The 142602-nt window shown below is 46.1% G+C and overlaps 6 protein-coding genes across 8 annotated transcripts; 4 read left to right on the plus strand and 2 right to left on the minus strand.

The window, feature by feature from the left end:
* The first annotated feature begins 17419 nt into the window (after positions 1 to 17419).
* On the plus strand, positions 17420 to 21036 carry LOC119807679 (GTPase IMAP family member 9-like). The gene is made up of 2 exons (XM_038319776.2): positions 17420 to 17488; positions 18897 to 21036. The coding sequence occupies exon 2, from the start codon at positions 18937 to 18939 to the stop codon at positions 19813 to 19815; it is 879 nt and encodes a 292-aa protein (XP_038175704.1). The 5' UTR covers positions 17420 to 17488; positions 18897 to 18936; the 3' UTR covers positions 19816 to 21036.
* Positions 21037 to 23283: 2247 nt separating this feature from the next.
* On the plus strand, positions 23284 to 34281 carry LOC119808337 (GTPase IMAP family member 4-like). 3 transcript variants are annotated; one of them, XM_038320793.1, is made up of 3 exons: positions 23284 to 23582; positions 25959 to 26028; positions 32572 to 34281. In XM_038320793.1, the coding sequence occupies exons 2-3, from the start codon at positions 25971 to 25973 to the stop codon at positions 33501 to 33503; spliced, it is 990 nt and encodes a 329-aa protein (XP_038176721.1). In that variant the 5' UTR covers positions 23284 to 23582; positions 25959 to 25970; the 3' UTR covers positions 33504 to 34281. The 3 variants fall into 3 exon arrangements, with proteins under 3 accessions (XP_038176721.1, XP_038176723.1, XP_038176722.1); XM_038320795.1 differs by lacking the exon at positions 23284 to 23582 and adding an exon at positions 24905 to 25796; XM_038320794.1 differs by lacking the exon at positions 23284 to 23582 and adding an exon at positions 24905 to 25773.
* A 14088-nt stretch (positions 34282 to 48369) lies between these two features.
* LOC119806962 (GTPase IMAP family member 6-like) lies at positions 48370 to 55621 on the minus strand. The gene is made up of 3 exons (XM_038319082.1): positions 55165 to 55621; positions 51821 to 51905; positions 48370 to 50405 (listed from the first exon to the last, which is right to left on the minus strand). The coding sequence occupies exons 1-3, from the start codon at positions 55351 to 55353 to the stop codon at positions 49765 to 49767; spliced, it is 915 nt and encodes a 304-aa protein (XP_038175010.1). The 5' UTR covers positions 55354 to 55621; the 3' UTR covers positions 48370 to 49764.
* Positions 55622 to 67601: 11980 nt separating this feature from the next.
* LOC119807939 (GTPase IMAP family member 7-like) lies at positions 67602 to 72792 on the plus strand. Its single transcript, XM_038320180.1, has 2 exons — positions 67602 to 67714; positions 70855 to 72792. Exon 2 carries the CDS (start codon positions 70887 to 70889, stop codon positions 71760 to 71762), a length of 876 nt encoding a protein of 291 aa, XP_038176108.1. The 5' UTR covers positions 67602 to 67714; positions 70855 to 70886; the 3' UTR covers positions 71763 to 72792.
* Positions 72793 to 80162: 7370 nt separating this feature from the next.
* On the plus strand, positions 80163 to 93474 carry LOC119807341. The gene is made up of 7 exons (XM_042054561.1): positions 80163 to 80239; positions 81203 to 81331; positions 82066 to 82155; positions 83205 to 84065; positions 90418 to 90551; positions 90930 to 90978; positions 92510 to 93474. The coding sequence occupies exons 3-7, from the start codon at positions 82113 to 82115 to the stop codon at positions 93394 to 93396; spliced, it is 1974 nt and encodes a 657-aa protein (XP_041910495.1). The 5' UTR covers positions 80163 to 80239; positions 81203 to 81331; positions 82066 to 82112; the 3' UTR covers positions 93397 to 93474.
* An 8142-nt stretch (positions 93475 to 101616) lies between these two features.
* LOC119807800 (GTPase IMAP family member 3-like) lies at positions 101617 to 107686 on the minus strand. Its single transcript, XM_038319955.1, has 4 exons — positions 107466 to 107686; positions 104957 to 105128; positions 103663 to 103715; positions 101617 to 102974 (listed from the first exon to the last, which is right to left on the minus strand). Exons 3-4 carry the CDS (start codon positions 103703 to 103705, stop codon positions 102094 to 102096), a joined length of 924 nt encoding a protein of 307 aa, XP_038175883.1. The 5' UTR covers positions 103706 to 103715; positions 104957 to 105128; positions 107466 to 107686; the 3' UTR covers positions 101617 to 102093.
* Between the last annotated feature and the right edge of the window lie 34916 nt (positions 107687 to 142602).

Below are 142602 nucleotides of genomic sequence, written 5' to 3' on the forward strand. Positions count from 1 at the left end.
TAGTTCCAGTAATGAGGGCCACAGGAGATCCTTTGAGAACTCCAGGGGAGAAAAACTGCAGGAATGCAGCGCTTTGGCAGCTGAGCATACAAACAAAAAACAGACAAACAAAAATCAAACAAAAACCAAACAAACACCAAAAAACCCCAACCCAGTCCCCCTCCCCCAAAAGCCATGGTGTTTTGAGGAATCTGTAAGTGACCTTCAGTCTCTTTCATGAACAGCTGATCCTGGAAATACAGGAGACAGGAGGTCAGATGACAAAGGTTTTAATTTTTCCAACTCTTTAATAGATCCATTTGTATGTTCCCATCTGTCGAGTATATTCTCAATGTAGCCACGATTAGGCAAGGGTTGCTAGAGTGTTTGCCAGGGCATTAGTACTGGGAGTTGAACATTTAGGGAGATGTTCCTGTTCTCATCTTCATGGAGGACTGGGGTCATTGTAATGAGGGCCTGTTGGAGTGAATTTGTCTCCTTAGTGCCATGTAATCACATGGTGTCTGTCACTCACTTCTATCAATCACCATGTGAGAGGACAACAGCAAATTGTCTGAGACTCTGGAATCCAGATGCTGGCAGCTTGCTCTTTATCTTTCCACCAGCAGAACTCTCTTTCCTCTTGCTGGTTCTTTATGTTTGGTAATTTTTTATGTATGATGCTTTGTTGAAACACATCATTTATATAATATTATAACTTTAATTTGTAAAACACCTATGCCTGGCAAACTCCCAGGCCTCCATGGAGGACCAACCACAATTACTATATTAAATGGCCACATCGAATTGCCCTCTGACTTCACATCTCTATACTCATGGGTTAGTGAGCTCTCACTCCTCATCAGAGAAGTTTCTTAATGCAGGAATCTGTGTTTAAGAAAGAAACTCAAAACTCAGAGAAGGAGTGCCTTGGAGTTCACAGGCATAAATGTGTCATTACACCTTCCTCTGAAGTTCAGACACCATCCTGGAAGAATGATGAACAGATTTTATATCCAGAAGTCATAGAATTGCAATGAATCTGTGTCTTCTGGACATGAGAGTCCTGCTGCACTTAGGAACACTGTGATCAAGCCAGTCAGTATTCTAGCATGGAAAGGAAAGGAGCTCACTGGCCCTTCCCCTAACAGAGAATCTTTTGACAGTTGGTGGCATCTAGAGAAGGAGTCAGCTTTCCTTATGGTGCTGATGCAAGGGTAAGTTGAAAAAAATTTGTGGATAGCCCTACACACACGATAATATGGATATGAAATGAACTCATAGCTGGTTCTGAGATCAGGGAGGATGTGGAAAAATTAAGGAGAGAATGTTAAAAAGTACACTTATTTATGTATGAATTTCTCAGAAATTAGCTAATATGTATTACTTGAAATTCATTGTTTAATGCTGCTAAAATCCTTATAAACCCTTTTTATATTTTAAAGGAACAGGGTGAGAATTCACTGTTACTGAATTTTTCTCTATGTGCAGTGGAAGTCATTGCCACTGCAGCTCAGCTCTATGGGCTTTGGACTAAGGGATTTTGGCTGCAGAGTCAGATGATGCTCATTCACTTATGCTTTTCAACCATTTCCCTTTTCCAGGAAGTGTGAACTCCTGCCTTGTGGATCTTACTGAGGCCTGTGAGAAATGTTTCATTATCTTTTGGAAAAAGGTTATTTTAATTAGTTACTTTTCTTTCTATTTCTATACCAAATTAAGAAGTAGCCAAATACCTAATTAAAACAAGAGCAAATGGAAAGTCATGGGACTCTGTTGCTTAGTTTTATGAAGATTCGTTATTACTTTCCTCTACCATGTATGCCTTATGTGACAGAGTGTTGCATTTCAGCACTAATGTGTGTCTGTTGACACCTGTGTTGGTTCAGGTGAAACATCCTAGGCACAACAAGAGCAGAAAGTAAACACCACAGTGTTCTAATAAATATTCCCTGGTGATGAGATTTGCAAAATTACAAATAAAGGCAACCCTTTCTTGTGGAATTGATGTAGGTGGGTCTTCTTTCTATGTGTTGCTTTCATTGGTTAATTAATAAAGAAACTGCTTGGCCTGATAGGTCAGAACATAGATGGGTGGAGTAGACAGAACAGAATGCTGGGAAGAAGGGAAGTGAGGCAGATGCCATAGCTGTCCTCTCCAAGATGGATGTAGGTTAGAATCTTCCCAGTAAGCCACCACCTCGTGGTGCTACACACATTAATAGAAATGAATTAATCAAGATATGAGAGTTAGCCAAGATGAGGCTAGATATAATGGGCCAGGCAGTGTTTAAAAGAATACAGTTTCCGTGTAATTATTTTGGGGCATAAGCTAGGCAGGTGGCCAGGAGCCGGGCGGCAGGACCGCAGCCTGCTGCTCCTTCTACATGGAATTGATAGAGTTACAGGAAATATAGGTAAAAAGAATAATTTTACAAAAAGATTTTAAATCTGTTCCCTATATAAAATAGAACTGTACAAGGTTAACTTTCATAGATTTTACAAGAAATTTAGTTAATATTCTTGCTGTTTGACACTTCTGTGTACAATATAAGTACCACTCATCATTGTAACCTTTAGGTAGATAGGCAGAGGAGCTTGGTTCAAGATATATTGGTGTTTACTCCACTTGTTCTTATTCCTGCTTGTCATTGCAGAACCATTTAAAAGCCCACATTGAGGTCAGGTGTGAAGATTGCAAACCTTGTGTGTTCATGTGGTGGTCGGGGAATCTCATAACAGAGAAAGGAGGAGAGATGTGAGTTCAAGGCCAGGACTACCCATGTAGTAATACCTGACCTGGTGTTAAATATTAATCCAGATAGTACATACTGACAATGTGGTGTTGAATGAAAAGGCTGATGTTCTGGATACTGAAAACCACTTTTGAAGAATTCTTCTGTGATTTGGAACTCAGGTAATAGATGGCATTTAACTTATAACAATATAAACAAGTTCTTTATAGCTTTTTATTTCATTGGTTTCTCCTGAGTAAATTACATAGATCTCAAAGTTTAATCCCTGACATAGACCAGCTATTCAACTCATATGCATAGAAAGTGAAAATGGTTTAATTTCTTTGTAGATAATACAAAAGCTTTGTTAAGTGAATTTGAGGTATAGGAAAATAGATGTGCATATGTCTAAAGTTAAATAGGAAATTGAAAGATATATTTATAGGATAACTTCTGGAGTCTGACTCACTCAGGTACCTGTACAATTCTGAAACAAAAGACCAACCAGGGTTCTGCTGCTCCAGTGAGAAGCTGAGTGAGCTTGTGTTCCTCTCTCTGTGTTGCTTTCCTTCCAGATGCAGGCAGCACAGCAGCCATTGGTTTACTATGAGAGATGGGCTTGTGGAAATGTATGTGTGGAGGGGTTGTAGGAGAGGATAGAGCTTTATGCCCTGATGTCAGCTGATTTAAAGACTCGAGATGACTCTTCCTCTTGCTATAGAACCTGCCTGTCCAACATGATAATGCAATGTCTGTGTTTGTGTCTCCTTGGGAGAAGAGAGATCTAGGTGTGGAGATAACAGTGTTGAAATACAATACCTACACAGGAAATCTGTTTCACTGCATAAATGCTACAATATTCAGTATCTAACCCAGCCAAAGTCTCCCATTAAATAGTGCCTAAAATTTGACATTTAATCTTTGTAAAATGAAAATAAATCCTTAGCATTTGTACTATCCTTCTTGCTCTAACTCTATTTCTTTCTCTCTCCCTCAAATTTGTGGAATGTTTTTCTTATTGATACATATTTTTAGAAAAATGCATAAATGTATGACTCCAGTAGGTTGTGCCTGTTCAACGATGTTTGCATGTGTAGATGTCAGGTCTGACTACTAGGTACTGGATAACCAGGTGGAGGACTCATCTCTAGGGACAGCTAGTTATCCCTCTGTCAGCAATTCTCAGTTGTCTATAGCTGTTATCTTGGGTTGAGTACTTATGAGGTGTCCGCCACCCACAAAACCATGTCCAACAGTACTATCTTTGTTTTTCTTTTTTTTTTTTTTTTTTTTTTGGTTTTTCGAGACAGGGTTTCCCTGTAGTTTCTAGAGCCTATCCTGGAACTAGCTCTTGTAGACCAGGCTGGTCTCGAACTCAGGGATCCGCCTGCCTCTGCCTCCCGAGTACTGGGACTATCTTTGTTTTTCATTTGGCTCCCATATTTAGTGGTTTCCTGGGTGTTGATTCTATGTCATTTCTAGGAGACACCCTCACTGTGTCTGTTACAATCAATAAAGAACACCAGCAAATCTGTAACCGGTGCTACGAAAGACCATGAGGGGGAATCCAGAGATGCAACAGGTCAGCCTCTAGGGCCTCTAATTGAAGGAGCAGAGCACAGTTTACTGTTCCTCTGACATGGACTCTACCTGACTGTGTTGTGGCACCATGCAGAGGATATCAGTGGGAGTCCATTCTTCCTCATGTGGAGTCTCACTGGAGGACAATTTCCAGATGCTGGTGTCCTGTGATCCACACTGAACCTTCAGTTACTCCTCTGCCTCCCACACCTTCCTCGGCAACTCGAATCATATTTTGGCACCAGATGGGGTTGGGAGCGGCCCCTCCAAATTAGAAATTTAATCCCAGTGATTTTATAGCTAAGTGAGGGATCTTGCCTACTTGGCCCCTTTCACTAAATTTTTGCTTTTTAAAGCAATTCCTACAAATGACAAAGACACAAACCATGGATGGAGGTTCACTGATCTTCAGGAAAAGGGAAGGGCTAAATAGACATTACAAGATAAACCATAATAGCATATCAACATATTTATTCAAGACTATATACACAATGTAGGAAGGACATTCACAGGAAGAATGATGACTACAAGGCTTTAGATTTATAAGGGGTCCGTAGTCACAGGTTATAACTCTGCCTTCTGCTAGGGGGGTTCCTATGAAGAAACACAGGAACACATCTAGTCTTTGATTAGCCACCAAATGTGCCCCCAGGGGAGGAAGTTCAGGGTTTTCAGTTACACATTTTTATTAAAGTTATGTCTGTACTCCTGGGTCATCTTAATCCAATGAATTACTTGATGTTTCTGATCAGGTCAGGCTGAGGGACAAAGTCAGCAATGAGAAGGTGGGGAAACTGATATATCAGGGAATGAAGATTTGGACTACAGTCTGGAAGTTTGAGAGGCTGATGTCACATACCACAATACCAACTCTGGAAATTCCATTTTTCTCTGACTGCGGTGTCAGCCAACACAAAAATGATCACTTGTCCTGGATCTATTGGAGACAGCTGGGCACATAATGGCTTCCAGGTGCAGTCCACACACCCAACTTTCCAAATTGTCCAGATTATGTCTCCTGAGTCCTCTCCATGGTGAGCATATCTCCTGCATATGATGGAGAGAACTCACATTTGACACAGGTATCTTGGTGGAAAGTGAGCCATAGCCCACATTGCTATCCATTTGTGGTCTGTCATCAACTCAGGAAGCCTTCTTTCTGCATTCAAAATGTTTGGTGAAAAGAGTCTAGGCTCAGATAAAATCAGTAAGGTTAGTGTAGGGCCATCTGCCATGTAATCATTCTTGATATTAAGTTATGACCATGTTTTTGATCACTAAGGATTGTGGGTCCTTTTCACATTCAAGGACATGGTTTGTGATCCTGGCTCCCTTACTGTCAGCAAAGTACTGGGTCTTGTAAAGAGAGGATGTGGCCCAAACACCCTAAAATTTAATCTTGACCTGAATTACTGGTAATCAGGATGCTGGCAGGGCCCCATTGCTGTCAGTTTATGGCCTTTGTCCTTATCTCATGCTTCAGGCAAGCATCTCTTGTTGTTATAGTATATAGAATGTGTACATGTCCAAGGTCAGACCAAAGGTCAAACTGTTGTTCTTGACCTGGACACAGAGGATTTCCTGGGTGCAGCCCGCTCACCCTCCATTCCAAGCTGCGTCCCTGTTGTTTGACATTCATGTGTGGTCCAGATTATTTCGAAGCCATGATGTTGCCTTGGCACATTTGTGAGAAGTTTGCCTGTGTTGGGACAATTACGACATAACCCACAAACCAAAATGGAAGCGAAAGGAGCTTTCAGATGAACTCATTATTGATCAGAGTTCATGGCCTATAATCTGATGTCACTCACTGGTGAAGATTCCTATTGTCTTGGTGAACACGGCATGGCCTTGGTCACAAATGAGGCTATGGTGTGGTCAAAAAAATTGACATGAAGATAAGGCCTGGCTTGAGACCAGGTCATGGCTATTGGGGTGTTTATTTCCTTTGATCCTTAAGATGGGGTTTGGTTCCTTTAAGGCCTGGCTCTTTTGTGGTGGGATTTGGTCCTGGGACACAGGGAGCAAGGGTGCGGCCTACACACCCTTGAAGATGGTCACTCAGGCTACCTGCGGTTCAGGAGCAGACTGATTGCCTTTGAGGTCTGTTTATGGCCTGGCCCCTAGGTTAGTAATCAGGTGGTCATCATCAGGATCTGAATCGTGGCAGATAGAATGTATCCTGGAGTCAGTTACTCAGAAGAGGACCAAATATGCTTTATTCAGCCGTTCTTAGAAAACAGCTGTTGTGTGAGTTACATTTGAGATCTGTTCATTCCTAAAGAAAGATATCGGTTTAAGATCCCTTTATAATTTAAGGGAAGGTCTTGTCTCAGACAGCTGCAGGCACAGCAGGACTCTCTTTTTTGTATGCTGTGTCTATATAGATATATCATTCTATGAGCCCATGGCACATTACAGTAATGGTTCATACTTGCTTACATGTGTTGAGGGCATGGTCTTCATGGAATGAAGCAAGTGTGTGTGATCCGCACACCTATTGTTGAACGTGTCAGCTTCCAGTAGTGCTCAGAAAGAGAATAGTGTGGTCGAGGCCAAGATTATGAATGAACAATCTGGGATGTGTCCACATTGATACCTTAGCTGGATAATAGTTGAAAATCAGGCCTAGTCCCAGTGTGTCTCAAGGTCCATGGTCTCAACACAATGTTGACTCACTTTATTTTTGACTTTCTCACTCTTCTTTATGTCCTGGAATTGTTGGGGAGAATAAGTCTGAGCAATTGTCCCAGGGCTCTGTTTGATCTAGGCCTGGGATACCTCTGGTTCTGATTAACCTTAGACACACACCTTTTTGTTTGGTTTTCCTGGCCTTGGCTCATTTTGTATTTTCCCACAGGTCTTCGAGCTCTGGGCCCATGCTGGTTGAAGACCAATTATAGCCCCAGGCACACATCTCTTCTTCTTTGGGCCTGGGCATCTTCGGGTTCATGGAGAGGCCCTCACCCGCAACTCATCTTGCTTTGGGCCCTGGAATCTAATGTATATACACAGACCCACAGCTCTTCTTTGGGCCCAGGAGTCTTCACTGTGATGGGCCCAGGCCCATGTCTCTTCCTTTTCTTTGGGCCTAAGCTTCATCAGGATTAAGGATTCCCCCAAGCTCACATCTTCACTATGTTAGTCCTGGTATTCTTCATGTTTAGTAATAGGACCTGGCCCATATATCTTCTTTTTGGGGCCCAGGCCGCTTCAGAGTCAAGATTAGATCCAGTACCACATTTCTCCTTCATTCAGGCCAAGGGCTCCTTAGGCTTAGCGAATGACCCAGGCCCATAACCCTTCTATGGGTCTTGGTCTCCTCAGGTTTCTGATCAGGCAAAGAATCACATTTTCCTTCTTAAGGCCAAGCCCTCTTCAGTGTGATTGATAGGCTCAGATCAACATCCCTTTGCTTTTGTGACTCAAGTCTCTTCATGGATAGAGATGGGTGAGGCCCACATCTTTTCTTCTAAGGGCCAAAGCATCATCAGCATTAGGGAGTGACCCAGGTTCACAGCTCTCTTTTCATTGGTCCCAAGCGTCTTCAGTGTTAGGGAATAGCCTGAGGTCCACATTTCTCCTTTCTTTGGTCCCAAGATTCTTCCGAGTGATTGAACAGCCCAGGCCCACATCTATCCTCCTAGGGCCCAGGTCTCTTCCCTGTCTGGAATAGGCCCAGGACCACATCCATTCTTTCTTTGGTGCCAAGATTCTTCAGGGTCAGGGAAATACCCAGGCCCATATCTCTTCTTGATTTGGACTGGACATTTTCAGGATTAGAGAGAGGCTCAGGCAAACATATTTTATATGGCTTAGGTCACTATTCATATGAGGTATTAGTCCAGGTCCATATCTCATTGTTTTGGTCCAGGATTGAGGAGGATCAGGTGTTTGCCCAGAGACACATTTCTTCTGTGAGCCCACAACTCTTTACATTCAGAGATACACCAGGACCAGATATCTTCTTCATCGGGGCTTGGCCTTTCCAGTCTAAGGGAAAGACCCAAGGCCACATTTCATCTTTCTTTGGGCTCAGGTATCTTCTAGAAAAGTGTTAGGCCCAGGCCCACATATCACCTTAATTTGTGCTGAGGTATTTCAGGGTAAGGGTTAGGCTCAGGTCCACATCTCTTCTTCATTGGTACCAGGCCTCCTCTGGGTAAGGCTTAGGCCTGGCCCACTTCCCTTCATCATTGAACCCAAATCTCCTTAGACTAATCATAAGACCCAGGCCACATATCTTCTTCCTTGGAACCAGGCCTCTTCAGGGTAAGTATTAAGCCCAGGCCCACATCTCTTCTTCAATGGTCCATAACTCTTCTTCAATAAGCCCAGGGCTATTCAGGATAAACATTCAGCCCAGGCCTCTTCAGGGTAAATATTAAGCCCAGGCCCACATCTTTTCTTCATTGTCCCAGGCTTCTTCATGGTAAGTATTAAGCCTGGGCCCACATCTCTTCTTCATTGAGACAAGGCCTATTCAGGGTAAAAATTAGGCCGAGACCCACATCTCTTCTTCATGAGGCCCAGGTCTCTTCAGAGTAAACATGAGACCCAAGCCCACATCTCTTCTTTATTGGGTTCAGGCCTCTTCATGGTAAGTGAAAGGCCCAGACACACAACTCTTCTTCACTGGGGCCAGACTCTTCAAGGTAAGTGTTAGGCACTGGCACACATTGCCTCTTCATGGGACCTAGGACTCCTCAGGTATACCCAGGCCCACAACTCTTCTTCATTGGGCTCAGGCCTCTTCATGGTGTTAGGCCCACGACCATATCTCTTCTTTATTGAGCCCAGGCATGTTCAGTGAAAGTGTGAGGCCCAGACCCACATCTCTTTGTCATTGGGCCCAGGCCTCTTAGGCTAAGGGGTAAGCCCAGGCCTGCATCTCTTCTTCATTGAGCCCTGGCCTCTTCTGGGTAAACATTAGGTCCAGGCCAACATCTCTTTTTCATTAACCTCAGGCCTATTCAGGGTAAACATTAGGCTGAGAACCATATCTCTACTACACTGGGCCCTGGCCTCTGCAGGCAAGTGTTAGGCCCAGGCCCACATCTCATCTTCACTGGGCCATGGCCTCTTCAGGGTGTTAGGCCAAGGAACACATTTCTTCTTCATTGGACCCAGGCCTCTTCATTGTTAGGGTTAGGCCTAGGCCCACATCTCTCCTTTATTTGGGCCCAGGCCTCTCCAGGGTAAGTGTTAGGCCTAGGCCCTTTTGCCTTCTTCATTGGGCCCAGATCTTTTTAGGGAAAGAGTTTGACCCAGGCCCACATCTCTTTATTTGAACCCTCTTCTCTTCATGGTAAGGGAATATCTTAGGCCCGCATTTTTTCTTTGTTCTCCTCAGGCCTCTTAAGGATAAATGATGGGCCCAGGCTAACATCCTTTCTCTGGGCCTGGGTGCCTTCATTCTTACCTAATGTCTCAGGCTTACTTGATTTCTTGTTTTTCCCTGAGCCTCCACAGAGTTATGGATAGGCCCAGGGCCACATCTCTCCTTTTATGGGCCTGCAATGCTTCGGGCTCAGCAAGTGACCCAGAGAAGAGATGTAGTGTAAAAGGTGGTGCGGGCACCACAGGCCAGCTCTACTGTTTTGCCCAGGCAAGGTCCTCTACCCCGATTGCTGTGGGAGCACACGAGGGAGGAACAGGTTCTGCTCTCCTGCTCTCATGCCCTCAGTGCTGGCTAACCTCTGTCCCTTCCCGGACAACAGGGCTAGAGCTCTAGGGTGCTGCCCAGGCAGGGTGTAGGGCCTGCTCCCCTGTGAGCTGCAGCTGGTGTAGGGAAGGACTTGTTGACTCACTTTTATGACCCTGGAGCCAGCTCTCTTGCCTGCCATGGTAGCAAGGGGCAGGGGAGGGAGGGTATCGTTTCCTTATCCGTGCCACCACATGGCAGAGCAAGAGTAGGTAGGGTCATCTTGCCCTCAGGGCTGGGTCACTGTGTCCTTGACCACAGGCTCAGCTTTAGTGTGCTTCCCACGTGAGGTGCACGCCTATGCTGAGATGTGGGACTCTCTTTCCCCGAGAGCAGGGGTGAGCTCTCCCCTGAGTGGTAGGGCCAACTCTCCTGCTGCAATGTCTAACCAATAGCCATCCAGGACTGGGGAAGGGCAGGGCTGTCTCAACACAGCATGGTTCCAATGATCTCATTGCTAATACAGGCCATGGACATCAGTCACCGCAGACCCCCAGCTGCAGCAGGACCAGAGACCCAGACGCAGCAGCTCAGGTCAGATGTCACCATGGCCCCAGGGGTAGCACAGACCCTCAGATCAGCATGGCCTGGCAGCAGCATGGCCCCTGGGCATCAACATGGCCCTGTGGCTGGCCAGACCCTGGGCATCTATAGAGCCATCAGTGACAAATGGAGCCATGGACACCACCCTAGAGCCCAGGCTCTACAGGGCCATGTGCCAGACATGGCCCTAGGCAGTGGCATGTGTCCAGAGGTCTCCAAAGCCCCATATGGCAGCACTGGCCATGAGATCAGTATGGCCCCTGGGAGTTTCATGGTCTTCAGACACTGACATGGTCCGAGATGGCAGACCAGACTATGGTCCTCCACATGGCCCTCAGTGATGACAGGGGTCCCGGACATCGACTCAGACCCTGGCTGCCACTGATGGACTCACGGCCCTCTGTGGCAGCGCTGGCCTGGACAGCACCATGGCCCGGTCAGTGTGTCCCCAGTCACAGCATGGCCCTCAGGAGCCCTCACAGTCAAAGGTTTGGGTCCAGACCCCAGGCATCCAGGTGGGCCCTGGTAACAACATGGACCAGGAACATCAACACAGACCCTGCTGCAGCAGGACCACAGAGCAGACATGGTCCTCGGGATCAGCCCAGGTCAGGTTGCCACCAGAACATTCCACCCCCCACCATGGCTGTGCAGGCCACCCAGATTACCACATCCCTTGTGACAGGGAGGCCCTTGGACGCCAATGTGACTCCACCACAGGCCCTTGCATGGACCCCAGTGACGACAGGAGCCACAAACATCAGCTCAGACCCCCTTGGCTGCTTCAGGGCCTGGGGCAATACCTGGCGCTTGGTCACAGCCCAGGCCGAGATGTCTCCCTGGACTTGGGTGGTCAGCTGGCCGTTCATGTCAGCCTGTTCCTCACCACCCTCTCCTCTCTGGATCTGCCTCTCTCCCAGCCCACAAACCATTCTGCCTCTCCCTCTCTTTCCCTGCTCTGTGCACCCTGTACTCTCCCACCACAATGGTGCCCAGCTGCCCAGGACCAGAGCTCTTGGTTGGATCACAGGTGGTGCTTGGTTGAACACTGCCTGTCCCATGGGTGACGTGGAGCTGTTGCCTTTCCTCTTTTCCGCACCTGGGCCGAGAGACCCTGGGCAGTACTTGGTGTGATGGTACCTGATTGCCCAGCGCCAAACCAGGTGGGCTCCTGTGTGACTGTAGCTCCTGCAGACCCTAAAGTCCTGGGGGTGGGGGGAGCCATCTGTGGCCATGCTGATTCAGGTCCAGATGGAGCCATTCGTTGTTTTTCATTAAATTCAGTGGCTGCCCCTTACGCTATCCTAATCGGCAATTACAACTCCACAGCTACCGGCAGCGGTTAGGCCGCATTGGCCACAGCCAGGAGGGAATTCTGTTCCCTCACACACTGGCTCTATCACAGCCGCTAAAGGAAACTTTATCTAGATCTCTATCCCTCTACAGAACACAGGATTCAAAGGTTGAGGTGAAATTCTGCTCACGCAGAGAGGCTGAATAGCAAGGAGCTAACCTTCTCTCCTTGCTTGAGTTTCCTGAAAACCGGGGTGTCCTGCTTAGTTCCCACTTAAGAACCCTAGCTACACACGGTTCCTCCCTTCCATTTCCTGACTACTAGTTGCTCACTCAGCCTCCTGACCCCAGATTAATTTTATTTAAAAACAAACATAACATGTCTTTGCATCATAAACATATATTCCACTACAGAGACGAATGTAACACAAACTAATATTCTACAACAGCCATTATTTTGGGAGATGATTCTAGACTCTTTGTTCTTATAGACTCTGATTACTATGTTCCTCACTAGGAACAGAACCCCGGCTTTGTGCATGGTGGGCAAGCGCTCTGTCACTGACCTGATCTTCAGCTCTTGTAAAATGTGTTTTATGAGACAGGGTTTTACTCACTAAGTTGCCCAGGCTGGCCTTGAACTCACTCTGTCCTCTAAGATGACCCTGAGCTTGTGGTCTCCCAAATAGCAGGGGTTATAGGCCTGATTTTGTTTTTGGTATTGTGGTTTGTTCTTTTATTTTTCAATTTAATTTTTAAGATGTTTTGTGTGTTTATTTAATTTTATTTATGTGAATGCTTGTGTGCCTATGTGCAAGGGCCTGCAGGAGTCAGAAGAGGATGTTGGATCCCCTGGAACTGGAGTTACAGGTGATTGTGCAGCATTTGATGTGGGTGCTGGGAACTGAACCCGGGTCCTCTGTAAGAGCAGCAAGCGCTCTTAACCACTGAGCCATTTATAACCACCATATTTTGTCCCATTTTTAAAAGAGAAGTTTTAATTTCTTAGTGAAATCGAGAGGAAGATGCAGTGATATCTCCCTTGCCGTCACAGCCTTCCCTGTTGTCTGTCTTTCCACCAGAGTGGTGTGTGCGCTATCACTTAGCCTGTACAGCAGGGTTAGCTGATGTCTACAGTTGACATTCCGTTCACTCTTGGTGTTGCACATCTCCGGGCTTGGACAATACGTAATGACACAGATCCACTAATATAGCATCACACAAAATACTTTACTGCCCTAAGGTCCTTTCAGCTCAGCTCACATGTGCCATCTCTCCAATCCCTGGAAACTACTGAGAATTCTACTGTTTATAACTTCAGTTTTTTCAGAATGTTCATCAGGAAATATTTGTAGCCCTAAATTTTGCTTAGTAATACATTCCTAAGTGTCTTAAAGATGTGTTAATGGTTGTTTCTTGCTTATTCCTTGTGTTTGGATGACGTTCCACTGTTTGGATGAACTCAGCTTGCTTCATCCACTTACTGAAGGGCACCTTTGCTGCTTTCAAGTCTTGTCAGTTATCCATAAAGCTGATACAAACCTACACATGTGGGGTTTTATGAGAGCATCATTTTTTATTCTTTTGTATAAATGTCAAGTAATGCAGTTTCTGGACCATGTGGAAAGAATGTATTTAATTTGGTAAGATGCTGGCAGCCTGTCTTCTGAAATAACTGCAGGCTTGGTAATTCTATCAGTACCCAATGAAGGTTCCCACTGCTCAGCGGTTGATACCGTCAGTGTGTCAAATGCACTGTTCTGGGAGGTGTGTGGATAGCGGTGTCTTGCTGGTTTATGCTTCCTTGAGGACATGTGGTGGTGAGAGTCTTTCCATACAGAAGTTACCGTCTTCATAATCTTCTGGTGTGAGACTGTGTCAAGGCCTTTGTCCTGTTTTTATTGGGTTGTTTTTTTTAATATTGGGACTTAAGAATTATTTATACAGGGTTCTGGCACAAACCCAGAAACATAGGTCAACGTTCTTCTGTGTTCTCTTGAACACAGAACCAAGAAATAAACCCATGCAGTCCTAGTCATCTGATTTTCAAAGGAGGAACTAAAGACCCGTGCTGGAGGACAGACAGCCTCCTTAGCAAACGGCGCTGGGGAAACCGCATATCACATGCACAGGACTGAGACAGAAATTAATTAAAAACGGATCAGCAGAGCCGAATGGTGGTGATGCACGCTTTTAATCCCAGCACTCGATCCCAGCACTAGGGAGGCAGAGGCAGGCGGATCTCTGTGAGTTCCAGGACAGTAAGGACTGTTTCACAGAGAAACTCTGTCTCAGAAAATAAAAATAGTAAAAATAAAAATGAAATAATAAAAAAAAGATCAGAAACTTTTGTGGAAGGTCTGAAGTTTAACATTAGTAGAAGGAACATAAGGAAAACAGTTGAAGATCTAGGCCTCTGCATATTCAGCTTCGCCCTGGTAGGAACCAAAGCGTGGATTTGAAGCCCGACGTGGTGCCTTATTTTGATTGGTTTTGGTGTCCACTTGCCTGGAATTAGAACAACACCTGAAGAACTGTCCTGATTGCCTTGCCAATGGTGGACTGCAGCTTCGGGTGGCAGCCCAGATGGAAAGGGTGCGGCAGAAGGAAACACCCCCTCCTCCCCGGTGCGCTTTGCTCCCCAGGCCCCACTTCTGCTGCAGTTGATTGGTCCCGCTGCTGCTGCCGCTGCTGCCGCAGTTGATTGGTGGTGGTGGTGGTGGTGGTGGTGGTGGTGGTGGTGGTGGTGGTGGTGGTGGTGGTGGTGGTGGTGGTGGTGGTGGTGCTGCTGCTGCTGCTGCTGCTGCTGCTGCTGCTGCTGCTGCTGCTGCCGCCGCCGCCGCCTCCTTCCCTGATAGCAGAGACAGCATTTTCAAGTTTCCACTGTGGGCTAAGGACCAGTGGCGACTCTTCAGAGAGTTCCTGGGGTCCTGGCACCGGATCGGCACCACTGAGATACCCTGCCTTGTGCACTGAGTAACTACCAGCGGTTGCACCCCAGCCCCAAGTTAGAGATAGCTATTGTGAGATTGCTCCAACAGTGGAGGTGCCCAGCCTCAAGAACCTAGAAACCGCCAGGTTCTTGGCTTTGAAGTCAAGGTCACTGTTAGTATTTAGGCATCTGGACTGGCCTGCCCTTGGGGTCCTGACAGGATATGTCCTCAGCTTCGGCCACTAAAAGCAACTCCTGTGTGCATTTGCTGCCTTCCCCTTTAAAAGGTAGACCTTGCCCACCCCCATCTCTTTCTTTCTCTTCCATGACTCTTGTCCCCAGGGACTGGTTCCTACCCCTTCTCTATCCCTTCTCTCCTCTTTCAATAAACCTTCTATATGAGCCCTGTTGCATGATGTGATTCTCTTCTCGCTGTTTTTTGGTGGTTTTTTTTTTTTTTTTTCAATTACAATATTGGTTCCCTGACCAGGAAAAGCTCTGTTGGCACTTCCTCTTGCCCACAGGCAGTTTGAGGCACTCCAGGACCCTGGAACCAGGTACACACACGACAGCCTTGCTTCTCCTGATGGCTGGGTCCCTTCATCCAATACTGGCACAATTGGTGAGCCCCACCCCCTCCCCCACCTCTGGACAGTTCCCACAAGTGAGGACTTGTCTCTTGGGCGTGGTTTCTCACCTTTTGATCTTCTTAAGCCCTGGTACCAGGAAACCGCAGCTCTCTCAGTCTCAGAGCCTCCACCCTTTGCCTGATGACTCACTGGGTGGCCTGTAGCTTTCTCTTTTTCTCCTACCCCTGGGTCTTGACTTTGTCCTTCAGTCCCTGCCCCTTGAGTGACGACTCTGGTGTAGTTTGTGCCTTTCTCGCTTGAACCTCACTTGATGAAAGCCATTGGATCTTGTTCTGCCTCACTCATGGGGAATGAGCCTACCAAAAATCTGCTTCCCAGCCCTCTATATCCTGATATTTTATGGGACCTTTGCAACATTCTGCCAGTGACCCCGATAGATGGAAGGAGGAATCACCCTTTCACCCTCCGGCATCCTCCTGCCCTATAAGCCTCTTAGGCTCACTCTGCTGCTGTGGCATGTTTGCTCAGTGGCACCGCTCATAGAAAGGTAATCACTTCACGCTGGGACCCTACCCACCTGCTCCACCCTCAACAGATCCGCTCTCTTCCACCTGCAACAAATCTGCTTGCTCATCCACTGGTGGCTTCGCCTTCCATTCAATATTGGCAACTGGGTCTCTGGTGGGGCTACTCTCACCATTCCCCCGGGTGTGAGGCTTCATTTCTCAAGCACAGCCCCCTCCTCGCCTTCTGGCTTTTCTCAAAGTCCTGGAGCCAGACACCTGTGTCTCTCTCAGGCTCAGAGGCCTTGGCCCCTGCTCTGTGTTTGATGAACCAATAAGCAGCCTGTGCTGTCTCCAAATCAATCCTCTCTGAATTCCTGGGATGCGAGGAATCGCAGAGCTCGGGTCTTCTCTGCCTCACTCATGGGAACTGAGTCATCGTTTACACCTCCTCACTCCCATCGGGATGCTCTTTGGAGACACAGCGGCCATTCCTAACCAGCTAGTGTTGATGGACTACCAGCTGCTGGCCCTGGAACTGGAGGCACAAGACTACCAAACATGTCCCGTTGGTGAGAACCAGCAGCACCCAGAGGTCCTATCTCTACAGTGACTGCCCTCAGTGACCACCCACCTGTGTGTCCTGGTAGACTGGACAGAAGGAGAGTGTCTGTGTGATGCTGCCGTGATGGGAAAGGATCAGATGCTTTAAGCCCTAGGGAACTGACTTGGATCCAGCTCAAACAGCATTTGCCAGGTCCAAGCAGCACCTGATGGTTCCATAGAGCCAGGACAGTGAAGTGAAACAGCCATTTGCTCCAGGACATGGTCATCGTCCCTCAGTTTTCTCAGGTCCCCCGAAGCTAGCAATGACCCCGGTCAGCATGAAGCAGAGTCTCGAGACCACAGCATCCTCGTCCCCACCTCACCTGCTACCCCTTTCTAACTCCTCGCCTTTTTATGAAGAGTAAGAGGGAGGGTTGTTAGTACTCAGGCCCCTGGACTGGCCTGCCCTTGGGGTCCTGGCAGGATCTGTCCTCAGCTGCGGCCACTAAGAGCACCTCCTGTGCACATTCTCTACGTTCCCTTTCAAAAGGTGGGCCTTATCCACCTCCTGTCTTCCTCCCTCCCTCTCTCCCTCCCCCCCTCCTTCCCTCCCTCTCTCCCTCCCATTATTCTTATCCCTCAGGTCCTGTCTCTGCCCCTTCTCTCTCCTCTTCCACTAAATCTCTTAAATGAGTCCTTTTGCATGGTGTGACTCTCTTCTCGCTGTTTTTAAATAAATCACACTGGTCATCCTCAATATACAGTGAACTCAAAACTAGCCTGAGACTGTGTCTCAAAAAAACAGAAACCAATCCAAAACATTTTTTAAAACAGATTTTGAAATTCTTGGCATTATAGCAGACATGCAGAGAGAAGGCTTAACCTCGACAGAGCAGAGCACCCATAAGTTAGAGGACAATGTTTCTGGTTCTTTAAAGGCAACAGTATCTTCATTTACTCCGCCCATAGAACTTCCCGCCTGGCAGGCTGGGAATGCAGCAGTTTTGCTTCACAGTTAAGACAAGCACCGGCTCAAATAGGCCCCCAGAGAAACCTCCAGCCCTCATCAATTCCTGAAGAAGGTGAGTCTGCTTGATGGGGGAAGGGAAGTGTGAGAGGCAGTGGGGGATGGGACATCCATTGGGGTGCAGGTATTGTGTCTGCAGCTTCATAGGGAGGGCGCTGCTGGTGGGAGTGGTGGGGACTCAGGGGTACAAGGAGCCCAGTTAACAAGCTGCAGCCTTCAACAGCCCGTAGGTAGCTGTGGTGCAGGGACACAGAGTGTAGCCCGACACTCTTCTCAGAAAGTTCCGTGTCCTCAGGGCAGGCTCTTCAGAGCCCAGAGACAGCTCAGATCATTTGTCTAAGTCACTTCTTTCCTCAGAAAGTCTGATGACTCTACTTCCCCTGGTCATCCTGGGCAGAGGAGAGTTAGAACCTAGAGACTGAGTCCTCCCACTGGACAACAGAGAACTCTGCCTGTGTGACCCTGGGGTGATGTGCAGTGGGGCCACAAAGGCCACATTAGCTGCTCTGAAGGCACAGCGCAGGACGAACCTGCAGTTGCCCGTGGCCCAGGGCCCCTGTTTTGCTTTCTGTCTGCCGTGTTCCTTCCTTACTGTATTTCTGTAGCATCTGTGTCTCCGCCTTGAAACTGTGGCGGTGACAGCCCCAGAGATTCTCTCATTATTCAGGGTTTATTAACTGTCCTGTTGTTGTTGTTGTTTGTTTGTTTGTTTTGCTTTTGTTTTTGTGTGTGTTGTGTTTCTTCTTTATTAACATATGATAAGTGAACATATTTCTGACGTCAATGTGATATTTAAAGACACACATTCAACTGTGTACTGGTCACATCAGGGGAGTGAGCCCTTCTGCTTTCTTACTGTTTCTTTATGTTTGCCACCTTAGACTGCTTCTCCTAGTTCTTCATAAAATATATAGTAAGTTGTTGGACATTATGGTCATCCTGGTGCACGCTCCTGGCTGGGCACAGCAGAGATTTGGGTGCACTCACTCAGACCTGGCATTGGGGATGGCATGTCGGCTGGTAGCAGGAGTAGAAATGTCCTTTCTGTGTTATCAGAAACAGTTCAAATGGCATCCAGATTGTCAGGGTTTTAAAAGTGTGCTGGGGAGGGTGTTGCTACTGAGATGGCTCAGCACATAAAGGCTCTTCCTGCACAAGTCTGGCAACCGCTGTTCAGTGCCCAGAACCCACGGAAAGGTGGAAAGAGAGAGCCAACCCCACAAAGTCATCCTCTGACCTCTACAGGAACACTGGGATTTCCCTGGGAATCCCATGGAGGGCCCTTCTTCTATGGAGGAGCTGTTCGATGTCTCTATTTCTTTCCTTGTAGTGTTTCCTCTTTCTGTCTCTATAGGGATGCACGAAGATAACACAACATTTGAAATTTTAGGGAAGGGAAGAAAAGAAAGGATTGGGTCCTTTCCCATTTATCTAATAGACAATTTTGCTCTCTTTCCCTTAAGATCTGAGCATTCCCTGTCTTCAGAATCTGCTTGCCTCAACATGGCCTCCCACAGAAACACTGAAGTGAGGATCATTCTGGTAGGAAAAACTGGGAACGGAAAGAGTGCCACAGCAAACACCATCCTTGGGAGACGTCAATTCGAGTCTAAGGTTTCTGCCCACGCTGTTACCAAGACCTGCCAGAAGGCATCCAGGGAATGGAAGGGGAAAAACCTTGTTGTAGTTGACACCCCTGGGCTCTTTGACACCAAGAAGACCATGAAAGCCACATGTACAGAAATCAGCCGCTGTGTCCTCTACTCCTGCCCTGGGCCTCACGCCATCATCCTGGTTCTGCAGCTGGGCCGCTTCACGGAGGAAGAGCAGAAAACTGTTTCCCTGATCAAGAGTCTTTTTGGGGAGGCAGCCATGAAGTACATGATCGTCTTGTTTACTCGCAAAGATGACCTTGAGGACCAGAGCCTGGATGACTTTTTAGGCGCGCCAAATGACAAGCTAAATAATGTCATCGCGCAGTGTGGGAAACGCTACCTGGCCTTTAATAACAAAGCGATAGAGGCCGAGCGAGAAGATCAAGTAGAGCAGCTGGTAGGACTGATAGAGCAAATGGTGGACAGGAACGGGGGCTCTTACTTCTCTGAAAAGATATACGAGGACATAGACAGAAGGCTGAGACGATGTCTAAGGGAACTGGAGGAAACTTACGCTCAGGAACTCAATGCTGAAATCAAAAGAATAGAAAGGGAATATGCTCATAAATCAGAAGAAGAAAAGAAGACACGTATTGATTCTGCAAGGAAAAATTATGATGAGAAAATGAAAAATCTGAAGGAAAAGGCTGAAGAGAATATATTTGAGTATATTTTCAAGAAGATACGTGAACTGCTTTCAAATATTTGGGACAAGTTGAGGTGGTGATGTAAATGTCATTCTTTTATATCAATGACATTTGTTCTTTGACAATTTCATACATACATGCATATAATGTGTTCGGATTGAATTCATGTCTTTTTGTTTTGGTATGTTTTTTGCTTTGTGATCCACTGAGTTTAACTAGTTTCATGTGGGTGACAACAGGTTTCGAACAATCTATCAGAGCCTGGTGGGCTGATCAGGAGGAACACAGTGGAAGACAATGACTCCTCCTTTTCCAGAATCCATCAGCAGGTACTAGCTCAGCAGGGTGGACAGGTTCTTATGAGTCCTCCCCTACCCAGGTCCATATCTGCTGTGAGCTCCTGATGGCAGTGTCTGTTTCCTGAATGAGCACGCACACGCGCACACACACAAATGAGCGTGCACACACATGCTTGTGCATGCACACACGCACACACAGTGCACACATACACACATGCGCGTGCACGCACACACGCTCACACACGTGCAGGATTAAGTCACTGGGAAAGCTGTCTGGCAGCTCTGCAGCGGGTCTCAGAGTCCCGCTACAGGGGGCAGAGCAGGCACAGATGGCTGCGGAATGAACCCTTAAGTGCTGGGATGCCCTAGGCTTCTGTGAGATGTTCTCATCTTCTGAAAACCTCACCATCTTCCTGGGAGAAGATGAAGTGCAGTTCTCTGAATTAGGAGGAGGGAGGAGACGATAGGTCCCACTGTTTCCGCTAACCCCAACTTCATCCTCTAGTAGCCTGGTTCTTTATAGCTGGCGTTTCTGAACTTGAGCTGCCTTCTGTGCTTCATTCTGTCGCTAGCCACCTCTAGGCTTTCTGGGCTTGTGCAGGATGTCCGTGCTCTGTCCAGTGAACTCTCACCTTCCCCTCTTCCAGGTATTTGTCAAGAATCTCATCGCTGCTACCGCTTTTACTTTTATACCCTTGATAGCCCTGTGATCCCTTTAGTAGGCGTGTTAGAGGTGAGGCTGCCCTTGGTGTGTAACAGCACTTCCGTGGTCGAGGTGCTGGACCACAGTGTTATGGTGTGATTGGCTTTCCATAAGCCAACCTATCTTGACTTTGAAATCTCTGATGCGTTGTTAAGTGGAAATAGAACATAGCAGAACAAAATGCACAAAATACTTTCACGTGGTTACACAGACCCACTCGTGGCTATTCTGTATTCTCAAGAGTATTTTAAATAACTATGGGTTCAACATAACTAATAATAAAAATCATTTTGACTTTTTTTGTTTTTATCAATGAATTCTGTTCCTCTGGTTCCCCTCCAACTTCTTCCCACTCCCTCTTCTTCCCTACAAATTTTCCCCCTCAAATTTATGACACTTTGTTTTGCTTTATGTCTCAGAATTGAACTCGGACTGTTCATGTGACCATGAGTTGAGACAATACATTAGAGGATGGAGCATTCAGCAGTGGGTACAAAACTGGAGACTGTGCTCCTCACCCTCACCAGTTCCAGAATCTGTTAAGGGAGTCACGGCATCAATGGGGTTTCCCAGCTGTGAACTTCATGTAGATTATTTTAAAAATTTTATATGGATGGGTGTTTGTCTGTATGTATGTGTGTAAACGGAACCCACAGACTGGAAGAGGGGACAGATCCCCTGGAAATGGAGTTTCAGATGGTTTTAAGTCTGGGAATCCAGCATGGGTCCTCAGGAAGAGCAGTAAGTGCTCTTAACTACTGGTCTTTTTGATAATGTTTATAATGAATTTGCTAGGTGTTTTATTAGTAATTTAGGCTTTTAAAACTCCTATCACATTGATTCTAAAAGGCAGAGACACTGTGCACACAACATACCCACTCAAGACTGAGCTGTGAGTGGCCATAGCTAGGTCCCTTCTTCGGGGTGGAAGGCAGAGGAAAGCTCTGTTGTGGGCCAATGCCGGTCCAAAGTGACACTCAGGGAGATCACTGAGCACAGTTTAGTGTGCTGAGGTCTCCCGGCGATGATGTTTCTCCCTCTCTCAACCTCTCCTCACAGCCTGTTTTGGGTACCATCTCATGTTACTGGCAGGACGCGTGGTCCCTCCATCTTCACCTTCCCCCCGTGAAATGGCCACAGCTCAAGTGATGAGTGAGATGACAGGTGAAGGCGATGGGGCAGGAGATGTCTGCGGCTGACGCGGGCAGGAAGCATTGCAAGGGCACAGGTACATTTAACACCACTGTCTTATCTCAGAGGGTTCTGGGAAATGGGCTGACGTCAGCTGTAGGGTTCACAAATTCTCAAGAATTGCAATGAAAAATCACCCTGTGGTCTCTTTGCTGCAAATCTAATGAGGTGGACTGGAGATTTGTGTAAGTAGAAGGGAGTCCACAGATTGGAGAAAAATGCCAGTTTCGTATGGGGACTTTTCGGCTCCCAGCATCCTGGTTACTGAAGGCTACACATTCACGGGCCCTTCAGTGCACAGGGCAGGACGTGGAAAGGTGAGAGGAGGGTTTAGAAGGCCTGCGGTGAAGAACGGACTTGGTCAGGACCTATCTCAGCACCACCTGCTTGCTTGGTGATTCTGTGCCAAGTTACCAGATTTCACAGGTGAACCTGGGGAATCAAAGTCGCTGAATAAATAGGTTTTCTTGGAGGTGGGAAATTTGGATAATCTGACCCACTACTCCCCCTTCTCCAGCACTCCTGTTCTTTGTGTCAGGATCCAAAATCTAAGTTCTCCCTGCTGATCTCTGTCCGAGTAACTACCTAGGGCTGGCGGTCCCTTGGGTTCTAAAACATGCAGCTGTCAAGTTCATAACAATAGTGTGGAGATGCCAGGCTCTTCAGCTATACATGTGGGAGGGCTGCACAGAATTTGAAAGGAGACTAGTCCAAGCTGAAGAGGTTTGCATGGACCCTGAAGCACCCACCAAACAAGGGCTGTCCTGAATAAGAAGGGATAAAAGCGAAGTCACCCAAGAATCAGCCATGAAGTAGGCAGAATAGTAGAGAAAGGGAGAGAAAGAACAGATCAGAGAGAGACTGGTAGCAGGATGATCAGTTTTATCATTAGAGAACTTTATAAATTCACGTAATGTGTTTTGATCAATTCCACCCCACTCCCCCCTCTAATTCCTTCTCTAGCCCTCTCCTTTCCCTCCCAGCGTCGTGTCCCCTTTCCCCGCAGTGAAATGGCCTTGCCATATCTAGCGAGTACTGTTTCCCGCAGATGCCCGCTGCCTCCAATCTTTCCAACTCTTTTCTGAAGGCTCCCTGGGCCTGGAGGGGAGGAGGAATGATAGAGAGGTCCTGTTGAAATCCAGTCACACAGTGAATTATCTGAAGCATAAAATATCTAAACACCCCAATTAAAAGTAGATTCTACTATATGCTGTGACAAGGAGCCCCTCACCCCCGCTAATGTTTAAATAAGTAAGCACACAGGAGAGTCACTGTCAGTGTCAGCCAAGTCACTGTCATCCTGTTTACAGAATATTCTGCCAAACAAGAGCAGACTGCCCATTGTTTATTAAGTTGGGCCACGTTGTAGTCAACAAAAGTCCTCATGATGAGAAAAGTGACTAACACCGTGAAATACTTTATTTCTCATCTGATGTATCCTATCTCGAACGTCCAGTAGCTACCAGTGACCCGTGGGTTCCTTATTAGATGACACAGAACGCCGGACTGTAGAGCTCTGCAGCGCCACTGGGTAGATGGGTGGGTCCCCGTGTGCTCCTGTCTCCACACTTCCTTCCCCTGTGCTTCCTCTGCGGCTCTCTCTTCTGGGTTCAGCACTGCTGTAAAGTCAGAGAAGGCCACAGGACCTTTCCAGGTAAGAATCGGGGTGCAGTGCGGGAGTGTTGAACTTGGTGAGGAGGGGGCTGCTCTGTTGGCCGTGTCTAGTAAAACCCCCGGCAGACCTGCTCTTGGAAATTGTGCTTATTGGTCTCTGTTTCCTGCCTGCTAATTTTAGGCTGTAATCCGTTCTGAAGTCTGAGTCCTACAAATTCATGTATGCTTCAGGGTCCATTGCTGCAAGGGTACTTTCTTTATGGAGAAAGTGTTCCTTCACTGGCCAAAATAAATTTTAACTTGACTCCTGCAGGAAGAGAGTGAATGAATCAGCTTGGTGGGAGCAGGAGAAGAAAGGTGGGGTTGGGGGATCCCTAACAGGCACAGCTTGGCCTGTGTCCTCCTCCAAGCTGGCACACAGGTCAGGGTCCTCATGCCCTGTTATCTTTTTCCTTCAAGCTGCTTCCTTGGGGAACCATTCTTTCCTGGGTTTATGGAAGACTTGAGCTCCCTCCAGGGAGGTCTAAGTTACACTCATTGGGGCCACAGTTCCGAAGCCAGTAGAGGATGTTTGCTCATAGCCCGACGGAGGGGAACTTAGTCAATGAAATCAGCTCCTAGGGAAGCACAGGTTCTGGTTTTACACATGAGCTGGGTCTAAGATACCTCCCTCCCCTCCCCCAGCCTCTGGCTCTCCTTGTTAATCACCAGTACCAGCTCTATTAAGAGCTGAGTGGTTTCCCTTTCTAGTTTATGAGAAGCTGTCTTCTGTCCACCTCTTCAGACATAAAGAAATGAGTCTCTTTCAAAAAAAATCTGGCTTTCTGTTTCACATTTGTAATTAATGGCTCTCTGTGTGGAGACTCTCTCCTTAACAAAGAACATTCTGTCCTGGACACAGTCGGCTCCAGAGTTCTCAACAATGTTCATGGGTAGTAGGTAGAAGAAGCATGCAAAACGAGCTGAGTGTTTCTGCAGGTCTGTGTATAACAAGGAAGGGACTGCTGCACGCACATGTATATGGATGTGTACATGTATACATATATGTACCATGTGCAGGTCTGGTTCTCCAGGAGGCCAGAAGGAGATATCAGATCATCTGAAACTAGAGTTAGAGACAGTTTTGAGCTGCCATGTGGGTCTGGAAACTGAACCCTGGCTCTTTGTAAAAGCAGCAAGTGCTCTTAGCCCCTCAGCCACCTTTGTGTCCTCAGCTCCATGCACTGCTAGAATAGAGTGCTCAAAGCTTTGACAAAGTGAAAAGTCAAACGCAAAGTTAAAATGGTCTTTTTGTTTGTTTTTTTGAGACAGGGTATCTCTGTGTAGCCCTGGCTGTCCTGAAACTTGTTCTATAGACCAGGCTGGCCTTGAACTCCTAGAGATCCGCCTGCCTCTGCCTCTTGAGTGCTGGGACTAAAGGTGTGCACCACCACTGCCTGGCATAACACTGAATCTTAACAGTAGACAATAAAGTAAGTGACACTGTCTCTTTTTTATATAAAAAAATTATCTGCACACAGTAATAAAAAGAGGTCCAGTTACACCAAAGCATTGAAGTGATTATTTATGGGGTATTAGAACTTGGAGTGGTTTGAGTTTCTTTTCTGCTTATTTCCTGTTTTCACATGACATGAAAGATGTTAATACTCCATCCAGACAGGACAGCACAGTTATGAGGGGAGATTGGGGTCTAGACAATGTATCTCTTTGATTCTGAGTGACTGTGGACCTGATAAAGATGTTGACTCTGCATTGCGACTGTTCTGCGTGGTAAATGCGTGGCGTGAAGACGCAATTGCCAGGCTTCAGGAGTGCAGCAGGAGTCTTCTTGCTAGGACATCTGACCCCCGCCTGTTACCCTGAAAACAAGTGGCAGTAGATTTGATCCGCGTGAAGGTAGAGACAAAGAGACAAATGAGATTTATGAAAGGAGCGTCAATAGGATTTGGGATGGGCTAATGCATGGCAGGAAGCAGAGGCTGTAATGGAGCCCATAGCCTGGCAAGAGCCTTTGGCTGTATGGTGACGTCATTCACAAAGGAGCCATACCGGAGGTGGGCAGTAGTCAGGGCTTCTATCCTGGCCAAAGTTTATAAGAGATGCCCTTGAAAGAGCAAAAGCCACAATGAGAAGCAGAGGCAGACATTTGGAACGCTGAAGGAACTCCTGTAAAAGGCGCTACAGCACTCAACCGCTTGAGAGAGGTCCCGGGCCAGGACAAGCGCAAGGAGGTGCTGCCAGTATTTAAGTTTGTGTAAGAAAAAGGATAGCCTGAAAATGGAGGGTTGAGGTGAGGTCTTGGGTATGGAGTGGGAGAAATGAAGGTCTGGAGTTTATGGCCGAAAGTTCAGTGCTGGCTACAGGAGGTTGGATTCCAAGTGTTCAGAAAATGCCATGGCTGTTTCTTTATCTGCAGAGTCAAGCGACAATGGCAGCCCAGTACGATGGTGTGGGATCCACAACCGGAAAGCCCAGGGCCGGCTATGGTGAGAGGAGCTGGAGGTGTGGGGATGTGAGGGGTGCGGGGGTGTGGGGGTGCAGGGGCTGTGGGGTTGCGGGAGCTGTGGGAGTGTGGGGGCTGTGGGAGTGTTGGGGCGTGGGGATGGGGGGGCATAGAGAAGGGGGGAGGCACGGAGGTGTGCAGTCCCCACTTGAGCAGGATAAAGCCCTGTCAGCCGCTGCCCTCGTATTTCTCAGCTCTCCCACTTCTCTGGACTCTCCTCGCGCTCTCGCCCTGTTCGCTGGATGACGTCCATCTGGCTAAGCAGGAGAAGCCACAGGGCCTGTCACTCGTCCTCACCTTGGCATAGCCCTCCCTTTAGTCTTTCTTTTTCCGTCTCTTGTTTGTTTGGACACAGACTCTCTCACTGTGGGCCAGGCCAGCTGGGAGCGTGTGGCAGCCGTCCTGCTCCTGTCTCCCCAGTGCCAGGTGTGAGTGGACCACCACGCCTGACTTCAGCACAGCCTCTTCCTTCCTCCTTCCTACAAAGTGAACATGGCAGAAAGGCTGCCTGTGGCCTCTTTGATTGTGGCTTCTCTGATGATATCTCTGTCCTTTCCTAAAGGAGGATTGGGAGAGACCAATGTGGGGGCAATTGATCCCCCATCTGGGTCCCTGCTCCAGGTTCCTCATTTTCCAACTAACAAATAAATCAATGTGTCACTGGGCACGCCCAGCTCCTCGCCCACCATAATCATTATGTCAGTTGAGATTCTGCTGTTTTATCAGACTACCTTACAGTGTAGTAGCTTCAAATATAACCCATTTCTTTGACTCCAGACACTGGGAGTCAGTCAGGTATTCCTGGGGTCTGAATCACACCTGTCAAAGTTGGGTACTCACTCATGTACCTGTGGCAAGCTAGTGGTTCCCTATCAGAGTCTCGATAGGCTCACAGATGTGTCACTCATGTACCTGTGGCACGCTAGTGGTTCCCTATCAGAGTCCCGATAGGCTCACAGATGCACCTTGGCAAGCTACTGGTTCCCTATCAGAGTCCCGATAGGCTCACAGATGCACCTTGGCAAGCTACTGGTTCCCTATCAGAGTCCCGATAGGCTCACAGATGCACCTTGGCAAGCTACTGGTTCCCGTCAGGATGTTGGCAGACTCACGGGTGTGTGTACTTCAGGACTGAAACATCCCCCCCCACCCATTGCTGCTTTTTTTCAAGAAACATTTATGTGACTTCAGGTCCATAAGTACATAAAATAGGTTACAAATCAAAGATAAGAAATTTGAGATAAATTGCATACATACATATAATTTGCCATTTCTTAAAGATTAAAACATATTTTTCCTGTCCATGTAGTAAGGGATTTCAGTTAGATAGGATGAATACATTCTGGAAACATGTTACATAGCATAGTGAACATACTTAATACTGAATTTTATAGTTGATAAGACAGTAGATTTTAAGTGTTCTCACCACAAAACATAGTTAGGTGAGCAATGGAGATGTTCAATATTGTATCCCTTTAAAGCATTCACTGTACACTATAACTATGTACAAGTTGGGTTTAACGAGTCCTTGGCAACACTGAAGAAGTGTATAACATGCTCAAAGACGGTAAATAAGAAATCTAAAGTTAATGAATGTATTGTTGTTTTTCTTCAACTTCAAAAAAAAGCACAGTTGCACACTAGTGAGGAGGGTTTGCGTGTTTTGCTTATGTGAGTGTGGTTGAATATTTGCTACTGCAGGATAGAGCATCTCGGACATTTTCCAGGGTCGACTGGTATTTTAGTTTTACAATAATCTGTAGTGTGAAGCGGCGGCGTGGCTGCGTTCCCGCCGCCCAGTTCCCAGCAACCGGCTAGCTTTATCCGAAATAATTACACGGAAACTGTATTCTTTTAAACACTGCCTGGCCCATTATCTGTAGCCTCTTATTAGTTAATTCTCACATCTTCCTTTAACCCATATTTAGTAATTTGGGTAGCACCACGAGTTGTGGCTTACCAGGAGAGATCTTAACCTGCGTCCATCTCGGAGAGGAGCAGCATGGAGACTCCTATCGCGACTGCCTGAAGCGTCTCTCCAACTCTACTTCCTTGTTCCCACAATTCTGTTCTGTCTACTCCACCTACCTAATTTTCTGTGTCTTAAAGGGCCAAGGCAGTTTTCTTTATTAATTAACCAATGAAAGAAACATAGACAGATAACTCTCCTCCATCATTTCCCCTTTTTCTGTTTAAACAAAAAAGAAAGGCTTCAACTTTAACATAGCAAAATTACATATAACAAAACAGTTATCAAGCAAGTATTACAGTTACAATATTTAAATCTATTTTATCTTTTATCATAACTAAGGAAAGCTATAACTATCTATTTATTCTTCAACTCCATCAAAGACTCCAGAAGGATATAATGCTACCTAAGTAAACAAGAAATAAGTAACTTATAAAACTCTAGAAATGACAGAGACAACTCGCTGCCTGGACAGTCACCCAAAGTTCCTCTGTACCGTTGGGGCATCCATCTTCGGGCTTCAGGCCCACAGTATCCAGCAGACATTTCCATGAAGCAGAAAAATTCCAAAGACAGTTCAGTCACTTTCTGCTGTGTCCTGCAGAACGTCTCGCAGACACTTTCATGAATCAGGAACCCCGAAAGACCATCTTACCTTTAGGCAAGTTCAGCAGTCCTCTCTCTGCGGGTTTTTTGTGTCCAGTTTATGGAACAGTCCAGGCAAGAGCAGTTTCTTGCCCAGATGGCTAACAAACTCCATAAGTAGCCTCTTCGATGCCCATCTTCTTCTAGAAGTAGATTGGTGCTGCCAGGAGCAGACGTGTCTCATTGTCATGAAAAACCCTAAGTTATTAAAACATTAAATGCCATATTCTGCAGTCTTTGAAAGATATGAAGAATGTCTATCTAACTGAAATATATCTCTACATATCTAGAAAATCTAATAACATGACTACAAGCTTAACTATTATCAATGATTATCCATTAACAACCTATATTTCCTAATTATACATTACAGTTTTTAAAATGAACTACAATCACAATAGCTTAATCAAGATCAGAAATACATATACATATAACAAAATTGACCTTAAAATCTATACCATTGCAAATTATTCATCTCTATATCATATCCCCCTTTAAATGTAAAAGAACATTTATAAACAATATTTGGGAAAATGGGCGCAGTTTTTTCTCTCCAAACTGCTTCCTGCTGAATGGGGGCGCTGTTATTTAGGTCTTTCATGGTGTAACCTGTGTGCTAGGTTCCTCTCAGTTGGCAGTTGAGTGAAGTAATTTTTTGAAGATGTTCACAGCAACCTTTCAGGAGGGCGTGGTCTATCATACCATACTGGGATAGAAGCAATCCACAGAGTCTCGTCCTCTGTGAAAACAAAAGAAGAAACTCTTTTCCAAAGTATCATGTTCTTAGATCCAAATCCTGAAGTCATACCATTAAAATGTCCATTCTGGTCTAGACTGGCAGCCCATATAATGAAATGTCTCTCTGTACTTAGCTCCTTTACAGTCAAAAAAATCAAAGAAAACACAACAAAATACATAATCCAGACTCTCTGTGAATTTTCCATTTTTACGTGGCTTATTTTTACTCTATCACTTTACTTCTTTTAATCTATAACTATCTATATTCTGTCTCTTTAAAGACTTTAACCTTTTTTTTTTTTAAGGCATTAACTTTATTCTCTATATTTTCTTTTTCTCTCTTTTAAACCTACGTGAGCCATTTAAAGGCCTTCTATGTCTGAATCTTTTCTATTGTGAATCTGTAATTTTTTACTATCCAGGAGCACTTCTTAAAAGGTTAACCACTTCTTAAAAACTTAAGTTGCGCCAGGTAGGGGTAATACGGTACCGCCTGTTTACAGCCAAGTCTAAACCTTAACTGCGCTGTTATTGTGGTAATTACGATAGATCCTGCCTGAGATCAGTACAGTTCAGCATGGCGGAGCAGAGCCAAAGCCGCTCCTGCCTCAGTCATTTGGTGCCCCTGAGCCGCACACAGTTCCAGGCACACAGCAGTCGACATTGGAGCCGCACTCAGCAGTTTAATTCTGAGACTGAGCGTGCAGCACAGAAACTCTTTTAATCCAAGTTACAGCCAAATCTGACGTAAAGAGCAGTCTGAAAACACCTCTCTCTCTATGGCAGCAGGAATCCGCAAATGCTGTCCCGCTCGCCTAAGCCTGATTCCGCCATCTGCCCAGGTGCAGGAAGGGAGCAGTGAGCCATTGGCATGGTCTCAGAGAACTTTCTTTCCGATCCCAAGCGGGCAAGGTTTTTAAGTGGATTTAGTCACCACGTTGGGCGCCAATCTGTAGTGTGAAGCGGCGGCGTGGCTGCGTTCCCGCCGCCCAGTTCCCAGCAACCGGCTAGCTTTATCCGAAATAATTACACGGAAACTGTATTCTTTTAAACACTGCCTGGCCCATTATCTGTAGCCTCTTATTAGTTAATTCTCACATCTTCCTTTAACCCATATTTAGTAATTTGGGTAGCACCACGAGTTGTGGCTTACCAGGAGAGATCTTAACCTGCGTCCATCTCGGAGAGGAGCAGCATGGAGACTCCTATCGCGACTGCCTGAAGCGTCTCTCCAACTCTACTTCCTTGTTCCCACAATTCTGTTCTGTCTACTCCACCTACCTAATTTTCTGTGTCTTAAAGGGCCAAGGCAGTTTTCTTTATTAATTAACCAATGAAAGAAACATAGACAGATAACTCTCCTCCATCAATAATCAGCTGTAAGAATGCCACCCACTAAGTACACAATACAAAGTGGCAATAGTCTCAAATCTGAGCCAAAATACTTTGGGCAGCGGTTATTGGTGCTGCATGGTATGAGCAAGGTCAAGTATTGGTGGTGTTTGGTCAGAACCAAGGTTGCTATTTCATCATAAAACACATGGAAGGCGGTGAGAGACATTACAGGTTCATACACCTTTGATCTTGAAATGAGTTTTAGTTGCTGTGTATTCAGAATCCTTTACTGTTGTTAGCTTTTTCTCCTGCTTATAATGTTCAGTTTTGTGGCCCCACATGGGGGTCACGACCTGTAGTTCAAATGCTTTGGGTGATGAACTAGCTCTTGGGCAGGCCGGGATGGTGGGGTCTCATTTGGCTGCTGCTATCCAGCAAGCTAGTCCAGGTGTCTTCACATGGTGGCTGCAGAGGAGTCAAAGGAGCAGGCAGCCCATGGTGCTTAAAGGCTCTTGGAACTTTTGATGCCGGTCCTCCAGAGCCAGACCCACTGGCTACATTTTGCTGGGAAGAGTTGAACATCTACACCCCAGAGAGGAGGCATTCAGGGATGGAAGGACTGAGGGCATGCATGGCTAACCATGGCTAATCCCTACAGGGACCAACAGTGGCCAATCAGGGCACAGGAGCTACGACTGGGACTTTTTCCCATTCTTCCTTCCTGGCCAAGGAACCAAAGCCTAAAGAACTTTTCAAATGGGGCACTCGGCTGTGCAGCTAAATAAATACTAGCGGGAGCTGCCCTCACATCTTCTCCTAGGTCGTCTCAGGCAGTATTCTCAGCTGTAGAATTCTCAGAATACATGGGATTCTGGTTTCCAAACACGGGGAACTATCTTTATTCCCCCGAGTCTTTATTTTATTTTTATTTGTATTCATGTATTTATTTTACATCCCAGTTGCAACCTTCCCCATCCTCCCATCTCAGCTCCTCACCCCATTCCTGTCCCTCCCCACTGCCCACCCCCAATCTCCTCCTCTTTTATCTCCATCCAGGACAGGGGGGTCTCCCATGAGCATCAACAAAACATGGCATATCAAGTTGCAGTAAGACTAAATACCTACTATATAAATACCTACTATATTAAGGCTGGGCAAGGCGACCCAGTATGAGGAGTAGGGTCCCAAAAGCCTGTAAAAGAGTCAGAGACAGTACCTATTCCCACTGTTAGAGGAGTCCCACAAGAGAACCAAATTAAGCTGTACTATCTATCTATCTATCTATCTATCTATCTATCTATCTATCTATCTATCTATCTGTAGAGGGCCTGGGTCAGTATGGGGAGCTATCTTAAAACTTGTATGTCACCCCTACTTGGCTGTCAGTTGTAAGAATAACAAGTAATTTTTAGATATAAATCAGGAAAAAAAAGACATTCTTCCCGGCAGATGCTCCAAACTCATCCTTTGTGTTCCGCGCTGGATTCCATTAGTGGGGGTAGTTGTTGGAAGCAGCTCACAGTTCTCTTGTGAAACTTTTATTTCCTCCTCTGGGGGCTTAGAAGCCACAAAGGGTCAGAATGAAGAGCTCAAAAGAACACTGAAAAGAAGCAGTGAAGAAAAGAGATCAAGGGAGGCACCCGTGCCTCTTTGTCAAGTCCTTCAAGATGGCCTTTTTACCCAGAGGTTGTTTGTAGACCCTGGGAGGGCAGCGATGGCAGCCAGGGAGAAAGCCCGCAAGCAGAGAAGCAAGAGAGCAGGCTCTGGATGGTGGGACTCTGCACGTTTAACTGTTGGGGACTGTGTCTAACACTTGGTTTTATTTCCTTGATGTTCTAGAGCTTGGAGACCAAGACCAGGAAAATTCCCAACTGAGAATTGTCTTACTGGGAAAAACGGGAGCAGGAAAGAGTGCAACAGGGAACAGCATCCTCGGGGCGAAGGTGTTTCATTCTGGCATTTGTGCAAAATCCATTACCAAGGTCTGTGAGAAAAGGGTGAGCACCTGGGGTGGGAGAGAGCTTGTTGTCGTGGACACACCTGGTGTTTTTGACACTGAGGTACCAAATGTTGACACGCAAAAAGAGATCGCTCGCTGTGTTGCCCTGACCTCCCCAGGGCCTCATGCTCTGCTCCTGGTGGTCCCATTGGGACGTTACACCGTGGAAGATCATAAGGCTACACAGAAGATTCTAAGCATGTTTGGAAATGAGGCGAGAAGATTCATGATTCTCTTGCTCACCAGGAAGGATGACTTGGAAGACACCGATATCCGTGAGTACTTAAAGTCAGCTCCTGAAGACCTTCAAGAGCTGATCCGTAAGTTCGAGGATCGCTACTGTTTGTTCAACAACAGAGCATCAGGAGCTGAACAGGAGGACCAGAGGACACAGCTGTTGACCTTGGTCCAGCGCATGGTGACGGAAAATGGAGGAAGATGCTTTACCAACAAGATGTACGGAAGTGCCGAGAAGGAGATTCAGAAACAAACCCGGGAGAAGCAAGAGCATTACAGACAGGAGTTGGAGAGAGAGCTAGCGCGGATAAGAGATGATTATGAAGAGCAGATTAGAGACCTGAAAGATCAGCTGGAGAGGGAGAGGAGAAAGGCACAGATGGAGAGGGAGTTCACCAGAACAGAGGCTTACTACACAGAGAGACAGCAAAATGCTAGGAGGGAAGTGGAGACCCAAAATACGATAGTTGATATAATCTTAAAAATATGGAAGGTTGCTTGCTTTATCATCAGTCAGTTTATGCAAGATGACTAAGACCTGGTCTATACGACTAGACCTCATCTGCTTTCCGCATTTGTTCCTGATAACCCTGCCCACCCCTCACTGGCCAAATTCTCTGCTTTCCGTCCTCCAGAACTAAGGAGTAAAAGGAACCTTTGGCAGTTGACAGATGTTCAACTGACTTAGCAAAAAAAAAACCCGACCAATCCTCTAGAACAACTCAAAAGCAGATGTATTCATGCTCACCACCCTTGCGTTCTTCCTCAGAGAAAGTCACCCAGGAGCCCCCAGGAGATGACTGTAAGATGTTCCCATTCGTCCTCCTCTGATTCTCAACAATAATCTTCACCTGCAGCTGCTATACACTGCTGCTCAGGTTTTTTTTTTTTGACACAGTCTTCTATGTTTTATTAGAAGTTCATTTCTTTGCATAAGGTAATCTTTAGGCAGAAATAGATGACTGTACGGTTCTCAGAGAGTGTCAGTTTGTTTCGTTACAAACTCATGAATGGCCTCAAATTGTTCGCTATCCGCCCTTTGATGGCAAAGCAAATCTTAAAAGTCAACTAATTCAGGATAAGCACAAATTAGCAATTTAATAGACGACACTGCAGTGTTCGGTATGGCCAGGTGTGTCTCTAGAAGCTCTCTGTCAACCTTCTAACCAGTTTGATGAAGTCAGTTCTCTGCTTGAGAATTGATCTGATTGCTCCAACCCCACCCCATACCCCAATACATCCAGCTTGTATTGCTTCTGCCCAGTCCAGCTAATTTGCTTATTATTTTTATAATAAACTTTTCTATTGCCTCATCCTTGTTCAGAACTGGAGTCTGTTTTGTCCTGGAGAACAGTGCTGCTGTAATACCAGTGATGAATTGTGTTTTATTGGTAAAAGTTTTAGGAACTTTTTAAAACAGACTGTCTCCCTGTGGCACCTCCTTGTTTCCTGTCTTGTTTTCTTATGCATGTGGGTGCATGTGCGTATATGTGTGTGAGTGCGTATGTGTACGTGCATGTTTGTGCATGTGCAGGTACATGTGCAAATATGTGTGTTAGTGTGTATGTGTGCATGCATGTTTGTGCACGAGCAGGTACATGTGCAAATATGTGTGTGAGTGTGTATGTGTGCATGCATGTTTGTGCACGAGCAAGTACATGTGCAAATATGTGTGAGAGTGTGTATGTGTGCATGCATGTTTGTGCATGTGCAGGTACATGTGCATATATGTGTATGAGTGTGTTTGTGTGCATGCATGTTTGTGCATGTACAGGTACATGTGTGTATGTGGAGGGTAGAGGATGATCTCAGGTCTCATCCTTAGCGATGCCATCCACCTCCCTTGAGACAGTGCTTCTCACTGGCCTGGAGCTCACTGCCTAGGCTGTCCTGGCTGTCCTATGCCCCCTGAGGATGCTGTCACTGCCACCTCCCTAGCAAGTGCAGGCCACCACATGCAACTTTTCACACAAGTCCTGGGAGTCAAACTCAGGTTCCCAAGCTTGCGAGACAAGTGCTGGCTGAGTTACTCTCCTGGTCCCGTCCTCTTTTTGGCTCTGAAATCTTTGAGCCACCTTCTCAATTCCTCACTGGTCAAACACCACGACCCTTTTGGACCTTTATTACATTATGTACCTTAGATTTCTGAAGCCTGTGAGTTTTTTCTGGTACATAAGTGTCCCTCTAATATAGAGGTAGCAAGAATTATTTCCGTAGCCGGGCGGTGGTGGTGCACACCTTTAATCCTAGCACTCGGAAGGCAGAGCTCTGTGAGTTGGAAGCCAGTCTGGTCTGCAAGAGCTAGTTCCAGGACAAGCACCAAAGCTACAGAAAAACCCAGTCTCAAAAAAAACCAAAAAAAAAAATAAATAAATAAATAAAATAAAAGGAATTATTTCCTTATTCCCCTTTCTACATTTCTTCAATGTTATCCTCACTTATTAGTTTCTAGGGCTCCTCAGTGTCTGTCCCAACATTTCTCAGTGCTCACCTGTGACAGTGCGCAGCTCACTTTGTTCTTCCTGAAAAGTTTTTGTGCCCCAATAAACCTCTCTACCAACGTAATAATCCAAATCAAACCAAATCAAACCGAATTAGAAAAAGCCCAACTTTAATGGATACCAATGCTCCCAGGTGGCCTTTCAGCCCCCCCACCCCCACCCCAGAAATGAGATGGGGAAGGAAAACTGGAAAACCACATGTTTGTTCTTTGGGTTGCTGTGTAAATACCTGTGGGAGTGGTCTTGAGCATCCCCCAGGAGGGGTCATCATTTGGCAGGCTTTCTTGTGGGTGGAGTCTGGACTGAGGCAACTCCCATGGGAGGGGGCTTGGGATGGACCTTCCACCCCACATTCCAGACTCTTTGGATAAATGGATGCCAAGGGCTGGGGCAAATCCTTAACCCAAACACTTTCATATCTCAAAATTGGTTTCTCTAAGCTGCTTCCAGCAGCAGGTGACCATTTCAGAAGGTCAGTAGCCAAAATGCAGAGAACAACTCACCGCGGTGTGCCCAGCGCTAATTGATACACTCACACACAACTCCTGCATTCAGGGTTCAGGGAGCATCAGGTAAGAGGGGTGGAAAGGGTGGAGAGGATCAGGCAGTTTGCTGTGATAAACAACATAGCCAAAAGCAAGTTGGGGAGGAACGGGTTTGTTTCATCTTAAAGTGTATAATCAATCCATCATGAAGGAAGCCAGAACAGGGACTCAGGACTGAAAACTGGAGACAGGACCTGATGCAGAGGCCATGGAGGGTTGCTGCTTACTTTCTTGCTGTCCATGGCTTGCTTAGCTTAACTTTTTAAATATAACCTGGGACCACTTGTCCAAGAATGGCTGTAGCAGGTTTTCTTTTGGGCCACCAACCCGCTCCTAAATCATGGCACAAAGACTTACTACTTGTTAAGAACGCTCAGCCTTATCTTATGCTTGTCCTGCTAGCTCTTGTAACTTAATTTAACCTGCTTCTCTGTGTCTGGCTGGCCGGCCCTGAGTGCACCACTCTCTTTCTTCCTTGTTCTCTTCTCCTCTTCTCTCTCAAGCCTAGATTCTTCCTCCTATTTATTCTCTCTGCCTGTAAGGCCAACATATCCCTCTATTGCCTACCTATTGGCTCTTCATCTTTTTATTAGACCAAACAGGTGCTGTAGGCAGGCAAGGTAAAACAAATGCCACATATCTTTACATACTCAAAAAAATATATAAATAAATTATATAACACATTATAAATAAATATAACACAGCATAAATAAATATAACACATTTTCTTTTGTCTAGTTAAAGTAATAGCCACACCATAAACAAATGTAAAATACCTTATGTAGTTAAAGTAATATTCCACAACAAGCGGCAACCCCCACAGTGGGCTGAGCCCTCCTGCATCAGTCATTAGTCAAGAAAATGCCCCGAGACTGAGCCACAGGCCAGTCTGAGGGAGAACTTTTCCAGCTGAGGTTCCCTCTTCTAGATGACTCTAGCGTGTGTAAATTGACAAAGAAATGAAGCATACGCTCCTTAATTTATTCACCATGCCCAGTGCGTTAGTTAATATCACCATCACCATGAGTGGCGGATATTAGTGGTGGTGTAAGGCTCATCTCTCTCCTTTGGAGGATGCCTCCAGAGCTCCCGGCTAAGCAAGAGTCTGGACTGTAGTAATACCAACTACTCTGATATTTACCCTGTTAGCACAGGGCTGATCTGCATTTTAGAATGCTCATTTTCTTTTAACCTAAAGAGTAAAAGGCGACAGAATTTGTCTCTCCGCATTTCTTTTTCCGTGTATTGGTTATGTGAAGTAATGCTCAAAGTAATGCTTTCTGACATTTTCTACACATGCCTTGATCTCATTCACACCTGCACGCTGCCTTCTCGTCTCTTTGCCCACCCTCTGCTCCCCTTCCTTTCCCCAAACATACCTGCTTCTACTTCACTTTCTTAAAACATTTTAGCTTCAGTATTTGGGAGAAAACTTACAATATTTGCTTTTCTGAATCTGCTTTCTTTTCCTTGATGTAATGATAACCTATAATTCCATTCATAGTTATGCAAGTGACATAATTTCCTTTTTCTTTTATATAATTCAGTCAAATCTATTTTGTTACATATTGTGGTAGTTGAGTGAGAAATGTCCCTCATAGACTCAGGTATTTGAACACTTGGTTCCCAGTCGGCGGTGCTGTTTGGAGAGATTTTGGGAGGTGCATCCTTACTAGAGGAAGAACATCACCGGGAACAGATTTGAGTGTTGTGGAATAATCTTTTTTGCACACTGTGAAGATGTATCTTTGCCGAGGTGCCTTCTGATTGGTTTAACAAAAAGACAAATGGTCAATAGCTAGGCAGGAAGAGGTTAGGCAGAACTTCCAGGAGAGAGAAAAGAAAAGGAGATGAATTTAGGTGCAGGAGAAATGCCAGAGAACACAGAGAGGAAACAAGAGGTGCAAGATGGAAGAGAGGTAAAAAATCACAAGGCAAAACAAAGATAAATATAAAACGGGTTAATTTCAGTTATAAGAGTTAGTGGGACAAGCCCAAAGTACAGGCTGAACTTTCATAATTAATCATAAGTCTCTGCGTCACTTTTTGTGACCTGGTGGCCCAAAGAAAAATCTGACTCCATTTGAGACTTTCTAGCCTTACCCACCATGCACTCTCTGGGCTTCATGCTTACAGCTGGAGTGGCCTCTTAGCTTCCTGCTCTGGCTGCCTGCGACCATGCTACCCTCACCATTCTGGACATCCCATCTGGAATAAGAAACCAAAATTAACTCTTTCTTCCATAAATTACTTTGGCCATTGTATTTTATTACAGCAACAAAGTAAACAATGCACTTATCTTCTTTGTAAAAAATAATATTTATTTTAGGACATGTCCAACAATGTCTCTGACCTCTTGGCATTCGGCCCGGACAGTTGGAACTCAACCAAACACCTTCTATTCCCAGCCTGCCATAGGACTCCAGAAGAAGCTCTGCCCCAACAGGGCGGTCGGGCACTGTAAAGATCTCTTTGTGATGAGGGCGCCCAGCATCATGGCGAACTGAGCAGGACAGTGAGACCCACGTGCAGGTCTGGGGCTGTTGCTCTGGCCTCCAAGGAGAAAACACAGGCACACCCAGCACTTTGTAGCACTAGTCAGAAGGTACCATTAGAGTGAGAGAGATATGGTGTGGAGAGAGAGAGAGAGAGAGAGAGAGAGAGAGAGAGAGAGAGAGAGAGAGAGAGAGAGAGAGAGAATGGTTCATGTCCTGTGGACAGAGGCATATCTCAAGAGGTGAGAGAGGAAGGGAGTGGGCAGAGGTGAGGGGCTTGATTGCTACCCAATGCCAAGGTGATATCTGAGCTGGGGCTGCTACTGGAATCCATATATGGTTTCTTGGCTTGACACAGCTGTGGTCTCTGTTGATATCCCTGGCCCCTTTAACCACCAAAAGCTGAGCGGACAGGACTGCATACAGTGGCCCCGACTCCACTGACCGCAGCACTAGGGAGAAATGGCCACACCACTCACTGGCTCAAGCACTCAGGAGAGAGGGTCCTGCACTACCTGGACAGCACAATAGAGCTGACCCTATGATCAGGGGCACAGCTGAGAGGACCCTGAGGGCATGGTAAGGGGAGAGCAGGACACACCCCTCTTGTATCCCATGTGGTGGTTAGGAGAGGGAAAGATGTCCTCCTCCCCTCCCCCTCACCAGCTGCAGCACTCAGGAGAACAGGCCCTGTGCCTGGCCCGGGCAGCACAGCAGAGTTGACCCTGTAGACAACACAGGACAAGCGCCCTGAGCATGTGAGGGGGACATAGCTGGTACAGCCTCCCTCGTCTGTGGTGAGGTGGTGAGGACAAGGGAAAGATGCCTCCCCCACCCCTTACAAGGGACCTGATCCCTTCACCAGCTGCAACACCCGGGAGAGTGAGCCCTGCAGTTCATCTGGACAGCACCGCAGAGCTGATCTTGTTACAAGTGAGCCAGCCCTGAGAACGTGGGCGTGAGAGACCCAGGCCCACTTCTCATCTGCCATAGAGCAGCATGGGCTGGGAGAGACGCCTTTTTCCCTCCACCCACTAACACTTAAGGCAAATGGGGGAGCTGTCCCTGAGGTAAGAAGAGGGGAAGAGCTGTCTCTAAGCCCCAGCAGCTGCAATGGTTGGGAGGGCAGGCCCTGCACCTCGCAGGAGCCAACCTTGAGGGGTGAGTGAGCCAGCCCCAAAGTAGTGAGCATGGGAGCTCTGTCCCCATTTCCCATGTGTTTTGTGGTAGCATAGACAAGGGAAAGATGCCCTCCCCGTTCTGTCCATCCACCCTTGAGGAAGGTGGAGGGGCTGACCCTGGGTCCTAAGAGCCAGAGGGCTGTCCGTACCCCTCACAAGTTGGTGAGAGTAGCTCTGAACTTCTCCTGGGCAGCATGTAGAGCTGACCCTGATGGTGCAGGTGGGGAGAGCCAACTTGGAGGGCAGAAGCAGGAGAACTGGCCCCACCCCTTGTTCAGTGATGCAGGGGGGGTTAGGGGGAGCTAGCTGGGGCAATGCTGGAGAGCTCACCCTGGTGGTCAGGGAGAAACTGTCAGTGGACCAACCCTGCAGCAGCCCAGGCCCAGAGCCAGGGTTATGACGTGGCCCACCCCAACATCCACCCCATCTATGATACTGGAGCTTGAGAAGGGACCGGACCCTCAGACCCAAAGCTGCAGGATCTCCACAACATAGGGCAACAGCAGAATATCCAAGAAGAGTCTCAGTGAGGGCCCAGCATCGATGGTGTAGCAGAAACCAGAGGCCTCAAACCAGACCACTGACGCTTTGCAACCAACACTTGCAAGTAAAAACACACAACCAAAGGGGTTTGCAGTGTGACTTACTGTGTCACACGGCAGCTTCCACGACGAGATTTTTAATTTTTTCCTTTATTTCTTCTTTTCTCTTAAATTTTGAGGTTTTTTTTTGGGGGGGTTGCAGTGGTAGAGGGCAGATGCGAAGGGACGGGGAACTGAATGAGATCAAGGTGCATGATGTAAAAGATGCATTGAATAAATAAAAAAATTAAAATTATTCATTTTATTACTGTATGTTAATTATTAAAGATGAGTTCACTGTGACAATTTCATATATCTATAATATGTTTTATGATTTGACAACACACATCCTCCTTAAAAATTATTTATCCTGAGCTATGGTGGCACACACCTTTAATCCCAGCACACAGGGGGCAGAGGCAGACGTATTTCTGTGAGTTCGAGGCCAGCCTAGTCTACAGAGTGAGTACCAGGATAGCTAGGGCTGTTACACAAAGAAACTTTGTTTTGAAAAACCAAATAAAGGTTATTTGTTTATTTGTGTGTGTGTGAGTGTGTGTGTGTGTGTGTGTGTGTGTGTGTGTGTGTAGCTGCCTGAAGAAGACAGAAAGCACTGAATCCCCTGGAGCTGGAATTACAGGCAGTTGTAATGCTCCTGACATGGTTGCTGGGAACTGAACTTGGGTCTCTGGAATAGCTGCGAGCACCCCTAACCACTGAGGCATCTCTCTAGACCCAGTCAGCTCCAGCTCCCTGCCTTTCTCAGTTACTTCCTCTCTCCTCCTGCTAGTCTCTTTCCTTCTCCCAAAATCATTTCTTTTTCCTTTCATGTTTTTTTTTTTATCTAGATTCTACCTATAAGAGAAAAAGAGTGATATTTGTGTTTCTAAGTCTGGCTTATTTTACTTAACATAATAATTGTTAACTCTATCCAAACTATTACAAATAAAATTGCATTCTTTCCTCAATAGACACACGTGTATATCTCATATTTCCCTTATCCATTCATTCTTTCACGGGCTCCTAGACTGAGTTGTGTAATAATAACCGTGGTCATGTATTTATCTGTACTTTATGCTTGCTTTGATCTTTTGGGCACATCCCCGGATCTTAAGATGTTTTTCCCCCACAAGTATTTTGTATGTGTGTGAGTTAGTACATGTGCACGTGTATAAGCATGCATGTGGAAGCCAGCGAAGTCTCCTTCAGCCAATCTCTACCTTTTTAATGTTTTTATTACATTTATTTACGTGTGTGTGTGCACACAGTGCATGTGTATGTGGAGGGCAGGGGACAGCTTATGGGAGTTTGTTCTCTCCTTCCACCCTGTGAGCCCCAGGAGCCAACCTAAGTCCTCAGGCTTGGTAGAGACGCCTTTACCCTCAGAGCCTTCTCACAGACCCTCTCTGCTTTGTTTTGTTTGTGGAGACAGAGTCTTTCATTGAATTTTGGACCTAGCAGGTTTCCGTACACTGACTGTGAGGGCGCCTCAGATCCTTCTGTTACCCCAATTCTTGACAGCACAGAGTAAAATCCTAATGTGGCATGCGACCTCAGATGTCTACGCGGTCAAATGCTCACTGAAGAAATGTCACACAGCAGTGCTTCAGTTATGGGGGTTTGAGGAAATACTAAATATTTTTTTAAATTTTTTTTGAGACAGGTTTTCTCTGTGTAGGCCTGGCTGTCCTGGAACTCACTCTATAGACCAGGCTGGCCTTGAACTCAAGAGATCCTCCTGTCCCCGCCTCCTAAGTGCTCTAAGTGCTGGGATTAAAGACATGTGCCACCACACCTGACTCCTAAATACTTACATCTTTATAATATAAATCAGTGAAGGGCCCAGGCCCTTACCCAGACCCCTGCTTTGACAATTTGGTAGCCATGACAGGCTGCAGAAAAGACCGTCCAGGATGTAGGCCTCTGACCCAGCAGGATGTGCTGTGTCCCCAACCTTGTGCTAAGTTACTGAAAACAAAACCAAACAAAAAAACAAAACCACAAGAAACCACAAGATGACCCCATATGGAACAGAAGCAAACAGATGCGAGGCTAGCAGGCTCTGGACGCGCTTTACTGAAAAGGTTGGAATGCAGGAACCACAGCAACAGATGCAGCCATTTTCCCACTGCTGTAATTAACCAATCAAGCTAGGACAGGTATCCGAGTCCAGAGTGTGTGGATCCTGAGACTGTGACTATGCTAATGGCAGACCCCCAGCCCACACTTGCTCTTCTCCCAACGAATGCCCTGCTCCACCACTGCATCGGGTGGATGAGAGACCGGATTTGAACTCATAATTAGGAAGACTCTCTACTTTTACATCAGATCTGGTCTCTTGGTGGTCTTTGGGGGTCCAGACTCTGGACATCATGAAAAAATCTCCAATGGAGTCACTAAACCAAACCTTAGGCTGATTGAACACTATAAAATGTGAAAGCAATTTTGGTTGGTGCCAGATGGGAAATGTGGCAAGAATTGTGCCAGGGGAGGAGAGGCCACTCTGCCATGAGAAATTCTTGATGTCTCCTTGCTCGGGAAGTTCAGTGCTGGCTCTGCTCCTTTCTTGAGCAGGCTCAGACGGAAGCCACTGAACCACATTTCCTGCTTCTATTTTCAAAAGTGGAGACAATTGTTCTCACTTTGGGGCCCTGGTGAGAAGAAAAGACCTACACTTCTTTCTCTTTCTATTTTGTAGACCCGAGTGAAGGTCTCTTTCGGGATCTTCTTTTACAGGTCTCATCATGCTGGTCCTTTACAGGACACCTTCACACAGGTAAAGGGAATGAGATACTTAAGCACACAATGGCTGTGGGTCCCTGCTGTGGACTCTCATTAATGACTGAAGAGTCACATGCTAGGCGGAGCAATAAACTGGGCAAAAATGACGCTCTTCCTTATTTGACCCAGTCCTTAGTGTGTGTCCATTCCTTACAGACTCCCCTAGGGAGCTTAGGTGTCCATTCCTTACAGACTCCCCTAGGGAGCTTAGGTGTCCATTCCTTACAGACTCCCCTAGGGAGCATAGGTGTCCATTCCTTACAGACTCCCCTAGGGAGCATAGGTGTCCATTCCTTACAGACTCCCCTAGGGAGCTTAGGTGTCCATTCCTTACAGACTCCCCTAGGGAGCATAGGTGTCCATTCCTTACAGACTCCCCTAGGGAGCATAGGTGTCCATTCCTTACAGACTCCCCTAGGGAGCTTAGGTATCCATTCCTTACAGACTCCCCTAGGGAGCGTAGGATGTCCTGCTATTTTCTAGGAATATCTGAAGCAGGGGAAATGCCTTTTCTTTGGTCCAGCACAGGCTCTCAGTCTCGGGGTAGGCATTCTAAAATGGCACAGAAATGCCACATCAGTCACATCTGGGGATGTGTTTAGACAGTGCATTATCAGACCTAGGCCCACACTTTATATTTCAATGATTCCCAGGTACTTGATAAAAATCTATGACAAACACTGGATGTTTTTGTGAAGTGCAGTATTCACGTTATAAAATACGCAGGAAGTATATAGCAGTGATCATCTAAGATTAATGCAAATTTAACAAAAGATGGCAGCCTTCTCAGTGTGGGCATTTTGTTTAGCATGGATGGTCTCTGCTATGGCTTTTCCAATCACGGCCGTTAACATGGCCCAGATTCCCTCAGTAGGTGGTAACATCTGATACAGAGGAGCTGTAAGCAGTCAGTATGGGAACAGCCCTCATCCCTTAAGGAAAAGACCCAAAGGCAAATGCAACAGAATAAATTAAACAAACATGCACTTCAAATTTAGTCTTTCTGTGTGTTGTTCCAGGAAATAAAAAGCTTACAGAGACTTCAGGTCTTCTCGTCCCCTTGAGCTTTGGTCTGGAGCAAAGCACTCAACAGGGGATGTCTCTGCCTGTATTTCCTTATTTCAAGAACCCCAGCTGCCTTTGGTTTCTCTAGGTCTGGTTGATTTTTCTTTATCCAGGGTGTCTCTGTAGGAGTCTGGCCAGGTTTGGAACCAGACGCCCACTCTGAGGGTTTATTTCTTGACCCATCTTTGGCTCCTATGTAGAATTAACAAGAGTGCAGTGGGTCCTTGTGAGAAGTCACCCTGACCCCCGCAATGAGACCGCAATGGCTCCCGAGTGAGGAGCAGAGCTGAGTCACGCGCCTGGCAGCCACCACTAGTTTTCTGTCCTTACCACCTTTGCGCCTTCCTTGTTCATAGACCTACATCACTGCCTAGAAAGCAGTGTTCACGTGAGTACTGCATTCCACAGGGTTTCCTGCGGCCAGAGGCAGCCATATGACCAAGAAACATAAGCAGAAGTATTGTGGGTTCCTGCACGTCCTCTGCCTTGGTAATAAAGGCCTTGTTCTCTTGCTTCTCCTTGGGACTCGGAGGCTGGAAGCTGCTCTCAAAGAATGTTGAGTAGGAAGAAAGGGGAATATGACTGAAGGTGCTGATCTTAGCCGCAAACAGACTCAGGACCTCCCTTCGTCATGTCCAAATCGACCCTTTGTTTGCCAAGGCACTGTAGCGAATTATCTCCTGAGGTGTTGCCGAACAATGTCAATGTGCTATGCGTAGAAGGAACGGCGGTTTGTTACCACGTTGGGCGCCACTCTGTAAAAGGAACAGCGTGCTGCATCTCGCCACCCGGCTAGCTTTACACCCGAAATAACAACACACAAATTGTATTCTTTTAAACTCTGCCTGGCCCATTAGTTTCAGTCTCTTATTGGCTAATTTTCACATCTTGCTTTAACCCATATTTAGTAATCTGTGTAGCACCACGAGGTGGTGTCTTACTGAAAAAGATTTTAGCCTACATCCGTCTCGGGTCAGAGAAGCATGGTGACTGCCTGAGGCGTCTGTCTGACTCTGCTTTCTTTCTCCCACAATTTTGTTCTGTCTACTCCGCCTACCTAATTTTCTGTCCTATTAAAGGGCCAAGACAATTTCTTTATTAACCAATAAAAATAACACATAGACAGATGACCCTCCTCCATCAGCTATGCTAGGCTGAAGGGGAGCAATCCCACGTGCCACAGGGAATTTTAGAGCAGTTGTAACAGATGTGGAGAAGTCAACCAAGGCAGCGCAAAGGATACTTACTGAGCTGAGAAACTGACATGATTTACCTCAGCTGAGACCTCCATGTTGACCTCACAGAGCCTGCAGATAAGGGGCCTCACTGGAGAGGGGCAGAGTGTGGTCTGAAGAAGAGTTCACCCAACTCTAGAACCTACACAGAGACCTGCAGAACAGCTGGTGGGGCCAGAGAAAGCCTGAGACCACCATATAGAGCTGCAGAGAATGCACACTGTGGAGAATGCACACCACCACCACACAGAGCTGCAGAGAATGCATACTGCAGAGAATGCACACCATCACCATATAGAGCTGCAGAGACTGCACACTGCGGAGAATGCACACCACTATTATATGGAACTACAGAGAATGCACACTGTGGAGAATGCACACCATCACAAAGAGCTGCAGAGAATGCACACTGCGGAGAATGTACACCACTATATGAAGTTACAGAGATTGTGCACTGTGGAGAATGCACACCACCACCATAAAGAGCTGCAGAAAATGCATATTGCAGAGAATGCAATAGAATACTATTGCAGAAGGCTGCTCGTTCATTCCCAGCTGCCCAGAACTGAAATAATCACTCAGAAACTATATTATTTAAATCACTGCTTAGTCAATCAATTAAGCATATTGCTAGCTAGTTCTTATATCTTAATTAATCCATTTTTATTATTTTATATTTTGCCATGAAGCTCGTGGCCTACCAGCAAGGTTTGAGCTGACAGCTTGCATCTTTCTCCTCTGGTGGCTACATGTGTCTCACTGACTCTGCCTACTCTCTCTCTATATATATCTTTTCCAGCCTGGCTATATTCTGTTAAGCCATTGGTCGAAAGCAACTTCTTTATTAACCAGTAAAAACAACACTTATACAGAAGGACTTCCCACATCACATCACCATAAAGAGTTGCAGAAAATGCACACTGTGGAGAATGCACATCACCACCACCATCTAGAGCTGTTCAACAGGTCAGATTGCATTGATTTAAACAGTGTCAGACATTACTTGCAATCTGCTGCCAAATGCAATGGGTGAGCGCTATGAAAGAATTATTTATTTATTTATTTCTCTTTTCCTTTCTTTCTTTTTAGAAAAGAAAAATGTTCAACTTTCTCCTGGTCTCCCAATCCTAGCCTGTGTTTAATGCTGCCATTCAGGTTGCTGCCCATGAAATTACGTTCTTCTCTGGCACCCTCTGACTGACAGCGGCTCCTTTTAAGGTTCCTTAAAGCCTTATTTCTAGAGAGGCTATGATTGGCATATCAGGACTTTAGACCTCACTGTAGGGCATCTCTTTCTCCTCCATATTTTGCCAGTGTGTCCTGCTGCAGTCATTACCCGACAGAGCGCCTTCCCGCTGGTGAGGCTGTGGAGCACATTCTCTTTGCTCAGGACTCCCTTCCCTCCCTGCTCAGTAATAGATCCACACTACCTACAGATCCCTCTCATCCTTGGAATATTGTTACACGATGCCAGGCTTGTCTTTAATCAAAACACTTGTTTCAGGCGGATGATTCAGTCTGGGGATATCAAGACGCCTGATCGGTTGTGCCCAGCTTTCAGTGGGCCAGCTATCTCAGGCAGGAGAGGATCAAGGAAGTAAAAGTATTGATCATATCTGGTTGCTGGAAGCTAGGGCTGAGGAAACAGTCTGTTTCCTGTTTGGGGAAGTCAGAACAATACAAGGAAGGGCAAGCACTTTGTCAGGTACTTCCCAGCATCATTCCAAACAGGGCCATTGCTGCCTTTTGCTAAAGAAGTGACTTATGACATTCTTGCCCCTTAAGGGAGGTTAGGACTTCCTCTTTCTGGGCAAACAGAAGAGACTGGACTCAGGCCTGCAGATAAGCATCTAGCAGAACCTGAGGTAGCATCTTTTGCGTCCTGACAGTCCACCCACACAGTCCCTACCGTTCCACTCCTGAACCTTCCGTGAGGAAGAGAGCTCGAGCCTCTGCTGCACAGCTGAAGGGGGAAGCAGAGGGAATCGGACGCCTGGTGCCTCCTTCCTCTCGTTAACTTCCCATCAGCTGGCCACACTCCCCCTTTCCTGACTCTCACGGATGCTCAGGGGCATCTGAAGCACAGCAGCCTGTACAGTTGACTAAACTGCTTCCTTGAAGAGGTCTAAATCAGCCAGGTGGTGGTGGCGCATGCCTTTAATCCCAGCACTCAGGAGGCAGAGGTTGGCAGAGATCTGTGAGTTCAAGGCCAGCCTGGTCTACGTAGTGAGTCCCAAGACATCCAGGACTACATAATGAGACTCTGTCTTGAAAAATGAAAATCAATAAATTAAAGAGGTCTGAGCCAATGTCCTGCTTCCTTCTTCTGTTGGCTGCACTTCATCTGTAGGATCATCTCTCCAGGAAGACGTCCCTGTGCTGTTGAAGCGATTTTGTGGAAACCAGGTTCCCGCCATGCATGCGGTCTAAGCCCCTAGCCTTCTTTTGCAGGTTCCCTTCTTTCAGAGACTCCCTTCCCTCCTCTCACCCTTCTGATTGATCTTCCTACAGAGCTCACTTACACAGGCAGACCCACCCTTCAGCCCATCCACACACCTACCACGGTGAAGGAGGTTCATGGAAGTATGGTAATAGACTTTGCTCTCTCATATTCCTAAAACTAGATCTAAAACTACGTGAAAGAACCCAAAGAAAAAAAGGGAGGTAACGAGTGACCTGAGGGAAGATGGCCTTTTCTGCCCAAGTTCATGCAGATGGAGACACCTACAGCCTCAGGGGAAGGTTCTCCTAGGCCAAGGCTGACATCTTCAGTTTTTAGCCCAACTCCACTCATTCTGACCATAGGAAGTGCCCATGAGACCTGCTCGTTATGGTTCGAGAGGATCAAGTGCCAGTGTCATTCTTATTATTTATTGATTTAGCCTCTCTCTAGGCTCCTCTTCATATTCTTCCATAGCCCAGGATATATCTTGCCGTGCATGTCAGAGCCTCTGTGCTTACCAATCAGTTCAAGGTTCTTTTCCCAAGTTAGGCAAAAATCACAAAGAGGCGAGTGGTACCCACGGAACACGACTATTGGAAGCCTATGGCGAAGCACAGGGAGACAGCACACAGGCAAGGTTTCTGGGTTGGCTCCCTCAGATTTCTGACTCCTTGGAGTCTCTGCCATGTCCTGTCGGCCTTTGGATGTGTTGCAAGGTTTGCACTTGCACGGTGGTCTGCTTGCATACATTCGGTCCAACTGTTCTTAGCTCGCAAGAGATGGGAGAGGCCCTAGCTGACCCCTCATTCCAGGAAGGACATAAATGGTTCAAAATTAGTCACTGTGCACATGTGGTCATTGCAGCAAAGTCTCTCAAAAGCTTGGAAGTACATCCGTGCTTAGAACACAGTTATAGAGCACAGCCTATGAAAACACCTTACATCGTGGAAGAAAACCCTAACTGATGGTCTGGGCCTCTCTAGTCTGTCTTCTTGTCCTTTTCTACCCATTACACAGGGCAGGCCTCTTGTAATCATGTCTGTCCCCCTTTATGGATAAGGATGAAACTTAAAAAATATATAACCCTCTGGTCCATGGCTGTCCCTGGGTTGATTCAACCCTGATGACCTTGGCTAGGCAGCTGTGCAACTTACATGAAGAAAGAGTCAGACAATGGCAAAGAGCTATGGTTGTATCAGAGATCAGACACAGAATATAAAAATGTGGTATCACTGGAACAGAAAGTCCCCTGTCAGGGCACTGTGATATGGGCCAAGTGTAAGGAGGACCCATGCGTCAGAAAGAAATGACATAGCTGGACACAGAATGTAGCTGGGTCCCCTAAACTGAGGCCTCACCCCATTGCCACACCTGACTGTCTGACCTAAGGACTGGAAAGTTCTCTTTGGAGACAGAGGGAGCGGATAACAAGGGCTGGACACAGGGTACAGCTGCTGATGGAATGTTCTTGTGGTGTCTGAATGAGAATGACCACCATTGGCTCATAGATTTGAGTGCTTGGTCACCAGGGAGTGGCACTGTTGGAAAGGATTAGGAGGTGTGGCCTTGTTGGAGGAAGTCTGTCATGGGAGTGGGTTTTGAGGTTTCATAAAGCCCATTCCAAACTCAGAGTCTCCCTCAAACTGCTGCCTGTGGATCTGGATGTAAACTCCCAGCTACTTCTCCAGTTCTGTGCCTGCTGCCTGCTCCCAGCCACGATGATAATGGACTAAGCCTCTGACACCGTACGCCAGTCCCAATAAATGCTTTCTTTCCTAGGTGTTGCCATGGTCATGGTGTCTCCTCACAGCAAGAGAACACTAAGACACTCCTGCGTATGGTCATCCTGCACTCGTCAGGATGCCCTCCCTATCAGGTACCTACAGGTCTCTCGGAAGCCATCTGGATCTGGGACAGCCTTTCAGCCAGGACTCCTCGAGGGATTCCTCCTCAGAGCCTTGCTCTGTGGTTAAACTGCTTTGCTGGGAACATCCGGAAGTTTTGTGGTGTAACAGTGGCCCTCGTTTTCCCACAAGACCAAGTCGATTTTCTCCTTAAGGTCCTCCAGCTGGGCCTTCTGCTCACCCCCTTGTGCCCTGTTGTTGAAGCCACAGTGCCGCCTCTCACAGGCAACATGCAGATCAACCAGGCTCTTGTTGTTGTTCTCTCGAACATATTCCTCCAAGGAGCCCCCAGCCAGGTCTTCCTTCCGAGTGAACACCAGAATGGTGTAAGCCAGGATCCCTTCTCCAAAGATCTCCTGGAGGCGCCTGGCAGCTCGCTGGTCTTCTGCGGTGTAGCGGCCCACCTGTATCACCAGGAGCACCACATGGGGCCCTGGAGAGGCCAAGACTTGACAGATCTTCTCAGCTGCCACCTCAGGCTGATACTGAGGTGACAAAATGTCCGGGGTGTCGATCACCTCAACCTCCCTTCCATCCCACTCTCTACTCCCTTTCTGGAAGGTCAAGGTCACTGGTCTAGCGCTGATTTTGGACTCAAATTCTTGCCTGCCAAGGATGCTATTTCCTGTTGCACTTTTCCCACTTCCTGTTTTCCCCACCAGAAGGAGCTGCAGTTTCTTTGGGGTGAGCTCTTTCTCCTTCAGACCTAGAAGAATTTGACAAAGCAAACCATCAGAGGGAAATAGGCAGAACCTATCCTCTCTGCTTATCAGAGGCCATAACCCCCTGTGCATCTGAGAAACAGAGTTCCAGGGTGAGGAGCTTGCAGAGACAAAGGTCAGCGTCTGACCCTGAGTCATCCCTGGGCTTACAATCTCAGCCTGGGTCCTGGAAGGCAGAGGCGAACATTCTACAAAGAGGGACATCAGAGCCACCAGCTGAGAAAGGAGACTCATATGTCAACTAAACACTGGCTAATCCAGTGCTAAAATTTTTAAATATGCCTGAGGCTGGGGACTGTGAAGGAAATGTCCTTCTCCCAGCACTGCAGGTCCTAGGACCCAAACCACATACAGTGACACATGACAGTTTCCAAGTGTGGTCCCCATGGAAGTCATTGGTGGGTCTCAGATCACAGAGCGCTAACCCTACCAAAAACTGCTAGGTTCTGCCTTCAAACCTTAGCACCCACTGGTTTTGCTTCTGCATGTCTGCACCCTAGGCTGAACTGCAATCATCTTGGCTCTCCTGAGCTTTTCCAAAGGGAATAGAAAGAACTTGAGTGGCTACACAAAAGTTTCGATTAAGCACAGACGTTGGATGTCCATTCATGCCTGTCCAGCTAAGGCGCAGCTAGGACCAAAGAGGAACTCTTTCCAGCAGCTGGAGCTCAAACGGAAAAGCTAAATGCGCTGTGAGATGCAGAGAGGAGACTTTTCAGGTAGTGACACTAGCTTTGCATCCCGTAAGAAGTGAAAAAGGCTTAGCCTGTGTTGGTGACTTTCCCATGTGGTAGAATAACTGGGTTGTTTTTCCCTGATGGTCCTGGCCCTTCAAATTCATAAGGAAAAAAATCATTCATGTTAAGATGAAACGAGCCAAAAATCATTTCTTCTAGAAAGAAAATATGGGTAGGTTTCTAGCATCCCCAAATGCCCTCTCCTTAGGTTAGGTGGCAAAGATGAATCTCTGAGAAGACGGAGCCCAGTCCCTCCCAGTGGCCATTGGTGACATTCTGCTTGCTTGCATGACACTGTCAACCCATGTGACACATCAGACACAGCTAACCACACACAAGGACTGCTGACTTCCAGAGCTGGGAGCAGTTTTCTTATTACGTCCAGACCAGCATGTCCTTCTCAGGGAGGAGCTTAGATGTGAAGGCTCTTTTCCTTGGCATTTGTCACCCCCTAAGGCCATCCACCTGGCAGGGGTCCCTTTCCTTAGTCCCTGGTGTAAAGAGGAGCCATCTTGCTCTATTTTGGCTACAGTGGGTAAATCTATGTAATGAGGGCCTTCAACTGCCCCTGCCAGCACTCACTGTGTGGGCTCGCATCCATCTGCACACCAGTGTTCCCGTCCATGCCTCCCCAGTTCTCCTCTGCTAGGAAAGTGGTGTACCTTTCGTCAGCCCTTGATCGGAGTCCAGGGGCGACTGCCTTGTGGGGTCCTTCTGGGGACCATGTTCACATTCTTCTTCTTCCACCTACAGGAAACAATAATACATTTAAATACATGTAAATAAAATTTTTATGTGTGTGTGTGCGGGCGCGTGCATGCACACGCTCGTGAACACTTGCATGCACAGGCGGTTATGTGCCTTGTGCACATGGAGAGGTTAGAGGACACGCTCTCCTCCCCTGTGGGTTTTAGGAATCAAACTCCGGAGTTTTCTCATGGCAAGCCCTGTTATCCATTGAGCCATGTCTCCAGCCTATAAACTTTAACTGATTGTGTTTGAAGGGACGTTTGTCTTTTCCTCGTGAGAGGAAAGTTATTTCACGTGTGTGTGTGTGTGTGTGTGTGTGTGCTTGATAAGCAGTGGGAAAGAGGAGTATGGGGTAAGTATGGAGTAAGGAGTATGGGGCACTTTCTGGGGGCTTTAGGAATCCTACCCCCCAAAGGTGTGTCCTCCATCGTGAGTTTAAGAGATTATTTGTCATAGAGAAAGGAGCCACTGGATTGGTTTGGGAAGACAGTGTCCAGAGCTGTGTACTGAGGGTTCGGGTGGGGAATGGGGTCAGGAGAAGAAGAATGGTAAAGAAGACGGAGAAAGAGGTAGCATGGTCTTGATTTTGTGTCTCAGACGATGTAAGATCAACATGGGCAAGGTCAGGAAGTTCTGGGGAGGGTGCAACTTTGGGTCTTGAGTCCACAAAGAACCATCTAGGCTTTAGCACTGAGAACTGGCATGGCTGAAAGCTAGTGGCTGTGTTCAGTAGTGGCAAGGAAGGTGGCAGCCATGGAGACCTTCAAAGTGCAAGACAGAGCCCTGCTGTGAACTGGGCGCCTCAGTGTGCAACGGAGACACCATCATTGGCTAGGATGCTCACACTCCTGGTCCTCAGTATCCTTTCCGGGTGAATTTTAGGGCTAAATCTAGAGAGACCTGGTCCTGCAATGTCATGATATAGTCACAGTTACCCATCACCTTTAGCTCTCTCTGCACATTAGAGCCGCAGCATCCCAACCAGGAACTGCCAACACTGCTCTGAAGCTTCCTCGCTTCCTGGGCCAGTACCATCTCTGCCTCAAGATCCTGCAGTGCTGTTATTAGATTGATTATTAGATTCCCAACACGGTTGGAAAGAAAGCTGCATGACCCATGACTTTCTCAGGACCCTCACAGCCAGACTACACAATCTGGACAAAGGCTCTGGGGTGGGGAGCCCCAGTGCGGACCTGGACTTGCTGTCACCGCACTGTTGGGTGCTCTGCTCTACTCAACCAGCAGATTGCCTTGTCTCCTCTGAATCCCGGGAAAAGGCAGTGGGAGCCACTGAAGACACAGCTTTGTGATTCTCAGCAAATGTCTGGCTAATGTGGATGGGTTAACATGTGGATACCCGAAGAAAGTCTGGCGGCTCCCAGGGAAGCAGGCCAGGTCAATAGCCTCATTCAGCTCTGGTCAGCTCCTTCTGGCTTGAGCAGCCTTCCCACTGCCTTGGCTGCCTTTGTGTCCCCTGCTCTGTTACCGGGAGGTCTACAAGCTCCAGAGCCTTCAGTCTGTGCAGTGTGTCTTCACTGATCCTCATTGGTTCTTTGGAGAACAGGTGAATGGACAGAAAACAGTTCCCAACAGATGAAACTGGAGAGTTCAGAGTCCAGGAACCCCCCAGGGCAACAGTTACCCAGCCCTGTGCACAGGGCACTGTCAAAGGAAGGAAGCCGCATCCTCCGAGTCTTCCCAGCCCTCCCCAGACAGTGCCAACACATGCAAGGTACACTTCTAATTTTTATCTCCAGCTCAGATGAGAGAGACATTATCACCCTAGCTACATTGCTCAGAAAGAGAGTGAAATTTTAAAAAGTGCCACTGGGGGTGGCAGACATGGCTCCGAGGTAGAGCACTTGCAGGGAGTGTGCAAGACCCTGGCTTCGGGTCCCCAGCACCAAGAGAAAAACAAGCATGAAGCATAAAGGCCACCACAGAGCACAAAGCTCTCCTGGCTCCTGCCACAGCTCTTCTGTCACGCCACTTACATATATATGAACGTGTAGACACGGCCACACACAGGTTCGTAAACACACAGACATGTAACACATGTGACAGAGAAATACATGTATTTTCTGTGGGCTTACCCCCCTTATTTTTCTTTTACTGAAAGTATATTTTTTCAATCAAGTATTATGATTATGATTCCCCTCCCCCAATCCCCTGAGATCCTCCCCACCTCGCCTCTGGTCAGAATCCACACCCTTTCTGTCTCCCCTTAGAAAACAAATAAAGAATAATAATAAAACAAAAACAAACAAACCAGAATAGGACAAAATAAGTGAACAAACAAACAGGTGGAAAAGAGCTAAAAGAAAACCTAGGAGAGACACATATAGATGTAGACACACACGGCAACACACAGAAATCCCATAGAAACTCAAAACCCAAGTTGTAAATGCTCCAACAAAACATTATGAGAGGAAGAACCTTCAACCAAAGATGCTGAGTTCATTTCCTGTTAGCTATCTATTGCTGGGCATGGGCTCACAACAAAAAATTAGTTTTGTGAGCTTTATGAGTCATTTCATTTTGTTTTGATCTTTTCTTTTTGTCTTTCTGGTTTTTTAATTTGGTTATTTTGATTTTCAGGATTTTTAATTTTTATTTTATTTTTTAAGAGAGACAGAGCATAAAGTTTGATTGGTAAAAGGATGGGGAGAAGGGGAAAATGATCAAAATATATTCTATGGAAAAATTTAAGTAAAAAATATAAGCATGATATCCACCATACACTCACCATGCCCATTTATAAACACACATGAACATATACATGTGACATACATGCCATTTATGCAGCTGAAAACACATACACATATATACACAAACAATACACACATATAAACACATATATAAATCCAAACATGACCCATACAAACCATAAAAATAGTGTACCTCATTCATACACATACATGTAAGCATGCATACAAATGAACAGAAATGTATATACATAGCCACTCACACATGCCTATGATGTACAAATATACATACAACATGTAAGAAACATAAGCTTTATGCACATATATAATACAATCACTATACACAGCATGCATATACCACACCAGCATGTAAACACACAAATACACAAACACAAATGTTTATAAACAGTGCATATCCTCAAGCAAACACACACACAAGACGTACATATACACAAAGGACATATACACACATGTGAAAACTTATACAAATCCAAACAAGACCACAAACACCACATACACACATGTAAACATACACACACAGTGGGACTTACATTGAGGCTGGCTGACAGGCAAGAATGGCTCTGTTTCCTGTCTCCTGTGGCACTGCACGCCCATGAAATTCCTGGCTTTCCTGGTGGGGCCGAGATGCAGTATCTTTTGTAGATGGAACAGAGCGGCCAGAGAAAGGTTTCCGCAGTACAGGAGCCAATGGACTCTGCTCCCCTGTAGAGCCGATCCATCTTTCAAGCCGTGTTTCTTCAGCACAGTATGCTCCGAGCTCAAGAACGGCCCTTCAAAGAGCAGCTCGCCGTGAGAGGAGAAACAGGAAGTGATCAGAAACACGGGCCACACTCTTCCGCTGACAGGCTAGAAAAGGATTTTAAAGGAAGGTAGTGTTGTTCGTGGTGGTTAATTTCATCTGGATCCAGGATAACAGTTTGGAGAATTAGGAAGCTGCAGATCTCCGGAAAGCTAGTGTCAGGGACCAGACCCCCATCCACCTTTTGACGAGATCCACCATTGGAGCTTAGCGCACCTCCCAGAGTGACCCTACAATTCCGGAGCTGGACAAGCAGCCGCCGTCCCTCCCCTCCCCCAGTCCTTCTTCTAAATATCTTTTCTTGGAGCTGTTAAGTTCTAAACCTGGAACAAATGACTGAGGTGCCTATTTAACTATCAAAGTGGACCTGGCCTCGAGGTTCTCCCAGCATCCCTCAGTCCCGCGCTGTTACAGGGTATGGCTGGCACAACCCACCCTCTACCCTGAACTTTCCAGCGCAGGGGCTGGGCTGCCTTTCCCAGAGGCTCTTCCCTATAGAATCCAGATGTTTTGGCTTCCCCTTCCCAGAGGCTCTTTCCTATAGAATCCAGATGTTCTGGCTGCCCCTCCCTAGATGTTCTTCCCTATAGAATCCAGATGTTCTGGCTGCCCTCCCCAGAGGTTCTTCCCTATAGAATCCAAACGTTTTGCCTTCCCCTCTCCAGAGGCTCTTCCCTATAGAATCCAGATGTTCTGGCTGCCCTTCCCCAGAGGCTCTTCCCTAAAGAATCCAGATGTTTTGGCTGCAATTTCCCTTGTGTTCCTTTGGCCTCCTGGCTGCTGCACCTGGTTAGCTCTCTCCCCTCTCCTCACATGACCCAGCCCAGCCTGGTCTTGTCCACTCTAGACTCTCCCAGATGTCCCTGACTCTGGCTGTGCTCTCCCACATGTCCATAATGAACTCTTCTCCACCACAGCTGGGACAGTCGTGTCCTTTCTTTCTTCTTTCTCTCTTTCTTTCTTTCTTTCTTTCTTTCTTTCTTTCTTTCTTTCTTTCTTTCTTCTTTCTTTCTTTCATCAGCAAGCTCCAAGCACACATTCTTCCTAAGATCTCCATGTTTAGGGAGTCTTTTAAACTTATCAGGCAGGTCCCAAGTTTTTGATCACCAATACATTATTATAAATAATATAATTATTATATAAAAACATAATACAACTTTTACAAGTTTCTTGAGACAGGCTGTCACTATATGAAGCATGCTAGCCCAGAATTCAGAGAGCTGCCTGCCTTTGTCTCCCAAATGCTGGAATCCACTGATTTAAAAGAAATAAGTTTGTTTTTGTTTTTAGTTATGTTTATGTGCATGGTCTGTGGTGTGTGTTCTCACATGCTCACACGCACACACGAGTCTACACACATGAGTACAGGTACCAGTGGAGGCAGAGGTGCTGGATCTCCTGGAGCTGGAGTTACAAACTGGTGTGAGCTGCAAGATTTGGGTGCTGGAAACTAAATTTAGATCCCCTCAAGCAGTATACATTTTTTCTTTTTGTTTTTGTTTTTGCTTTTGTTTTCATTTTTGAGACAGGGTTTCTCTGTGTAGTCCTGGCTGTCTTGGAACTCACTCTATAGACCAGGCTGGCCATGAACTCACAGACCCACCTGCCTCTGCCTCCTGAGTCATAGGATTAAAGGTGTGCAGCACACTGCCAAGCACAGCATACTCTCTAGCTGCTGAGCCATCTCTCTAGCCCTTACTGAGTGTTGGAAACAACCTTATTATAAAAGTAAAAGAAAAGAGAGCGACATAAAACCGGGAGCTACTGACCTTGTGTTTGAGAAACTGAGGCAGCGACAGCTGCAGTCCAGGGGGCTTTCCGGGTGCTTGTCGGTGTTCTGGTTCGAATCTTACCCCTTGTGCCCATCAATCTTGAAGACAGGCGCTCACGAATGTAGGGGTGTATTTCTATCAACTGAAAATGGAGGTGCAAATAGACCGAAGCATTTCCCCAAACCTATTCTCAGTGTGTCAGTGCATATGACATTTCCCTGAGCCTGAGCTTTGCGTGGTGTTAACCATTTTAAAGCTTTTATGCACAAAGGGCTTTTTTTAATGTGCTATGAGTTTTTTGGTGGCAAACGCATCTTCTATGACTTTGATAAATCTCTCTATTGCTCACCATCCCTAAGGCGGGGCCAGATACTGTACAAGTAGATTAATGATGGACAAAGACAATCAGCTGAGAGGGCTGGAGAGATGGCTCAGTGGTTAAAGAACACTGACTGCTCTTCCAGAGGAGCTGGGTTCAATTCCCAGCTCCCCAGTGGCAGCTCACAACTGTCTGTAACTCTAGGATCTGACATCCTCACACAGACATACGTGCAGACAAAACACTAAAGCAAGTAAAATAAAAGATAAATTATGAAAAGAAAAATGTTTAAAAAAAGAAAATCAGACATTGTGTGTGTGTGTGTGTGTGTGTGTGTGTGTGTACATATGAGCATGCATTGCTACAGCAATACATGTGTGTATAAAAGCCATCAGAGGATGGCTTTGCAGAAGCCATATAGGTTTCAGGAACTGAACTTAGGTTGCAAGGCATTTGATTTCCAGCTTCACTATTTTATAATCACAGCACAGCCCCTGGTGCACGGGGGATCTGGCAGCGTGCATTTCTGCATACGATGCCATTCAAACTATGACACCTCACACAAAGCCCCGGCAAAATCAGCAGCCACCTTTCCATGTTCCTCTATGAAAAGGCCAGCTGTCAGCTCACCTGTCATCAACCTTCCTTTATCTGGAAATTTGGGGTTCTGAGGGAGGTTTTGTTTATTTTCTGAGATCGCTACAGACACAAAAACATGTGTATATCCACATACATAAACGCAGGAAAAAATAAACGTGAAAAAATGAGAATAACAGAAAAGCATATAACTGCAGAAGGTTCAGTGGGAGCTTGTAGGGTCCGAGCCACCCGAGTTCAGTCCTTGGAATGCATGGACAGGTGGAAGGACAGAGTCACCTGCACAAAGATCACCTCTGACTGTCACACGGGTGCTGTGTCAAATGCAGGTGTATGTCCTCTGCCTCAGACATAAGTAAGTAAATACATGTAAAAGAATGTGTTTAAATCCAGAATCAAGGCATGCTGAGAAGGAGAAAAGTGAAGGGAATCTATACTTTTACTATGAAAATTAATTGACAGGAAACTACAGAGCAAGATTTGGACCCCTGCACATCCCAGCCGTGGATGGAGCATTAAGTCACAGCCAATAGCAAGTGCTGTGAGCAGTGAAAGGGGCAGGGCCAGGGCGTGGATGCACCTTTAACTATGAAATCAGAACACCCGCCCACCTTCACATGACATCAGATGCTCTCCTTGGCATGGAAGGTTGCAACAGTATGGCTGACTGCAATGTCTCATGTTCCTGTCACCATGAGCACATGAACGTCTGGTGGTGTCAATTTGACCCTCTGTGCTTGGAAGCTGCACACCGTTTATCTGAAGCCATACACACATGGAGTGTGAGGGCATGCATGCAGTTATTTTGTGTGACACAATGTTGTCCTTTACAAAGTTCATGCTTGACAACCACACAATTGTGTTTCTAAAAAATCCCCTCCACACACAGATGTCCGGCTTTGGAGATGTCATACTCAGCTGGTAAGATCACTGGCTACTCTTGTGGAGGACCTGGGTTCAGTTCCCAGCACCCACATGGCAGCTCATGTCTGTACCTCCAGTTCGAGGGGATCTGTGCCCTCTTCTGACCTCTGCAGGCACCAGGCATGCGCATGGAGCACATACACATGTGCAAGAAGACACGCATGCACAGTAAATAAGTAAATAAATGATCCTCACATGTTGAGTTCACAGTTTTGTCTTGGGCTGCACTTACAGCTCATGTGGGCTCTGTGTTAGACACCCCCCTGTCAGTCTCCCAGGGTTATAGTTGAATTTGCTCAGCAAGTGCCTCAGCGTGGCCAGTTCCCAGGACGCTCTTGCTGCTCTCTGTCTTCCCTTCCATCACCTGTGTAAATATTGCTGTTCTTCCCGCAATCAAAATGAGGCGTCTCCTTTCTGTTTTGACAGTTACTACTTTCTGCAAGACTGCTTGAGTTGCTCAGATCTATGGCAGATCAGGCCAGAGACAAATTTGTTTCTGTAGCATAATTGTGCCCAACCCAGCACATGCAGGATATAAATGCTGTATTCTGACGCCGCGCTCTCTCCAGCCTTCACTCCCCAGTCCTTGACGATTTCATTCTTTCTGGAGGGACTTTCCTTGGGTTTTGGTATAGAGTGGACATTTGGGGACCCCAGGGACTGAAGTCAGGTGCTTTTATTCCAGTTTTTATTTTACCAGGAACTAAGGAACTAGCGCTACTGAGCAGAGAATACTTTAGTCTCCCTATTGAATCTCTGGACTCAGTCACAGCTAAAGGAAATGTAGGCCCAGGGATTTAGCTGACACCTTCAGTGATCACCCAGGAGACCGACCTCACAGTTCCCATCTCAACATAAAGTCCTTCTGTTTCTTACTCTCTTTTCCTCCCTCCCTCCCTCCCTCCTTCCCTCCTTCCGTCCCTCCTACCTTCCTCCCTCCCTCCCTCCCTCCCTCCCTCCCTCCCTCCCTCCCTCCCCCTTTCCCTGCCTGGAACTCAGTCAGACCACAGGGTCCTGCTGTGAAACAGCCCCTCATGCTCAGAAAGCTCTAAGAGATTCCACTTCTGCCTCACGGACCCTGAGTCCTCTCTCCAGTGTCCCTGCAGCCATGCTGTTGTCTGTCTGTCTGTCTGTCTGTCTGTCTGTCTGTTGTCTGTGTCTTAATGACTCTTCCAGTGAGCTCTTTAGCACCCAACAACCTATCTTACCATCCATATTGGACTTGAAACCAAGACCTTTCAAGGTTGTTTCCTGGCTTCAGAGGGTTGGGATGGAATTCTCAGAGACACAGGACGTGGAGGCTTCTCTGCTGGGAAGCAGCTTTATTTGTGCTGACTCATTCTCAGCGGATTCATGGCTGAAGGCCAAGCCCTGAGTGCAAGGCTTTGCCTTGTATACATTTTAACCCTTCTCCCCATTATAAAGCAATACGCATTCTCACTGGGCACTTATGGCAGAAGCTGATAAGATGGTGATGTGCTAGCATCGCCATGGTACTGTAGCACCCAGGCTGCAGGGACGAGATGAGGCACTGATACTGACTAGAAGCATGTCGCCTTCTTTCTTTTCTTTGTTTAGAAGGCTCTTAACCACAGGTCCAGTCCATCACAGCAAAATAGCAATCTATTCTGTGTCTGGGCTCCCAGACTATGGGATGATGCCACTCTTATCAGGGTTGATCATCTTCTCTGAAAACATCCCCACAGATACACCAGACATATCCCTTCCTATTTATTGTCTATGTGATTCTAAATTCAGTCAAGCTTACGATTCATCGCAAGCATTTTTGCCAAGGCACATAACGTGGAGTGGTCACCCTGGGTTTTGGATGCTAATCTATCTCCTGAACCCTTGTTTTTTTTTTCCTTTTTAAACAATTAGTTTTTCAATACTTGAATTCAACTAGGGTTTCACGTACACTACTGGGGTGCTCTATCACTGACTTAAGTCCCTAGCCCCCTACCCCCTTCTTTTGAGACAGACTTTCATTAAGCTTCTTGGGCTAGCCTTGAGCTTGTAGTACTCATGCTTAGTGTCCCATATTATTAAGCATCATAATTTCATGAGATCTCTCTTGAAGTACCATGCGATCCAAGTATACTGAAAAAAATAGAAAAAAAATATTCTTCTTCTTCCGGCAATTTTATCCCCAGGACTAGAGCATTTGGCTGCTGATCAACAGCCCGTGTGTCTTCATAAGCTCTCTGTGCACAGCAGGGGCACAAAATAGACACCATTTTGTATTTGGGTTGCCATAAAGATCCTGCCCCTCAAGCCTTGTACACCCGTGGGCCAGCACTTGGGACACAAAGTCTCCTTTGCACAGACTCACAACTCACGTGGAAACACGTCCTGCAGGTCTCAGAAGGAGGGCAGCTGACATGGAGCAGAGCTGCCTTGACCATTCCACCTGTTCTATAGAGGTAACACAAACGTCACCTGACTAGGTGACAGAACCCAGGTGTTAATCCAAGCAATGGGCTGGTGTTGCTGTGTGTTAGTTAGCTGTGGCTGATGTTGTTTCTCCTTTTCAAAGAAAATCAAGTATCTTTATTTTCTGAGAATTTTATACATGCACACGATGTGTTTTGTTTATACTTATCCCCACTCCTCCTAGATCCAACCTCTACCCCTTCCCAAATTCACGCCTTACCCTAGTTTTTTTAAATAAAACTCATCAAGTCCAATTCATGATGCCCATATATTCCTGAGTGTGTGGCCTTCTGCTGGAAGGTTGACTTCCTGGGCGTTCCATCCACACACGTCAGACGCCCTCCGTAGTGTGAGCAGGACTTGCCCAGTCACTTGAAGTCCTTAATAGAGCAGACCAAAGCTTTCCCCAAAAGAAGTTTGGCTTCAGGATTAGCACAGCAAACCTGTGGGAGATGAGCTAAGTACAATGACAGACATGGAATGTCATAATGAAACCCACTTGTCTGTACACTGACTAAAAATATTAATTAGAAGAGAGAAAGGGGAAACAGAAAACTCCCCCCAGTTTCAAGCCTGCCTGGCTTGGTCAGTGGATTTTGGTCGGTGGACAGAAGTACCCTCCCTCCCCTGGCTTAGATCCAGCCTGCTGGCCTGGCCTCTGCACTTGGCCTTTTGAGTTCCTACAGTTGTGTGAAATGGCTACTTAAAAGTCTCTCTCTCTCCTCTCTCTCTCTCTCTCTCTCTCTCTCTCTCCCTACCTATCTATCCATCTATCTATCTACCTATCTATCTCCTTCTCTCTCTCAGCACAGATAAAAATAAACCGCAGATACAGTTGTCCTTTGGTCCCTGTGGGGGATTTCTGGGGCTATTCAAGGACGTTACACCAACGGGCCCTGAATTTGCATGTAACCTGCAAACAGTCCCCCTGCGCTTCAGATCATCTCCGGGTCACTCACAGTCATAGCACAGTGCGCTGGTTCTGTCAATAGCTGCCACTCTGTGCTGGCCAGAGAAGAACCGTGAGAAACAACGACCGTGCATGCTCAGGATCGATCAAGCCTTGTAGGCCTGACCACATTTCATCTGCATTTGACTGAGTCCACGGCTGCCGAACCCATGGGCACACTGGACGTTCAGTATAGATCAGATACTGGATCTAGGTCCATAGAAAACATGGAGTCAGGATATAGAGTTACAGATACAGGTATAGATGCTATTAATTCTCTTTTTATTATGCTCCATAGAACCGCAGAAGCCTAGAGGTGCTGAGCTGGGCCCAGCTCACTCTGTTAAAAACCCAACCAAACCAGACACCAGTGCAATAAACTCAGGATTGAGCCCCGGGCTTTGGAAGTAGTTTATGATGGGATACTGTGTGGCCAACAGTACCAAACCCCATCAACCCATTTTCCGTGGTTTGTACACGGGTGTGTGGTTTTGGCCAGATAGGCTCAGCATCAGAAGATAATCAGATGGCCCAGTTCTCTATCTATTCTAGATATTAACCCCATCTGATTGTAGCTCAACCTTATTTCCCATTCTGTATGCTGCCTCTTAATTCTTTCAATTGCTCCTCGCACGTGCAGAGACTGAGTTTCACATAATCCCCTGGCTGAGTCCTGGGGTTACATCTGTGCTATGAAAGTCCTTCCCGACGTTCTTGCCGACACCACCATCTTGAAGCTCAGCTTTTCTCTATAGTTTTCAGGCTCTCTCTCTCTGCCTTCGATCCTTTTTGTATTTTTCTTTTCTTCCTTCCTTCCTTCCTTCCTTCTTTCTTTCTTGTTGGTTTTTCGAGACAGGGTTTCCCTGTAGTTTCTAGAGCCTGTCCTGGAACTAGCTCTTGTAGACCAGGCTGGCCTCGAACTCAGAGATCCGCCTGCCTCTGCCTCCCAAGTGCTGGGATTAAAGGCGTGTGCCACCACCGCCTGGCCTTTCTTTCTTTTTTTTTTTTTTTTTTGAGACAGGGTTTCTCTGTAGCTTTGGAGCTTGACCTGGAACTAACTCTTGTCGACCAGGCTGACCTTGAACTCATGGAGCTCTGCCTGCCTCTGCCTGCCGAGTGCTGGGATTAAAGGTGAGGGACACCTCTACCCAGGGTCGTTAGAATTTTGACGGGGATTGTGTTTTTGTAGATTTCTTTGAACAATGTTGCAGTTTTTACAGTGTTAACTCTGTCAACCTGTGCTCATGGGAGGCTTCCCATCTCCAGCAAGCTCTCTAACAGCTGGAGGGATAGCAACCCACTTGAGCACTTGGCTCCGATAGGCCTGTCCTTCCTTCTTCCCATTCCCTTTGCTTTGCTGAAAACCATTAGATCACATTCCTGAAGCCAGCCACCAGGTCTATTCCCTTATTTGGCCACTTCCTCCCCCTGAGGTTACTACCAAGGTCCACTATCAAAGTCCAACAACCAAAAGCCTCCCTTGGCTCACGCAATTAACATGCCCAATCAAAACTGAACACCTCATCCTAACATGGGGGTTCTCCCTTTACCTTTATAAATGGCCATTTTCTATGTGCTGCGTAGTCTCCCTTCTGTCCAGAGGCAGTCCTTTGTCCCTCCAGAACAAATATCCCTGCCCCTTCTCCTTGTCCCCTCTCCTTTACCACCACATGCTAGTCCATTCTAACACAGACCCCTCCCCTTTTCTCCTCTTAAAAAATGACACCTGCAAGGTCATTTGCTGCTGATTCCTGCCTGAGTCAGAGAGCAGTCACTTTAACTTTTCTTCCCTGCTTAATTAAGGATCCCTCTGGGAAAACAGGTGTTTGGTGTCATTTGTACCTAATCCAGGATCCTAGAGGAAGTCCCCTCTGTGCGCGCATGTGCCCTCACACACAGGGCTTGGGGAATCGCCTTCAATATCTTCACTGTCTTAAATTTTTTTGTTTTGTTTGTTTTGTTTTGTTTTTTGGCAAGGTCTTTCACCTCTCTGTTCAAGGATCCAGTTTAACGTGGTTGTGTTTATCCCATTTTTGTTTGCTTGTTTGTTTCTGGCTGCAGTGGACAGGACTGTTGGCTGACATCTTTCTTACAGGTTTGTGTTACAATGCAGAAGACTGGCTGAGATCTCTATGTTGGTTCTGTGTCCTTGCTAGAATTATTTCAGTTTCTTAAGCATTTCATGATGTCTCTTCACTAATGATGGGAAAAACTGCTATCAAATTGCTTATCAAAGAAAGTACCTCCTCCTAAAAAGATCTTGATAAACATTTTATGAAATACATCAACTGCTTTGATTCAGCAATGGCATGCTCACTCATGGACACACACACCACACATACACACACATACACCACACACCACATACACACATCACACACACACCACATACATCACACACACACAAACACAACATACACACCACACACACATACACACACATTCACACACACACACCACAAACACACCACACACCACACATACACACACCACACACACATACACACCATACACACACTACACATACACACCACACACACACACATCACACACACTCACACACACGGATATGATAGCCCTTTATTGCTAAGTAAGAATGCTAAGGTAATTAAATGTTAGGACATGTACAAGTAAGATTCATGGTGGATGGTCAAGCAAAAGAAATACAGTCTGAGCATCTATTTGAATGCTTCTAAGGCTTGGCTATGGTTTAAATGTCTCCCAGAGGTTTATTCATTGGAAGTTTGGTCCTTGGAGTGAAGGTGTTAACAGGTAATGGTACATTTAAGAGATAAACTATGGATTTAAGAGCCGACTATGGATCCTGCAGTCCACAGTAATGACCTGCCAGGCAATGTGTGCCTTCCGATGTGAAAGCGGTATGACTGTTATCAGGACCGCCAAATGCTTTCTCCTTGGGTTTGAGGCCCACTCCATATGAGAGAACCTATGCCAGGTACTGTTTACCTGGCCAGGAACTGTGGCACACAAGGTCACAGGCCTTGGGGGAAGCTTTCTACTATGGTTTTCCTAAATGGTCCTGTTGCCAAGCTGTCTCTAAATACTCATGTTTATATCCACCACTGTTTATCTCAGCCTCAGTCAGAGAAGTTTCTATTTTCTGTGACAACAGTTAGTGTGTGCATTCACTGCTGGTCATCAAGAATGAGTGATAATGGAATTCGTGGCCCTAAATGGAAGAACTACATCATCTCTTCCAAGGCTCATGGAATGAGGCAGAAGGAATATAAGTACCAGAGGATGGGGAAAAAGGCTTTTGGATATTATATGGCCTTTGTACTCATGAATTCACTGCACAGAACAAGAACAAGGCTGTGCTCATCAACATTTCATCCCCACCTCTCTCTGAAGAACTAATGGCAGCAAGAGATGGCTAGAAAAGAGGGTACCATTTTCTTCAGTGGTATAGCTACTGGTAAGTTGCCAAGGCTCCTTAAAATAATCCATGCTCGTACAAGCAACTCTAATCAAGCTGTGTATCACACACAGCAAGAAGATGTGAAAGTAGAGGGGGGCTTAGAGAAAGTAGAAGGTTTCACTGAGACAGGGAGCAGAATGAGAGGGCCATGAGGGGTAAGAACAACTAAAAGGTGTGTGTGTGTGTGTGTGTGTGTGTGTGTGTGTGTAAACTGTTAATAAAAGAGGGGAATAGACTTCCATGGGGGATTTTTTTAAGTCATTGGGAATGTGTCCCCAGAAAGTACTAAGGTAGCTTTGGGACCCAAGAATGTTCTCCCGAGAGCGAGTTCTTTTCCCCTTATCCTGGCTTCTTGTCTTGTCAGAGTTTTTAACCTCTGTGATGTAACAATTGTCTCTGAATTGAAACATTTCCATAGGGGAGGAGGAGGGATGCTCATAAGACTTAGGAAGTAAAACAAACAACATACAAGACACAGGAAGATCCTGAAACTAACAAGACTTCTGGAGGTCCACTCAAGGTTGTGCTGGCCACAGTACTCACTGGAAAGAGCAAACTTTTCTGAGGGATTGATGAAAAATTTTTCAGAGAGCCTCAGGAATGCAGCTTTCATGAGTCAAGAAAGCTGCTGCATGATGGGATGGGCTTTTTCAGTGAGGCAACTGCCTTTGAGTCATCTATACTCCTGTAAGTCAGTCCTTGCACATCCTCCTGTATGGGACCCTGATAAACTTACTGCTTCACTAAGAGCTGTGATTGGAATTCTCTCTGTGATCTGTCATTGGTGCCCTATCTGGGGTGAAATAAAGCTTTTGTTCCTATCTATCCAGGAACAGCCACACACATAGCCTTCTGGCTGCTCTCCTTCTGAATACACACCTACCATAAATAACAAGGATAGCAAGCTAGTTGTTGTGTAGAGATTTATGTAACCCACAAACAGAACCAGCTTCTCAAAAGACTAAAGTAATTACACTGCAAGATGTAATCACTACCATCACCCTGGACGGCCTCAAGTACCACAACCTGAGTAAAAGTTAAGCCTGGACCCTCCCCAAAACTGAGCCCTCAGCTCAGATGAGATGGTTAGATAGAACTTTCTGGAGCTCCTAGGATGAGTACACATTCTAACACATGTAACAGATAGTTACATGGAGATATGTAGGTGCCAATGGACTGATGGTGGCTTCTAGGGCCAACACTTTAGGCCACTGAAGTAAATAGAAAACACCAGGCTGTGATTAGTACCAAGAAGACCCAGAGAGTCAGTTCAGTTGGAGCTTGGGAGCTTAGGTGCAACTCTGCCCTGTCTCAAACGGGCACTAAAGGAAGTGCCTTTCCATCTCCATCCTGACTAATCAATGATTAGGAGCTACCCGAGCATGGAGGGTGACCTTTCAGGAGGTTACTGCTCAGATCAGAGTGAACCTCAAGTGTGGCTAGGGCTGGTGGGCACTCATCTGAGCCCTGTCAGTTGTTAGAAGTCCTCTCTGTTTGGAGATCAGGGTCACACTTATGCAAAGAGCAGCATGCAGTCCTACAGCAAACGATAAAGTGTCCTAGGCTGCATGTGGACCCCTGAACTGGGTCTTCAGAGTCAGCGCCAAACATAATCCCTGGTTGTGACTCGCTATCACAGCAAGTACGAAAGGAAGAGATTCACCTAGCCCTAAGCTGAAGGTTCAACCACAGCACAGAGCTGTTTCCTCTGTTCTTCAGACTGAAACCTGTTACCCTGGCCCCACCCCTCCAGCTTCTATGCTCAGGGCTTGCAGAACTGCAGCAGGAGTGGCCGTGCAGCCAGCTTCCTTGAGGACGTATGGGAACTCAACGGTCCTGCAGGAGAAGGTGAGCCGGGTGGGATGGAGGACACAGCGCACGTGGGACGGGGACTGGGTATGATGGCCATGGTGCAGCCCAGGCACTCAGTGTGAGATTGAGAGGCCCTGGAAGGATACCGAGACTGCCTAGTATGTGGTTCATCATCTCATGACTAACAAGAAAGACTTGCTTGATAGGTGGTTTCTACCCATGTCGTTAGATGCGGTTGCCTGAAAACCCATCACTTTTCCTTAAGATGTCACTGCTGCCCCTGAGGCAGATCTTCAGAACTAGGAGGCAGGTCACCAAGTGTGAATGTGCCCTAACTCCCTTCAATTGCTCACATCAAATCTCAGTGCACCAATGACTGTCAGAGGAACATCAAAGTGGGCAAGATTGAAATCCTGTTGCTGACTCCACGTCTGGGTCCACCTTGTGCTTCTCAGGAAAGAGGCCATGACCCTGAAAGTATGGGGGCTGGGGTGGAGGGTGTGAGCTCTAGAACAGGACAGGCTGTGCTGAAGGACCAGGGTGCCTGTAGTTCTGACTGAGCCTGGGAGCTGCAGTGTTTGTGGTCTGGGTCCTCTTTCATGGTGCTGGGGAATCTAACAAAGGGCCATGCACACGCTGGGCCAATGCCGTGCTGCTGAGCTATGGTTTCTGCCCTTTGCATATTTTCTTCATCCAAACAGATTTACACAAAAAGTGCCTCAGTCTTGAGTGGTGGTCACACTCAGCACCACAGGCGACCTTTCCAGAACTTGCCCCGTGGAGTCCTGGAGCCAGCCTGATGGGTTGGTTGCACAGTCCCTTTACAAGGGGAGGGAACTGCATCTCAAAGGGTTTAGGGTTCTCCAGAGTGGTCTAGGCCCTGCTCTCTCTCTGCAGTCTTCTAGGCACTTTCTCTGTTCGCTTCTGAGCTTCGGGTTCTCGGGGTCTTCCTAGAAGCACTTTAGAAAGTTTTGAGATGAGTGTTTCTGCCTCCCAAGCTTGGCTTGTTAGTATGAAAAGCAACAGAGAGATGGGTGGCCCTCACCTGGCATCCCTAGGGTAGACTTGTGCGCAGCTCCTCTTCCTAGAGGGAGGGCTGTTCTCACCCCTCTTGTTCCTGGTGGCACATCTGGTGTGATGTCCACCAGCCTTTAGAACCATGACCTGAGGATGACCCAGGAAGCAATTGCTTAGGGCCCTGTTATGAGGGAGTTTGGTGGAGTCAGAGGGTCTTGGCCTTCAGTGCCTGCCCTGGACAGAGTGAGTATGGGGACCTATGGCAGGTGTTGGGCATGTTGGAACAACAGTTTTCTTACCTATAGAACCAGGAAAGAAATCGATTCCCCATCCAGACTCCCACGAAGTGTGCACATGGGTGGAGCAGTGCGTAGTGAACTGTGCTTGGAAAATGCATACACCCATAACTCTTTACTAGAGAGAATAGTACACACGCACAGAGAAGGTGAGGGGCCCATTTCCCCACCTCCGGGTCCTGGGCAGTTGCTCTGTGACGTCCCATGGGACAGAGCACATCCTCGGTGTGCGTGTGCGTTGGTCCACCAGTCTCCTAGTCAGGGCAAATGGGATCATTCTTTGCTTTGCCTTTTATAGCTATCACTCCCACGAGCGAGGCTCTGCACACTTCTCTCCTGTTGTTCTCAGCGTGTCCTTGGGTGCATCGTCACATTTGATATTGTGGTACCCTGGGCAAATCCTTCAGTGATGGTCTTTCACAGGCCTGTGCGGCTTAGCTTTCCCATCTGCTGTCTGACAGTTTCTGCCCTCCCCACACCTGTACCAACAGAACGTGCTGCGTAATCCAGACTTCCGCTAAATGTGGGGATGAGAAATATATGCTGGACTTACCGTTGTCTAGGGACCTTTCGCTAAGTGGTGGACCTTAAATACCAAGATCAGGTCTCTTGATGGGCTTGTTTTTACTGCTCTGGCTTAGCAGGCAGAATCAGGAAAGACACTCTGGTATCCCACCAGCCTCTCACTTTTCCTATCTACATTCTTTGTATGTGCACGTGTGTTTAATTCTCTGAGAATTTCATATCTGAGTACTATATTTATGTAATTTCTAGTGCTCAGGGTTGACTTTAACTTTTGTACTTTTTAATGATATTGTTATTCATTATATTTGTAGATTATTTAGGCATTTGTTCAATGCTACTTTTTGTATGCTGATCCATATACCTGCAAGGAACAGATTGCTGGGTACAGCCTAATATTTGATAGAGTATTTTATCTGCAGTTTTCCAGTGGATAGTGTACTGTCTCTCTGGTTCTCGTTCTCTCCGAGTTGTCTAATTCTTCAGATACTTAGGGAATGCGAGGTGGAAACTTCTGGACTCTAGCAGAAAAGATTTTCCCCACTAACCTGCTAGCGTGGGGACTCGGTGGATGAGACAGAGACAGAGAGAGAAGGATAAACACATGGGAAGCTTGCGTCCGCCCACATTTCCTACAGTGTCCCACAGTGTGAACTCGGGCTGTGGGTTTTGGTAATAACTTCCTCTTCCTGAGCCCAGGCACTCTACGGAAACCCGCTTTGCCATAATGTGCCATGTTTATAAATTCCATGGGATTCGAGCTTGCTAATATTCTATTAGGATTTGGCAACGATAATTATATATGAGATTTACTTGTATTTTTCTCAGTTATTGTCAGCTTTGACCTGTGAGTTTCCTTTGCCTCCCAGAAAGCATGTGGAAGCTCTTTCTTTCCCTGGGTTCTGGAGAGTAGAATAGCATTGGAATTCTCCAGTCACCCGAGGCTCAATATCACTAATAAAATTGTTCTGAGACACTATGGGAAGCTGAACATTTTGATGAGGAGCCTAAGAGGTAATTTGGAACGTATCTCATGGCTCCCTGGACTCTCTTACTGTCTGCATCCATGTGGTTCAAACCTGAAAGGGCATATTTCTGCACATTTACACTGTGATTTAAAATCCAGACATTAGCGTCTCTGTTTTCTCCTTAGAGTGGGATGGTCACCTACAGTCCCGAGCTAGTCGACTCCAAACACTTTGTGTTGCTAAACCCCACAGGTATCTGCTATTGCCCCTGAGTATGAGAACCTTTGCAGATGGGAAAGATCAAAAGGTCGGAAGGGTCAGTGTGGCTTCCAGTTTATCTAAACTATTTTCTTCCCTTTGACATGTACTCAAGACCCCTGGAGTCCAGAACCTTCTAAGAAGATCATGGCTGAGCCCAGTGACAACTCTCTGAGGATTGTTCTGGTAGGGAAGACAGGGAGTGGGAAAAGTGCCACAGCAAACACTATCCTGGGGCAAAGGAAATTTGATTCTAGAATTGCACCCCATGCTGTCACTAAGACCTGTCAGAAAGCATCCCGCAAGTGGAAGGAGAGAGAACTCCTGCTTGTTGACACCCCAGGGCTCTTTGACACCAAGGTCAAGCTGGAAACCACCTGCATTGAAATCAGCAAGTGTGTCCTCCAGTCTTGCCCTGGGCCTCACGCCATCATCCTGGTACTGCAGCTGGGTCGCTACACTGAGGAAGAGCAAGAAACTGTCATTAGGATCAAGGCTATCTTTGGGGAGGCAGCCATGAAGTACATGGTTGTCTTGTTCACCCGCAAAGACGAGCTGGAGGAGCAGAGCCTAAAGGACTTCCTAGAAAGTTCAGATACAAACCTAAAAAGCATCATCAAGGAGTGTGGCCACCGCTGCCTGGCCATCAACAACAGAGCAGGGAAGGCTGAGCAAGAAACGCAGGTGCAGGAGCTGGTGGAGCTGGTGGAAGCCATGGTGCAGAGCAATGGCGGCGTCTACTTCTCTGATGCCATCTACAAGGATGCAGAGAAAAGGCTGGAGAACCAAGTAGCGCTCCTGAGGCCACTTTACACTGAGCAAAAACGGAATGAAATTAGAATAGTAGAGGAAGAGTACGCTCTCGGGAAACTTAGTGCTCAGGAAAAAGAGGAGATGGTACAGGCAATTAGGGAAAAATACGACCAAAAGATAAGACAAGAAGCAGAGAATAGCATACTCAGCCAGATTGTGGAAGGAATTAAGAAAATTCTTTTGAAAGTGTGGCATATTTTTCATAAGTAGCCTGTGTATTTTTTCGTTCATTCTAAGCATTTCTTCATCTCCCTCCCTCCCATCCTCCCTGCTGTCCCATTCCTACAGCCACCAGCAAACTTCAGAGACAGCAGAACCAGGAATTCACTGAGCCACAGTGAAGACTCAGTGTCAGGCTCCCAGACCGGGTCGCACACTCTGCACTCAGCTCCCTGTGCCTGCCCTGCTGTCCCCGCTCTGATGGACTGAAATCCTCTGCAGCCATGGCCCGAAATACACACTGCTCCCTATGCCAGCCTGCCCTGCCTTCCCCGCTCTGATGGACTGAAATCCTCTGCAGCCATGGCCCGAAATACACACTGCTCCTTTAAGTTGCTTCTGTGAGATGTTTGTCACACTAACAGAAAAGCCAAAATATAGTCCTTTATCAGTTTGTAATTCTGATTTTATTGTTAAAGGAGAATCTATGGTGTTAGGACGGCACAGACACATTTGTTCTGGATTTCAGAATCAAATTCTTAACCACTCTGACCGTCACACATCACTGTCTCCCCTAGGAATCATCTCCATGCTTTCTTTTGTAACTCTTCGGACTCACTCACCCAGGGTTGGTTAATCTTAACTCCGTAGAGCTTCTGTCCCCACAGGAAATGAGTTACTGACACACAGAGCATAGTTTTGGGTTGGTTCACAAGGATAAGGAGAGAGGAGAAAGCATCTCCCCACACCTGCTGTGAGAAACTGCCCCGGACCTCCTGTCTGAGGGTCAATGCTCGAATGAATACCACATCCCACTTGACTAGAGGGTGTTAGGTGCCCACTGCTCTGTGAATTCGGGGTTTTGGTCTTCCAAATGGGATGGCACAGTTGTGTCTAGAATTTTCTTTCAGTATTTGCTCAGTTTCTGTGCCCTTTGTGAAGATCGATTAGAATATGAAAACAAGGCCATCAGTAATTGTTGGCGAAAGACAAGAATAGAATTACACACTTTCCAAAGAAACGATTATCTCCCACGCGTTTTTATTTTGGAGTGTTCTATTTGAGCCCCGCATCTTAAGTAGGTGGTATGCAAGCCCAGGCTCTTAGTGTTAGGCGTGCAGATCTCATCTCTTTCACATGGTGCTGTGTTTCCAGGAGTAACAGGCCCTGGGTCGTCTCAGCAGGACTCCAGCAATGCCCACCATTTAGGGACTTGAGTCCCTGAAGCCTCGGTCAATTTGCTTTCGTTTTACTCAGCTGCTCTGAGTTTTCTCGCAGTCCCTACCCGAGCTTTATTCTTGCTTTGTTTGTCATCGCTCATGGAAAATGTTTACTCAGGAACTTGAGGCCAGTGAGTGGCTGGGATTTTTGCCCCCTGCTCACACAGAAAAGGACAGTTCTCTCCCATCCATGAGGACTTTGTAGCCACCATCTTCGGTCTTCTTCACACATAGAACCGGAAACAGTTACTTTTCACGTGTGGCCAACTGGTTACCTTGCCATAGAGTTCATCATGTAGCTGAACTCAGGAAGGACAAGAAGTCAAAAGAGAAGGGGCTTCCACAGCTTGTTTGGGGAGGAAGCGGTGGTTGTTGATGCGCTTCTGAACAGAGGAAAGAGCAGGCGAGAAGCCCCTGAGCATCCTCAGAGGTCTCAGCTAATGCGCCTCTGCTCACTTGACCACAATCACCTGTTCACATGCACTGAGGATGTGTGTGAAGAAGCCGAGAAGGGGAGGAGGGTCCCAGTAAGGGAATCAGAAACCAGTTTCTGTGAAGCACAGTGAGGGGAGGGGACATGACGAACCCTGAGGTGATTTTTTTATTTTCCATAAGAAAAATGTCAGGACCTGTCTGACCGAACCCAGCTCCATGTCTGCCATCCGCCTATAGATCTCGCTGCCCTTCGACTCCTTTGATGACCTGAGAGTGTCTTGCTGCCACTTCTCTTGGGGTATGCTCTGCTTCTTCCTAGAAACACATCTAATCCCTTTCCCTACTCACTGTTAATTCTTCAGCTTCACTGCAAACAATATTATCTCTCCTTAGAAGTGTTTTCACTGCCACCGCCATCAGTGGAGCCCCTGTAACTCCCAGCGCACCCCGGAATTCTTCCTAATTACATTCACCGTGGTGAAGTCTCTTCAATGGTATGCCTAGTCGAGAAAGTCAGAGCGGGCAGGTTGTGATAAGAAAGTCTTACTTTCTGAAAAGATGGCAGCAGAATCCTTCCAGGGTGGAGGAACAGTCAGAAAAGTACCACGGTTGAGATATCTAGACATGAAATGAAATCTATGCTTTCCTAAAACAGGTTCAGATGCAACTAAGGTGATCAAAGAGAGAGGAACTGGGGATGGGAGAGATGGCTCAGCTACTAAAAACACCTGATGTTCTTGTGAAGGACCTGGGCTCAATTCCTAGCACCCACATGGCAGCTCACAACCATTTACAACTCGGGTTCTAGGGATCTGATGCCCTTTTCCGGCCTCCATGGGTACTGTATGCATGCGGAGCACAAACATACAGGCAAAACACCAAACACATTACAATAATCAATTGAACTTTTAAAAAGTAGAGAATTGCTCTATACTAGTAGACAAGATCACTTATTAATAACATTGCCAAAAACTAAATAAACTAACAACCAACAGAATCTGGCAGAGTCTTAAACGATTGAGATGTCTTATGGGGGCAAACAAGATTCAGTATTTGAAAATATTTCCTATATAACTTAAAGCATTCCAGAGCCGTGAAGTAGTGCAGACTGAGCACCTCCTCAGCTGCCAGACAGTAGTTAAAGAAGCTAAAACCCTGATAAACCACTACCCTCCTGCCTGTAGCAAAGTTTTCCATCTCAACCACAGTCGCCATCTTGTTTATTAAGAAACATTGATGTCATGCCATGGACACAGGAAGACGGTAGAGGCCGCTGCCACAGCCACTGTTGACGTTCTTCTAGGTACTAGTTATAATAAGCTAGCAGTGGAAGAACCAAGAAGTTTGTTTTCTAAATTCAAGGAGACAAGACAAGCTGTCCACCATTTGAACCAAAAAAAGTGTACCTCAACAAACCAACATCAAAATAACCAACAGCGCAACTGAGAAACTGTCAGAAATGCAAAAGATGGACATCAATAGACATTGTTCTGAGCATATTGAAACTACTCACTATTTCCACGTTGAGCAATCTGTGTGAAAATCACAATGAAAATTTCACCTATTGCTAAAGATAAAATGGTGAGCAGGGATTTGGGAGAAGCTAACATCAGCAAGAGTAGTGAGATGCACTTTGCTGATGTTTTTATTGCAAGCAGTGCAGCGATGCCTTCCACACTTGTCAGTGCCTGCATCAGTTGTTAACTGGTTCTCCCTGAGGAAGTCAATTTAGGCAGCTGCGTCGCCTGTTCCTCCATTGAAAGTCACTCTAAAATCTGAGGAAGGAATACTTTTATGACATTCATGGTTTTCTGTATCAGGAGTTCTAGCAAAGCCCAGAATGTACAGCTAGAGTGGTCCAAACGACCACAGATAGTAGAGACAGCTAAATAAGGGGACATGTTTGAGCCTGTGGCTGTCACCTGTTTCTAGGTTCTCTGAGGTCTGGGTGGAGTTTCCGTCTCACCTTCCAGTTCCCAAGTAATGGACAGCTGTTCCCCAGATAATTGATTCGGAGACTTAATATAAATTACAACTGCATGGCTGATAGCTCAAGCTTGTTACTAGCTAACTCTTACACTTAAATTAGACATTTCATATCTATGCTTTGCCACGTGACTTATGACTTGTTACCTCATTTTCTACACACCCTGCTTCCTCCATGGCTGGCTAATGTCTCCTCTGACTCCACCCTTCTTCCCATCATTCTCCTAGTTTGGTTGTCTCACCTAGAATTTCCACCTGGCTATCAGCCAGTCAGTTCTTTATTAATCAATGAGAGTAATACATACTCAGGTATACAGAAGGATTAATCCACAGCACCGAGGTGCACTTGTGGAGACAGGAGTGGACTCTTTCACACCTTTTCAAGGCGGCAGCACTCCTCCCCTGGTGAGTTTGCTTCCCCAAGACCACCAGAGCATTGTAAAGTCTAAAGGCAGCGTTGGTCAGCTCTGTTCATTACCCAGCTAATAACAGGGAAGAAGGAGAATTCTGTGTGAGCCCTGAGTTCACAGACGCACGGAGACTTCATTTTAGTAGCCCATTGCGTTGTCATAGCAGCTCTGCCATGTCCATTCGCTGAAGTAGGGGCTCTGAATGTGCTCAGGTGGGACTGTAAGAGGTACCACCTCACATGTGCCTTTAAGGACTTGTCTGCAAGCCCTGCGGACAGAAGCCCTGACCCATCCACAGCTCCCACCAAACCTGCTCCATTCCCACTACACCGTCGTTCACACTAGGGGACCCCTTGTTCTGAATAGAACACTTCCAACATAAAGCTACATAGCAAAACTCCAGACTGAGAAGACCTACATTGTAGTCTCAAGGAAGGAGGCCATCATTGCATTCCCCAGCCTTTGCAAAGCCCTAATAATTCCACCCAAACTTCTCTAAATCAGTCTCAAGCAACTAACAATATAGCAAGGGTTTCTATAAAGTATAAGGCAATTATCAAGGGTTTCTATAAAGTGTAAGGCAATTAGATGCCAATCTAACTGTTTACCACTTATCTCCATTGGATGAGCACTGACCTCGTAAGTTTGCCTGCAGTGGGTGATGGCTTAAATGCCTTCATCTTTGCTACTACACCTCTGCAAGCATCCAGAAAATAGATTCAATACGAGAGTGGGTTCTTATGAAGAATGACATCACATTAACTCACAAATAAAGACTTTTAAAATGTGTTTGAGTGTTTTGTATTTATGTATATATGTGCACCACATGCAAGCCTGGTGCCCATGGAGGTCAGAGGTCAGGAGATGGCAGAGGTCAGAAAAGGGCAGAGGGCAGGACAGGGTGGAGGTCAGAAGAGGGCAGAGGGCAGGAAAGGGTGGAGGTCAGAGGTCAGGAGAAGGAAGCAGTCAGAAGAGGGCAGATGGCAGGAGAGGGTGGAGGTCAGAAGAGGACATTGCATCCCCTGGAACTGCGTTATGAATAGTTAGTTTTAAATTATCTGAGCCATCATGTGGGTGCTGGGAAACGAACCCACACCTCTGCAAGAGTAACAAGTGCTCTTAATTGATGAGCCATCTTTCCAGCCCCTACAAATAAAAAGGACCACCTAATATGTGTTCATCCACTCCTGAGCATGCATTTAAAGGAGGTTTGGGGTGAGGAGGAGATGGCTGTGCAGCGTGAGAATGGCACACTGGAGCAGGACATGGCACTGTCCCTGCCCAAGCGTTGTCCATGAGCTGATCCAAGGAAGTGGCCACTGTCTTTACATCATGACCCTTACCCTCAAGAAAAGGACAGTGACCGACACCCGACATCAGAGATGGAAAACTCACAAGAGACACATCTTTGTGCTTCCTGTGCTGGCAGCACCCGCCTCTCAGTGACATCACTGCGCTCTCACAACTGCCTCTGGGGGTGTTGGGCTCTGCACCTGTCTCTCCTGTGAAACTCTGACAGCCAGCAATACGCTGTGCGTTCACAGCAAAACCGCTTTACTTCCCAACGTGCAAAGTCTCAGGATTCAGAGCAAAGTGACATGAAGCAGCCTCTGCAGAAGAAGCAGGGGGTGGCTGTGTGCATTCTGCGTCCTCTTCCCATCAGAGGCCACAGAGCCGCCTTCTCTGGAGAGCACCGCCAGCTGGCTGCTGTGGCGTTTCTTCTGGAAGAGTGGGTGTGGGGAGAGCAACTGATAGCAATTGATCTTATTGTGAGAGTCTGGATATTTTTAGGGTGTGTTTAGATTAAATACCCTCTTAACTCATAATCCTCACAAAGTATGCCACGTCTAAACCTCCCCAAAGGACAGCAGGCTAATGAAGCTTACAAGGGAGCTCTGTAAAACTTGTCAGTAACACACCCCTCCACCACAACTTGGGATTTTTAAAAATATTAAATCCATTTGTTCTTTTTGCTTTGCAATTTTTATCACATCTTTACCTGTGCCTCTTTCCTCTTACAGTATTCTGTATCATTTTGCTAAAAAGTATGCCTTAACCAAGCCTGGAGGCCTGTAATGCAGGCCTGTGATACCAGTTAGCTGGAGAGGCTGAGGCAGGCAGGTGGCAGGTTGAAGGCATGCCTCCACTACAAAGCAAATTCAAGGCTGGGTTGGGCAACTCAGTGAGACATTGTCTTCAAATGAGAGGTAAAAAGAGGGCCAGAGACACAGTTTAATGCTACAGCCCTTGCCTAGCATGCATGTGCTCAGCCCAGGATTCAATCCCCAGCCCTGAAAAAATAAATATAACTGCTGCTCAAATGGTGGCTACCGGCCACATGCATGCAATAGTTAATCATCTGAACTAAACTGTAGAGCATAGTCTCCCTGTCACTCCAGCTACACAGCCAAACATCGGAGCCTCACAAGCCCTGGGAATATCGTTATCATTGCAGAATACGTGAAACGCAGAAATTCTTCACAAACAAGGGCTGTGCAAGAAACCACAAGACAGTTGTCAATAGTATCTTAATATGTCTGTGGTCTGACTCATTTCCCAGAATTGCTCTACACCACAAGAATAAAATGAACTGTTGTGACTCAGTAGTTCACAGCAGGCCCTGCTGACTCATTTCAGCCGTGGTCTGGTCCTTCTTCCTCACTTCTCTCTTGTATGTGTCGACTTCTATGGCCACATGGCCAGATTGTATAGGACACAGGGACAAATTTCCTTCTAAGTGTGGTGTTACAAGGGCAAGAGTGGAGAGAGTGGGCCAGGAAGAAGGTTCCTTGAGGAGGTTCCCACCCTCTGTAGTGAGGATGAACCTAGGGCCTCACACATTAGGTAAGCATTATGCTACTGTGCTATGTCCCCAGACCCCTTTTTAGTTTTTATTTTGAGGCAGGGCTGCCTAGGCTGCCCTTAAACTCACGATACTTCCTGCCTCGATCTCCCTAGAGTTGGACATGTCTGTGTTTGTTGGGGACATCTTTAAAGCTATGCTGAGACATAGGCTCAAAGGGTGGAACAAGAGAAAAATCAGCATGCCCACCCTATAGGAACAGCCCAGAGACTGGCTTTCCCTCCAGCTGGTCAGCTGGCAGTCCCCAGTGTCTGGCTATTGCCCTTGCCCAGAGGTTGCATCTGCTGAGGAGAGACACCTCTAGGTAAGCGTTTTCTCCAGGGGAAGTTTACATTTAATAACCAGCTGACAGAGTTATAAAATCCAGTCCCCTCTTCTTCAGTCTCAAGATCAGTGCAAACTGTAGAGTGCCTTGTGGAGTCACCATTTGTTGTGACTGTGTCTCAGTCTAACTTGTCTTTGCCCAATCCTGTTCTTTCCTTCCCTTCCCATCCACAAATCTCAAGATGACTCCCTAGTGGCTCCTTTCACCACTGCTCTGTCTCCCACCTCAATAGCCCACAAGCCTTGGTGCCCAGTCTTTACACGCATGCACACATGCACACATGCTCACACACATGCACACATACACAAGGATACATACACACACAGATACACATATAGAAACAGCATAGTTTGCAATACTAATAGAGCAAAAGAAAAAATTATGTAATTATTCCAATCACAATTAAAACATATTTAAAAATAGCTCACACCTCTGAATAAAAAGTGTTTACTTAGTGAAATAGGAATGAAGTCTACATGCACAGATTTAAAAATTAATCACTAATAGCCAACATCAGCCTCAGTGATATTAGGTATTCTGTTTCTTTAATTTTTCTTTTTTGTTTACTTAAGTACTGGGCATAGAACCCAGGACCTTGGGTATTCTAGGTAAATGCTCTATCAGTGAGTTACACCCCTAGTCTTTGGTGCTTTGTCTTGTTTTGAGATGAGGGTCTTTTGTTTTGGTTTGTTTTGGTTTTTCTTCAAGACATGGCTTCTCTTTGTAGCCCTGGGTGTCCTGGAACTTGCTTTGTAGACTCAAAATCATAGAGATCCACCTGCCTCTGCCTCCCAAGTGTTGGAAGTAAATCCATGCACCACCACACCTGGCGAGTCTGGAGTCTTCTTAAGTACCCTAGAATGCTCTTAAATTTGCATCAACCTGGAAACTAATTTATAGTAAGAGAAATCCTTAAAGAGCAAAAGAGAACTGAAGATTAGCAGTAACCAAGTCTAGGACAGAGTGAGACCTCGGAGTCCTAGATCTTCCTTCCCCCGCTTGGCTCTGGCACCATGTTTGATGCTACGGACCCCTTGGTCACAGTGCTTGATTCTATATGGAAATGCCAAGACCACAGCTGCATGGCAAATGTCTCTGTCTCTTTAAGCCGTCATCATCCGGCCTTTCTCTGGGTTTCCTGATCTGAGGGACCCAGGCCGCCCAGTGACTTCCTCTCTGCTCTGCCTTCAGCACCGAAAGACCAAGATACCTCTTTACTCATGGCTGGAGGGAAGGCAGGAGTTCTCTGTGGCTTCTCTGGGCCACTTTAAAGTCTGTCAACAAGAAAGGTGAGCTTGAGCCTGTGAGCCAGGGTGGAGAGGGGGCTGGGCTAAGAGCAAAGTGTCTGCTGCCTACACACCAGCATTTTACAAAGCACTACGCAGGAGCATACCGTGCAAGCGCATGCGGGGCAGGCAAGAGCAGGTGTCCAGATGCCTGAGGGGTGGTCTGGGTTTCAACTTGAGTATGTTTGGAGGAAGTCTTAGGAGTACACAAATTCTTGATGGGCAGATCTTGTCTCTTCCCAAACTTCATTCATATGGTAAGAGAAGCCTATTCTAGATCCCATTCCAGGAGCAAAGTGCAGTTTAGAAGATACCATTCCTCAAACTGCACATCCAACAAATGCAGAAGATGCTCTGTCTCTATAAACCATGCCTTCAAGGCCAGTCTTGATGTGCCAAGTCTGCGTCCCTCTGAAGTCTCTTATTCTCACACCTGTATGCGTGTGCGTGGGGGGGGCTCTAACACACCTCGGAGGAATGGAACTTGGCCATCAAGCCCTGCCCCCACCTGTCATTTAAACCTTTGCTTCCTGATTGGTTTGTCCCGCTCCAGCTATAGGGACCTCACAGTTTTTCATGTCTATAGTGAAGAGTTGGAGAAATAGCTCGTTTTCAAACGCTGGGTGTGGATTAACCCCTTGAGGAACGATCCGCGTGTTCTAGCAGAACCACCGAGGACGGGCCCAAGAGATGCAATGTCCAGGGGAATACCTAAGTATTTCCGAGAAACACCAAGGGAGAAACTAGATAACTCCCAAGCTCTCTTAAGCATGTAGAACTGTTCTTGCTTTATATTTCCAGATAATAAAAGCCATTAGTCACCCAAGATTTCACTCAGTGTTTGTTTTTCTCTTAAAAATAAAACATTGAAAATACTATTGGCTTCCACTCTGAGCTCCGGGGAGTCCTGGGGGCCTGCCCTGGGCTCCCCTGAGTCCATGCACACCTTTCCTCATTTCCCCCCAGGACAAGGTCTTCAAGCTCCTGCAGAAGTCTTGTTCGCTGCTTTCAGTCTTGTGGCTGCTTCTTCAATTCTGCATCATTTGTGGGAATTTGCTGATTCCCACACTCAGAACAGAGACACAGAACCACACAGTGAGTTCTACTAAAGGCTTTGGGGAGACGGAAGAGGTGTTAACCCAACCTATTCTCAAAGCCCCTCTCGGGAGACAGGGTGTTGAGTTAACATCTTCCTTCTCTGTGTGTGTGTGGTGCCCACAGGGGGAGTGTTGGAGGAAACCCATCACCCCTAGTGGAGACAAAGAGACAGATTCTGAAATGATGGAGGAATGCAGATAAGCAGACAAGAATGTGGGAGCAGAGCTCTCACCAGAGAAAAAGCCAGAGAGGGCTGGAGAGACTGAGGCCTGCCCGCTGGAAATGAGGCTGGAGCAGCAGACTGAGGGGACACTGTGCTTTGTGCTTAGGGACTCCTGGGACCAGGCACACATAACCAGAGCGTGCTTGGCTGTATCGAATAACTGTACAGTCAGAACTTCTTTGGTGGAAGAGAAGTGTGTAAAGAGAAGGGCTCAGAAACTCATCAGACAACTTTGTGGAGCTGGTTCTCTCCATCCATCTTTACTGGGCTCAGGAGAGCAAGCTCAGGTTGTCAAGCTAGCACTGCAGCCGTCTTTCTGGTCCCCCCGGAAACTATTCTTCAAAAATCCAGATGCTCTCGATAAGAAGGAACAGCAGATTTTCCTGTGGTGACAAAAGGCACCCACCATGTCTCTGCTCACCTGGCCCTTAAAGCCTTGCTTTGCATTTCAGTGTCCCCTGCTCTTTAGACTTAGCCTGACATTGTGGCTGGTTTTGCCTGTCTGCAGGAATGAGCGCATGAATGAGTAAATCGTGACTGAGAGTCCTGAGAAGCATGGGAGGAAGGAAGATGGCAAGAGACAAGGAAAGCACCTATGGTAACAGCCCTTCTCTCAATGCATCCCTGCTGGTGTGGGCACTAAGGGTAGGAAGTGGGTGGAGTTTCCTCAGATCTGGGAGCCCCTGGGATGAAACAGCTGGACCCATTTGATTGTGTCTCTGCCCCTGCCCTGCTGAGATAAGCTCACAGCTTTGACCCCCGGTCACTGGTTCCCACAGCATGAAGGAGGATCCTAAACCTAATCTGGTCTCCACAAAAACAACACAGAGGATGGGAAATCCAGGACTAGAGTGAGCCTCACTCACCAGGTCTCCAGTGTTAGAATAGAGGGCTAACTGCCTATTTAGTATTTTGGGGGGGGGGGTCAGGGAGATGACTGTGGGTAAAGGCACAAGCAGCCAAGCCTGATTGGTTGACTTCAACCCCTGAGCCCACTGATGCAAGAAGGGAACTGACTCCTGAAACTTGACCTTTAGCCTCCATAGGACACAGTGATAGGGAGCCCCCATAGATAAAATGTAATAAAATATTATCCAAAGGGGAGCTTTCTCTTTAAGGAGCCAGCTTAAGACAAGAGAGGAGAAAGAGGGAAGCAGGTGAACTCTCCTCTCTAAAGGGGGGAGGAGGGGGGAAGGCCCACATTGTCTTCACTTCCGTAGGAGAGGTGTGCCCTAGTCTGAGCACTTCCTGCTCTTACACAAGCACTTGGTGGGCTGCCATCCAACCTGTGCCTGGGACTGAGGGCTCCCCTGTGCTTGATGATCAGCATCTGTGGGGGGAACATTAGGGTCAAAACAGCATCAGGTCGGCCTGTGTGTGCAGGACCAGAGATCCTGGAAGACCCAGGAGTTATAATGGACACTTTCTGAAAGGCAGCAGGAGCACCTACAGGTGCAGGGAATACAAAGGCACAGAGGAAAGATGGGGAGGAGTCTGAGCTCTGAGAGCCCAGAGCAGATGGGAGCATCAGCTTCCAAGGGGAGCAGGCACTGCGGTTCATCCCCTTTTGGGCTGAAGGTTAGAACATAGGTGAGCCCCGGGGAAAAGCCGTGTCTCTGACTCAGTGTTGCCCTATCTGGCCCTCAGGCTTGGAGGAGGATTCACAGATCCCAAGGGGGCCCCCACTGAGGCTCATCCTGGTAGGTAGGACCGGGACCGGCAAGAGTGCCACTGGCAACACCATCCTGGGGCGGACGTGCTTCGTATCCAAGCTGGGGGCTGTGCCTGTTACCAGATCCTGCTCCTGGGCCAACAGGAAATGGGCTGGCTGGTATGTAGAGGTGGTGGACACCCCGGATGTCTTCAGCTCCGAGGTCAAACAGACGGACCCTGCGTACTCGGAGACAGCCCACTGCTTCCTACAGACGTCGCCCGGGCCGCATGCGCTGCTGCTAGTCACCCAGCTGGGTCGCTTCACCACTCAGGACAGCCAGGTGCTGGCCCGGGTGAAGCGGGTGTTCGGGGAGAAGGTGATGGCGCGGACTGTTGTGGTGTTCACTCGCAAGGAGGACCTGGCAGGAGAGTCTCTGCAGGATTACGTGCAATGCACAGACAATCGCGCGCTGCGGGAGCTGGTGGCTGAGTGCGGGGGCCGCGTGTGCGCCCTAAACAACCGAACCACTGGCCCCGAGCGCGAGGCACAAGCTGAGGAGCTGCTGGGCCTGGTCGCTGGCCTGGTGAGGGAGCACGGGGGCGCGTACTACTCCAATGAAGTGTATGATCTGGTGAGGACCCTGCGGGACTCTAGCCCCCAGGACCAAGTCAGCAAGGTGGCAGAGATGGTGGCAAGACGCATGCAGAGGCCGCTGCGCACCAGGCTGCTAACTGGGCTGTGGGACTGGCAGAAATCTTACAGGAAGAGCTGGAGACGGGGCGTGGCTATTTTCCTGGGTGTGGCCTTCCTGATCTACCTGCTGGTCTACAGAAAGGCGCCTCAGGACCAGAACAGCAGATAATGCTGGTCTTAGAAGATGTTTTAATAGGAAGAAAATCTTTTAAAAAGGAATCCTTAGATCTCTGCTCAGAGCTCGCAGTACTGCGGGAAACACGGTATCAGCTTTGCAAAGGCTTCGGAGGTGATGAGTCTCAACTTTAACTATATAATTCAGAGTTTTAAAAAATAAAATTGTTTAAAGTTTTCCTTTAGACCTTCTCATCATCCCTGTGGGTCATTCTTCCCTTAAAACAGCAAATACTCCCGGTAGCTTGTAAATGGGGACAAAGTCACAGCACAAAGAGAACAAGCATTTTCTTTTCTTTTTAAAACTTATTTTTTGGTAATTTCATATAATAGATTTTGGTCATATCCTCCCACTTTCCTCAAGTCCTCCCAAGTCCCTACCACCTCCCTCCTCTCAGAACTTCATGGTTTTTGCTTGTTTGTTTTTTATGTCTTAACAGCAGCACGAAGCTGGATTTGTTGGCCAATACTCCTGAGCATGAGGCCTGCCCTGTGTGTGGCTGATATACCCAGTGTCGCTTCATTGAAGAGAATCGATTTTCCTTCCCCCAGGAGTTATAATTTGTTACTAGTTTCTTAGAAGGGGCATTTATGTCTGGCTTGCACTTGCTCGGGTGTTGGGCGTGCCGCCACGGCCTCTGTGATCACGTGTGCACCTGCCCTGTTGTGTCTAGAAAGTTCTTTTCTTGAAGTCACCCAGCAGCTGAGGCTCTTAGGGTCCCCCTGTCCTCCCTTCCACAGAGATCTCTAATGAGATAGCTGGCCAGGAGCTTCTTCCCTGTGCTCAAACCAAAGCTCAGGGCCTGGAAATTGGCTTCCCTAATTAACAGTCACAAGGACAGAAGGGTCACCGCCTGCTTTCTAGAGAACACAGGCACGTGGCTTCTTTGGGGTTAATTTGTTTCTCTGTGAAAATAGATATCTAGTTTGGAAGCTATCAAAGTTTTTTCATTTTATTTTTCTTTAAACAAAGGAATTATTTCACGATGGGCTTGATGGCACATGCCTGCCACTCAGGAGGCAGAAGCAGGAGGATCGAGTGTTCCTAGCTCAGGGCCCTGGGTTCAATTCCTAGTTGGGGGGGGTGTTAATGTGTGAACTCTTGACAGTTAGGTTTCTGAGAGGTTCTGGCTTTGTCTGAAGAGTTACAACCTGCCAGGAGGGATCAGGGTCTGTTGATTTCCTCCCCACCTCCCACCCTACCCTAACAAACGGAACCAAACTCACTCCAGCCCTGTCTACATGAAACTACATGAAAATGTAAAAGCCAAGGGGTGAATAAATATCAAAATGAGGAAAACTCTAACAGGAGCAGAAACATCCCTCAGAATTCCTTCTCTTTTCCTTCCTTCTTTTGTTCATTTTTTCTCTCTCTTTCTTTCTAAAAGAAACAAAATAAACAACAAGAACAAAAAAAACCACCAGCAGCCCTTAGACTCCTTCGTCTTCCTATCTCCCTTTGCTATGAGATGTTTATCCCCTTAAATCCCCTTTTCCTCTCCAGGTGAAGAGCAGTCAGAGCTGGTGGAATGCAAACGTGGGGAAGGTCAGACCCTGCTCCTCAGGGACACAGGCTCTAACTTAGGTTGAAGCCCTCCCCTCCCATCGCAGACCTTCCTCTTGCCGGGAGGATGTGGGGAGCTCATTTCCCTCTGGATAAAGACACAGCTGGTCACTACCAATTAGGAGAAAGGACAGTGACACTAATAAAGGTGTTACCACATGCTCTGGAGGAAGAGCTATGGCTTCTTATTAGACTGTCTCACTCGGTGGCCTAGGCTGCCTTCTAACTCAAGGCAATCCTCCTGTTTCAGATCCCTGACAAACAATGATAAGAAAAAGCCACCGTGCTCAGCTTGAGTTAATGTCTCCTCTTGAAAATGGATGCAGAGGACTGTATCTATCTGGTTTTAAACTCTCCCCACCGCCCCCCCCCCCTTAGTGTGTCACCTTCTCAGCTCCCCTGAAATCCTAGTATCCATAATCTAAAGCCAAACACACTTCCCTGCCAACAGAAAGCATCATGGGGGAATTCTGAGATGAGAACCACCTGCATAAGCCAGAGCTGGGTTTTGTGCTCAAGGTTCAATACTTAACAGGTGCAGTCAGGTAAAGAAATGCTCCACACAGCAGAGAAGAGGCAGTCAGCACCCAGTCTCATGTCTGAGCTCAGCTGCCCTTTGAGGGGGCTCTCAGGCCCTCTGGGACCAGCAGCGCTTTTCTGCCCCCGTTTAGGGGACCGGTCTAAAGACAAGGTGGTCATGTGGGTCTTGGGGGCGAGCAGATGCTCACCTTCGGTGCTAATGGGGGGAATCCGGGGCCCAGCACTTTCCAGTCATAAGAGGGCTTTCTGGAACCTGGGGGACGGGGCCCGTCCTCCACCGCCCAGCATCTGACTCCCAATGCTTTGCGTGCTCAGACCTTCCTGAAGAGGAAATGAGGAGGGCAGGGCGGCCTGTCAGCTTTCCACAGGAAGCGGCCATTTACCACGGCAGCTCTGCTGTGTTCTGGAGGATTTCAGGTCAGCGTTCAAGGCCTTTCCCCCCACTTTAGGGGACAGCCTGCGGGGCAGTGGCGTGTGCTGCGTCACCGTGTTTTTTCTTCTTTTCCTGACTCTGGAGTTACGGCTCTGCAAGTGGTCTTTCTGTGAGAGCATCATCCAGCAGGCACAGGTCCTCTGCCTGCAAGTGACTCCCGCTGGTGACTGGAGGCTGAGCCCTGCTGGCCCGGGTAAGGAGGAACCCACCATGGCGCTGACAGCCACTTGGGGGCTGGGAGGACCAACGGGGACCTGTTCTGCTCCTCTTTAGCGGGCCCTCAGGCGAGCTCTGGTACTCTAGGACAGTGAAGTGAGCATCGGCGACAGCATATGGTGGGGCAGAGCCCTGAAATTTCCATGTCATCATCCCCAGGCCCATGGGGTGCTGGGACTTTCCGCCCCATTGCCTGCGCCTTTCTGAAACCCTCGGTTTAACAAAGCTGAACCAATGTCCCTTCCTCTTCCGCAGCTGGGAAACTAAAGTCCCAGCGCCCGCAGGTTTTCCCAAGATCCCCAGCAGGTGGCGAACTCTTCTCCATTTTTACCCCAGACTCCTCAAAGCCCACTCAGGTCAGACAGGCTTCACCTCTAGGAGATCAGCATGGGGCCTTAAGGCTCTACAGAGCAGGGTGGAATCTCCGTGTTCCCTCCATCATGATCCAGTTTTCCCCTAGAAGGCCAGTCAGTGAATTCTTTCTCATGACCTTGTTCTGAAACCACCCTATTCTTCCCAGTCTGCGTAGCCCATACCTTCCCTATAACACAGCCCAAGACACTGTGGCAGGACAACAGCCGTGAGTTCAAGACTCGTGTGAGCGCTCCCCTTGTTAGCTGAATCTTACAGGAGAGGGTGGTTTTCCTGGACTCTTGGTCACCAACCTGCTCTGTGACTCCAGGACCTGGATATAAAGGCCAGGGAGAGGCAGATGGGTGGAGCAGATCAGTGAAGATGTTTTTGTTTATTTTTAGTTGTGTCAGAGAGTGCAGCACACACTGGTGCTATGGGACACTTGTAGAGGAGGAGGATAACTTCTACCCTCCTACTTGGTGCAAGCAGCATCTTTCTTGTTGCTGCTACACCATGGGCTTGCTGGCCTGACGGCTTCTGGTCGAGTCTCCTCTGTTCACCGGCTGCCTCACTGTGTGAGACACTGGGATTGCGGACGCAGGCAAGCATCTCCAGCTTTTCACTGCGTTCTGGGCCTCAGAGCCAAGTCCTCAAGCTTGTGCAGCCGATGCTCTACCCCTGTGTCATAGCCGCCAGCCTGGTTCCTATGCATCAGCAGGCCAGAAGGACCGTCTCTCATAAAGTGGATCCCTGAGCTGTGTTCTCACTGCTGGGTAAAATAAAGCGTCGTGATGAATCAGCTCGGCTGGTTTCAGACAAGAATGTTCATTTCGTGTGTTTGCTTCTGCCTGCTCCCTGAGTGACACCTGCCCCCTGGTCACCCCCTGCCGCTCACATGCTGCCTGCCAATCTCCCGTGGCCTCTGCACCCAGGCTGCGGAAAATTAGCAGAATTTTCCTTTTGGAGCAGAAATCCATGTCCATTCTCGATGGCCCCACTGTTGTGTGCTCTGCAGGCTGACAGCCACAGCGTCTCTTCGTGTCCCTCATACGCCCTGCCCCTCCCCTGCCTTTTCCTAGGCTGTTGTCAGTCTCTTCTCCTGTGTGACCACTTCAGTGTCTCCTTCTCATGCGCCCTGTCTCATCTCTGGGCATGTGGGCATTTGCTTATATCTGTCAACAAATTTGTCCTTTAATGGGACATATGTCTCCTGTAGTCGGTCTGATTTTTTGGAATCCAATTCAGAACCTTCCGTTCTAATGTTGCTGAGTTCGGTTGTGACAGCCACATTGCACACATGCAAGTGACGCTGAGAACCAAGCCAGGTTCTACTGAAATCCGTCAAAACAGAACAGACACCCCAGGCGGTTCTTATCTTTGAGTGATTCTTGGGGGGGGGCAAGTGGTATTTTTGTTTTGTAAAAACATGAACTTAGGTATAGAAGTATGCTTCTTTCTCTATGCTGGTATTGGAGAGACTTCCAGCAATCAGTACTTCCTTGTGTCCAAAGCACGGGACAGCAGCATCATACACAGGGTTCCAGGAGAGCAGGCGTATTGATTTATTAGGGATTATCTCCCCCAACTACCCAGTGAGTGAGAAGTCCAACAGACGACACAGACAAAAAGAGCTATTTGGGGAGAGTTAGCTATAAGGCAAATGTGAGACTCTGGGCAGCTCATGTAACTTTAATAGAAATTCTGGTGGTCTGTCACTAACAGCACAGGGAGCACAAGAAAAAGATGCGCATGCAAGAAGCCTGGATACAATGAGTGTCTGCAGGGGGAGTCGCAGTGGGGAAGCTCAGTTTCACCACCACGGACACTGTGTCCTTCACAGTCAAGTCTCGGACAATGAGTAGAGACAGTGCTCTATGACTCGAAGAATTTTCCTAGAACAGGGTATAGCTTACAGTAACAAGAACGGTACGAGCCAAGAGAAGTGTGTTCTTCCCTGGGTGCAAGGAGAGGAGGGGGAGAAGAGGGGTGGGGAGAAGTGGGGCAGGAAGAGGTGGACAGGCAGAGCAGAACAGAGGAGAAGAAGGGGGCAGAGGAGGAGAGGGAGATGCCTTAAGATATTCTGGAAATGTGGAAAGAATGGATGGGTTTTTATGAGAAAGAAAGAGGCCCACGAAAAGCCTTTTTCTTTGCAAAATAAAATTGTGAAAGACAAAATAGCAGAAGCACTACCAGCAGCACATAAGCCTTGCCATGCCCCAAACTAGGTGGATGACCAGTCCTAAGTCCTAAGAGCGACAGAAATGCAGCGACCATCACGGAGTCCTGTGGAGATTTGGGGTTCGCCTGGGAGACTGGGTAGACAAGAGCAACTCGACCCACTCAAGACTTAAACCTGGCCATATCCAGCCAGCAGAAAATGTGTACCCCAGATGAACTAGCTGTTCAACAGAAGTGCCAAGGGGTGCCTATGGGGATTACCTTACAGGGTTCTTTGTTGTGAAAAAAAATTATTTCAGAACAGTCTGATGTCTATTAGCAGAAAATGAATAAGATGTTGTAAAAAGGGCATTCATGTTGAAGTTTAACATGGAAAAAACAGGACTGAGTATTGTCTAAGAATGTAAATACATATGCAAATACTCAAATACTTAAAAACATCATAATACTGATTGCTGTGAAGGCCAGAATGAGAGAATGAGACAGGAGGTTAGGAGAAGAAAAACCCAAAATCCATGAAGTACATCTGTGATGTTTTGATTTTTCTCAGGTGGTGCAACTGCAGGAGAACAGCCAACCATTTATACCCGTTCATTGCAAATGGTGGCTACTTGCTTTTAGTCTATGTTTTTAAAAATTTATTCTTACTATGTATCTTTTTTTATTCTGTTTTTTCATGTACATTTCTCAAAGTACAAATATGGTTTAAAAGTACAATCTTTTAAAAACCAGCTGACTAATTTGATATGAGATTTCATGCAGGGATGTCTGGTGTCACAGGCTAGCCCTTCCTGCTGCATGCTACTCTTTCCATCACACCGAACCAGAGACACAACATTACACCACTCACACCGAAACCAGAAAGCATTTACAGCATGGTCATCCAGTCTCTGGCTGAATGTGCTAAAGTACAAAATCCACGATTATTTGGCAGAGCAGGACCTCAAAGCCAAGCAGGGAAGATGCGTGATTAAACCCCCGGTGGGAATTTTATCCTGTCTTGTCTATCGACTCTTTCCATCATGGTACCACAGCCTTTTCCCACTCTCTCCAGGTGTGCGGAGGCAGCCAGTCCTCCTGCTCTCCTTCCTCCCAGGTCAGTTCTTGGAGGAGTTGCCATCCTCCCAGGCAAAGCCTGTTGTATTTGCCTCTTTGCCTCTGAAACATTTTCCCATGCTGGAAGGGCAGGTTCATCTACTTTGGTCCAGGTGGGGTTTTTTTGTTTGTTTTTTTTTTGTTTGTTTGTTTTTTGGGGTTTTTTTTTGTCTACTTCTTGCTCATATGAGAATGCTTCACAGATTTACACTTGCAGCCTGGCAGAGATCATTTGTTCATCTGCAGGAAACGTCTGCTTTCCCACGAGTGAGGAAGAGCAATAGCACACGGTGCTGCAATGCCCCTGCCTCACTCCAGCCAGTTACTTATAGATGTTTGCAGTCAACATAGGTGCAAGAGTTAGCCATGGAAATGGCCATGTGAGGACAGTTACCCTGAGCTACCTGAGTCAAAGCGCCTCGCTAGTTCCCACGTGCATGTGACTGTAATTCTTTCCTGTTTTGGTTCCAGAAGAAAATGGAAGGCCTCCAGAAGAGCACATATGGAGCCATAGTTGAAGGTAAGAAAGCACCAAGGTCCTAAAGGGACCGAGACCCAAAACAGGTTCAGACACTCAAGATGGAGAAGGAGAAGACAACTGTCGTTTGTTCCCCGTGTCTCCAGATCTCTGTGTCCAAGGCATTGCTGTGTTCATGTACACATCCACACACATACATACACACAGGCATAGGCATACACATGCACAGATACACACATGCACAGAGACACACATGAGCACACACACTCCACTGTGACGCTTTCCTTCACACGATGTGGTGAAATGTGATTCTGACACACGTTCAGGGTTAGAAGGGCCTGCAACTAAACAGCGACAGTTTCTCTTTCTTCCCTCATCTCCTCTCAGCTCAGAGAGGGAGGGGGTGGAGAGAGGAAGGAAGGGAGGGAGGGAGGGAGGGAGGGAGGGAGGAAGGGAGGGAGGGAGGGAAGGAGGGAGGGAGAAAGAAAGAAAGGAAGGAAGGAAGGAAGGAAGGAAGAAAGAAAGAAAGAAAGAAAGAAAGAAAGAAAGAAAGAAAGAAAGAAAGAAAATTGCCCTAAAGTGATTATGTCTTACAGAACACCCCATAACACTAAGGGAAATTAAAACCAGCACAAAGTAAAGGGAATCAGCTGGATTTTGTTTTCTGTGATACTGAGAATTGAGCCCTGAGCCTTACAATGCTGGATGAGCACTCTACCACTGAGCCACCCTCAGCTTTCCCCCAAATGACGGATTTTTAGGAGTGTAAAGGGCACTTAAAACTCATTTGGACAGACACAGGACAGCCCCGGGTCCTCATCCCTTCAAGGCTGGAGATCTGAGCTCTTGGCTTCATGGTGTTCCTCCAGCACTCCTCTTGTTATAGACCCTGGGCCACGCCCAGCAACTAGATGGCCTTTCTAGCATGTCTGCTTCTGATTCTAACCCTCTTCTCTTCCACCCTTCTGCAGCCACCCACTTTGTATCATTTCCCTGATGTTAACTGTCACCGTCCCTCACCTCAAATCCAAGTGCCCCCTTTGCTCCTAGGCTAATCCAGCTGTCTCTGAGTGTGAGCCACTGCAGCTCTTCCACCTGGAATAACCTCGGGGTGGGGGTGGGGTCCGATATGCTGAGCACATTCACACAGTATGTCTGGAGCACTGTGAGTAAAAGAGGTGGCTGTCATCCATGACTTCATCTCTGCCTCCTCCTTAACTAATGCATACTTTCACAACCAGTTTTCTGGGCAGCTGCCCTGAGCATCCTCCAGGGGGGAGCACGGGGACCTTTTCTTCAGAAATGGCACATTTGTTGTGGTCCAGATGGAACAGAGACTCTGCTTCCTGTGGCAGTCCCACCCCTTGCCCATGTGTCCTAGAATGGGCTCCCAACAGGGACTTCATGAAAGCCAAGGACCACCTAAAATTACAGGCAAACAGTTGGGAGCATTTGAATGGCACCTATTTTTCTGGGAATGAGGACAATTGATTTCAGGAGATATCCGCAAGGACCCAGGACGTCAAAGCCCAAAGACTTGCTGAGTGAGGCACAAACCTACTTTCGTCCACAGGGAGCGGGGAAGCCTACTGTGGAGCAGAATCGGGCTGCCTGAGGATCCTCTTGGTCGGAAAATCTGGCTGCGGGAAAAGCGCCACAGGGAACAGCATCCTCCTCCGAAAAGCATTTGAGTCTAGGCTTGGAGCCCAGTCAGTGACCAGGACCAGCCAGGCAGAGACGGGCACATGGAAGGGAAGGAGACTGCTAGTGGTAGACACGCCCCCCATCTTTGGATCAGAGGCCCAGGACCAAGACATGGACAAGGACATTGGAGATTGTTACCTGCTGTGTGCCCCAGGACCCCACGTGCTGCTGCTGGTGGCCCAGCTGGGACGCTTCACAGCTCAGGACACCACAGCCGTGAGGAGGGTGAAGGAGATCTTCGGGGCAGGAGTCATGAGGCACGTGATCGTCCTCTTCACCCACAAGGAAGACCTGGCAAATGAGACTTTGGATGAGTTTGTGACCCACACTGACAACCACAGCCTGCGCAGCCTGGTCCACGAGTGTGGGAGGAGGTACTGTGCCTTTAATAACAGGGCCTCAGGGGAAGAGCAGCAGGGGCAGCTGGCAGAGCTCATGGCCCTGGTGAGGGGGCTGGAGCAGGAGTGTGGGGGCTCTTTCCATAGCAATGACCTCTTCCTTCATGCCCATGTGCTCCTTAGCGATGGCTGCAGGGAGTACCAGGAAGCCTACAGGTGCTACCTGGCCAAGGTGAGGCAGGAGGTGGAGAGGCAGAAGCGGGAGCTGGAGGGGCAGGAGGGCAGCTGGGTGGTTAAGATGCTTTGCAGAGTCAGGACATGCTCGTGCTCCCAAATCGCAGCAGCCGCCCTTCTTATTGGGTGTGGTTTGATTTTTATTGGCATTTTAATAAACTTGTATGTTAACCGGTGGAACTGAGCCTTTTCAGGTGATTTCTGCCATCAGCGCCCTCTCCCAAGGTTCGCATCTCTGTCTGAACTGGGCACCTCAGTTTCACTCTCATTTGGCGCCCTTGAATCAAGTATGCAAGAAAAAAAAAATGTATTTCCTAAGTTGTGAGGGTGAATCAAGTAGTTCCATCATAAAGGTCCGGGTGTTGGTATTCAGGCATCTGCACTGGCCGCCCTTAGGGTCCTACAGGATGCGCCTCAACTGTCCCCACTAAGAACACCCCCGTGCACATTCGCCATGTTCCCTCATCAAAGTCAAGCCTCGTCCACCTCCTGTCTCCTTCTCTTCCACCACTCTTGTCCCTAGGGACCAGTTGGCCCTCTCTCTGCCCCCTTTTCTGACCCTTCTCTCCTCCTCCAATAAACCTCCACTGTGAGCCCTGCTGTAGGGCTTTACTCCTTCCTGCTGATGTTTAAACTGTAATATTGGTGTCGGACCCGCAGCAGGCTCTTCTGGGCTTCCTCTTGCCCACTGGCAGCCTGAGGCATGCTGAGACCCTGGATCCCGGTCCACATATGACAGCCTCACTTGTCCAGCTAACAGATTGTTGAGCCCCGTCAAAATGGGCGTGATTGGTGAGCCTCCCCTAGTCTGGCCATTCCCCACGAGTGAGGATTTGTCTCTCTGCCATGCTATCTCACCTCTGGAACAAGCCCTGATATCAGATAACCCACGTGTCTCTTGGGGCTCAGCACGCCATGGCCCCTGGACCTTTGGGTGATGACCCACTGGCCAGCTTCTGCCTTCTCAGTCAATCCCTTCTGAACTGGGACGCTAGGAATTGCAGACCCTTGGCTCTTCTCTGCCTCGCTCATGGGAACTGTATCACTGTCTCCACCTCCAAGCGCTCAGGCTTTTAAGAGCTTCTAAATTCATCTGTCTTCGCTTTTAAATCTGCCCAATGCCCCTTAGACATCAATCCAAACGGCTGCTTCTCAGCACCCTATATCCTAATATTTTAAGGGACCTTGGCTACATTCTGTGAGTGATTCAACAGATGGAAGGGGTGCCCTGTTTTCAAGCTTTCTCTTATCTCCACTTCAAGCCCTCTCTACATTCTTTCTCCCGGCTCTTCTCAGCTATGAAGCCCGTTAAGGTGCATTTCCCACTTTCATTGAGTAAACAGACAGCAAACTGGGGTTTTATACGTCTAACTCTGCTTCTTACATTTAAAAATTCCAAAGTTAGTTTCTGAAGCAACAGTCGGCCTCTGCCGCTAAAGCAGTTCCATGCTGCCAGGTCCCTTTCAGCCATCAGCAGCTATGCAGCATGCGCACCCTTTAAAAGTACCCGCCAAGCAGAGCTCATTCCCGTTGCCTGGTCTATTGTCTCTTACACCTGTCTTTGTCTCTAATTTCCTCCCTTGCTCCCTTTTTCTCTCTCGTGCTTCTCTTCATCTTCTCTGCCTGCCTCTTTCAAGTCCCTACTCCAAGGCAGCCTTTTATGCTTTCACTCTCTGCCTCCCAATAAACCTCTTGCACTAACTCTGTTGCATGTGGCGTGTTTGCTTGGTGGCATATCGGGCAGGGCCCGCCAGAGGTAGCCACTTCACGCTAGGAGCCTACCCGCCTGCTCCACCTGCACAGATCCACTCTCTTCCACCTGCAACAAATCTGCTTCCTGATCTGATTTCTCGTTCACTGACAGCTTTACCTTCTATTCAATACCAACAACTGGGTCTCTGGCAGGGCTCCCTGCCTCTGACCATTCCCCTGGATGTGAGGCTTCATTTCTTGAGCACAGTGCGATTGTGTCTCTCAGGGCTCATAGCCCTTGGCCCTGTTCTTGCGAGACGATGTATTGACAGCTTGTGCCCACTCAGTCTGGTCCTCCCTGGACCCCTGGATCCATCTCATCCTGGGAACTGTGTCACACACCTCCTCGCTTTTGGAGACTCACTGACCAGTATTCGCTGGACCAGCAGTCAGGGAACTGAGAAAGAAGTCTCCACTTTTTGTTCTTTGCTCCAAGACCTGCTTGTGTCTGTCTGCTCACCCTCTCTAAATGTCCTGTTTGCTGCAACATGTGGGTCAGATGAGGAGGCCTGCTTCCTCCTGCTCAGACACACCAGTTTCCCTTTCTTTTTATTTGCCCGACTCCTATTTAATATATGGTGTGTGTGTGCATGTGACATGTATTTAACCCTGTATGTGTAAATGTAAGCTGGGTTTAATTCTGCATGTATGTGTATATAACTTGGATTCAATTCTGTGTATATGTACATGAAACTATTATTTAAAAACCATGTTTTAAACAGCAGCCATGTGGCTCGCCTTCATCTTGACTGCTGACATCATCATGATGTAAGCAGCTACATGGCTGGTGGCCATTTTTTACTAAGGTTAAAGAATACATTTATTAATCCTAATGAACCCTCTGTTCATTTTATCTCCTTTTAGACTAAGAAAGCAACACACCTCAAACATTTTGGGTTGGTAAGAACTTTGTATGATGATAGAAATGTAAAGTTATATGTGATTCAACTCTGGTTTAGAATATACTCTATATCGTGATAAAAATTTAAGGTTATAAAGGACTATTCAGAAGGTAGACTATTGGAGAAGAGGAAGGATATGAACAAGAGTGGGGAGGGATAAGAGATGGTGTTGGGGACTGAAAATGAACAAAATGTATTATATAAATGCATTAAAATGTCATAATAAACAAAGTATTATGTATAACTTATATATGAAAATAGGAATAGCAACAATAAAACTTTAAACGAAGTTAAAAAAATAAAGGTCTGTTCAGATTAACAAAAGCTGACTTAGAGATTTACACCCAGTACTTCGTCTTTGCCAAGTGTTCAACACCAAGCTTCCAGAGAATTTAAATAAGTGATGACATATGTTTGATAAGTAAGGTATTTGATAAACAAGATATATATTCTATAATGAAGTTTCTGGTCCCCCAAGAGGGTCCTTTTTCCAGAGCTGGGCATTTGGGCAGAGGCCCCATGCTTGCCAAGGGCAGTGCTGGCCTCTGTGCTCCTTCAGTCCCTGCTCACAGGCCCCCTTCTCCTGTTTCCATGTGGCCCTGGTGATCTTTCCGTCCCTTTTCCTCGTCTTCTCAGGAGACAGCCTTACCAGTGTGGTGCAAATTTGTTCTGTTCCACTTTTTACTGTCGATGGCCCTCAGTCATCAACCACGTGTGTCCCGGTAAATCGGATGGAAAGAGGGCGTGAGGTGATGCTGTGCTGATGGGAAGAACCAGGTGCTTTAAGGTCTGTTTGTGTGAAGACAGGAAAGCTTCAGTGCTGACAAGGAGAAAGCGATCTGAGATGTATAAAAGAACAAAACATGTTCCAGATTTCTCTCTCTCATGCTGTTACTGTTCACAATCTTGACATTAATTGATGGAATTCTGGTAAGCTATCAGTCTAGCTCTGGCGGAGCACTAAACATTATATTCTACCACTACAGCATCACAGCCACAAGCTCAGGGTTTCAAATTCTCTTTGGTTGCTTTCTAATGTGCCTAAAACTTATCTCTGTGTAAATTCAAAGTTCTCGTGAGCTCCAGGGAGTCGCCTCGAACCCACCTCAAAAACAGCGTTTTGCAAGTCCAAGTGGTGCCTGACTGTTATACAGAGACTGCACAGTGAAGTGAAACAGACAGGCACCCCAGGACACGGCCAACACCCCAAACATCCCAGGTTCCCCAAAGATGACCGACGCCCCCCAGGTCAGCAGGAAGCAGTCTCAAGAACATGGCCTCCTCATCCCTGCTCCCCCTTTCTAACTCCTCACCTTTTATAATAAACAAGGGGGGGATGTTAGTATTCAGCCCTGACAGGCTGCATCCTCAGCTGCAGGCACTAAGAGCAGCCCCGTGCACATTGGCTAAGTTTCCTTATAAAAGGCAGGCCTTATCTACCTCCCGCCTCTTCCTCTTCCGCCACTCTTGCCCCCAGAAACAGATCTCTGCCCCCTTCTCTGTCCCCTTTTCTGACCCTTCTCTCTCCTCTTCCAATAAACCTAAGCCCTGTTGTATGGTGTGACTCTCTTCCGACGTTTTCAAAACTATAACACCAGGGACTTGCAAAAAGGAAGGTGTTTGGACTGTGTAGCAGTGGGTGTGTCTCACCTAGTGCCCCTCTTCCTACAGAGGGCATGTTAACACACAAAGCCGAGGACAGAGTCTTATTTTAGTCATAAGTCCACCCTGATCTCATTATAGCTGTAAAAGTCAGGTCTCCGTCTTCCTTCCACCCCTAAGAAAGGATAAGGACAGCATTCACGAAGCAGGGGGCTCTAAGGTATACAAGAGAATGGAGTCAAGAGGCCTGGGCATGAGTGGGAAACGGAGTGGAGAGGCTACAGGATCAGGGTGGGTCTCACCCCAGGGAATGCAGTGTTGTCAGTCAAGAAACACAAAAACCAGAAAGTCTACGTTCAGTAATACAAAGAGAAGTGGGTGGGTATCTTGGGCTTGGAAGACTGGAGAGTATAGTATAGCTGTTCAACACCACATGCAGGCAAAAGCCACTATGATCAAGAGGCTGTGTGTCCATAAAACTTGATGAGCCCTTAATTTTGAATTACATGTAATTTTCATGTGTGAAACTAGACCATTATTCTCCTGAATTCTTTTTTTTTTTTTTTTGGTTTATCGAGACAGGGTTTCTCTGTAGCTTTGGAGCCTGTCCTGGAACTAGCTCTTGTAGACCAGGCTGGTCTCGAACTCACAGAGATCCGCCTGCCTCTGCCTCCTGAGTGCTGGGATTAAAGGCGTGCGCCACCACTGCCCGGCTTCCTGAATTCTTCAGCCATTAGAAAAAAGTGAAAATGAGTCGGAGAACTACTCAGGGTTTAAGATCACATATTGCTTTGCTGGAGAAGCAGAGTTTGAATCCCAGCACCCACACCAGGCAGCTCACAACAGCCTGTGATTCCAGCGCTGGGTAATCCAGCACCCTCTTCTGACCTCCACAGGCACTGCACTCACATGTGCACACACAAACAAAAATAAAATTAATCTTTTTTTAAAATGTGAAAATCAGGCTGGGAACATGGAATCAGGGTGGGTGGGCAAAGTACTTGCCAGACAAGTGTCCATATAAAATCCAAGCTCAGTGGTGCATATCTGTAATTCCAGAACTGGGGGGAAAGGGAGACAGGTGGATCCCAGGGCTCTCTGGCCAGCCAGTCTAATGGAAAAGGCAGTGCCACGGTCAGTGAGAGAAATGCCATGGAAAAAAGCTATCCAATAAAATGAAAGAACTCTCCAATGAAAACTGTAAAACAGAGAAAGAAACTGAAGAAACCAGAAGATGAAAGGATGGAACATATCCACGAGCTGGGAGAATGAATGGCGTGAAAATGTCAGTACTGCCAAAACCAGCTCACAGGTTCAATGCAGTCTTCATCAAAAGTTCAGTGGTCTTCCAAGAAATAGAAAAAAATAACATTCTTATGGAAGAAAAGAGATTCCAGAGAGTTAAAGAATAATTCTGAGCAAAAGAACACTGCTGGGGGTTTCAATAACCTGATTTGAAATTATCCTACAGAAGCATAGTAACAACAATAATAAAAAAAAACCCACAAAACCCAAAACATGGTATTACCATAAAACCAGATACACATATCGATGGAATAAAATAGAGGACCCAGACACAAATCTGTGGGGTTTTTTCTCCTTTATTCTTTGGGAGGTCCACCACTCAGCTCCCAAATAATTACAGAGACTTATTCTTTCTTACGAATGCCCAGCCTTAACTTGTCTTATTTCTAACCAGATTTTCTTTTTTCTTTTTAAATTTTTTTATAATTTATTTTTATTCATTGGTGTTCATTGGTGTTTTGCCTGCATGTATGTCTGTGTGAGGGTGTCAGATATTGCAGTTACAGACAGCTGTGGCCTGCTTTATAGGTGCTAGGAATTGAACCTGGGTCCTCTGGAAGAGCAGTTAGTGCTCTTTACTGCTGAGCCATCTCTCCAGCCCTAGCCTACTTTTCTTAAATTATTCCATCTACCTTTTGCCTCTGGGTTTTTAACTTTCTCTATTCTATATAACTTTCTTTACATCTTAGTCCATGGCTTGCTGTGTAGCTGGGTGGCTGGCACTGGGTATCTTCTCTCCTCCTTTTTTCTTGCTCCACTCTCTTCTCTTTTTCTCTTTCTATTTATTCTCTCTGCCTGGCAGTCCCATCTGTCCCTCTCCTACCTAGCTATTGGCCATTAAGCTCTTTATTAGACCAATCAGGTGTTTTAGATAAACGAAGTAACACAGCATCCTAGGGTTAAACAAATGCAACATAAAAGAACATATTTTTGCATCATTAAACAAATGTTTCATAGCATAAATAAATGTAACACATCATCAACTAATGTTCCACAACACAAGCCCACACATGTGACTTTGTGACTTTTGACAAAGAAAAAAAAAGCCATACATCAGAGAAAAGAGAGCAGGTGGTGCTGGGAAAGCTGGGGATCCTTGTGTAGAGAAATGAAGCTGTACCCCTGCCTCTCAGTCTGTGAAAATCAGCTCAAACTGCGTTGTCTTGATGTAAGAGCTAAAACTGTTGGAAGAAAAAGCAAAGGAACTACTTCAAGATTCAGGTAAGGGGTTTCCGCAAGGGCTCTGGTCACTCTGGAAATGGTGCCAACGATTAGCAGGTAGGATTTTATGAAATTCAAAAGCTTCCGTGTGGTATAAGAAACAATCACTGAGTGAGTAGAGACAGCCTTCAGAATGGGGCAAAACCTTCACAGCTATTCATTTGCCATAGGATTAAGATCCAGATATACCAAGAACTCAAAAAAGAAAGAAATCAGATGAATACCTAGAAACAGCTAGAATTCAATAGAAAGAAATCCAACAGCACAGCTGATAAATGAGCTAACACACAGACTCTTCTCAAGATGGACTACAAATGACCAGTTAGCATAAAAATGTCTGCATCGCTAACCATTTGAGAAATGCACATTTCTAGGGGGTTGGAAGGATGGCTCAGGGGCTGAGTTGTGCTCCGAGGACCAGCGTTGGTTTCCCAGTGCTCCTCTCAGCTGCCTGTAGCTCCAGGGCCATGGGACCTGACACCCTCGGATACTGGTGGGGATGTGAACTCGTCCAGCTTCCACGGAAATCAGCATGAAGTGTCTTCAAGACACTAAAAATAGATAGCGCATGTAATCGAGCTATAGCGTATGGAATGTAAATACACCTGACTTCCTCAGTTTTGGTCCAGTGTTTCCATACTGTCCTCCTCTTCTTCCTTTGGGAATGTGAATGATTGCTGTGTGTCACAGTGTGGTGGAAGTTGAAACATGAAATATATAATAGCATGTTCATCCAAAACTCTACGTCAACACGCCACCGAGACAGCCACACATCAGTGTTTATGGCAGCACTGTTAACAACAGATCAATTATGGATCAACCTAAGCGGTCTAAAATGGGAGAACAGAAAAATAAAATATGATAATATATAAGCACAATGGAACCCTTTCATGTTTATTTTATTTTTGAGAATTTCTAGTATGACAACTATAGTTACATCATTTCTACCCCCTCCAACTCCATCCATGTCTTCCCTATTTCCTCTCAACCTCATGACCTCTTATCCTGTATTATATCTATATACCCACATGTACACACATGCACACATAAACACTACCTGCTGAGTCCATGTATCATGGTTAATATGTGTATGTGTTTAGGGATGACCACATGGGATTGATAACCTATTGGGAAGTTCATCCTTGGAGGAGACGCCTCTCTTTTAGCACATTATGGTTACCTAAGCAATATCTGCACACAACACCTGTGGACATCACAATAGGATTTTATTTAGCTATGAAAAACAATGATATTATGTCATCTGCAGGAAATAGATGCAACTGGAGTTAATTATATTAATTAAATTAAGTCAGTTTCATATTGAATATCTTCTCTTGTGGATTCTAAATTTTATATAATAAATAAAAATCATGTGTGTCTATGTGACATGGAAGAAGTAACATTTTCTAGGGGAGCAGAGGAACTAATGGGAGGAGAAAGATAAGGAATATGGGGATATGGTAAAAGTACATCATAGAGTTGTATTTATTTATTTTGTTCTTTTCTCGTACATTCCAACCACAGTTGCCCCTCACTCCCCTCCCCCTAGTCTTTCCCCCACCACCTCCCTTCTCCTCCAGATCCCCACACCTCCCCTCAGAAAAGAAGAGGCCTCCCAAGGATCAACCAAATATGGCACAGCAAGCTACAGCAAGACCAGAATGCAAACTATCATTTCAAGGCTGGACAAGGCAACCCAGTAGGAGGAAAAGGGTCCCAGGGGTAGGCAAAAGAGTCAGAGATAACCCCTACTCCCACTGTTAGGAACTCCACAAGAACACCAAGCTACAGAGCCATAACATATATGCAGAGGAAGTAGGTCAGACCCCTACAGGCTGCCTGATCTCTGTGAGCCCCCATGAATCCCCGTCATTTGAGTCTATAGGCTGTTTCCTGACTCCTCTGGTTCCTCTGATCCTTCCTGCCCCTGCTCTGCAGGATTCCCCCAACTGCCTAATCCCAACCAGAATTCTAAAGGGGAAACAGAAGAGGCTCAGGGCAGCAAAGTCTGGCAGACCAGGAGTGTGGTTTTCTGTCAGTGATGCTGAAAGCTGGGAATCCTGCAGGACCCTTTAGAAACTTCTCTAAAGTACACAGCATCAAACATTAGAATATATGAGCATGAAAATAACAGTTAGGATTGCTATGCCCAATATGAAACTAGCGCAAGTCCCAGAGTGCAAAACCATCCACGCTTTGCCTCGGAGGAGGAGCTTGAGGACCCAGCTGCTCTCCTGCACCTCCAGCTCCCGCTTCTGCCTCTCCACCTCCTGCCTCACCTTGGCCAGGTAGCACCTGTAGGCTTCCTGGTACTCCCTGCAGCCATCGCTAAGGAGCACATGGGCATGAAGGAAGAGGTCATTGCTATGGAAAGAGCCCCCACACTCCTGCTCCAGCCCCCTCACCAGGGCCATGAGCTCTGCCAGCTGCCCCTGCTGCTCTTCCCCTGAGGCCCTGTTATTAAAGGCACAGTACCTCCTCCCACACTCGTGGACCAAGCTGCGCAGGCTGTGGTTGTCAGTGTGGGTCACAAACTCATCCAAAGTCTCATTTGCCAGGTCTTCCTTGTGGGTGAAGAGGACGATCACGTGCCTCATGACTCCTGCCCCGAAGATCTCCTTCACCCTCCTCACGGCTGTGGTGTCCTGAGCTGTGAAGCGTCCCAGCTGGGCCACCAGCAGCAGCACGTGGGGTCCTGGGGCACACAGCAGGTAACAATCTCCAATGTCCTTGTCCATGTCTTGGTCCTGGGCCTTTGACCCAAAGATGGGGGGCGTGTCTACCACTAGCAGTCTCCTTCCCTTCCATGTGCCCGTCTCTGCCTGGCTGGTCCTGGTCACTGACTGGCCTCTGAGCCTGGACTCGAATGCTTTTCGGCCAAGGATGCTGTTCCCTGTGGCGCTTTTCCCGCAGCCAGATTTACCCACCAGGAGGATCCTCAGTGGCTCTGACCCTGGGGTGCAGCCATCTTCCTTTCTGCCTTTGGGGGTAAAGGGAAGCTCAGGTGTCAGAAATGATTCATGAAGAAGAGGACAAAAAAACCGACAGGAACTAGTGCAAACCAATCAGGATTCGCCCCTCTGTTTTAACCACTCACATCCACCACACACCACACACGCATTTGTGGGATAAAGTGCTCCTGGCGGTCAGAGGCCAGGGCATCTTCCCCTAGGGATTCATGCTCCTGGCGGTCAGAGGCCAGGGCATCTTCCCCTAGGGATTCATGCTCCTGGCGGTCAGAGGCCAGGGCATCTTCCCCTAGGGATTCATGCTCCTGGCGGTCAGAGGCCAGGGCATCTTCCCCTAGGGATTCATCAACCCCGTTCCTGCCGTTCTTCCAGGACTTTCTTTCTGTCCAGGTCTGAAGTGGTAAAGCCCCTGCAGACAGCTCAGGCCAGTCTAGCGCTGGCCATTCTGTCTGTCTGTCCCTTATCTTCATTTCCTCCCACCATCCCTGGTCTCTCTTTTACAGGATGGTGGGGTTTATCTTGGGGGAACTTGCCCTTGCCTTGGGAAGCGTGACAGCTAATGGCCTAAGACGGTCAGTTATCTGGTGGTCCATTTGCCTTGCTGTAGGTGTCTGGAGGGAAGCCTGTCCCTGTCTAGGCACTGAGCTGTGGTCCTTGACTCTTGAAAAGAAAGAGTCCCACCCCTGGCAGGATTCTTACCTGTGGGGAAGGTATCTTTTACTACTGTCTGAAGCATCTCCATTTTTTTATTTCTATAAAGAAAAATATACAAAGATTGTTCATATTGGATTTGGATATGATACACAACACCAAACACAATATCCAGTAGAAAGGGACATCAGCCCAAAGAAGAAGGAACTGCTGGAGTCACATGCATGTCCTTACGGGTAGCTCTAAATGACCCAAAGGAGAAAGACCCAAGAAGAGGGTACATGTAATGTGATCACGTGGCATTGTCACCTTGTCTTGTCTTCAGCCCACGGGCAGAGGGAAAGTGGGCTGTGTACCCACAACAACAGTTAATGATGCTGGCCAGTTATTTCCTACTGAGCACATGGATATCTGGGGTTCTGTGGGAACCTAGTACTAGAGGCTGCTCCCTGCCCCCAGCATCTCCAAGAGATAAATGTAATTCTTCCCTTGTTCCATGGCAACGGTCCTGGTCCCTCCTGCCCTGCCCAGAGCTTAGCTGAGTCCAGACCGCAGGACTTTCTCTGTCCAAACTGGGAAAGCTCCAGGCAAACCAAGACCAGCTGTTCACCCAGGAAGAGGGGTCTGTTGTGATTGGGGAGTGATGGGTGCACCCAGGACACAGAAGAAAGGCTAAGCCCTGCAGCTGCACAGCCAGTGCGCTATGCTCCAGAGGTCATAGCGGCCCCTGTGCTCAGGGTCATAGCGGCCCCTGTGCTCAGGGTCATAGTGGCCCCTGTGCTCCCAGGGTCATAGCAGCCCCTGTGCTCCCAACGTCATAGTGACCCTGTGCTCCCGGGGTCATAGCGGACCCTGTGCTCCCAGGGTCATAGAGGCCCCTGTGCTCCTGGGGTCATAGTGGCTCCTGTGCTCCCCAGGTCAAGGTGGCCCTGCTTCCAGCTCAGTCCTGGACTGAAGACACCCTGAGAATACCTCTCTTGCATAGCCCTTCCTTTCCCTCTGCCCCATTCCTCACAAGCCTTTCTCTTGATCCTTGTCCTGCCCCACTCTCCCTACCTCCTGTACCAGGCAGGGGATCCACAGGAAAATGACTTCCTAGCTTCCTCGCTGGAAGGTACCTGCACAGACCTTCCAAAGGCAATGCAGGGCCCTGCTTGGTCAAAGCTTCTGTTTCCTAGAGCCAGGTTCCAGGAGCAGGCCTTGTATTAGTCGGGGTTCTCTAGAGGAACAGAATTTACCACACTATACACATTAAACATATATTCTATCCCATATTATATATATATATATATATATATATATATATATATGGAATAAAAAGGAATTTATTAGAATGGCTTACACGCTGGGGTCCAGTTAGTCCAACAATGGCTGTCTAATAATGGAAAGCCCAAGAAGCCACTCGTTCTTCAGTCCACGAGGCTGATGTCTCAGCTGGTCTTCCATACACACTGGAATCCAGCCGCAGGCTCCGATGCCAGCGAAGGGATGGACTCGCTAGGTGAGAGTGAGATCTAGCAGGAGAAGAGAGAGTTTCCTTCTTCCACGTCCTTTCTATAGGATGCCAGCAGAAGGGGTGACCCAGATTAAAGGTGGCCTTCCCACCTCAAAGATCCAGATCAGATATAAAGAATTTAATTAAGAAAAAATCCCTCACAGGTGTACCCAGCAATTTGAGTTTTATTAATTCCACATGTAGTCAAGTTGACAACCAAGAGTCACCAAAATAGGCCTGAAAGTGAAGGTCTAATTACAGAATCTCAGGTCTTTGGTGAGTCAACACATTTTTTAGAACCAAACACATTTGGGAACAGATGCATTTCCTAGGTGCTCTCTACATCTGAGACTGGCCAGATACCAACTGGGCAAGAAACATAAATTAATAAACAAATTTGGGATCCTTTCATTTTGATACTGAAGGCCAGAACCCAGCATTCATCTCAGTAACTTCTTTGTCGTTCGTGCTGAAGATGTTTTAGCTCCAGGAGAGACGTAGCAGTGACTCTGAGTCTGTCCCTGTGACCATGTCACGTGTCCTCATTTGTTGGGTCTTTTCCCTTTGGGTCAGCAACTCCCTGTCTCTTGGCCTCTCTGCTCGGCAGCCAGTCCTACAGAAACTAATCTAATTTGGTCACACAGATGCCCAGACACTCACAGGTCTCAGAAAAACTGCTAGTTGTGTATCTCAGGCGAGGGCTTTCCCATGAAGACCTGGCCCTGAGCACCAGCTGTCGTCCTGCCCTTTACGGGGTTTTCAGAGATGATCAGTCTATCTCAGCTTGGCGGGGGCTGCTGGGCCAGCAATCTGATCACACAGAAATGCAGACGCTGCTATGAGGGCTGTTGTATGCAGATCACCTTATAGCCATGCTGGGAAGTGCAAGGCCCAGGTAAGAGGCTGGGGAGGCCAGTACCTTCAAGGGTAGGAGGGCACATGTGCAGCCAGCTGCAGAAAGGAGTGAAGGGGGATGGTGTTGATGTTTCTAAGCCAAGATCTGGGTACCCTGGAGGCCCTGTGCTGCTTTACAGTCCTGTGAGGAGACGAAGACTCTGGAGGATGGGCGAAACCAGGCCGCACAACGCTGCACGGAGGAGCAATGGTAATACAACCACAGCTTCCTGGGCAGTGTGCCCCCAACTTAGGCTGATAGGATGGGGTCTCCCTCTGTGCTGTCTGTTGCCCCTAGGTGCTGACCAGTGGTCTCTCAGGCAGGACTACTCATATGGCACCTTTGGAAGCAACAGGTAGCGGGTCATTCCCCCAAAGTGAAAGCCTTAAACTGCTGCCATCTCTGGGTCTAGTCTGATCAGAAAGGGAAATGAAAGCGAGGGCAGGAACATCGGGGGTTTTCCCATTTCTTAAACCTTTTTTAGACCTGAGAACGTCTCAAATGCTCAGAGTTTCCCTCTCCTGTGCTTTCTCTAGTTGGAACCCACACACTTCCAGCAAAGTGACTGTCGCCTTTTCTATTTCCAGGTTGCACCCCCTTTGCATTCCGTCCCCTTCGGGGATCTTATTTTAAGCCACCACCCTCCTGGGACAGCTCTGTGCCTTCCCCCAGTGCACTGGAAGCCAGTCATCAGCCTGCCCTACCCACCTCACAGCTGTCAGTCCTTCCGCACATTTTTAAGTAGTCAGTGGAAGGGTTGGTGGGTGTGCATCCAGTATTTCCTGCCCCTGGTTGGACCTCAGAGCTAGCAAAACTGGAAGGGCTTCCCAGTGCCCTCCTAGGGCACGCTCCCTGGCATTGCCCAGGACTGGGAGAGACTGGAGGAGAGAGCAGGTTTAGGCCACGCTTGGAAACACTGTGAGAAAGTCACAAACGTTGGCCTGGAGTGGATTATCTCAGTCTCATCTGACAAAAGGAATTATACATTCTTTCCCGTGTCCTTGACCACTGCATCTTGAAGAGAAATGGTCCATTCCTCTCCCTCCCTGGAAACTCCTGGCAGGAAACAGAGTCTCAAAGAGTTTACCTCCCCTAAGCCCCTAGTTGGGTATTAGGCTTGTCATCTTGAGAGAGAAAACTCACTGATGCTCCAGACAGGCCAGAAGTCCTCTGGGAGAATCCTTGGGGCACAAGATGCTATGGCCTTCACAACTTTTCCTGAAGTTAGTAAAGAGATCAAGAACCTTGCCCTTTAGGTCGACACTAATTGTTACCCAGAGATCTAAGGGTGAGCAGGGGAGAGGAAAGCATGCGCATGCGTGCAAAAACACACACACACACACACACACGCTGCATGCACACACGCGCACATACACACATACACGCTGCATGCATGTGTACATACACACACACATGTACACGTACACACACACACACACACACACACAGGGGTTCTGTTACCTGGTGCGTGCTGGAGGATCTTTTGGTTCAAGGTCTACAAGCACTGTGAAACACCTTCCTGTCCCAGGCAATCTTTCACATTGCTTTTTAATCTCTTCATGAAAATACAAGAGCTAAGAGAAGAAAAAAAACCAACAGCTCACAAAATCTGTCTGCCAGAAGGAGAAAGATGGCATCCCTGGGGCACAGGAAAGAGCGGTGTGCAGAGGTTTCTCGGCAAAGCTGTGCTCAGAGGGCTACTGAAAAGGCGACCGGGGAAGAGTTTGTTTTTTTTTTTTTTTTTTTTAAATAAAAGCCAGTTCTCTTTCCTGCCCCGCCCTCGTCGCCCACACCGCTGAGATGCTCTTGGGAAGGACTCATTCTCTACAAGACTAAGAGAGTAGAGAAGCCTAGAAGCACGGCATCCCAAGCCTCCAGCTTCTCACCTCTGGGCCAGGCAGAGAGCGTGCATCTCCCGGCCCCTGCACTCATGTCTGCCTACAGTGGAGACTAAAGGGGCTTTCCGGGGCCCACTGGGCAAACCAGCAGGTACCAGGCTTGAGCCAGGCTATAGTACCCTGGCTTCTGGGAAGGAGGACAAAGCTTAGATTTTCTCACCTGGGCAGATCTCGTCTCCACAGAACCCATGGAGCTAGTGACCCAAGCAATGGTCTGACTTAGGCAAAGCAAGGAGAGCTTAGGGAATCCCAGGTCCCCCCTGTCCCTTCCTGCTGCCCTGCTGGGCTCAGGATTGCTAGGGTGAGCCAGATCTCCTCTCTGGAGAGCCATTCAGGTCCCCCCACTTCCTGCTATGTTTGAGTTCGGGTAATTGTTTTTATTTTCTGTGTATAAGTGTTTTGCCTACATGTATGTAGATGCCCTTTACACATGCTTAGTGCTTGCAGAAGTCAGAGAGGCTGCTGGGTCCCCTGGAACTGGAGCTATCAACAGTGATAAAGACTATCTGAACTACTGAGCCTCCCTTCAGTCCCAAGTTCAGATGGTTTAAGAAAGTCTAAGCAGGAAGGTAGGATGTGAGTGACTCGGGCACCCAGCTGAGTGTGGAGAGCAGGCGGTCCGGTGCGGGACACACACAAGAAGCATTTTGCAGGGAAAGGCAGGCTTGACTTCCACAAGCCTTCTCGAATACAACTTTAACTTTTGAGATAATCGTGGGTATTATGTTGAGTGAGGTGGAGGCTTTGACCCAGTAAGAAGGCATTTCTCCTTTTAGCTGCTGAAGTGTTTATCTAATTATTTTTATCAATAAAAACCTGGGAGTCAGCTATCAGGATAAGAACCTGAGTGTTCAGGGGAGCAGCAGAGAGGCAGTCAGTGACCTTCTCTCTTTCTCTCTCCTTCCTCTGTCCTCTAAAATGTTTATGGCTAATTTTAGTCAACTAGTAGCTAACTCTGCTCTTTGATTCAAAGTAAACTTTATTGGTGGTCTCAGGAATGTCAGAGTGTAATCAGAAAATCCCACAAACTCCAGAACATTGTCTAGTCTCTTATTTATTGCCAATTAATAAAGATCATCTCTAAAATAGAAATAATGTACGTGGGTTTTTATAACCATGTTCCCATCCAAGACCAGCTTTCAAAGCCGCCTCTGTGTGTGTTTTTATAAGTATGTCATACATGAGAAGGGAATGCTACTGACAGTTTCGGAGCTGCCCAGGCCTTACAGGGCCTCCACAGAGAAGTTAGGTTCAGCAGCCTTAACACCTGCAGGTCAATCCTTGTGCATCAGAGCGGCAGAGAGAAGCCTATGACCTCGAGCCACACCTGTCTGTGCCCTAGGGAAAAGGCAAGCTGAAGGAAGCACAATGATGCTGCCTTTGGTCCAGGCCTTTGCTGCTCTAACCACGCTGCTGAGGCTGTTTCTTTGACAATGTGCCCTCACAGGTTTAGTACAAGATTCCTAGACAAATCCCGAGGGAACAGACAATAGGACTTGAGAGATGGTGGAGCAGCTAAGAGCACTTGCTGCTCTTCCAGAGGACCTGAGGAGGACAGAACCAGAAACTCTCTCTGGTACCTACTTCTGTCTCTCTGTCTCTCTCTGTGTCTCTGTCTCTGTATCTGCCTCTCTGTCTCTCTGTCTCTCTGTCTCTGTCTCTCTGTCTCTCTCACACACACACACACAAACACACACACAGAGGAGGAGAGAGAGAATTTCAAAAATTTTAAGTGATATAGTGAAGAAATTAAAAAATTAGAAACTTTCATTTAAGTTCAAATATGCTTAGTAACTGTTGTCAATGTCTTGCAAACACTGCACCCTGCTGGTTGCCTCTTAAATGTGCTGTTTTGGTTTTGGCCCAGTCTGGAAACGTTAAACAGTATTTTAAGGGTTTTGTCTGGTGTGTGTGTGTGTGTGTGTGTGTGTGTGTGTGTGTGCGTGTGCACACGTGTGAGTTAGCACGGGGAGGCCGGAAGAGGCTGACTGAAGGTGTCTTCTACTCTTCCACCCTTTGGCTTTTAGACAGGTTCTCTACTGAATCACTGTTCTCTGAGAGACTGGCTGCCAGGAGCCCCAGGATCTTTCTGTCTCTGACGCCCAGTGCTGGGAGCATAGGCTCACTCAGTCACCCCAGACTTTATCTGGGTGCTTGGAACTCAAACTCAGGTTCCCATGCTGGCACAGCAAGGGTTCTTACCCTCATCTCTCCAGCCCCAACAATGTTTTCTCTGTGACTTCTGTTCTAGGGAGTCCTTTCTCATCCCTGGTTTAAAAACATGCTGCTATGTCTGCACAAGAATCCAAACACGAATGCCTGGGTCTGTTTTGTTCACAATGTCCAAGTGCAGAGGCAACACAGATATTTTTTAGTAGGTGGACGGATAATTGGACAAAGTGACACATCAGACAGCAGAAACCAAAAAGAGATGGGTTATCCAGACACACGGAGGCCCTTAGACAGTTTTGATGCTGTTGTGACCCAGACTCCTTAGCTGTTGGCTGTGGCTTTGCACCATCATCTCCCTAGAGATTTCAGGCTTTCGCCTGGGTCTGGTGCTGCGTTCTTGGCCACAGTTATTCTGGTTTTCCTGTAGCTGTAGCCCGCAGGCAGCTTCTGTGGGATCATCCCTCCTCTGGTCATGCTAATAAACCCGCTGTTTGGATCATATTCTCTTGGTTCTGGTGCCCTGGAGAGAAAGTAATGCAGGGTTTGTGTGTGTGTGGCTGCCCGCACAAGGTCTTCATGCATTTCCGAGCTCTGTCTACTGACTCGGGGTGGGGGCACGGAGATGTCCTCCAATAGCGAGCACAGCCCATGCTCAGGTCTTGGTACCTGAAGTCCACTCTGTAGAGAACTAAGAAAGCGGGTGATTCTAACAATAGATGAGGGGAAACCAATACACAGCGACTGTAGAATAGACTAATGTGCAGAAAGTAAGGAAAAATAAACAGATTGAAAAAGAAGGAGATGTGTCCAAAGAACCTGTAAAGGGGAGCTAATTCTTTACCTCAGGCCTCCCTCACACAGCTGGACCTGAATTAAAGTAACATAAGACAGCTCAGCAGAGGAAAATGATACAAATGTAGTTAACGCAAGTTTTACCTAGAGGGCGCCTTCCTGAGGCACTTAAAGAAGCATCAATCCACATACACTGGCCGGGATGGGAAGGAGTGATCTGTGAAACTGTGATAAGGCAAGTGTGGTATTTTGAGTGTAATTGGCCCGTGATCTCATAGGGAGTGGCACTGTTAGGAGGTGTGGCTTTGCTGGAGTGGGTGTGGCCTTGTTAGAGGAAACACATCACTGTGGGGGCGGGCTTTGAGGTTTCCTACGCTCAGGATACTGCCCAGTGTATCAGCTGACTTTCCTGTTGCTTGCCAGATGTAGATGTAACATTCTCAGCTGCAGCACCACGTCCGCCTGCATGCTGCCATGCTCCCTGTCATGATGATAATGGATTGAATCTCTAAACTGTAAGTGAGCCAAACCAATTAAATGTTTTCTTTGTAAGAGTTGCTGTGGTCATGGCGTCTCTTCATGGCAATAGAACCCTAAATAAGACAGCAAGCAAAGACAATTCAGTAGAGAAGTGAGCAGGAACATAAGGGTTTGTACAGCTTTTCCTCGGCCTCATCTGCCACAGCGACAAGAACATCATTGTTTTCTCTGTCAGGGGAAGGTGGGGTGGGGGGTCCGAAAGGGAAGTCCATGTTTGTCTTTTGGAAGCAACACGTATCAGAGCGATCTTCTTGAACCTGCTGTGTGTTTCATGTCTTCAGCTTAAAATACTTCTTATGCCGAAGTAGCACATTTGGGGGTTGTTCTGAAAGAGCCCCCCCCCAAGGGCAGGAGCTTTCTTTTCTGTAGGACTATCCCAGGCCTGTCACTCAGAGAAGAGCCGGTGAAATTGAAGTGGCATCGATTTCTAATCCCCAAGACTCTGGATCCCTCACAGGACCCAAGGACCCAGTGTCTTGGGGATTACAAAATGCTAGCTTGCTCCTGACTGCTACTCTGTTAGCTTCCTTATGCAGCCCAGGATAGTGCTCCCCACAGTGACGTGGACTCCCCTACGTCCTTATCCGTCTAGCAGATTGCCTCACAGACATGCCCACAGGTCAATCTGATCAACTGGAGGTTGTTTTACAGTTGAAAGTCCCTCTTCCCAGGACACTCTTGGTTGTATCAACTTGACAATAAAAACTAACCAGGACATTTTAGAAACAGATTCACATTAACTATTAAACTAATAAACTCACAATATCTCAAACTTCCCATACATTTTAGAGGGATTAGCTTAAGCAGAATGCTTCTCAAGTCAGGGCTGAATTTATCGTCATTTGATAACGGTTTGGGTGCACATCCAGATACTGAGAAGCACACAGGCTCTAGTGGCTGCTAGGGAATCCTTCTGCAAGCCGAACAGTTTCCACCATCTTGTTTTCAACAAAAGGAAGGCAGGTGTGTCCACTAATAGGCCATTAAAAACTGACGCTAGACCTCCATACTGTCTGGGGCATTTATCTTACAGGAGCACAACGAACTGGCTGGCATCACCATAGAAAGATTGTTCCCATTCCTGCTGATTTATTTATGTGGAAAAGATTGCTCCAGGCCAGCATTGGCCAAACCAAAAGGAAAAAACAGGAACAGCATTAATGCCAAACATTGTCTCATTCTAGACCAGTATAACATCGTGTGTGTGTGTGTGCGTGCATGTCTGTGTGTGTGTGTGCCTCTGTGTGTGTGCATTAAAGAAGGCTCTTTCAGCCATTGAGAGGTATACCTCTCAAACTTGAAAGTTCTGACAAATTATTTTACAAATGTTTTCATAAGTTTCATCATTTTGATCAATTAAGTATTAACTAATAATATGAGAAAATTTCATAGTTAAAGACATATGGTTACAGAAAATGTTTTAATGTTAATATATATTTATTGTAGAATTGTGTAGAAAGGTAATCAGACTTTCAGATATAAAAGCCAATCACAGACAGATAAAATTCTGTGGGGAACTAAACGGACAACCAAAGAGAAAAGGGGCGAGGGCTGTGGCAAGACCCTAAGCTCAATTTTCTTTACTGAGGGTCGGGGAGGAAGGGATAGGAAGCGGTAGAGGGAAAGAGAAACAGTGTAAAATCCTATTATAAGAAGGCATGATGGTGTAGTGTTAAAATAGCAGGCAGTTTTCGATTGCTATGCTTTGGCTTTATGTGGAAATACTTTGTAAAAGAAGTGGTCATCGCGTTTTACAGCTGAGCCATTCTCCGTTGTGTAAATGTACCATTCTCCTCTTCCATTCTTCGGCTGAGGAGCATCTATGTTGTTTCCAGGTAATTATTCCGAGGGGTAACCCAGAGCCAGAAAGACAAACGTGGTGTATACTCATAGGCGGTTATTAGCAGTAAAGCCCAGGATAAACAACCTAAAACCACAGACGCAGAGAGGCTAGATAGCAAGGAGGGCCCAGAGAGGGATGCATGGATTTCCCTGGGAAGGGGAAATAGAAGAGATCTCCTGAGCTAACTGGGAGGGGTGTGGTTGGGGGGATGGTGGCATGGGAACTAGAGGAAGCAGGTTTGGTGGGCTGGGTGCAGGAGGCTGGGTGGAGGCAGGATGGAGGGGAGAACAGCAAAAGAGACTTCCTGATGGGGGGTCCATTTCAGGGTTAGGGAGGAACCTGCTGCCAGGGAACCCTCCAGGAACCCACAAGGATGACTCCAACTAAGATTCCTAGTAATGGTGGAGAGGGTGCTTGAACTGGCCATCTACTGTAAGCAGATTGGTGACTTTCCTAATTGCCATCAGAAATACTCTATCCAGTAATGGATGGAAGCAGAGGCAGAGATTCACAGCCAAGCCCTGGGCTGAGGAGCTCCAGAAATCCAGTCGATGACAGAGAGGAAAGATTGTATCAGCCTTGGGGGTTAAGGGCATCACAGGGGAACCCACAGAAACAAATGACCTGGGCTCCTGGAAGCTCACAGACTCCACTGACAGCTAAGGAGGCTGCATGGAACTGACCTGGGCACTCTGAACATGTATGACAGTTGTGTAGCGTGTTCTACACTTGGTCCCATACCTGGAAGTGAGATCAGGGCCTGTCCCTAAACACTTGAACTAGTGCATGGGAACCTATTCATCATATTGGGTTGCCTCTCCCAGCCTTAATACAGAGGGAGGAGCTTAGTCCAACCTCAACTTGATATGCCATGCTTTGTTGACACCTACGAGGGGGGGGGGGCTACCTCTTTCTGAACAGAAACAGAGGATGAGTAGATGGGGCAGATAGAGGGGAAGGAATGGAAGAAGACAAAGGAGGGGAAACTGTGACCAGGATTAAAATAAATGAAAAAATGTATTGGATCAAATAGTCATTAGACTATGATGTTATTTTGCCATGAAATATGATTCTACATGTGTTGCGGGAGCTCCTTCCACTCCTTCAGCCAATAGCTGCGGAGACACCAGCCCATTGAGGCGTGGTCTCTCCTTCTTTAAAAAAGCAGCAACTGCCCTCTGCTCATGATCTGGCTTCTGGCTCTGCTTCCTGCGACTAGGCTCCCTTCCTGATTGCGCAGAGGACTGTTGGTTGGGATGGTGATCTGTAAGATTTTCCCTCTTAAATAAATAACCATTCTATTAATCATAATTCTAAACTGGTGTGGGGTTGTTTGTGACTTATGCCTTCATCTGGCGCCCAACGTTTGGTTTTAGGACCCCTCCTTCCCCTGCTCGGCTGCCTGCTGCCAGCTCGGCTTGGCACAAGCCCTCCCTCCCTCAGCCATGGCCTGTGCCTTGTGCATGGAGCCAGCAGTTTAATATAAATTATCACGCAGTGGCTTTTCTTGCTGAAATTCTTTATATTTTCCCTTTACATGCCTCAGATTGACTTCAAGTCCCCATGCACCCTATCGTTTGCCTCCCCACGTGGATGTAAACTCCACAGGCCCGCACGTCTCTGCCCACCTGGCCTACTCTTTTCTGAGATGTTTTTAAATCTCCCTTGCAAGTGCAGCGCTTAAGTGGCGCGAACCAGAGTGCAGGCGGTTGCTGAAAACTGCAGCCCCTCAGGGCGACTCTGTTACGTGGAGGCCATATGCGACTTCTCGGTTGCTCTTCTCTTCCCCTGGATTCTGGGTTTCTGGTTCTGTGTATGGAATTGATTTAATTATATTTTCTTTGTTGAGCAACTCGCATTTCCCAGTTTTTAACAAATACTAAGGCAGACACTGAAACAGGACCCCATTTTGGTCACCTTTGCAGCGGTTCTAGTCACGACTCTGCAACAGTGCCACCTCCTGGATAATAGGTAATATGGCAGTTTTCGTTTCCAATGCAAATTTTACTGTTTTGTTTATTAATACAATGGATTATATCATGCAAGGTTTATATGACTATGGGGATACCTTAATTTACTGGTTACTAGGTTTCAGTATTCTTTTCAATATTCTATCATTAAGGAAGAATATGGCACTCCTAAGAACCATACAATCTTTACTAGAAACTCAGGCAGGTCAGGAGATTCAGGATTTAAGAGAGACAAAGATAAAAAGATTTGAAAAGATTGAAGAAGTTATTGGAGCTGGTTAACAGAGTGAGGAGGCACAAGGACAGGATACAATGCCACCACCAGCTATTAGAACTGGCTTACCCAGGGTTTTAGCGACATACCCTGTAATTTATTCTGACAAAGCGTCAGCTTCTAAAGGCTCAAAGGGAATCAAGCTAGATGGAAGCCAATAGAAATGAATGATCTAAAAGAAATCAAGCAAGCTGTTATTAATTATGGCTTACACTCTGCATTTGTTAAGGAAATGATAAGGATTTGGGCTTCTAACCTCAGAACTACCCCCAATGATTTCTATCAGTTAGTATCTGCAGTTTTAGATGATGGACCTTCCTTGATGTTTGGAATTTATTTCAGAGAAGAATCCAAACATATGGAACAGCAAGGAAGAGCAAAAGGTGTGGAGGTTTCCTAAGATCAAATTCTTGGTGTAGGAGTGTATGCTGATCCACAGGTCCAAGCTCTTTATGATGAAGAAGTATTGTCATTATGTCACAAGGCAGCCTTAAATGCTTGGAATAGAATACAATATCCAGGGAAAAGGGTCGAATCATATACCAGGATTAGGCAGGGACAGAGAGAACCCTTTATTGACTTTTTGCAAAGATTAATTAAGGCTCTGGACATAGGGGTAACAGACCCAGAAGCTAGACGAATACTTCTTAAATGTCTAGCTTTTGAAAATGCAAATATAGATTGCAAAAAGATAATTGGGCCTTTAAAGTCTAGATCAGCACCTATGAATGAATGGATTCAGCATACCATGAATGTTGAGACTTTTAGCTATAATGATAAATCTTGGGTAGGAGAAGCAATTTCCAAAGCAATGAAACTGCCAGGTTTAATTGTGGTAAATTAGGACATCTGCAAAGGGATTGCAGACAAAGAACTTCTAGGAATAATATCTCCTCTGGGAATAACAAAAATAGGAGACCTTGGCCTTCAGGTATATGTAGGAGATACGGTAAAGGCCAACATTGGCCAACAAGTGCAGGTCAACAACAGACAGACAAGGCAACCTGATACCATCAGGAAACCCCTTGAGGGGCCTCTCAAAGGCCCCCAAGCCAACAGTGGCCCAGTCATTCCCAGTAACAGTGGAGAACATGCCTCACCAAGAAAATTAAAAGCTCCAATTTCTGCTGTAAAAGTAATACTGGTCTAAATGATGAATTACATGTGGAAGATGAGTCAAAAAATTCAGTAGGACAGAGTAAACATATATTTTGGCAGACTTCTATTAACGATCAAAGACCAAAGCTAAGAGTCTGTATAAATGGCATTTTTATTGAAGGCTTATTAGACACAGGTGTGGATGTATCATTACTCCAGAATCTTGGCATCCGAGTTGGCCTCTTCAAGAGGTAGATGTTCAGTTCCTGGAAATTGGAACCCTATCTCGTGTAAAACAAAGCACAAGATGGGTTGAATGCATAGGGCTTGAAGGGCAAATAGGAAGACTAAGGCCATATATAGCCAATATTGCAATAAATTTATGGGGCCGTGACCTGCTACAACAATGGAATACCCAGATTAACATTCCTGTAGTTCCTGGAACTCATAATTCTGGGAAGGATATGATGAGGTATTGTGCAAAAAGGTCACCATCCGTTAAGGCTGTGCAAGAACATACAGCAAATAGCAAACCTTTAGAGGTACCAACAGCCTTACCTTTAAAGTGGCTAACTGAGAAGCCAATATGGATCAAACCGTGGCCGCTAGCTGAAGATAAATTACAGGCATTGGAACAGCTGGTACAAGAGCAACTAGATGCTCACCATATTGAAGAATCAACCAGCCCTTGGAATTCACCTGTATTTATTGTAAAAAAGAAATCTGGTAAATGGAGAATGGTGACATCTAAGAGCTGTCAACAAGGTTATTCAACCTATGGGCCCACTACAATCTGGAATTCCTTTGCCTTCTCTATTACCAAAAGGATGGCCTCTTATAGTTAATGATTTGAAAGATTGTTTTTTCACTATACCTTTACAAGAAAAGGATAGAGAAAAATTTGCCTTCACAGTGCCTACTTATAATAATTCTCAACCTACTAGGAGATATCAATGGACTGTCCTCCAACAGGGTATGCTCAATAGTCCTACATTGTGCCAATACTTTGTAAGTAAGCCATTGGAAATAATTCGTAAGCAATTTCCCAAGTCCATAATTTATCATTACATGGATGTCATTTTGTTATCTATTCAAATAAAGATACTTTAGAAAGGATGTTTGAAGAAGTAAAGAAAGTCTTGCCTAAATGGGGATTACAAATTGCCCCTGAAAAGATTCAAAGAGGAAATTCTATTAATTACCTAGGTTACAGATTAGGGTTAGAGAAAATTAAAATGCAAAAGGCAGAAATTAGGAGAGACCGGTTACAGACTCTTAATGGCTTCCAAAGATTGTTAGGAGACATTTCCAGTCTACAACCAGCTGTTGGGATAACACCTGATCTAATAGTTCATTTAAACAAAACCATAGATGGTGATAAAGATTTGAATAGTCCCAGAAAACTGACAGCTGAAGCAGAAAAGGAACTGACAATGATTGAGGAAAAATTACAGGAGGCACATGTGAATAGGGTGAATCCAAATCTTAGCTGCATTCTAGTCATATTGCCTTCCAGAATTTCTCCTACAGGGGTTTTAATGCAGAGGGAAGATATTATTTTAGAGTGGATATTTATACCTAATAAACCAAGTAAAAAATTAAAAACTTATGTGGAAAAAGTCTCTGAATTAATTATAAAAGGTAAGCTGAGACTTCATCAACTAGCAGGTATAGATCCAGCAGAAATTATAGTGCCTTTCACTACTGAGGAAATAAAAAGGTTATAGGAAGACAATGAACCATGGCAAAGAGCTTGTGCTAAGTTTTTGGGAGAAATTAATAGCAACTATCCCAAAAGTGATAGGCTTAACCTCATAAAGAGAACTTCTTGGATTCTTCCTAGAATTGTGCGCGATGCTCCAATAACTGGAGCCCGTACATTTTATACTAATGCAAATAAATCAGGGAAAGCAGGTTATAAGTCAGATGAATTAAGTAAGGTGGAACAAAGCCCTTATAATTCTGTCCAGAAGGCAGAATTATATGCCATTCTTATGGTGCTAAGGGATTTTAAAGAACCTCTTAATATAGTTACAGATTCACAATATGCAGAGAGTTATCTTGCATATTGAAACCGCTGAATTTATACCAGATAACACAGAGTTGACTTCATTGTTTATCCAGGTACAAGACATAATCAGGAATAGGCTTTGTCCAATGTACATAACACACATCCGGTCCCATACGAGTCTGCCTGGTCCTCTTGCACAAGGTAATGCTGAGATTGATCAATTATTCATTGGAAGTGTGTTGAAGGCCTCAGAATTTCATAAAAAGCATCACGTCAATAGTAAAGGCCTAAAAAAGAATTTTCCATTACATGGCAACAAGCTAAGGACATTATAAAGAGATGTCCTACTTGTTCTTTCTATAATCAAACACCGTTGCCTACAGGGAGTAACCCAAAGGGTACTCAAAGGAATGAAATCTGGCAGATGGATGTGTTTCACTTTATGGAATTTGGTAAATTAAAATGTGTACACCACACCATAGACACGTATTCAGGTTTTCAATGGGCTACTGCCCTCAGCTCAGAAAAGGCTGATTCAGTAATCACACATTTATTGGAAGTTATGGCCATCATGGGTATACCTGCACAAATAAAGACAGACAATGGTCCAGCATATGTATCTAAGAAAATGAAATGCTTTTTTGATTATTATAATATAAAGCATATTACAGGTATACCAAATAATCCTACAGTTATAGAAAGATCAAATCGTACTATAAAGGATATGCTGAACAAACAGAAAAGGATGGAAAATACCCCCCAGAAATAGATTGCATAATGCTTTATTAACCTTGAATTTTCTTAACGCTAATGATAAACGAACAACAGCAGCAGAAAGACATTGGACAATGGAAAAGTCTGCTGAACTAAATCAACCGATTTATTTCAAAGATGTGCTGACCTCTCAATGGAAGCCAGGAGATGTGCTACATTGGGGAAGGAGTTTTGCTCTTGTTTCGACAGGAGAAGAAAAATTGTGGATACCATCAAAATTAATAAAGGTTCAATGTGAAGAGGAGAAACCTCTTGGAAAGGTGAAATGACAGCTCATGCACAATGATGATATTCATACAGGTGGTAAGAAAAACATATAGAATGGGGGCAGGGTTCTGTTCTTATCTCCACAGGTAAACATTCATCTTTGAAATATTCAAGGGACCCTGGATGTTTGAATACTGACAGATGGAAAAATAACTGCCCAATAGGGATTATCAAGAAAACTGAATAGGTTCCATAAGTAAAATATACTAAATCATATTTCTAAATTTATAGAGCTGGTTTTGGAGTTGAACTCTGGCTCAGTCCCTCTCTAATTCCAAGCCTGTTGTTAAGAGTAAAACCCAGAGTTTCTGGAGTTTCTGTCTCATGTCAAGAGCCATGATATGGGACAGAAAGAAATATGAGTTTAGAAAACATCTTTGCTTTTCTTCATATCTCTCATACTTTTCACTGAATATATCTATCATGCCTTTCATTGAATATATGTATGTCTGTATATGTCTATATGATTAATGTTTAAGTTTTTCACAATGAACAATGAGTTTTTCCTGCAGTGATATTTGAAGTTTCCTGAATATATGTATGTCTGTATATGTCTATATGATTAATGTTTAAGTTTTTCACAATGAACAATGAGTTTTTCCTGCAGTGATATTTGAAGTTTCCTGAATATATGTATGTCTGTATATGTCTATATGATTAATGTTTAAGTTTTTCACAATGAACAATGAGTTTTTCCTGCAGTGATATTTGAAGTTTCCAGGAAGAAGATGGGGCCCCCTAACAACAATTCTACCTGGTTGATATGACGTCATGATACTGATAGCGCTACTACAAAACCTGTTTTGGGTACCAGCTGCACAAGACGGTTCCAACTTGGTTAGCTGAAATGGTGCACATCTTGTACAGCATTCTGGCCAGACCTGCACAAAATACTCAGAGACTATTTGCAATTTTAAAAGACATTGATCTTGAAATTTAACCATTATTTTACTTTCACAGGATCTCCCAGAAAGAACATCGCCCCCATGACAGCTAGAAGTAATTCTAGAGGACAACGTCCCCTCTCCCAGTAAAGTTTGTCCTTGGGTTTAGGGACATCATTTAAGGGTTGATTATAATTAATATACGGTTGAGGGTTGGGGGGTTAGGGGAGGAATTTTATAAGCTCAGGGATGCTTTGAAAGAAAAAAAGAGGGATAATTGGATGATGGGATAATAGATTTGTAATTGTGAGTTACTGCATTTAGACAAATATATTGTTATCAATTCTTGTATATTGATACAAAGTTAAATAATATTGACTATTGTATGCATGCATGCTTCTACCTCTGTTTAAAACATTTTTATGCATTGATATATATTGTATTGTTATATGTATATTTACCATATTGCAGTGTACATTTCTACCTCTGATTAAGATACTTATATATTGTTTATGGATTGATATATATTTACCATATTGCATTGTATACTTGTACATTGTTTATATTTGGAGGTCATATTGTCCTCATTTATTGCACAGTTGTTTATTGTCTTAGTCTCTAAGTTAGATAGGTATTGAGAATTATATAGTTCAATAGTCATCTATGTTTGTCATTTATAATTAGTCAGGTTCGTTACATAGAGATTATACTCAGAATAGATAGATAATCTTCAAGCTCTTCAAAGAGCTGTAGAAAATGGCCTTTAATTTAACTCAGAGTTTCATGGTAATGAGACACAATTGCTCCTGGCAACACCGATCTATTCCCAAAAGAATGTTGAGCACCAAAGACACTCCACCTGGAGCCTTTCTTCTTGGCAGAACTGGCCTTTGGGCAAAGAAATGCCCATACCTCAACCACTGACAGATACAGAGTATCCATAAATGGATAAAACAGGACTTTCATATCCTGCCAAGACAGGGTAAGATGGTTTTGAAAAGTTTCTTGCCTTTGAAAATGGTATGTCAGTTACGTTAGGCCTTAGCCAAAGTTGGTTGCTTCAATGCTGCAAACGTGACTTTGGGTGATTGCCCAGGTAGCTAGTTGTCTCTGTGATTTGTTGCATGTTTTGGAAGTTGTTTAATTGCACTTCCTAATTACTCAGGTAACATTATTTCCCTTCTCAGATCTTCGATGGGGTTGAAGACTATATAAATGTAGTTACTTTCCTCTCATGACTTGGCCAAGTTATTTATTATACAGGACTTAAGCTAGTTAGAATAGGGTATTTGTACTTATTGTATATAATTTCGTAGTATGTTTAGAACTCTCTTACTTAAACAAAAGGGGGAGGTGTTGCGGGAGCTCCTTCCGCTCCTTCAGCCAATAGCCACTGAGACACCAGCCCATGGAGGTGTGGTCTCTTCTTCTTTAAAAAAGCAGCAACTGCCCTCAGCTCGCACTCTGGCTTCCAGCTCTGCTTCCGGCGACTAGGCTCCCTTCCTGATTGCGCAGAGGGCTGTTGGCTGGGATGGTGATCTGTAAGTTTTTCCCTTTTAAATAAATAACCATTCTACTAATCATAATTCCAAACTGGTGTGGGATTATTTGTGACTTATGCCTTCATACATGGAATGACCTGTCCCTGCAACTTTTAGAATATATTATGGTAGAAGCAGGAATTTTTTTCTTTTTATTTACTTTTCTCTTGTACAGTACATCCTGACTGCTCATTTACATGTGGGTTTCTTCCAATAGGAGGTGTCAGAAGATAAAATATAATGTAAAGATACTGGCCAGAGAGTGAGCCTAGGAGACAGGTGACCCAGCCTAATAAAGAGGTTGCGACTGTAAGTTACAAAAGAAAATTTCATTAGTCAGATACAGAAAAAATCTTTAAAAACACAAGAGCTGTATAGTTCACAGCTATAAAGGAGATTAAAATACAAAAAGATTTAAAAAAGCATTTTAAGTGTATTCATAGCATGGGAATAATTGAATGTCATATCTGAATCAATTCTTCTCAGGTCACTGAAATATGAAATTTAAAAAAATATAGGCCAATTTCTGGCTTTCTGGAGTCTGACTCACTCAGGTACCTGTACAATTCTGAAACAAAAGGCCAACCAGGGTTCTGCTGCTCCAGTGAGAAGCTGAGTGAGCTTGTGGTCCTCTCTCTATGTTGCTTTACTTCCAGATGCAGGCAGCACAGCAGCCATTGGTTTACTATGAGAGATGGGCTTGTGGAAATGTATGGGTGGAGGGGTTGTGGGATAGGATAGAGCTTTTTGCCCTGATATCAGCTGATTTAAAGGCTCGAGATGGCTCCCCCTGTCGCCATAGCACCTGTATGTACCACATGATGCTGCAATGCCTGTGTTTGTGTCTCCTTGGGAGAAGAGAATCTACGTGTTGAAATACAATACCTACACAGGAAATCTGTTTTACTGCATAAACACTACAATATTCAGTATCTAACCCAGCCAAAGTCTCCCATTAAACAGTTCCCACAATTTTACAATTATAATTTGTAAACTGAAAATAAAGACTCACCGTTTGCACTATCCTTTATGCTCTAACTCTTATCTTTTTCCTTCTCTCTCCCTCAAATTCATGGGATGTTTTTTCTTAGACAAGAATTATTAGACAAGAATCTTAGACAAGAATTATGGGTTAATGTAAGATATGAGTTAATTAATAAGAAGCCTGAGCTAATAGGACAAGCAGTTTATAATTAATGTAGGCCTCTGTGTGTTTCTTTGGGACTGAACGGCTGTGAAACGGAGCAAACAGAAAGCTCCACCAACACACATGGGCTCAGATAGTCCCAGACATGAGGATCACAGGAGATCCTTTGAGAACTCCAGGGAAGGAAAACTGAAGGAAAGCACTGCTTTAGCAGCTGATCATGGAAAAACAAGCAAACAAACAATCAATCAAAAACAAAAACAAACCCCAGGCTTTGGCCCTAACAGCCGTAGTGTTTTGAGGAAACTATAAGTGACCTTCAGTCTCTTTCAGGAACAGCTGATTCTGGAAATAGAGGAGACAGGAGGTCAGATGACAAGCTTTTGAGGTTTCCAACTATTTAATAGATCCATTTGTATGTTCCTGTCTGTCAAGAATGTCCTCCAGGTGTCCAATAATAGACAAGGTTGGTAGTTTGCTCACCAGGGCATTAGTACTGGGAGGTGAACATTTAGGGAGATGTTCCTGTTCTCATCTTCATGGAGGACTGGGGTCATTGTAATGAGGGCCTATTGGAGTGAATTTGTCTCCTTAGTGCCATGTAATCACATGGTGTCTGTCACTTACTTCTATCAATCACCATGTGAGAGGACAAGAGCAAATTGTCGGAGACTCTAGAATCCAGATGCTGGCAGCTTGCTCTTTATCTTTCCACCTGCAGAACTCTCTTTCCTCTTGCTGGTTCTTTATACTTTGGTATTTTTTTCATGTATGATGCTTTGTTGAAAGATATAGTCAAATATAATCTCATAACTTTAATCTGTAGAAAACCTATGTCTGGCAAATTCCCAGGCCTCCATAGTAGACCTACAACAATTACCATGTTAAATGGCCATATCAAATTGCCCCCTGAATTCACATCTGTATGCTCATAGGCTAGGGAGCTCTCTCTCTCTCCTCATCAGAGAAGTTTCTTAATTCAGGAATCTGAGTTTCAAAAAATAACCTCAAATCTCAGAGGAGTGTCTGTGGAATTAACAGGCATAAATGTGTTATTCTTATTGCACCTTCTTCTGAGGTTCAGACACCATCCAGGAAGAAGGACGAAAAGATTTTAGATCCAGAGGTCATAGAATTACAATGAATGGGTGGAGGGGTTATAAGCTGTGTCTTATAAACATGAGAGTCTTGCTGCGCTTAGGAACACTGTGATCAAGGCAGTCAGTATTCTAGCATGGAAGGGAAAGGAGCTCACTGGCCCCTCCCCTAACTGAGAGATGTTGACAGTTGGTGGCTTCTAGAGGAGGAGGAGTCAGCTTTCCTTATGGTGCTGATGCAAGGGTAAGTTGAGCAGCATTTTGTGGAAAGTCCTACACACAGGAGAATAAGAACATGAAATGTTCTCACAGCTGGTTGTGAGATCAGGGAGGATGTGGAGAAATTAAGGAGACAATGTTAAAAGTACACTATATTTATGTATAATGTCCTCAGAAATTAACTAATATGTATTACTTGAAAGTCATTGATTAATGCTGCTAAAACTGTTATGAAATCTTTTTATATTTTAAAGGAACAGGTGAGAATTCACTGTTACTGAACTTTCCTCTGTGTGCAGTGGAAGTCATTGCCACTGCAGCTCAGCTCTATGGGCTTTGGACTAAGGGATTTTGGCTGCAGAGTCAGATGATGGGCTCATTCACTTATGATTTTCAACCATTTCCCTTTTCCAGGAAGTGTGAACTCCTGCCTTGTGGATCTTACTGAGGCCTGGGAGGAATGTTTCATCATCTTTGGGCAAAAGGTTATTTTAATTACTGTTAATTTTCTTTCTATTTCTATACTTAATTATGAAGTAACCTGGGACCCAATTAAAACAAGATCAAATGGAAAGTCATGCGACTCTGTTGCTAGGTTTTAAGGAGATTCGTTGTTACTTCTCTACCCTGTGTGCCTTATGTGACAGAGTGTGGCATTGCATCACTACTGTGTGCCTGTTGACACCTGTGCTGGTTCAGGTGAAACATCCTAGGCACAGCAAGAGCAGAAAGTCAAGCCATAGTGTTTTAAGAAATACTCTCTGGCTGATGAGATTTGCAAAATTACAAATAGAGGCCATACTTCCTTGTGGAATCAATACAGTTATAGAAAATATAGGTAAAACGAATAATTTTACAAAATTATTTTTAAAGCTGCTTCCTATGTAAGGTAGAACTGTACAAGCTTAATTTTCATAGATTTTATGTGAAATTTAGTTAATATTCTTGCCGTTAGACACTTCTGTGTACAACATAAGTACCACTCATCAATGTAGCCTTTAGGTAGTTAGGTAGAGGAGCTTGGTTCAAGATGTATTGGTGTTTACTCCACTTGTTCTTGATCCTCCTTGTCGTTGCAGAACCATTTAGAAGCCTCCACATTGAGGTCAGGTGTGAAGATGCAAGCCTTGTGTGTTCATGTGGTGGCCGGGAAATCTCTTAACTTGAGAGACAGAGACAGGAGGAGAGAAGTGAGTTCAAGGCAGGAACTGCCTGTGTAGCAATCAATTCCTGTCCTGGTGTCAAATATCAGACCAGAGATTGCATACTGCCAAAGTAGTGTTGAGTGAAGAGCTGATGCTCTGGATACTGGAAACCGCTTTTGAAGAATTCTTCTGGGATTTGGGCACTCAGGTAACAGATGGCACTTAACTTGTAACAATATAAACAAGTTCTTTATGTACCCAGAGCTTCTCATTTCTTGGTTTCTCCTGAGTGAATTACATAGATCTCAAAGTTTGATCCCTGACATGGGCCAGCTATTTAACTCATTTGCATAAAAAGTGAAAATGGTTTAATTTCCTTGTAGATAATACAAAAACATTGTAAATGTATTTGATATGTGTGTATGTCTAAATATAAAAGGGAAATTGAATGATATATATTATATATAATAACTCCTGGCTTTCTGGAGTCTGACTTACTTAGGTACCTGTCCAATTCTGAAACAAAAGACCAACCAGGGTTCTGCTGCTCCAGTGAGAAGCTGAGTGAGCTTGTGTTCCTCTCTGTGTGTTGCTTTCCTTCCAGATGCAGGCAGCACAGCAGCCATTGGTTTACTATGAGAGATGGGCTTGTGGAAATATATGGGTGGAGGGGTTATGGGATAGGATAGAGCTTTATGCCCTGATGTCAGCTGATTTAAAGACTCGAGATGGCTCTCCCTGTCGCCATAGGACCCACATGTCTAACATGATGCTGCAGTGTCTGTGTTTGAGTTTCCTTAAGAGAAGAGAGATCTAGGTGTGGAGACAAGAGTGTTGAAATACAATACCTACAGGAAGTCTGATTCACTGTATAAATGTTACAATATTCAGTATCTAACCTGGCCAAAGTCTCCCATTAAATGGTTCCTAAAATTTTACAATTATAATTTGTAAACTGAAAATAAAAACTCACCATTTACACTATCCTTTTTGCTCTAGCTCTTATCTTTTTCCTTCTCTCTCCCTCAAATTCATGGGATGTTTTTCTTACTGATACATATTTTTAGAAAAATGCATAAATGTATGACTCTAGTAGGCTGTGCCTGTTCAGTGATGTTTGCATGTGTAGACGTCAGGTCTGACTACTAGGTACTGGATAACCAGGTGGAGGACTCATCTCTAGGGACAGCTAATTCTCCCTCTATCAGCAATCCTCAGTTGCCTATAGGTCTCTGTCTCGGGTTGTGTCCCCATGAGGTTTCCTCCACCCACAAAAGCAGGTCCAATGGGATTGTCCATCTTTCTGCCTCATTTTGGCTTCCATATTTTGTGGTTTCCTGGGTGCAGATTCCATGTCATTTCTCGAAGGCACCCTCACTGTGTCTATTACAATATGGAACTCACCAACAAATCTGCAACTTGTGCTTCCAAAGACCATAAGGAGTAAGTTTAGAGATGCAACAAGTCAGCCTCTAGGGCCTCAAATTGAAGGAGCAGAGCACGTTACTGTTCTTCTGACATGGACTGTGCCTGACTGTGTTGTGGCACCATGCAGAGGATATCAGTGGGAGTCCATTCTTCCTCATGTGGAGTCTCACTGGAGGACAATTTCCAGATGCTGGTGTCCTGTGATCCACACTGAACCTTCAGTTACTCCTCTGCCTCCCACACCTTCCTCAGCAACTGGAATCAGATTTTGGCACCAGATGGGGTTGGGAGCAGCCCCTCCAAATTGGAAATTTTATCCCAGTGATTTTATAGCTAAGTGAGGGATCTTGCCTACTTGGCCCCTTTCACTAAATTTTTGCTTTTTAAAGCAATTCCTGCAAATGGCAAAGACACAAATCATGGATGGAGGTTCACCAATCTTCAGGAAAAGGGAAGGGCTAAACAGAAATTTCAAGGTCAACCATAATAGCATATCAACATATTTATTCAAAACTATATACAAAATGTAGGAAGGACATCACAGTAAGAATGATGACTAGAAGGCTTTAGACCTATAAGGGATCTGTAGTCATCAGGTTATAACTCTGGCTTCTGCTAGGTGGGTTCCTATGAAGAAACACAGGAACACGTCTAGTCTTTGATTAGCCACCAAACGTGCCCCCAGAGAAGGAAGTTCAGGGTTTTCAGTTACACATTTTTATTAAAGTTATGTCTGTAATCCTGGGTCATCTTACTCCAAGGATTACTTGATGTTTCTGATCAGGTTGGCTGAGGGACAAAGACAGCAATGAGAAGGTGGAGAACCTGCTATATCAGGAAATGAGGAATTAGAACACAGTCTGGAAGTTTGTGAGGCTGGTGTCACATACCGCAATACCAACTCTGGTAATTCCATTTTTATCTGACTGTGGTGTTGGCCAACACAAACATGATCACTTGTCCTAGATCTATTGGAGACAGCTGGGCACATGATGGCTTCCAGGTGCAGCCCACACACCCATATTGCCAAAACTGCCAAGATTATTTCTCTGGTGTCTACTATACATGATGAAGGCCATGTTTGTACTCCTGAGTCCTCTCCATGGTGAGAATATCTCTTGGATTTGAGGAAGAGAATACAAATCTGACAAACGTTTCTTGGTGGAAAGTCAGCCACAGTCCACATTGCCATCCATTTGCGGTTCTGTCATCGACTCAGGAAGCCTTAATTCTGCATTTAATAGGTTAGGCAAACAGAGTCTAGACAGGGATAAAAATCAGTTAAAGTCATTGTAGGGCCATGTGCCATTTTTACATTCTTGATACTTAGTTATGACCATGTTTTTATACCTAAAGAGAGAAGGTCCGTGTCGCATTCAAATTATGGTTTCTAGTCCTGGCTCCCTTACTGTCAGGAAAGTATTGGCTGTTGTAAAGGGAGGGAGTGGCCCATACACCATAAATTTAACATTGACTTGACGAACTGGTAATCAGGAGATTGCACGGCCCCACTGATGGCAGTTTATGGCCTTTGAACTTACCACATTCTTCAGAAAATTAACTCATGGTGTTATATTGTGTAGAACATATACATGTGCAAATCAGACAAAAGGTCAAACAGTTCTTCTTGACCTGGACACAGAGGATTTCCTGGGTGCAGCCTGCTCACCCTCCATTCCAAGCTGTGTCCTGTCGTTTGACATTCAAGTGTGGTCCAGATTATTTCGAAGCCATGATGTCGCCTTGGAAGGTTTGTGAGAAGTTTGCCTGTGTTGGAACAATCACGACTATAACCCACAAATCAGAACGGGACCAAAAGGAGCTGTCAGGCGATCTCCTTATTCATCAGAGTTCATGGCCTATGAGCTGATGTCACTCACTGGTGAGGATTCGAGTCGTCTTGGTGAACATGGCATGGCCTTGTGTAGTGTGAAGCGGCGGGGCTGCGTCCCGCCACCCGCCGCCGGCTAGCTTTACCCAAAATAATTACACGGAAACTGTATTTTTTTAAAACACTGTCTGGCCCATAGTTTTAGCCTCTTATTGGTTAATTTTTACATCTTTTTTTAACCCATATTTAGTAATCTGGGTAGCACCATGAGGTGTGGCTTACCAGGAGAGATCTTAACCTGCGTCCATCTCGGAGAGGAGCAGCATGGAGACTCCTATGGCGACTGCCTGAAGCGTCTCCCCCACTCTGCTTCCTTGTTCCCACAATTCTGTTCTGTCTACTCCGCCTACCTAATTTTCTGTTCTCTTAAAGGGCCAAGGCAGTTTTCTTTATTAATAATGAAAGTAACACATAGACACTCCTCCATCACTTCCCCTTTTTCTGTTTAAACAAAAAAGAAAGGCTTTAACTTTAACATAGCAAAATTACATATAACAAAACAGTTATCAAGCAAGTATTACAGTTACAATATTTAAATCTATTTTATCTTTTATCATAACTAAGGAAAGCTATAACTATCTCCCAAATATTGCTTATAAATGTTCTTTTACATTTAAAGGGGGAGATGATATAGATATGAATAATTTGCATTGGTATAGATTTTAAGGACAATTTGTTATATGTATATGTATTTCTGATCTTGATTAAGCTATTGTGATTGTAGTTCATTTTAAAAAATGTAATGTATAATTAGGAAATATAGGTTGTTAATGGATAATCATCGATTAATAGTCAAGCTTGTAGTCATGTTAGTCATTTTCTAGATGTGCATAGATATATTTCAGATAGGCATTCTTCATATCTTTCAAAGACTGCAGAATATGGCATTTAATGTTTTAATAACTTAGGGTTTTTCATGACAATGAGACACGTCTGCTCCTGGCAGCACCAATCTACTTCGAGAGGAAGATGGGCATCAAAGAGGCTACTTATGGAGTCTGTTAGCCATTTGGGCAAAAAACTGCTCTTGGCTGGACTGTTGCATAAACTGGACACAAGGAACCCACAGAGAGAGGACTGCTGAACTTGCCTAAAGGTGAGATGGCCTTTTGGGGTTCCTGATTCATTAAAGAGTCTGCGAGACGTTCTGCAGGACACAGCAGAAAGTGACTGAATTGTCTTTGGAATTTCCTGCTTCATGGAAATGTCTGCTGGACACTATGGGCCTGAAGCCCGAAGATGGATGCCCCAACGGTACAGAGGAACTTTGGGTGACTGTCCAGGCAGCGAGTTGTCTCTGTCATTTCTATAGTTTAAAAGTTGCATATGACTTGTTTACTTAGGTAATATTATATCCTTCTGGAGTCTTTGATGGAGTTAAAAAATAAATAGATAGTTATAGCTTTCCTTAGTTATGATAAAAGATAAAATAGATTTAAATATTGTAACTGTAATATTTGCTTGATAACTGTTTTGTTATATGTAATTTTGCTATGTTAAAGTTGAAGCCTTTCTTTTTTGTTTAAACAGAAAAAGGGGAAATGATGGAGGAGTGTCTATGTGTTACTTTCATTATTAATAAAGAACTGCCTTGGCCCTTTAAGAGAACAGAAAATTAGGTAGGCGGAGTAGACAGAACAGAATGCTGGGTAGCAGGAGTGGGGAGACGCTTCAGGCATTCGCCATAGTGAGTCTCCATGCTTCTCCTCTCCGAGATGGACGCAGGTTAAGATCTCTCCGGGTAAGCCACACCTCGTGGTGCTACACGGATTACTAAATATGGGTTAAAGGAAGATGTGAAAATTAGCCAATAAGAGGCTGAAACTATGGGCCAGGCAGTGTTTAAAAGAATACAGTTTCCGTGTAATTATTTCGGGTGTAAAGCTAGCCAGCAGCTGGGTGGCGGGACGCAGCCCCGCTGCTTCACACTACAGCCTTGGTCACAGATGAGGCTGTGGTTTGGTCAAAAATGAGGATAAGGCCTGGCTTCAGACCAGGTCATGGTTCTTGGGGCGTCCATTTCCTTTGATCCTTAAGATGGGGTTTGGGCCCTTTAAGTTCTGGCTCCTTTGTGGTGGGATTTTGACCTGGGACTCAGGGAGCAAGGGTACGGCCCACACACCCTTGAAGATGGTCACTCAGGCTACCTGCGGTTCAGGAGCAGACTGACTGCCTTTGAGGTCTGTTCATGGCCTGGCCCCTAGGGTAGTAATCAGGTCGTCATCATCAGGATCTGCATCTGGCAGAAATAATGTGTCCAGGAGTCAGTCACTCAGAATCAGAACAAATGTGCGGTAGTCAGCGATTCTTAGAAATCAGGCTGTTGTGTGAGTTACATTTGAGATCTGTTCATTCTTAAAGATATCGGTTTAAGATCCCTTGAGTTCAAGGTAAGGGTATGTGTGTCTCAGACAGCTGCAGGCACAGTAGGACTCTGTATTTTTTGTGCTTTGTCTATATCGATATATCATTTCCGTGAGCCCATGGCACATTACAGCGACGGTTCATACATGCTTACATGTGTTGAGGGTGTGGTCTGCCTCGAAGCAAGCAGGGGTGTGTAGTCCAAACACCTATTGTTGAGCACATCAGCTTCCAGTCTGCTCAGAAAGGGAGTAGTATAGTCAAGGCCAAGATGACGGGTCCGAATCGATGACTGAGCTGATCGCAAAAGAGCTGAAATTCAGGCCTCACCCCAGTGTGCCTCATGGTACATGGGCTAAACACAGTGTTGCTTCACGTTAGTTTTTGCTTTGCTACTCTTCTCTGTGTCCAGGGCTTCACGGGGAGAACGGATCTGGGCCATGTGTCCCAGGGCTCTGATTGTTATACACTTCACGGTAAGTATTGGGCATCCATTTCCTTTGAGCGTAAGATGGGGTTTGGTCCCCTTATGGTCTGGCTCCTTTTTGTCGGCCTAGGTGTCTTCATGGTAAGAGTAAGGCCCAGCCCAAATCTCTAATTCATTGGCTATGAGCCTCTTCAGGGTAAGCATTATGCCCAGGCCTACATCTTTTTTTCTTTGCCCCAGGCTTTGAATATTATACAGAATTCCTAGGCCCACTTCACTTCATTGGGCCTAGGCCTTATCACGGTAAGATTTAGGCCCAAGCCCATAGCATTTCTTCATTCGGCCCAGGCTTCTTCTCAGAGCAAGGATTAGGCCAGGCCCCCATTTCTTTTTCATAGGGTCCAGGACTCTTCAGGGTAAAAATTAGGACTGGGTCACATCTCTTCTTCTTTGGGCTCAGGCCTCTTCAGGGAAAGGGTTAGGCCCAGGCCCACATCTCTTCTTCTTTGGGCCCAGGCCTCATCAGGCAAAAGGTTAGGACCAGGCCCCCATCTTTCTTCATTGGGCCCATGCCTCTTCATGGTAAGGATTTGGCCCAGGCCCACATCTCTTCTTCTTTGGGCCCAGGCCTCTTCAGGGGAAAGGTTAGGCTCAGGCGCCCATCTCTTCTTCATTGGACCCAGGCCTCTTTAGGGTAAGCATTAGGACTGGGTCACATTTCTTCTTCATTGGGCCCAGGCCTCTTCAGAGTAAGGATAAGGCCCAGGCCCACATCTTTTCTTCTTGGGGCCCAGGCCTCTTCAGGTTAAGCATTAGGACTGGGTCACATTTCTTCTTCATTGGGCCCAGGCCTCTTCAGGGAAAGGGTTAGGCCCAGGCCCACATCTCTTCTTTGGTCCAGGCCTCTTCAGGGAAATGGTCAGGCCCAGGCCCCATCTCTTCTTCATTGGGCCCAGCCGTTTTAGAGTAAGCATTAAGACTGGGTCACATTTCTTCTTTACTGGGCCCAGGACTCATCAGGGAAAGGGTTAGGCTCAGGCCCACATCTCTTCTTCTTTGGGCCCAGAACTCATCAGTAGAAAGGTTAGGCCCAGGCCCCAATCTTTTCTTCATTGGGCCCAGGCCTCTTCAGGGTGAGGATAAGGCCCAGGCCCACATCTCTTCTTCTTTGGGCCCATGCCTCTACATCAGAGAGGATAGGTCCAGGCCCCCATCTATTCTTTATTGGGCCCATGCCTTTTCAGAGTAAGGATAAGGCCCAGGCCCACATCTTTTCTTCTTGGGGCCCAGGCCTCTTCAGGGTAAACATTAGATCTGGGTCACATTTCTTCTTCATTGGGCCCAGGCCTCTTCAGGGAAAGGGTTAGGCCCAGGCCCCTATCTTTTCTTCATTGGGCCTAGGGCTCTTCAAGGTAAGAATAAGGCCCAGGCCCATATCTCCTCTTCTTTGGGCCCAGGCCTCTTCAGGGGAAAGGTTAGGCCCAGGTCCCCATCTCTTCTTCATTGGGCCCAGGCCTCTTCAGGGAAAAGGTTAGGCCCAGGCCCCCATCTCTTCTTCATTGGGCCCAGGCCTCTTCAGGGTAAGCATTATGACTGGGTGACATTTCTTCTTCATTGGGCCCAGGCCTCTTCAGGGAAAGGGTTAGGCCCAGGCCCACATCTCTCCTTCTTTGGGCCAAGGCCTCTTCAGGGGAAAGATTAAGCCCAGGGCCCCATCTTTTCTTCATTGGGCCCAGGCCTCTTCAGGGCAAGGATAAGGCCCAGGCCCCCATCTCTTCTTCTTTGGGCCCAGACCTCTTCACGGAAAGGGTTAGGCCCAGGCCCACATCACCTCTTCATTGGGCCAGACCTATTTTGGGTGAAATTTAAGACCAGGCCCACATGTCTCCTTTATTCAGGTCCATGTTTTTCATGGCAATGGCAGGCCCAGGCCCTCTCATCTTTCATTTGGCCACTGTCTTTACAGGGTAATTCTTTGGTCCAGCCCCACATCTCTTCTTCTTGAACAGTTTTATTCGTAAGTTAATGTTCTTTGCCTACATATCTCCTCCATTCTGTTAAGGTCTCTTAAGGATAAATGATGGGACAAGACCAACATCTCTTCTTAGGGACTGGGGCCATTCATTCTTACCTAATGTCTCAGGCTTACGTGGTTTCTTGTTTTGGTGTGTGCCCCTGAAGAACATGGATAGTCTTAGGGCCACCCCTCTTCTTCCTTGGGCCTGGGAGTTTTCGCATTCAGCAACGTATCCAGCAAAGTGAAGTGGTGTAAAAGATGAACCCTTTTACATTAGTGTTCATATCAGCTTAGCTTTTCTGAAAAAGAGAAAGAGAAACACCACAACAATAGACTTGTTGAAAGTGATCAAGATCGGCCGTCCAGTGTGTGCTAGCTAAATCCAGGTATATCCTGAGAATGTTTGAAATGGGATTGTAGAAAAAAAATTATAAAAGTTAACACAGCTTTTTGCTGTTTGCTGACAGCGTGCCACAGCTTCTTGAAGAAAGATTTTCCTGACTCAGCAGCAGCAGAAAAAAACTGCGCTGTTTTAAAATGCCAGCTTTCTGGGCTGTGCTGCCAGAATGACCTCTGACTTCTTCAGGCAGGAGGTCCAGCTACAGAGCATTTGAGTTGGATGTGTGAGCAGAATGCTGTTGCTCGCTTGGGGGCAACATGGACTCTGTGTGCCTGGTAGTGGGGCAATGCAGGCAGGTCAGAGGCACAAGCAGCTCAGAGGTGCAAGAGGCTCCTCCATTACTGGACTGGGCAGGGCCAGCATGCACTATTGTATTTGACCTTGCAATAATGCAGCTTAAATTTTTAAGAATCATTTAGCATTTTCAGAAGTACTTCTGGACAGTAAAGAATTACAGATACACACTAGGACAGATTCAGACATAAAAGACCTATAAATAGGTCATAGTGTTGGATAAATGTACATAGGCTTAGGAGAGAAGAAAAAGATATAGAGAGTTGGAAAAGAAGTAAATTGTTTTAAGAAGAAGTCTTTAAAGTGACAGAGTACAGAAAGTCATAGATTAAAAACAGTAAAGAAAAATAAGTCTTGTAAAAATGGAAAAATCACAGAGTCTGGATTATGTGTATTATTGTTTTCTTTGAATTTTTTGAAAGTGAAGGAGCTAAATACAAACAGACATTTCATTGTATGTGCTGCTAAGCTAAACCAGCATGTATATTATAATGATATCTTGACTTCAGAATTTGGGTCTCAGGATATGGTGTTTTGGAAAAGAGGTTTTACTTTTGTTTCCGCAGAAGATGAGAGCCTATGGAATACTTCCAGGCAAATATGATTTGATAGACCATGGCCTCCTAAAGGTCACTGTGAACACCCTCAAAAAAATTACTTTGTCTAACCTCTGACTGAGATGAACCTATCACACAGGATACACCATGAAAGATGTGATTAACAATGCCCCCAAACATCAGGAAGAGGTATGGACAGAACTATTGCCCATATTCCCAAATATTGTTTATAATTGTTTGTCTACATTTAATGGGGTATATGCTAAAGAGATGAATAATTTACATTGGAATGGATCTTGGTTTATTGATACAAATTTAAGGTCAATCTTGTTATATGTATATTTCTGCTATTGATTAAGGTGTTGTGATTGTGTAGTTAATTTTAAAATATAATGTATAATTAAGAAATATATGTTAATAAATAATCTATAATAATCAAGCTTGTAGTCACGTTAGTTAGATTTTTTCGATGTATAGAGATATATTTCAGTTAAGTATTCTTCAAACCTTTCAGAGACCTCCAGACTATGGCATTTAAAATGTTTAAGAACTTAAGACAAGCAAGCAAGTCCTCCCTCCTACAGTTTTCTGTTGTCTCCTTGGCCTGTGTTCAGGGAAACCTGGAGAAACACAGACATCTATTCCCCTCCATACAAATGATACACATTATACATCATATGAATAGGAAGATGAAATCTGTAGTGAGGAGAGACAGAAACCTGTAGAAACACAGACATCTATTCCCCACCATACAGATGATACAAATTATACATCATATGAATAGGAAGATGAAATCTGTAGTGAGGAGAGACAGAAAACTGTGGCACACACCTGTTTTTTGGCCTGGTCCTTACAGGAAGTACCTAAAGGTTCCTTTTCTGACCATATCTTGGGGACAATGTCACATCCAGTCCTTCTCTTCCTCTAGGGGACTTCACAGCTAGCAGGAGCAGGTTCAGTGGGCATGAGTTGTACCCAACCCCAAAGTACAATTCATAATTTTTGGTCTATACTTTCTGATTCTTGGGCAGTCACAAAATTTGTACAGACATGTGAATTGGAGTGTGCCATCTGCTAGATCCTAGACACCAATCTGTTAAATTTGCCCTGTAACCTGTCCCTTTACCACCACTGAACACAGCTTGAAGTAGGATTGCCTAGGAAACCGGATACCATGAATTTCCAAACATGGCCCTTACACTGTAGATGATGACTCCTGAGAATATCAGTCCCTGAAGAACAGAATAACAACAGAGCTTCCTCCTGTTGATGTTTGGAAACAGGAGTCCTGAGACAGGTACTTGCTGCCTCAGCTGATTACACAATTTTTTCAAAAAATACAGGTGTAGATTAGTAGAAGTAATGAAGATACATAGAACCCTCACACATGAACAGGGATAACAGACAGAGTAACACAAGTTTCTTAAACAAAAGGACAAGTGTAAAAAGTCGATATTGAGAGTGTGACATCACTGTCTATGGCCCAGTAGTGAAGGGCCTAGGACCTGAATAAAAAGGTTTGTTTTCAGGCAAGTTCATGTCTGGAGACACACAAGAGAAGGTCCCAGTAAAGCACTTCCTGTCTTCCTTGTGTTGCATGTGCCCCTGAGGGATTGGCATAAGTTGTTGCTGTAAATTATTGATCCTAAACCTTCTGTTGTTTCTACTCTTGAGTCTTAGAATAGGCCATCTCTAGACCTTTTCTTTCTGCTGTGTATAGGTTCCTGTCTGGATATTTTGTGTGGCATGTCACTCGGCAGATAGGCTTGTATTCACTGCTCTTTTGGCTCCTTTCCAGGATTCCTGTGTTTTAGATCAGGATACCTGGAGGACCGCATTGAGCCCCTGTCACCATCATTCAGGTGTTAATACCTGAATACCTGCTTGTAATACCTTTAAAGCACACATGTGTGTGTGTGCATATGCATGTGTGTGAGTACATATAGACATATATACACATACATATATATACATATATATCCAGATTATACATGATATATCATTTAATATAAATGTGGATAATGGGAAGGATTTGGGGTAAGGAAGATGGCTTTAGTTCTGTTTTAAATTCTGTCTCTAACTTCAGTCATAGTGGGCACAATCACTAGATATTAAAGATGGGAAGAAGCAAGGTTCCTTCAGAACCCCTACATTAGGAGTCTGTGCAGCACTTCCCACCTGCCCTGGACACTTTTGGACAGGTGACCAGGACTTAGGGCACAACAGCCGGCTTCATCGTGCACCAGTCTCGTACACTTTGGGTGTTGTCATCCCTTGACCTCATTCTCTGGTGAGTTGCGGTGTCATCTCCTTGCATCCTTGTTTGGCAAGTTCCTCGGCATACATCACAATAGATAAATTATTTCCACTGCTATGGCACAGGTCCTGTTAAAAGGCACCTTGGCCTGAAGTGGTAGCACATGCTTTTAATTCCAGCACTCAGGAGTAAGATACAGGCAGATCTCTGTGAGTTCGAGGCCAGCCTCGTCTACAAGAGCTAGTTCCAGGACAGGCACCAAAGCAACACAGAAAGCCCATGTCTCAAAACCAAAAAAAAAAAAAGGACACCTCAAAGTCCACATTGTGCCTCATACCCTTTATCATCCCCCACTTCCCTGTATAACACACTGACATTTAATTAGGCTTTATCCCATATATCCTGCATGCATGTCTCTCTCCACATAGCTCAAGCCTCACTGCATACCTGCCATTCCTTCTGAAATGCAGTCCACTCTGTACACAGGGTTCCTTCCCATCAACACCACAGCCTTTTCCTTGGCAATGAGCTGTTCTATGAGGTAACAGATACATGGCCACACCTCTGTCCAGCTTCTTCCTCTCTGTCTGAGTGTAGCATGAGGAACAACCATGCTTTCCCACACCATGCTAAGCACCCTGTCCTGACAACGTAGAAGGCTGCCCATGTGTGAGGTCATCATCTTATTAACAAAGTATGAATATAAAGTCACCCTGACACATATAACAATGTGTATATTTTAGGGATGATATGGGACAGCATTCTGTGTCCTCTATAAGTTATTTCATACCTCTGATATAAACCTGCAGACATGAGCACACATAAAGGAGAAAAACAGGTACAGAAGTAGAGAATTAGAGGGTAGACCGCTGCCATGGTGTTTCTTATGATAGTGACAGTAATGTTTGTTCGAAGATTGTGTCAGCTATGTGTACAAATGAGAACACTGATACAACAGAAGTCCTCAGTGAAGCAGACATCAGTATCCTGGATGCTTTTCCTCCCTTTCCTGGACAAGCTCTGAGTGACGGTTTAATGTGGGCAGCAAACAGCAATGTTCGTCCTTCCTTACCTAGGCTGCAAGCTGGAGTCCTGGTCCATTGACACCTGTGCAGCTTCCTTCCAAGGCCCCTCCCTCTGGTGAGAGGAGGGTTTCTCTCCCTGTGGTCTTTGGGGGCCTGGCCCACTGCTATGAGACTTCTCACCCCTACTCTTTCACATCCTGCTTGGAATGAACTGTCCTCAGGCAGGAACATTTCCAGTCCCTCACTCTGTGTAGTCTCCATATTTAAGGTCCCAATGAAGAAGTGCCTCACGCTGAGTGAGTCACTCATGTCCTGAATTCAGGTAGTGTCCCTCCCAGAAAACAGCCCAGACTTACCCAGACACTTGGGCCTGCTTTGAATCCCTCCCCTCCTTGTGGGACTCTGTGTTGTCCTCAGGCAAAGGACACTGTTGTTGCTAAGGCAGGGGTTTACCTGTGACATCACAGAAGCCTCACCTCACTTCATTCTGGGAATCACAAAGGGCATCATGGCCTCAGTGACTTCCCAGCTTGGTCCCTCCTTGTTCTCTCCCAAGCTGTGTGAGGCATCCCTGGAAACATCTAGATTTGTGGTAGTAGCTTGAAGTGTTTCACAGAGACACCTCCATGGGAATCACCTACATACATCTTGTTTCAGCCCTCAGTCTTTCCTGAGGAGGACCACAGTAGACAATGCTGCATCCTCATCTCAAATGTCTGAACTCACCCTCTGCCTCTTCATCTCAGATTCTCCATAGGCATCCTGGTTTATTGCTGGCACTCACCTGCAACGTGCCATCTTCTGCTCCTTGTCCATGGCCACAAAATTCACTATACCTTCTTTACTGCCTTACCTCTGTGCACAAGCAATGTTTTAGCTTGTGTTAGATTGTGGGTTATTAGTTGAGTGTTTGTCTGCAAGACCAGTGGTCCTTCGTTTCAGAGGGAATAGCATGAAAATATACAGATAAATAATGAATAAACATAGAGCATACATGACTCACAATAGAGTGCATTGCAGGGCGACCCAGCTGGATGCAGAGAATCCTGGGAGCACATGCTTTTCCTTGCTCCATCCTCAGTGGATAATCCACCTGAATAACTGTGGTTCTCAATGATCATTCTGTCCAGTTGTGTTTCAAGCCACTGCGCTCATGCACTTGCAGGTTATGCAGTGTTGGGTGCTGGTTGTGTTAGCCCTTCTCCGGCTTGGGAGTCTTTGTCGTTTCTTGTTTCCCCTGGGCAGTAGCTGCAGTCTGTCAATCACCCCAGGTTTTCAGTGTTTTTCATGAAGGAGCGCTAGATATAAAACATGACACCCATGAATAAAGATTGCTGGGCACTCATGGCCATGGGGCCATTGTGCATTCTGTGTAGTGATTCAAAATGTTGGAAAAGTCAGTAGGTAAATGTGAAAATCTGTAAACCTTCAGCTCAATAATCCTGTAATGTCCAGCTCTGGCATGAGGATGTTTTAATGGAGACACAATCTGTGCGGTTGCATTCAAGTAGCCTCTCATGTAACAACACTCATGAGCACAAGGACCCTGTGGGTGTCACTTGTAGACTGTGTAAAATCGGATCGCCTGAAGGAAAGACAGGCTTGCACAGCAGGTAAACGAGTAGCCACTGTGACCTGAGTCTGGTCATGAGTTTTCTCCTTCACAGGCTCATTGTAGCTGTAGCAGACCATCCAAGATGGAGCATTGCTTTTATGTGGATGTCTTTTGGCACAGAGGAACCAGTGCCATTCATTATTGTGAAAAGTTGTCCCCTCTTCTTAAAGTATCACCTTCTTTTGAGCAGTAGAAGAACAAATTCTGACCAAACCTAATTACATTCCTGGAACTAATTTTCCAGTGCTGTGCAGTAGCATCTTCAGGTAACTCATGTGTTAATTCCCTCTTGAATCTCACATGTCCATGTGGTCTGGGTTAAATGACCTCAGTAAGTTTGCTTCTCAATGAGCTGAACATTTGCGTCACTTTTCAGTCAGTCTGATCTCCCCCAGCGTCTGCAGTTTCCCGTCTCTCTAGGAGAAATAGTGTGAGCCTAGCTGCCCAGTGTTCCCAGTGGGAATTCAGAGCCTTCACTGCTCGTTCCCGTGTCATAAAGACCCCAAGTTTACCCAGCACATGGGCATTAAAGCTGACACCTTAATTAGCATGGCTATCACTATGGGGAACAAGAATAAGACAGCACGGTATAAGCTATAATTTACTGTTACTCCAGTATAGGCCATGTTCCATAGTTGCTGAAAGCCAGCACTGGTTCGGATTTTGTAACTAGAGTTTGAGATGACTGAGGAATTTCCCACTGTGTGTCTGTTCCCTGTCTGTGCTATTCCTCAGTGGACAGGCACCTGATGGTTCCCATTCCTTGACTACTGTGAATGGCCCTGCTGTGAGCATTTGAGCAAACCTCTGGCACACTGGCTGTGTCCTCTGGATCTGTACCCAACAGTGCTAATGGGGGATCTCATGGTGGCTATGTCTTTGTTTCCTCAAGAGCTGCCATGTTGTTTTCCAAAATATCAGTGTATTCATGTGTATAATTTCTATTCCTACTTTTCTTCTGTTCCTATTTATCATTGAAAATTATCTCAGCTATAAAAATTACTGTACATTTGACAGTGAGCCCAAGGTTGGAGAGCTCCCTTCTCAATGTGTGCAAGTATTACTCTTATGTTAAATGGTCAGTGTATCGAATTTCCACCAAATTGTTATGTGTACTCCCACGAATTACTGCAATCTCCAACCTCATCAGTATTCTGTGAAGTGTAGTCTGGGTAACACAGAAATGTACAATGTTTCACAATGCTGAGAGTCAATGCCAGTGGATGCTCAGCCACATGTAGGACACCTGCATCACTCCCTTCCCTATGAGCAGGGACCACTATGAAAGAAGAGCAGAGAGATTGAAGAGCCAGAGATCAGAGAGGACCAGAGAGGAACAGTATCTCCTGGACAACCCTAGACTGCTACACCCATGAACTCACAGCATCTGTGGCGGCCTCTATAAGAGCTGTATAAGGTCAAGCCTGTCAGCATTCCAGCACAGGGGGTGGAGGGTCTCAAGGGCCCTAGTCACTATCTGAGGAGCTGTGGGTGGCTGGTGGTTTCTGCTGAAGGAGTAAGCTTTCTTTAAGGGTACGGCTCCTGGCAGATCTGCTGTGGTCCAGGGTGTGGTTCCATCCCCAGCAGTCCATGGACAGTTCCAGTCAGAGTCAGTGGGTTGTTTTCTTTCTTTCTAATGAGCAGACAAAGCTGGGAGGTGGGAAGATGATGGTTGATCTGGAAGGAGTTAGGGTGAGAAGTGCAGAGAAAATAAGATCAGAATGAAATGAAATTCAAAACTAATAAATTCTTTTTTTCATATTTATTTATTTATTATGTATACAATATTCTGTCTGTGTGTATGCAGGCCAGAAGAGGGCACCAGATCTCATTACAGATGGTTGTGAGCCACCATGTGGTTGCTGGGAATTGAACTCAGGACGTTTGGAAGAGCAGGCAATGCTCTTAACCACTGAGCCATCTCTCCAGCCCCTAATAAATTCTTTTTTAAAAATCGATATAATTCAACCAAACTGTGAGAAAGAGACATATTCAGATTTATTACTGCTGATGAGTGTAACAATCTTGTCTGTGTCTGTTTCTGCATCCACAGCAATCAGGGATGAACTTCAGCCTAATACTCCAGAACCTGCGAGAACTCACTAGGACACTAGTGATAAACAACAGGTGGACTCCAGCTGGTCCAGCTGAGGTCCCAGTGTCCAGGAAACCTGCCTCCAGAGCTCACTTCTCTCTCCATTCCCAGTTGTTCCTGCTCACTGCAGGCCAGGATCTAGGACCAGCTCTGACTGTTGCCCAATTTGTGAGCAGGTCATTGCTCAGACTCTATTGAGTTCAAATGCTTTTTAACATGTTTTTCAATAGGGACCTTACGCACTGGACTGTAGTGTCTCCTTTACTAAATGTCCATGCTGTGTGGGGGCTGGGTGGGTCCTGCGTCCATGTTGACCCCCTGGTGGTACCTGGAACTTCTCTGGAATATGGGCTCTCTGGACATTCATCTGAGCCACACTCACTTCTCAGGCAAAATCCTTCAAAGTTGATTAATATAACTTTATATATAATATGATATAATATAATATACTATAATATAATATAATATAAGCTAACTGTTTATCCCCCAGCCATTTGATTTGGCCCTTCAGTGTCCTGTCCTCTTCCTTGGCTGCCCCATGGCTGCTTGTGTTTTG

Source organism: Arvicola amphibius, chromosome 2 (genome assembly GCF_903992535.2).
Source record: "Arvicola amphibius chromosome 2, mArvAmp1.2, whole genome shotgun sequence".
Taxonomy (NCBI): Eukaryota; Metazoa; Chordata; class Mammalia; order Rodentia; family Cricetidae; genus Arvicola; species Arvicola amphibius.

Excerpts from the sequence above, each read along its gene's own strand:
- LOC119807341 (XM_042054561.1), top strand. The coding sequence starts at position 82,113 with ATGGGAGGAAGGAAGATGGCAAGAGACAAGGAAAGCACCTATG. Across the intron at positions 82,156-83,204 it reads AGACAAGGAAAGCACCTATG|GCTTGGAGGAGGATTCACAG; the intron begins GTAACAGCCCTT and ends TCTGGCCCTCAG. Across the intron at positions 90,552-90,929 it reads TTCCCATGCTGGAAGGGCAG|AAGAAAATGGAAGGCCTCCA; the intron begins GTTCATCTACTT and ends TTTTGGTTCCAG.
- LOC119807679 (XM_038319776.2), top strand. The coding sequence starts at position 18,937 with ATGGCCTCCCACAGAAACACTGAAGTGAGGATCATTCTGGTAGGAAAA.
- LOC119807939 (XM_038320180.1), top strand. The coding sequence starts at position 70,887 with ATGGCTGAGCCCAGTGACAACTCTCTGAGGATTGTTCTGGTAGGGAAG.
- LOC119807800 (XM_038319955.1), bottom strand. The coding sequence starts at position 103,705 with ATGGAGATGCTTCAGACAGTAGTAAAAGATACCTTCCCCACAG. Across the intron at positions 102,975-103,662 it reads AAAAGATACCTTCCCCACAG|GCAGAAAGGAAGATGGCTGC; the intron begins GTAAGAATCCTG and ends TTACCCCCAAAG.
- LOC119808337 (XM_038320793.1), top strand. The coding sequence starts at position 25,971 with ATGGCAGCCCAGTACGATGGTGTGGGATCCACAACCGGAAAGCCCAGG. Across the intron at positions 26,029-32,571 it reads AAAGCCCAGGGCCGGCTATG|AGCTTGGAGACCAAGACCAG; the intron begins GTGAGAGGAGCT and ends TTGATGTTCTAG.
- LOC119806962 (XM_038319082.1), bottom strand. The coding sequence starts at position 55,353 with ATGGATCGGCTCTACAGGGGAGCAGAGTCCATTGGCTCCTGTACTGCG. Across the intron at positions 51,906-55,164 it reads GCCTGTCAGCCAGCCTCAAT|GTGGAAGAAGAAGAATGTGA; the intron begins GTAAGTCCCACT and ends TGTTTCCTGTAG. Across the intron at positions 50,406-51,820 it reads CGATCAAGGGCTGACGAAAG|GTCTGAAGGAGAAAGAGCTC; the intron begins GTACACCACTTT and ends AAATTCTTCTAG.